General features: G+C 46.1%; 1 protein-coding gene across 3 annotated transcripts; it reads left to right on the plus strand.

Annotated features, from left to right (window-relative positions):
• The first annotated feature begins 52641 nt into the window (after nucleotides 1-52641).
• On the plus strand, nucleotides 52642-121432 carry PIG-C (phosphatidylinositol glycan anchor biosynthesis class C). 3 transcript variants are annotated; one of them, XM_075670272.1, is made up of 9 exons: nucleotides 52642-52963; nucleotides 80407-80517; nucleotides 82773-82842; nucleotides 105263-105402; nucleotides 107605-107770; nucleotides 109403-109450; nucleotides 114043-114193; nucleotides 115379-115545; nucleotides 118027-121432. In XM_075670272.1, exons 1-9 carry the CDS (start codon nucleotides 52813-52815, stop codon nucleotides 118076-118078), a joined length of 1056 nt encoding a protein of 351 aa, XP_075526387.1. In that variant the 5' UTR covers nucleotides 52642-52812; the 3' UTR covers nucleotides 118079-121432. The 3 variants fall into 3 exon arrangements, with proteins under 3 accessions (XP_075526387.1, XP_075526401.1, XP_075526394.1); XM_075670286.1 differs by lacking the exon at nucleotides 52642-52963 and adding an exon at nucleotides 76126-76352; XM_075670279.1 differs by lacking the exon at nucleotides 52642-52963 and adding an exon at nucleotides 77750-77856.
• The last annotated feature ends 464 nt before the right edge of the window (nucleotides 121433-121896 follow it).

Consider the following 121896-nt stretch of genomic DNA (forward strand, 5'->3'; position numbering starts at 1 on the left):
ACCCTTTAGAGACCCCAATAATCACTGCAGCCGACGCGCATACCACGTCCGCACATTGCATATTCTCGTGCAACTTTGCGTTTTTTTTTTCACCGCCTTCCAGGAGCCGACGAAATGTGTCTATGTCTATGTGTTGTGAAATGCCGCTTTAACACCTGCCGCATTCAGGAATAGACTAAATGATATTATTGTTGACTACTTCACCCTGTATTGCCCTCGGACCCTGAGAGTACGTAAATAAATAAATAAATAAATAAACAAATAAATAAATAAATAAATTGCAGCGAAGCAGAGGAACGCTATAGTGGGTCAATCTCTCCAGCGCTTTGCTCGGGGAACGGCGCTCGTGCTGAGAGTTCGTTCCTTGCTCTGATGGTCGGCACCATGTCGGCACTAACGCTGGTCACTAATAAACACCATATCCAGCTTTTCTGGACAGCTACCAACTAGCGCCCCAAGCGGGTCCCTCACGAAGCTAGCGCGTTTTCAATGGAACGAGCGGGTTTTTCGTGAATAACAAAAGCTGCAGGTCGATTATTGAAAAAGGCAGGTGACAGACGTGTTCTGGAAGACAATCCACACGAGTCAAATGCAGTGATCACGCTAAGGCACGTAAGAATTTTGCTGCCACAGCGGTTACAGATTTAGCAATGGAAGCCTATGGAAACGACGAAAATTTGTACTCGATTCTCGAGGCAAGAACGATGCATGTGATAAAACTACGGCGTCTATCGTAATACCCAGTGCAGCGTACGTAGTCCGGAGACTCAGCTTACCGGACTCAGTACTCAGTACCGGGCTCGCAACGTTAAAGAAAGGAAACGCATCAATGCAGATTACAATTATCGTTGTGTGGCAGATATACACCCCAAAGGGTGCAAACTTTTTTTAGAGTGTAGCGTGGAACCTGGGAGAACAAAATGGCTATTCTTGTTGCGTTCTTCTGGAAGGTCCATTTTGTTCGATTTTCGGCTGTCCTTAATGGCACACACTCCGAGCGAATCTGGTCCACCTGGGCCCCAATGCCACCCGGTGGCCAGTACCATTCCTATGCAACATTCGTGTGGAACAAAGGGTCTGCTAGGCTGAGTCGCTGCCCGAACGTTAATTATTTCTAAATATTCATCCAAATAAGAAATTCACCTACTAGGAGATGAAGTGCAGCGTCTGGATTAATAGCTACTGTTAATGTGTTCCCACAGCCAAGTGGTATGAATCCGTAGGTGTGGCCGTAAAAAAAACCATTTGAATAAATGTCCCGTGCTGTGTCTGCCCCAGTCGCTCTACAGAGAAGCTAGCTTGGCTAGCCGTCAGCATTTAGGATCAACATATGGCGTCCCTCGTTCGGTGCATTTGCTTTCTTTGGCGAGTACCCCAGCATATGATAGCAAAATCGTGCAAAATCGTGTCTGTAACGCCAAAAAACTTGACGCATTTCCCATATAAATACATAGGTCTTCATAAAAAGGGTTGGGGTGGCCAACTTGAGATTGGAAGTGGCATAAGCATAAATTTGGGCGTGATACAGGGATGGGCCAAGCTGAATTTGGTAGTGATATGGGAGTGGTCCAACCTAAGTTTGAGGTGAAATGGTAGTGAGCCAAGCTGAATTTGGAGGCTGATATGGGGGTGGCCCAAACAAAATTTGAGGTGATATAGGGGTGGGTAAGCCTAAGTTTGGGGGAATATGGGGGGTGGGCCCATCCTGGATTTGGGGATGATATGGGGGTGGGAGAACCTAAATTTGGGGGTGATATGGGGGTGGGCCACCCTAACCATGGGAGTGATATGGGGCTGGGCCAAGCTGAATCGGGGGTGGTGTGGGGGTGGGCTAACCTAAATTTGGGAGTAATTTGCGGTGGGCCATCCTAAATTTGAGGTCATAGAGGGGTGGGCCAGGCTAAGTTTGGGGTTGTATGGGGGTGGGCCAACCTGAATTTGGGGATGATATGGGGGTGGGCCAACCTAAATTTGGAGGTGACATGGGGACGGGCTAACCTAACCATGGGGGTGATGTGCGGCTGGGCCAAGCTGAATTGGGGAGTGATATATGGGTGGACTAACCTTAATTGGGAGGTAATTTGCGTTGTGCCATCCTAAATTTGAGGTGATCGACGGGTGGGCCAGCGTTAGTTTAGGGCTGATATGGGGTGGGCCAACCTAGATTTGCAGGTGGTACTGGAGTGGGCCAATCTGTATTTGGGGGTGATATGGGGTTGGTCCTACCTAAATGTGGGGGCAATCTCGGGGTCGGCCAATCTGAATTTGGGGGCGATATGGGGGTGGGCCAACTTAAATTTTGGGGTGCGTTGACTCAAAATTTGGAGGACGATTTATGGAAATTCGTGCGTGGACCAACTTGAAAATTAGGGGTGGCCCAATTGAAATTTGGGATTGGGCCAACTTGAAGAAAATCGGGCGTGACCGACTTTAAATTTGGGGGTGGGTCAATTTAAATTTGAGGGTGTGCCAACTTGAAATTCGGGGGTGGACCTACTTAATGTTTGGGGTGGGCCAATTGAAATTTGGGGGCCTGTTTACGAATAGTTAGACAACACTACTGGTCTTTCTGCATATTTTTCATCATCGCAAAGTACGTATATTAATAATTGTTACCCATACCCCTCAAGGTGAGCTACCACTCGAGCCTTCCCAGCCCACTGGGCTAATAATGTCACAGGAGTGCTCTCATCGTGACGACTGCGACGTTCAATGTGGAGATCCACAAGAACTTATCGCAGACCAAGCTGACCATTTCCACACCAATGTCATCGCTAACACTACTCGCTCGTGCTAGACGCAACACAAGCTTACAACGATCATAATTCAACTTTCAATCGCACGCTAGTCGACACGCCCTCAGTGCACAATTTAGCCAATCATCTGGGTAGGAACCTTGCTGGATGTTTTACTGTTACGCTGGATTTTACTGTTACTGTTACTGTTGACGGTCGCCGTCAACGTAACAGAATAAACGGGCGTGCAAGGTCACACCTAAAGCCGAAAGTATATTCAGAGGAAATACAGTATGCTGCTGTCGACAAAAAAAAAGTGATGACTAATGAGCAGTGTTGTTGAGCGAGGCTGTAGACCGATAATGCCCCCATGGACAGGACCACGCTCCAATCCCGGTGCTCAGCGGAACGGTACATCGACAGCATGTCAGCTAGCGTGTAAGTGATACTTCATTAAGGTCGTTGCGTGTTTGTGTTGTGTCTAGCAGGAGCGAGTAGTGTAAGAGATGACACTGGAGAGAAGGCGGTGAGGCGAAGTCCACGAAAAGTACTTGAGGATAGCCATATTGAACGTCGACGCCGGTTGAAGAAAGCCTGCGACTTCAGTTTATCAGGCCGCCAGAAAGGCTTGAGTAATAGCATACCGCTGGGCATATTTGGTAACCACAGTGATAGATGCACGCTTTGCGGAAGTAAACAGAGGAAAAGGACCTAGTGAGTTGGCCGGCCTTTTCGAGCTCTGGCATAGTTTGAAAAATGAATGTGGCGAAGTATGACGCATAAAATAGTATATGCCAACCCAACTGAATCAGCGTGGTCATACTTGCGCGACACGCCATGGTGGCCTGCCACCAGGACATCTTGAGTTGCAGCGATGACTGTTTTCATTAGGTGCTTGAGAATAAAAACGAGCACATTAGAGACGTCCGAGGGACGTTTCTACGGTACAAGAGCACATCCCCCCCCCCCAAAAAAAAACACACACGAAAATAATCTTGCCAATAGGGGGATCATAAGATTGAGCACTACGGCGCTTGATGATCTTGTTCAGGATGACGTCAGCGTTTCATTCAGCGTTTATTTCCGAGAAAATTAGTTGAAGTTACAGTTATTTGCATCACAATGGCGGGCGTAATCAGGCAAACATTGACAGCACTTCATTAGAGGGTGCCTGACTACTCTGTGGAGATTACGTACGACAATGACAACAAAGAACACAGAAAGTTTCGTTTACATCAATTCGCACATACGTGAGTTCCGCATAATTTTTTAGACTATCAATTTATATGCTTAAGAATAACGCTCATTAATGCAATATTTGCATTCACAGTGAGCTAAAGCGGCTGTCGTCTCCAAGGTAGAATTGATTTAAACGACTTTAATTCCATAGACATATCGTTGCCAACTTCCGTGGGATTGTAGTCGTCAAAATGGGATACAAGTGACAGGGAAACCCAGAGGTTGATGAACGGCAAGAAGGCAGAAGCTTGCACAAGACCTCAGGGAAATAAAATGACTTTTTGAGCAGCGTGGTTAGGGGGCCATGCAATGGTTTCAACGTCTATTAAAAATCCTCCAATATAGAAACAGAGGCCCACAAAAATGCGGGAATTTTGGGAAAGGCGAAACCGCTGGAAATCTCAGGACAGCATTAGCCTAAATATAAAAGATGACCTGAAAATAAGAAGCCATTACGTTGACAGGGTGGCCAAATATTGGCAAAAATAAATGGGCTGTTGAAGCAGTTCAGGTGCAACCCGATGGTGCAAAATAAGGAGAGAATGGCGGAAAGTGTTGAAAAGAGGTCAAGTAGGTCCTGTGACCGACGCCAGCGCCCAACTGTCAGGCGACTGCACTTCGAGATGCCTGGTCGTCAGTTACAGGGTGATTCGGGTCTGAAATATTGGACGCGGACTCCGCATTAAATACAGTGCATTCTACGGTGTCATTCTTAGACAGCTGGTACCGATTCTCGTGCAATGAGGATGGGAACAAATTGTCTCACGTGCCGACTGTCACCTTCCTCGAACTGCCAACATTCCTTCCCCTCCGTAGTTGCTTAGTTTTTATTGGGTTTCGCTGCTAATCACGAGGTCTCGGGATCTAATCCCAGCCACGGCAGCCGTATATCGATGGGTGTGAAATGCGAAAACACCCGTGTACTTAGGGTTAGGCGCATGTTAAAGAACCCCAACTGGTTTAAATTATTCCCGAATTCCCCACTACGGCCTGCCTCATAATGAGATCGTAGTTTTGGCACGTAAAATCCCATAATGTGTTATGTAACATTCGTTAAGGATGTCCTTGGCAGTCTCACAACTCTCGAATACAAGTAATTGTCAGGAGCTGTGCGCGAGGTCTTTGAGTATGTCGGTAGCCTTTATGGCGTTCGATAAATGCTAGTCTACATTGCGGCTATATTATAAACGCGGAACGGCAACATGGTAGATAATATGAAGAGCATACAAATCCCGCATATATTACTGTACAATAATTTTAAATAGCAGTCTTCATGCACGTGGATAACTGTCATAGGAGACTACCTTGGAAACTTACTGCAAGTACTGTATATGTGATACCTAAGGGTGTACCTGGCCTGGGGGCCAGTAAATGTGACGTAATATTGCGAGCAGTTTCGGCCATTGCATGCTTACAGACAACGACATAGAGACAGTTTGCTCAATTCTTGTGTCGTGACTTTTGCGTCAAGGTGCAAAACTAGCATATCCATGTATATGTCGTAATACTTAAGCACATCTCGATTTGCAGCTGTGGCGGTAGCCCGTGAGTGCGGATAGCAAAGTCGCTAGCGAAATAATTGGGGGCACCTTAACGAAATCGACAGGTCAAAATCAAAAGCCGTCCACGACGGCGTCTCTCGTCGACGCTGTGCGATGTGCGGACGTTAACAATGTGTGCCGACTGAAGAAAGGCTGCCACGGAGTGCTTCTGACGGTTAGCCTAGCCTGTTTACTCCGTAGCATCAAAAAGAAAAACAGAAGAAAAATAGAACCGTATCAAAAGCCCAGAGTCCATCATCGCGCTCATCGCGACTGAATACTCTTAGGATGATAAGTCATTTCCAGGCGACGAGCGGCTACGCTTTATCAAGAACACTGATAACGCCGGCGGGACAAGCATTGTGGCAAAGTTCAATGCGCAGGGATAGCTTTTAATTATTTTATTTTCCTTTTGTTGACATCATCACGCGTCACAGCGGAAAGTTAGAAATGTTTAAGGTCAGTACGCCACGTGGTGGCACTCACGCGAACTAACCCCTCGTGTCCAGAAAAGCTGGATATGCTTCTACAAGTGGTGGAGGTGCAGGGCACCCTACACTCAACCATGCCTGACGACGCATCCCAGCAAGCGCAGTCAGTCATGTGCTCTGGTGTGCCTCGCCACAGGGACCCTGCTATCTTTAGCGGCGCGGACGACACCGACGAGGAGCAATGTGCTCTCCTATATCGCGGGTGTCACCAGTCTCTGGTACAACTACAATGAGACCGATTTTCCGACGTGGTCCTCCTTCAATATCTCTTTAGTGGCTGTGTTTGGTCACTCTGCTGTGCGCAAACTGCGTGCGGAATAGCGCTTGCGAGAACGTGCACAGCAGCTGGGTGAATGATTCACCAGCTACATTGAAGGTGTTCTGTATTTCTGTAAGCGAGTCAACGCGACGATGTCGGAGTCCAACAAAATCTGAAATGTAATGAAAGGAATAGAGGACGATGCTTTCAACATGCTTCTTGCCAAAAATCCACAGTCCGTGACAAACATCATCACTCTATGTCAAAGCTACTAGGAGCTACACAGGCAGCGCTCGTTGACACGTCGCCTTTCATCGCGCGCCAAACACATTGCTGGTTGGGCTACCATCTCAGACCAGTCAGGGCTGCTTGCAGAAATGAAAGCGTTCGTCCGGGAGAAAGTTGAACGCCAGCTCTCCTCGATGACCTTCGCTTATCCGCCGCATATACAACAGCATGCCTTGAATTTTGTGCCGCCGCTCCGCCGCGCGATAGAGAAAGAAAGGTCTTGCCAGACCAGCACCATCTTCCTGCGGCTGCACCACTCAGCTACGCTGAAGTCGTTGCGACTCGCCAACAGGTCCCGGTGGCTGCACCACTTGGCTACGCTGAAGCCGTCGCGCCGACCCAACCACTCTCTCCAAGTATGCCTCTCCGTTATGACGACATCGCGGAAAGGCCCCGACGCGTCCTGTGACGTGAATGGGACCTGCCCCAGCGAACCTGTGGCGTACCCCCGACAACCGGCCTATATGCTTTGCGTGCGGCTACGCCGGTCACATCGCGCATTATTGTAATCGTGTGCAGCCGCCTAGCGCCGCACCACCCGTGACAAGCCAGCGCAACCATGCTTATTATGGCTCCCCGTCGGCTGTGTCGCCGGCAATGCGCCCGCCGCCAACTATCCACCGCTCACCGTCTCCTCGCCGTCGCTCACTGTCACCGATGGGATCTTGCCCGTCACTCGGGACGAGGAAAACTAATCGTCGCAGTCCAAGAGGCATGGGCTACGACGCCGTCGAAGTGTGAAAGTCTTCAACGCAGTCCCTTGAACGTAACCGAAGTGTTCGTTGACGGTGAACGCGCATCTGCACTCGCGGACACAGGAGCCGCCGTATATGTATGTATGGACGCTAAGCTTTGCCGCTTACTTCGGAAGCTCACGACGCCCCTTTCCGGGTGGTCCCTTCTCACAGACAGTGCTCAGCCTATTCACCCCTTGGGAGCTTGCACTGCTAGTGTTGTCATCGACGACGTTCTAGCCATATAATTCATCATCCTTTCCTCGTGCTCTCATGACGTCATCCTCGGCTGGGATTTTCTCTCGCGCCACAATGCCCCGTTATCCATTGCATCCAAAACAGAACTCTCGCCGCTCTTAGATTTGTTGCTCACCGATAATTCTTCGCTTTCGAGGAAAGTACTTGTCCAAGCCGATACCCACGTTGCTCCGAACGCGTCAAAGGTCGTGCCCATGTACTGCAGCGGAATCTCGGACACTGTTACACTACTGTTTCCATCTGACCGCTTTCTCATTCGGAAAGGTCTGCTGCTACCGTTTGCGGCAGTGGACATCACACAGGGCTACAACACCGCTTTCGTTTGCAACCAGTTCCCATACTCTGTGATGCTGCTCCGAGGTGAATGTCTTGGCAATGTAGAATCCATCGAAAACGTGCAGGTTATGGACGTGCTCGATGACAATTACTGTGATTGTTCCAGTGCGCTCAGTGATGTTTCTACGTGTGACCTATCGCCCATTGATATGTTCGGTTCTTCTATATTGCCGATGACCTTAAACCGGTCCAGCAGTCTCAGCTTTTGTGCCTCTTGGGATAATTTTATTCTTCTTTCGATGTAGATCTTCCCTGGGCCGGACGTCCACTGTTACACATCACATGACACTGGCTTGCAACCGCAATTGCAGCAACGTCCGTGTCGTGTATCCCCTGCAGAACGTCGTGTAATCAACCAACAAGACAACGAAACGCTTCATATACGTCCTTCCAGCAGTCTATGGGTATAGACTCCTATCGACCTTGTTACGAAGATGGTTCTATGCGGTTCTGTGTGGACTAGCAGCGCCTGAACAAGATCACTCGCAAGGACGTCTACCCTTTCCTGCACATAGACGACGCGAATGACAGTCTACAAGGCGCCGAAATCTTTTCATCTCTAGATTTGCACTCAGGTTATAGGCAAGTACCCATGGCAGGCCCCGATCCGCCGAAAACAGCTTTTGTCACTCCTGACGGCCTATACGAATTAAGCGTAATGCCTTTTGGACTTTATAATGCGGCCGCAACTTTTAAGTGCATGATGGACACTGTTTTGCGCAGTTTGAAGTGGATCACGTGCTTCTGCTATCTAGACGACGTTGTTGTTTTTGCTCTGGACTTCATCACGCATCTTCAACGGCTCCCGCGTGTTTTGGCGTGTTTAACAATCGTTGGCCTACAATTAAACCTAAAGAAGCGTTTTGCCGTGGTCTTACCATGCAGGTAAGCGCGCAGGAATATCGGAAAACGTACACGCAAAGGGAGAGGAAACTACGCTTTACTTTTCCTTTACTTTCTGATGTTCCTTCACACTGGGTAGCACCGAGCGATGGCTTCTAACAACTTTGTGGACCCCATTACGGGCCCTCACACGCAAAAAAAAGAAGAAAAAAGAATACATAGACCCGCCGTGATTGCTTAGTGACTATGGTGTTGGACTGCTAAGCACGAGGTCGCGGGATTGAATCCCGGCCACGGCGGCCGCGTTACGAAGGGGGGGGGGGGGGGGCGAAATGCGAAAACACCCGTGTTCTCAGATTTAGGTGCCCGTTAAAGAACCCTAGGCGGTCCAAATTTCCGGGGTCCCCACTACGGCGTGCTTCATAATCATATCGTGGTTTTGGCCCGTAAAACCCCACAAGTTCATTTTTTTTTCATATAGAAAGTTATTGCAGAAAGTGAAACGCCACCTCTTCATCGCAACTGCACCGCTGCTGGAGTCGTATACCTGACATGGCTGTGGCGGCAGTCAATTAACGGCCACAAGCGCTGCAGACTCTTTTCTGCGTTTGTTAGAAACCATCGCTCGACGCTACCCAGTGTTCAGGTACATCACAAAGTAAAGGAAAAATAAAGCGCAGTTTCCTGTCCCTATGCTTGTATGTTTCACAGCATTCCTGCGTGCTTACATGCATGCACGGTAAGCGCGTCTGCGCTAGTCCACGCCTTTTAGAGCGAGCAGCGAGCGACCTGTTGAAAGCCAAGTGCGGAAAGCAGGCGCACGTGCACCAATCTTCTCGCCACCAAACACCAAACTTCTCGCCAAATTGGCTACCTATAAAGACTATTGGCGACCGAAAATCGTGCTTGGCGACTTAGCTACTTCCTGGCTACTTTTGGCGGTGGTAATTCGTATACGTAGCGTCCGAATCACACTCTCCCCGATGGCCTCCCTGAAATAACAGCCACAAATGCCAGATCATGAAGGCCATGCTTTTGTGTCTTGCAGGCTCCGGAAACAAATTCAGGAGCTAAAAATATATCATAGCCGCCATATGGTCAGCACAGCCATCCTGGGCTATGCAGGACAGCCCGACATCCTTTATATGCAACGCTCGTTAGCTGAAATCAACGCCTCAGGCAGCGCGGGACTGTCATGGACGGATAATTGAAAAGGCCCAAGCGCCTCCCTCTGCATGAGTAACAGAAACGAACCAATCTTAAAGGCAATGATTTTGCGTCCTTCTTAGGACGGAAGCAATAGATGGTGTCCTAGGATCACGCCTAGCGACGGTTAACTTTATAGAGAATCTGGAAGACCATCGTTCTTGGCGCCAGAAACGATTGCAACAACCTGAAACGCGTGATGGCATCCATGACATTATAGGTGTCAATGCCTTGTGACTATGCGACTACGTGCCAGGGAGAGTAGGACGCGTGTGACGTCATACAATTTGCACGTGAACGTTTAAAGTGAAGTCATAGTGGTGCAAGCACGGCGTGCAGCGAGCTTATTGTACTGGAACTGGCGACGCCGATTCGGCTAAGAGAAAGCACGCAAACGTGCGGCAAAATTATCACAGAACGTCAGCTGCTCATTATGGTAAATTATGATATTGTCACGATTCACAAGCAGCAGGAATTGATAGAAAGGGCAGGACACTTTAATTGCAGGCCTACTGAAAACGATCGCGCAGGGACCTCTTCTTCTTCCGCAATGCGCAGGAGCTTTGTCTTCCTCTACGTGCCACGTACTGGATGCGGCATTTGACTCCCTCCAGAGAGAGCATCGTCCCGATGCTCACCTAGTGGCAGGAAGATGTGTCAGACAAGGTGTGGGCACTTCATTCTGAACAATAGGGCTTCATGCGCACCATTTGCACAACTTCTGGTGGACCCTGCCTCGCCCCTGAGGAAGCAGGACTGTCAGTGACAACCTCATAGTTCAGGTCGCTGAGGCGTCTTAAAACCTTGTACGGACCAAAGTACCGCCTGAGTAGCTTTTTCTGAAAGCCCTCGCCGACGAATGGGACTCCAAACCCACACTCTGTCGCCTGGCTGATATGTGATGTAGCGGGGCCATAGATTGTAGCGTCGAGCGTTGTAGTCCTGTTGTCGGGCGATTTTGACGCGGGCGAGTTGTCTCGCTTCTTCAGCACGTTGAGCGAAAGCTTCAGCGTCCGTGCCTATATCACCGCAGTCATGTAGCAACATCGCGTCGAGCGTCGTCGTCACTTCACGGCCATTAAGAAGGCTAAATGGTATGTTATGGTATGGTATGGTATGAAGAACTTTATTTGGTCCTGAAGGTCAACCATAGGTTGACGCGGGCCGCTCCCACGTTGGGACTGTCAGGCCGAGCCCTTCAGCCACATCGCGGGCCTTCTGGACTGCCCGTAATTGGTCGGAGAGTGATTCGCTGTGTAGCATTTGCCGCCACCATTCTTCTTCCTTGTCACAGTCTGTGAAGACCGCGGGGCACTGCCAAAGCATGTGGTCAAGAGTAATGATGCCATTGCGCTTATTACAGTTGGTTTGAGTTTCCCTCTCTGGATAGATCCTGTTAATAAAATCTGGACTTGGGTATGTTCTTGTCTGTAGCAGACGTAATGTGACCGCTTGGGCTCTGCAAAGCTTATCGTGTGGCAGTGGGTATTCCCTTCTGCTTAAATAATAATGCTTCGTGATTTCGTTATATGTTAATAATCGATCCCTGTGTTCCCCGGGTGAAGTGTAAGTTGCTCGGTCTTGAAGAGCACGGCTAGAAAGTCCTCGTGCTGCTTCATTTGCCACCTCATTGAGGTTTCTCCGAGCTCCGTCCACTACCCCCAGATGTGCAGGAAACCAGCGGATGTCAATCCTCTCACTGTTGACCTTCTCTAGTAATTTTGTTGCTATCCGTGTCAGTCTATTGAGTATGACATGCTCCATGGTTTTGCCCAGACATGATGTTAACGATATGGGTCTTAGGTTATCTAGATTTAGTTGCTTGCCTGGTTTGGGAAGAAGAATTGTGTTAGCAATTCTCCATTCCTTTGGATAATCACCATTTTTCCAGAGTTCGTTGAAATACTCTGTTAAATATTTTATAGAGACATCGTCCAAATTTTTCAACAGCCTATTGGAAATGCCATCTGGACCGGCAGCAGATCTACTGTTGAGGTCGTACAGGGCTGCACGAACTTCGCTTTCTGTGAAGTCTTGATCCATAGGCTCACAGTCTTGCCTTGTATATTCAGGCGGGTCTGTACTCTCATTGCTATCCTTAAGCGGTAAATACTTAGCTGCAAGCCGATCCAGAATGGCCTCCTCCATTGTGTCCTGACTCTCACGATGGACGAGTCGTGCTACTGCTGTTCTCCTATTAGATTTCGTGTCGTTCTCATGAAGCAAATGTCTAAGTAAGTTTCAATTTCCACCACGTCTGATTCGACCATCTATGGAATTGCAAAGCTCATCCCATTGTTGTTTCTGTAAATTTAGGGAGTGTTCTTCAATCTCCCTATTCAACAATGCTATGCGCTTCCTGAGTCTCCTGTTCAGCCGTTGCGCTTTACATCTCTTTAACATAGATTGTTTGGCTTCAATCAAGTACGCCAGCCTACTGGTGTCTTTCGCGTTGTTTCCTGTTGAGCAGTGTTGTAAGCGAATGTGATGTACGGTAGAATGTCATCCCAATTATTGTGCTCCACGTCTACTTACGTACTCAGCATGTCGGTGATAGTCTTGTTCAAGCGTTCTGTTAGGCCGTTCGTTTGCGGGTGATAGGCTGTGGTCTTTCGGTGAGCCGTGCCGCCGATGCTAAGCACTGTCTTTAGAAGTGTAGCCGTAAAGGCAGTCCCTCTGTCCGTTGTTATCACCGTTGGTGCACCGTGCCTTAGAACCACGTTTTCAATAAAGAATCGCGCTGCTTCGACTGCGGTGCCACTTGGAAGGGCCTTGGTTTCTGCATAGCGTGTCAGGTAATCGGTGGCAACTATTATCCACCTATTGCCAGTATTGGAAGTCGGGAATGGTCCGAGAATGCCCATCCCGATTTGGGCAAATGGGGTCGTGGGCACTTGGACTGATTTTAGTAGCCCAGCTGATTTCGTATGTGGTGGTTTGCGTCGCTGACAATCGAGGCACGTGCGCTCGTAATGTTTCACAAAGGTGGCAAGCCTTGGCCAGTAATATTTCTCTTTGACTCGGACCAGTGTTCGCGTGTAGCCGAGGTGGCCAGATGTCGGTTCATGGTGGCAGGCTTGCAAGACCACATTACGTAGGCACGTTGGGACAACAAGTAGGCGGCTACTTCTGCTTGCAGAGAAATCCTTTTTGTAAAGAACATCATTGCGGAAGCAGATAGATGGCAAGCTCCTTGCAAATGTTTTGGGCGCGCTTGTAATCCGGCCTTCTAAAAATTCAATAAGCGGAATCAGTTCGTTATCTTCCCGCTGCTGACGAGCAATCATGACCGTGTCTAGAACGCCAATAACAGCCATGTCTTCGTCATCTTCTGTGACTTCCTGCTCAATCGGTGACCTTGAAAGGCAGCCGGCGTCGGAGTGCTTTCGTCCGGACTTGTACACCACTGTCATGTCGAATTCTTGAAGCCTTACGCTCCAACGCGCTAGTCGACCGGACGGATCCTTAAAGTTCGTCAGCCAGCAAAGTGAGTGATGATCGCTGACAACACTGAAGGAACGGCCATAGAGATACGGGCGAAACTTCATAACGGCCCATACCACCGCAAGGCGTTCTTTTTCTGTGGTTGAGTAATTAGACTCAGCACGTGAGAGCGTCCTGCTTGCGTATGCAATTACTCTCTCAGTTGAGTCTTGCCACTGCACGAGCACAGCGCCTAGACCTACGTTGCTAGCATCCGTATGAATCATGGTAGGAGCGTCCTCGTCAAAGTGAGCCAGTACAGGAGGTGTTTGCAGGCGCTGTCGGAGAACATTAAACGCTGCTTGTTCTTCGCCCCATACGAAGGCAACGTCTCCTCTTGTAAGGCGCGTTAACGGTGAAGCTATATGTAAAAATTGTCTATAAATCTTCGGTAATACGAGCAGGGACCTAGTAAACGCCTCACTGCCTTCTTATCCGTTGGCGTTGGAAACTTTGCGACGGCCGTGATCTTGTCGGGGTCAGAGCGGACGCCTTGATGACTCACAACATGACCCAAGAACTGGAGTTCCTCGAAACCAAAGTGACACTTTTCTGCTTTCAGTGTTAAGCCGGCGGACCGGTTCGTTTGTAGAACCGCCAGCAGCCGTCTCAGGTGTTCCTCGAACGTTTCCGAAAAAACTCTGACGTCGTCGAGGTATACTAGGCACGTCTGCCACTTCAGGCCTGACAGAACCATATCCATGATTCGCTGAAAAGTTGATGGAGCTGAGCCTAAACCCAAAGGCAGGACCTCGAATTCGTAAAGCCCATCAGGCGTTACGAAAGCTGTCTTTTCTCTGTCTCACTCGTCAACCTCGATTTGCCAATAGCCACTTTTGAGGTCCATCGACGAGACGTAGCGGGCATGCCTCAGCCTGTCGAGGGAATCATCGATACGCGGTAATGGGTATACGTCTTTCTTTGTCACCCGGTTCAGCTTACGGTAGTCGACACAAAAACGAAAACTGCCGTCTTTCTTTTTGACCATCACTACCGGCGATGCCCACGGGCTTTTTGATGGTTGGATAACGTCGTCGTCGAGCATTTTCTTCACTTGCTCTCGGATCGCTTCGCGTTCTTTTGGTGCTACACGGTACGGGTTTTGTCGGATTGGTCTCTCTGTCTCCTCCGTGATAATCCGGTGCTTCGTCAGTGGCGTCTGACCAACTCTGGATGTCGACGAGAAGCAATCACGAAACTGGTGAAGTCCACAAGGCGCTCCCTTTCCGCTGGTGATAAGCTCGCTCTCACGTCGAGAACAGGTGAAGGTGCCGAAGCGTCTTGCTCTCCTTTTTGTAATGCACAGCATTCGCCGAATTCCGCAATCTTGTCGAGGTAAGCAACTGCTGCGCCTTTTGCAATGTGTCGTCGTTGCTTGCTGAAGTTTGTCAGCAGTAGTTCTGTTTCCCCATGCATTACTTTGACGAGATTTCTGGGCGTAGCAATACCTTGAGTGAGCAAAAGCGTAATTATCTGCTCGGCAATACCTTCCCCATCGTACTCTGTGTCGCACCTGACGGAAACAAGACGGCAAGATAACGGTGGTACGGTCACATCGTGTGATGCGCAAAGACTTGCGTTGTAGTTCTGCACTTTCGTCTCCAGAAAACGTTAGTATACCTTCTGGTATGTTGATGACGGCACCGTACTCGCGTAAGAAGTCCATACCTAAGATTACATCTTTGCAGCGGTTGGGGAGAATAACAAAATTTGCGACGCATGACGAATCCCCGAAGTTGACCCTTGCAGTATACACTTGCCAGTCGATGTCAGTAGCTGGCCTCCAGCGCCTCTAATGTGCGGCCCTGACTGTTCCATTTTCACTTTGCGAAGCCTGTCCGCCAGTTTTTCAGTTACGATTGAAAAGTCCGCTCCAGTGTCTACTAGCGCCGTCACGTCGTGACCGTCAATTGATACAGAAACATCGGCGCTAGAAATGTCGTCTGTCGTCAAATAATCCAGCTGTATCGGCTTCTCGTTCGACGGCAATGGGGGATTTTCGGCACTTCGACGTGTGGCAACCTTCCCCCTTGAGGTCGCGGCCTTCAGTTTCCCCGGCGTGGGCTGGGAGATCGCCCTCGGGCCACATCGGTCTGACTGCGTCTTGTAGCTGGAATACGACGTCCCGGAGAAGAGGAGCGCGACCGGTAACCGGGAGAATCGGCTTGCCAGCTCGTTGAATTCGCGTCGATGTTCGCTCAGCTGCCGTCAAAAGCACGACGAGGAGCAGTGGATGGGAACGCTTGGTACTCTTCGACCATATAAGGGCAATGACGGCAGATGTGGTCCGCTTCCCCACAGTGGAAGCAGAAGGGCCTGTAGTCAGCTGTGCGCCAAATGTCGGTTCTGCGAAGCGGTGATCGCATCGGTTGTTCCCTATGGTACTGTTGTGGTCGCACCGCTGGCGCGAGTTGTTGGGAACTCGGCGCTGACGCCCGTTGTTGCACCTGGGTCGCAAGCCCCAAGGGTAGCGTTGGCCTGGCGGCCTGGGGTACAACTGGAAGCATCCGAAGGTCCCGGCAAAGCATGAGTCGACTGGTAACAACAAAACAACTTGTTTATTCTAACATCGCAAAGAGTTGGCGGTCAGGTCGACCGAAGTAGAGAGACGGGAGTGCACGTTAATCAACAGAAGAAATCGGAGCCCTCCTTTGGCGTCCGGGGGCAGCTGCTTTTATACTCTCGCAGTTGAGGGCAAGAAGGAACCCCTCTCTAGACGAGCACGTGACTGTGCCGCTCGGGCACAATGGGATAAGGTGACGCATACTGTCGTGTCGCCGCCGGTCGAGCACAATGGGGAGGAGAAGGTGACGCATACTGTCGTGTCGCCGCCGGTCGGGCACAATGGGGAGGAGAAGGTGACTCACACTGTCGTGTCGCCGCCTGTCAGACCCCCTCGCTTCACAGATGTTGGGAGCTCCTCTCCCCGGCTGCCGCGCTTCGACAAGCGTGGGCACCAATATGCACATACACTCACACACGCACATGAAGACACGTGGCATCGGAACATGCCTGGACGCGCTTGGCAGGGAGGCGTAGCGGCGACGCCGAACGGGCCAAAATGTCTGCCGCTTTGTTGCAGTCGCGCCGGCTAAACCGCGCGTCGTAGGCGAAACGTAACAGTACCAAGGTGATGCCGGTGTTGACTGCTGGTGATACTGCGGCGTTGGCGTCGGAGGTGGCGGTCGACGGACAACAGCTGCGTAGCTGGGCTTGATGTGGGGCTGTTAACAGGCGTCCCAAAGCTTTACCCAGCACCTCCACCAGTGTCACGATTCACAAGCAGCGGGAACTGATAAAAAGGGCATGATGATGATGATGATGATGATGATGATGATGATGATGATGATGATGATGAAGCCTCAGGTAATGGCACAAACCCACTGAGGGGGATAGGCCACGAATCGGGTGGTAATATGACTCAATAAATAAAATAAAATAAATTGGTTAATAAATAAATAACACGAAAAAAGAAAGGAAAACAAATAATCCAAGATGTAAAATAAACTATGAATACATGAGATGAAGTATTGATCAATACTATACTAAGCCTTGCGTAGATAGGAATGTTAAAAAAAAGGATATACTTAAACTTGAGTAAGGTAAATTATGAATAATAATAGTAAGATTTGAACTGTGAATTTGTGCTTTTAGTTTTTGAATTTTCTAAACTGCAGTAGAAATAAATCAATTCTTGAAACTAAAAACTATTAACAAGGCATTCTTCTTGTGCCACATAGGAAATTATAAATGGCTAGGCAAACGTTCCTGTGGCTATATCCCAAAACTGTTGCTCCAAGGGAGAGTATAACAGTGCTGCTTAAAGGTAATCCTAAATTTTGAAGTGGAATTTCTAGACATAGTTTTCGATGATTAGAAAACCGCCGGCATGATAATAAACAAATTATCTATAGTTTCTGGTTCATTGCAGAGGTAGCATAGAGGGGATACCGCCAGACCACATCTGTGCAAGTAAAAATTAAGTGTTGGAATACGGCAACGCAGACTAGTAAATGAAACTTCAAATTTCCGGTTAGGACACCATTGCCGGTTCCAAGAATGATTTAAGTGTAAAAAATCTGAAGATTTTGCTAATGACAGAGCTTTTTTGTCCTCGCTCAAAGATAATTGCCGATATCTGGCTGCAGTAATGTGCGCAGTTGCCGGCAGCACAAATAGCACAGGACCTGCTAAAGAAGCTCTTGCTAAGGAATCGGCTATTTCATTAATATGAATGTCTCGGTGGCCAGGGACCCATATACTATATGCACTAAACTTAAGTGAGGTGGAGCTAATGAATAAAACGTGTTTCCGGTTGTCGAATTTGTAGACGCAGTGAGTGCGCTGCATACAGATAGAGAATCTGTGACGATAATAACTCTTGTAATATGAATGGGTAATTTCCGCAAGGCAAGAACTATTGCCAGAAGTTCGGCATGAAAAACTGATGTGTAATCTGGTAGGCGAAGTTAAAAAGACCAATTGAGGGATGGTGAGTAGATACCCACACCTGCCTTCTCTTCACACGAAGAAGCATCGGTCGCTATTACGTTTATTTTGAAACGGGCCAAATAATCTTGTAAACGGTCATTCAAATATGTTGTGGGCAGAAATTTCGCATTGTGTGGAAAAATGTCTGCAAATTCAATTTTCAGTGACCCCGGAGGCCTATGGAGCGGAATTATTTATCTAAGGCGAACATTTAATGGTGCTAATTGCGCTTGCACAAATACAACTTGCGGGGTATGGAACCGTGACCACGTGGTCTCAAAAAATGTACCTGGTTCACTAATAAATGCATATTGTTCACGTCGTAGCGAAGAATCATAAGCTCTTAAGTAGGTTTGAACCGTAAGCATGCGGAATCATGTGTGAAGAGTAGGTAGGCGCGCTTCCTGGTACACTGTAATTGCAGGCCTGGTACACTGTAATTGCAGGCCTACTGAAAACGATCGCGCAGGGACCTGTTCTTCTTTCGCAGTGCGCGAGAGCCTCGTCTTCCTCTACGTGCCGCGTACTGGATGCGGAAATATAATAACACTTGCTTTGTTTTGTTATGTTTGTTTTCCATCAGTGCAGCAGGAAACTATATATACAGGTCTTTCTCGACTTTTTTTCTTTATTTTCGTTTCGAAAACTGGCAATTCTTGTTTTGTCGCACCGTGGCTACTCTTTCGGCTACCAATTAGAGCTTTCGCCGCAGTTGGCGACTTTGTTGGCTACTTTTCGGAATTTCTCGACCATTTTCTCTCCCGGAGACCTGGAAACCCTGAAGGTTGGAACAGCTAAAATATTGTACGCATTTGTATCGCGGTCGGGACACTCGCTGCACATTTTCGCCTGCCGCGCTGCTGAATTTCAACACGCCTGCCTTTAGGGCTGCTATATTGTTCTTGCCAAACAGTGCCACGCACGTTTCTTGGAATAACGAAACTTTAGGGCGACTTGTTAGACTTATGCTTACTTACATATGATCGGATGCTAGTATGGTGGTGACATCAAGAGAAGTTTACTCCTCGGCTGCCTGTGAAGAACGAAACGTTTGCGCCAACTTAATTGCTCGTTCACACGTGGTCGTATTTTTTAGTACATAAAAGTGAAACCTTTTCTCAATTGACTGTTTATTTCGCGTGCTCGTAGTGATAACCGCGTCGCTTAAACTTCGGTACGTGTGCTGTTGGCGTTTCGTTTGCGTAACCGTGATTGCCAAAGTAACCGTAAAACTGCGTACGCTCGGAATAACAGAACTTTTCTTGGCGTTTGTATCGCGATCTGAAAATTTGATGCCCTTGATGACCGGTCGCGCTGCAGAATTTAAACACGCGTGTTTTTAAGGCTGGTATTGTTTTTGGCTAACAGTGTCGTGCACCTTGTCGTAATAACAAGATATCTGGGCGACTTGTTAGACTTCTGCTTATTTACACATGAACGAATGCATGCTATAGTATGGTTTTCAGGTAAACTTCACGTGTCAGTTCTGTAACGACGAAACGTGTGCGCTGATTAGCTCGTTCGCACTTGGTCGCATTTCTTTTTATTAGGAAAGTTTGTCGGAGTTCTCTGTCGCGCGACAACGGTGGGTTGTGGCTTTGTGAGCGACTGTTCCCGCGCAGCTCTACCTATAGTGTCGAAGGTCGCGTAAACTTTGCTCTGGAAACGCATTGGGGATGGAAGCAGCAAGAAGCGATCCCTTGTCGCTGCTGCTTCGCTTCATCACGTCAGCGTTCCTATAGCGTGTTTACCGTCAGTGAGATATGTCTTGATGTTTAGCTTTGCGCACGACACCAAGTTTGTTAATTAAACATGGAAGGGAAGGTTTACTGTAATGTACACTGGCGATGACACGTAGAACTACTTTATTTTAGCTGTCTGGTAATTTGCTGTCGCAATCACTCGCTTTTCGGGCGAAATTGCGAATTTTTTTACTGTTATCAGCTCGTTTGACAAAGATATGCTGACGTAGAGATTAGGAGAATTTCTTTTATCTTTGCATGGAATTGAAATTATTACAATTTCGTTTCTGATGACTGTAGCGCAGCAAGTTTGTATAATGCCACAAGGAACCAAAGTTGCTGTCAGAACCAGCAGATTGCTGTTGAAAGTGAAGGTTGTTAAGATGCACATGGTGGATAGTAATATTCGTACATATTTCTAACATGTTTTTCTTGCATACTTTACAGCAATACTGTGTTCCTGCCATCAGTCTGGTGTCACTTTGGGTCGACATCATTCTTCGTTGATGATCAGCCCAAAAACAAGCCCACAGAAATCTGCTAACTTTCTTAGTACCTCTGATCTTAACAGTGCATTTTCGTGTTTGAGACCATTCGAACTGATCCTGTAGCGTACCTGTGGTGTGTTCTGCATCTGCAACCATGGATGAAAGGCTGCACACAGCGAGTGGTAACTTCCTTATGGGCCGACGTACCTGTAAACTCTGGGTTAAGTTTTGTCTCTGTGACTGTTGAAGCAAGTCCACAGAAATGCCCCACTAAATTTCTTAGTACATGTGAACTGCAATGTCACTGTCTGCGACCGCTGAAGCCAGCCTGCTTGCTAGCAAGCCTTAGTAGAATGCTTAGTCGCCAAGATACCTGTAATATTTTCAAAAGTGTTTGTATCTGCTGCCATGAAAGAACAGCTACTGACACACAGCCTCTGACAACTTCCATTGAGGCTGACCAATACCCGTGAACTTTCAGGATAAACTTGTGTTTGTGTGTGATCGCTGAAGCAAGCCCACACAAATCCTCTGTTAACTTTTGGTTCAGGTGAACTCGTGCAATGCCTTTTTGTGTCTATGATTGCTGAAGTGCGCATGCTGCAAGCCTTTAGTTAATTGTGTAATCGCCGAGGTACATGTGACGGCTTCAGCATTTTTTGGCTGCTTCCACGGAAAGGTTGCATTCAGCTTCTGTTTACTTGCTTAGAGACCTTCGAGCCTGTGAACACTTAAGGTGAATTTGTGTTTGTGACCCCTCAAGTACAGACAGTATCTTGTAACTTCTAGTACCTGTGAAATTAGTTTGGTTTTGTACCGAAGCATGTGTCTTGTAACTGCTTTTGTACCTGTGAACTCTCCAGTAATGTTCGTGTCTGGAACTGCTTAAGTTATCCTTTAGTAACTTTATTAATGCTCAGTGTATCTATCAAAATCTTCAGTAATGTTACTGTGTGCGACCGCTGGAGCAGGCCTGCCGAAAGCTTGGAGTAGGCTGCCTTCGTGGCTAAGACAGCTGTGAACTTTCAAGCATACATTGCAATTTTTGTGCCTGCGACCGCTGAAGTGAGCCAGCCTGCAGTAGGTCTCCTACTAACTTCCTTTGTACCCCCCCCCCCCCGCCGTCCTTGCAGAGAGCTTTTAAAATTATTTTACTGGCCGAGGTGCACCTGCAAAATATCATCTCAACTGAAGTGGTCGTGTCACTACACGAAAGTGTCAATGTTTGCTCTGGTGACCTTTCCCAGGATTTGTTATGAATAGTGCATTTGCTATATAAATGGATGATCATACAGCAGCTTTTTGCGTCTATATATGACCACTGATCTAGTCTAAGGTAATTTCATTAATGCCTAATGTAGTTGTGACGTCTTTAGCATAACTTGTGTTGGCGTGTGTAGCTACTAAATATGGCCTAGAGAAAGGCTCTGGTAACTTTAAGTGGCTAAGATATCTGAACTCTTCAGCAAATTTTGCATTGATGTGCCTGCGACCACGGAAGTGAGCCCCACAGCAAGCCTCGTGATAACTTCCGTAGTGGCCCCACTGCGAATTCTTAAGATTTCTTGCTACCCAAAGTGCACTTGTAAACAGTTTAATTCATGTGCCCTTTTACTAACCATGATGCGTCATAAATAACTAATGGCTGAGCTTCTATGATGAAATTATTGAGTTTTATTTGTTTGCATTGATGTGCTTTACTTAAAACTGCTGAGTGCGTTTGAGAGTTGAACTCGTGATCTTCCTGCAACTGTTTTATTGAAATAAATGCTGTATTTTTAATGAGATTGCCAAATGATTCAGCAGCGTGCAGAACTTAGTTCTGTAGCTTCGTTCCTGTTAGCACAAAAAGTATAGCTTGCATGTCTATATGTTTTGATTTTATGCATTTTTATCAAGTTGAATGTAACGTATTAGCTTACCGAAGCAGGGAATTATGTGCACAATGCTTAGCTGCACTGCAGCCTTCCTTAGCATACTTTGAGATGCGGTGGTCTGTATTCTTGGCATGTCTCCTGGTACTTAAGCTTTCACCTCACAAAAATGCTTGGTCGCCCTATTGGACCGCCGGGATGGATCTTCAAGAGCCATGCAGTTCCTTTTCATCATTGCCCCACAGGCCAACACAAAACCACGCCAAGCTTTTTTAATGGTATGTAAAATGCAGCAAGCCTGCTGCACTGGTAAGGTGTATTATGAGGAACGTCCCTATTATTAATTTATAATTGGTATGTACATCCTGTAGATATCCTAAATCCACAACCAAATGTCCCACAAACGTCCTTTGGACGATAGGTAACACAAAATGTCCCAGAAGCGTCATCCATCCTGACAAAAATCTTAGGACGTACTCGGGATTAAGCAATAAAAGTAATCCATATTTAAGCATATGCCTTGGACGTCCGAACATCCCATTATGGCGTTCGTGGGACGTTTCTATGAGCGTCAATTCGCGTGCATGCGACGATCCCATGGACATCCAAGAATGATCCACAGGCTCCTGACATATGTCCTAGGGACGTTCGAATGTCCCGCTTCGGATCTCTGCTGGACATCTGTAAGACGTTGGTGTCCAATGGGTATGTGCTCTTGTGAAAAGGCTGAAGAAGAGACAGAGCACCTTCTCTTACATTGCAAAAAATATGACATTCCCCGTAAGAGGCTTTCAGCAAAGCTTTCGGATTTCGTAGCGAGGTAGATGTAGCAGTTCAAGCGCCATAAATAAAGAAATTTCGGCGACGGAATAACCAGCACTAAGAGACCTTTGAAAGGTCTGTTAGTGCTGGTTTAAAGGGCGCCGCATGCTTAGCAGTGCGGCCCGGTGTCAGAGATGAGTTTGATAGACGCTTTGCATAGACTGCTTTGGATAGACGTACGTCATCATTAGGAAAAATTTTAGGTTCATGGCCACCAGAAAAAATTGCAGCATTGCTGCAAGCGCAATAGTACAATTCTTTGAGGGCCCAGAAATATTAAAAAGGCCACTAAATCAGATAACAACTCCTTTCATCTCCTCATTCTTACTTTTGTTCTTCCTGCTCGTATTGCGTTCTCGTTCTTTTGAAGATATATTCTTGTTTACGTGTTCCCTCGTATTTTCGTCTTTCTGGGTCTTTTGTTCCAGATTTCGGTGGGTGTTGTGCTTTGGAGGTAGCACTCAAGAGAAACGTCATGCGCAACTGCCCAAGAACATCTATATTTTGTGAACATTATTGTTGTGTGAACGTTTATATATATATATATATATATATATATATATATATATATATATATATATATATATATATATATATATATATATATATATATGTAGCTGGCACCACACATAAGCACAAACAGCTCCTTAAATACAGTTAATAATAATAATTACAAAATAGCACGAACAGAGAGTCCGATTTCCGTTCGCGGAGGGCGGATCCCGATGTGCACGGGCGGAATACGAATGCACTCGTACACGCGTCCTTTTTCTACGAGTTGCGGCGAATAGCGTATGGTCTCCGGCGCGCAGTCACGCAGGCACCTGGTAGCTAAATGTGTAGCGCGCGACACACAGAAGTCACTTCTGTATGCTGTTGTAGATACGGACGTTTCAAGAAACGTATAAGCACCGCCGTAAAGATACCAAAGGCGGAAGATGTTCGTTTATCACGTCTATGTCGTACGGGCTACAGTGCTGGATCAGAGCTGGTTGGCGCGCACTTTTGTGTTGACAGGCGCGTGTTGTGATGGGCGCAGATACACAAACGCATAAAGTGCAGGAAGAAAACGTCTATATAAACTATATGCCCTTTTTACGATAGCAACGTGAAATATCCCATCGAGCATTTCTGGACAGTTTCCTTTGTTTTCTTTGTCTCTTTTTCTTTTTCGCAGTCAGCATGTAGAGCTCTTACGTGTTTTAAAATTAGCAAATGATGCTCGTCACTTTTAGCGCGTTACACTAAATCGACATTTTTTTGCCTCCTTTGGTTGTTAACATAAAAGAGCGATACGTTGCTCTATCGACCGCGTCGCAAAGGCTCGATGCTCGATGGTCAGTCATTCATGCAGTCGCTGCGCCAACGCAGTTGGGTTGGAGCAGCTGATTTCAATTAATGTTTGCAACATATAAACATACCCTAACGACACAATATATGTTACTTGATGAGTTATAGTACTGATTGCTTCTCACTAAAATCAATTCTTTATTTTATTTTCGTAGAGTGTCAGGCAATGTGTACGCGACTGCGAAACGCACGAAGTGTTTGCACGACGTTAGCTGGCTGCAGTGACTACCTTGGATACAATGGCGAGTCATGCTTGGGTCATCGCTACACTTGTATCAACCGGCTAGAAGAAAATAAAAATTGCTCAACGTCGTGCACATGCATTTTATGAAAAGAACGCTCGCTTCAGAGTACCCCGAGGAGCCAACACTGCTTGTTCAACATTTGTAGCAAAATTAATCGGCATACTTGGTTCGAATATTTGATTGGGTGGATCGACGTGCCGATAAGTTAAAAATCGCAAAGCTGCATCATTTTCCGCAAAGAAGTTTCTCCTACAGACCTTCCGTACACAGGACGACGCGGTGTTTCCAAAAAGAATAGAAAAAAAAAAGAACTGCCTCCTTCTGCACGTTTTGTTAGCACTTTGCGCACGCGGTTTTTATCATTATCTAATCATGCTGTGCGCGAACGGAAATGATAACTGCACGTGATGTGCTAGTACGATAAATTACAGACAAGTGCGAGCAAAAATAATTTCAAAAAGGCGCGCTCACTTCAAATGACTAACGTTTCGAAATATGCCAATCTCGAATTCACTTACTAATTAAATTAATAAGCATGGTATCATGCACTGCACCGACAAGCATGAACAGATCTCACTCAATGACCACGAACACACGTTGTCACAACGTTGGCGTGATGAAGAGCACCGGCAGCCGGAAGCGAACACTTCGGGCTGCCACTCGCTTCACCGCGAGTCGGAGAATTGAGAACACGCAACCTCCAATACTATATATGGGCGCGCGGAAACGCAGTGCGCATGAATATATCAGATAAATCGCCTAGCTCGCACTGAATCTTTGCACCCACTGCAGATCATATTCAGGATACGGTGCGTGGACCGCGCAGAAGGCCATGGGCAGTCATCATCATCATCAGCCTATCTTTATCTAGGCCAACCTTTTTAATTATATTTGTATCTTATACAACCAAAAGGTTGGGTCTACGCTCATCTGTCATCCTAGGGCTTCGACGCGGAGGCACAACTGGTGACACGTGCGAATGTATACGAACGGAACGGAGCGACTGTGAACAGAACGCGTGCTGAGCGAGGGACGTATTCTCGGACGATCACTTTCGGCGATACTGTCCCTTTCGCATGACATAGTGCTCAACCACCCAATCAACTCCTCCGGTTTTGCTCAACCAGCCAGTGAGTGCGCACTGGAAAAAGTGATATCTCCGAAACTGACCGTTCCCGATTACGTCCTGAGAGTCCCAGACAACAAGCGACGGCGCAAGATGATCCGACTCGTACACGACACACAGAGTGGTCTCTCCTCGCATCTCACGCAGCGAATCTCAGGGACGTACGCGTCCCATCCTCAGCCACTGTGGGAGACTTGGCGGACGCTAGCAAAGAAGCGCGTCGCGGAGCAATTGTTTGTTGTGTCCTAATTAAGTCTCACAGCTGGTGAGGTAGAATGATCACCTGAGAGTTACGAACTTTCGCGCGGCGGCCACATGTGTACCTCTGGATCCACTACATTACGTAGTAGTCCGGCTGCGTCTAAGCTACGTCACGTGCTTTACTCTTGCAAACCCGCTTCTCAGCTGACAAGTGCTGTCGCAGCGAAACCTTGTGACACCTTGTGGGCATTGTGCTACAGTGAAAAGAGTAGTTGTTGGATACCCGAACTATCGGAGCACGTATACTATAATGTGGACAAATAAAACACGAAAAAAATTGTATTCAAAGTGCGCAGCGGCAAATCTGCAAGATTGCGCTTGAGGCAGAAAGTGTATTAGCGTGCTTGATTAGAAATTTGAAGTATGAAGCACCATTCTACTTTCTGGAGAAAAACATATTGCACCCTTATATACAATCCATTCTAGTTCGTGAATGGATGGCATCTAAGGGCGCAATCAAATTCGAAAACAGTTCACCTACTCTTCCATTTCGAAAAAATTTTTTCCTGCCTACTACTCAATTTAATGTACTCTTTCAGGTTTTTACGTCTATACCAAGTGTACGATCCCCTTCTTCCATGTACACTTGCCCCCTTCTGCGCGCGTCACCCTCCTGCTTGTTATACCGGTTTCGGCCCCCCTCCCCCTCTCCCTTCCCCCCCCCCTTTTTCTTTAATCTTTTTTTTTTCTTGAAATCCCCTCGACAACACATTCCGAAGTCAATATGCCTTTTTCGGCGTCTCAACCCAGAGTATCGCCATCTCTGGATGCCGCCGTAACGACACCTACGTTAAGCGCGTGGGGCAGTGCCCCTTGAAAGACCATGCCGCTGCCTTTCAGTCACCCCATACATTGCACCGCAGACTCCTCGTCGCCACCTTAACTATTTCAAAATTACTCGACGTATTACTACTATGCTACTCAAGTCACTTTCAACTCATGTTATTTTTTTTGTGTGTGTGTCTGGGTTTTCTACTTTCTCCCTTTTTTTTTGTCTTTTGTGTTACTCGCGCGCTGACCGCTTGACCGGCCGTTTTAATGCCTCAAAAACATGCCGCCAACGGCTCCCCCTGAATACCTCCTAACCTTTCGCATCCCCAACACGCTCCCAAGCCCCCGTATTTCTTAAAGATTTCACTTTTCTCTTTCTTTTTCTTTCACTCCCCCCCCCCTTTTTTTTTTCTGTCTTGGTGCCGCCCTGGTTTACCCCCCCCCCCCTTTTTTTTTTCTTTTTTTCCCCTTTTTTTTGCTTCTATTTCTTTTCTTTTCTCCCCGCGTGCCCACTCTCACGCTCTTGTCCCCTCGTCTTGAGAATGAAGCTCACAGACGGCGGACGACAGCGCTTGTTTCGTCTTGTAATCTCTCTCTTTAAAACCAGCCGCCAGCGACAACACCCGCACGTGACGTCACTGCACTAACCCTTTAAAACTAGCACGCCGAGGATGACGAGGCCGCCTTTGACGAAGATAGGTCCTCCTATCGAAACGTTGGCCAGCCTGTCTGAGGCACTTCATCCCTGTTTACAAACTTTATACCACACTATGCAACACTAATTCAAAACGTAGTTCTATGAACTCGAAGCATAGTGCTATAGAAAACTAATTCGAAGTGCGAAGCACTTCGTGTGTGTATATATATATATATATATATATATATATATATATATATATATATATATATATATATATATATATATATATATATATATATAAAACAGGCCAGCCAAGGAGTGGCAGATTTGAGATCTACGTTGAGATTTCAGATCGAAAACAAGAGATGATATCTAGTTTAAATGGCCGACTGATGGAAATAATATCCACAACGTGGAGAGATAGAAATAGCACACTGCAGATTAGAAACCGAACGCGAGACATGATAATCTAGCCTAGATTAAGAAAAAGCATGTAGGTGGTCATGTCATGACGTGTGTTTGTGTGAGGGGCAGAGGTGAGGGGGCATAGAACAGATATAGCCAGTGGTATATTTCTCCTGACGAAGGACAGTCCATGGGACTTGGTGATGATAATGATGACGAAGAACGTAATACGTAGTGAGCTCATTAACAACAAAAACTGGCTTTTGCCAGTTTACAGTAAACAAAACGCCATTATAATCTGTCAGCGCAAGGACATACCGCTTCATGGACAAAATTTAGGTGGGATGGCGCGATTCTCGAGCTGTCAGGAAGTGTTTAGCTTCATCCGACTGCAGTTTCTGCTCAATATTGTGCATTCGCATATCATGCAGTGACACACCGAGCTGTATATAAACGATTTTGCCAATACATCACCTCCATATACGTGAGCAATATATATACGAGGGCGAATCAGGAAGTCTTTGCCCCTATTTTTTATTAGCCAAAGTAAGGTACACTCAGGTAATTACAGATATACGTACTATTCAATGTACCTTACACTTTTTTTCACATAGTCCCCACACCGGTTCAGACATCTGTCCCATCGCAGCATTGAACTTGAGATGCCCCGCCCCTGTCGTCAGTCAGCGACACACGCGGCCTTCCCGAACGCTCATTGTTATGCAAGTCTTCAAGGCATTTTGCGAACTCACAACACTACCACCTCCCACATCTCAAAGCGAGACACATTTCCCTCTACGTGGGCTGCATTTCCCTGTGGATTTCGATGGGCGTTCGTCCCTTGCTGCATAGAAAACGAATCGCACTTCGTTGCTCGTACGCCGTGGACGTGGGAAGCACAACCGCCATCTTCAACAACTGACAGCGACGCCGTGCCGCGGAGCTACCGGGCGATACGACCGGGCTGGTCCAAGAAAGGCCCACCGCTGGGAATGGATATGTCGACTTCGCATTTACAGCCGTAGTTTGGCTAAAAAAAATAGGGGCAAAATCTTTCTGATTCGCCCTCGTACAAGAGTAAACGCTGATCAAGTACTGCGGGAAGGGGATCTTTCCTGCGCTTGCGCAGCGGCTGTAAGAACCTTGCTTGTATAATGTGATTTCTGATGAGAGGACTCGGATGTGTCACATACGCAGTAAAAAAAGAAGAAGAAAGAAAGAAAACACTCTTAAGGGCGCTAAAATAATGTTTTTTTTTCCTCTATTCACCCTCCATACACCTACTGAGAATGATCTACTACGAATGATCTGAGTAAAGCTGTCCAGCTTTTTTCTTAATCCAGAGAGGTGCTTCGACCAAGATAAGTCACGGTCGATGATGACTCCGAGAAACTTGTAGTGGTCTACTGAAGGTATAATCTTCCCATCAATCATAACGGGGTAGCAGGCCATTGACTTCCTTGTAAATGCCATGGTTACACTTTTTTCCGGTGAGAGCTGCAGTCCGCGGCTGTTTAGGTATGTCGACGTTATTGACACCGCGTGCTGCAGCTTCGTTTGCACTTGCAAGCGCGTTAAGCTCGTGGTCCATATACAGATGTCATCTGCATACACAGAGACCGAGACTGTGCCTGCATATCCTTTGACCAGTCGCCCAATGAGAACGACATTAAATAAGGTTGGGCTTAATACACCTCCTTGAGGCACTCCACGATAGACGGGGTGGTTCTTTGTTTCACCGTCTGGAGTTGTCATGAATATCGTTCTCTCTTGAAGATAGCTGGCTATCCACTGATGCATACGTCCCCCGAGGCCACATTCTTCAAGGGCATTTAAAATTGCATCATGTAGAACGTTGTCAAAAGCACCCTTGATATCTAGAAAGACAGCAGCCGTTAATCGACGGCGACGTTGCTGATGTTCAAGGTTGTTACTAGGTCAATGACACTGTCGATTGACGACCTACCCTTTCGGAAACCTGTCGCTGCGTCTTGATATATATCACGCTTCTCCAAAAACCACTCTAGGCGCGTCAAAACCATGCGTTCCATGGTTTTACCTATGCAACTGGCAAGCGCCACAGGCCTGTAGAAAAGCATAGCATGGTGTGTCTTGCCTGGTTTCAATAATGCCACGATTTTGCTTGTCTTCCAGTGCCCAGGCACAGTTCCCGAGGACCAAGAGAGATTGTATAAAGCCAGAAGCTCTTCGGTCGCTCGAGGGCCTAGATGGCGCAAGGTAGAATAGGTAATGCCATCAGAACCAGGCGCACTTGAGTGTCTTGAAGAGGAAATCACTGCACGTAGCTCTTGCAGCGTGAATGGGAGGTCGAGACGATCGTCCATTGTTGGAGGAGCACACCTGAGCACTGAAGCTACCGATGTTGTAGATCCGTAGAGGTGTATGGAGAAATCTTCCGCGATTTCCTTCTCACTGCGCGTCTGGATGATAGCCAAAGCTCGGAAGGGACGTAGCTGTTGTGGAGAAGATGGTAGTGCTCGTACAACATGCCATATTGTGGACAACGGTTTTCTTGGGTCCAGGCTGTTGCAAAAGGACCTCCAACGTTGTCTGTCGAGCTTGTCTAAGTATCTTTGAATTTTCTTTTGCGCATGGCGTGAGTCTGATATCAAGTCAAGTCTGATATCAATTTAGTTCGCCTGTATTTCCTCTCGGCGCGACGTCAGACTGCGCGCAGCTTTTCATATATAACGTCAGCGGATGTCCTTGAATTTGATCTTTGGATGATGCGTGCTGTTGCGTGCATTGCTGCTGTAATGCGCTCTTCAATCTCTTTCGGTCAAATTATACAGTTGCAGGATTCTTCTAGCTTGTTCTTAAAAGCATCCCAGTCAGTGCGTCGCGTATGAGAACTTGGAAGTCTTGTAAACCATCTCAGTTGTACATAAGTATGTACGTGATCACTGCCATACGTTTCAGCATCTGTGCACCAAGCAGCAGAAGACGAAAGGCATCGTGAAGCGATAGCTAAATCGAGACAGCTGCTGTACGTTGTGCCACGAAGAAATGTTGGTGAGCCGTCGTTCAGGATGTCAAGACCATTGCTGCTTGTGAAGTTAAGAAGTTGTCTTCCTCGAAGATTTGTGATCCTACTACCCCAAAGATGGTGGTGCGCGTTGAAATCACCCGATTCGGGAAAGTTAGAAGAGCTATCTACTGATTTGCTCATCGCGCCTACGTCAGACGGACTTGATAGGTTGCTAAAAGTCAGCCGGACGGCTTTGATAGCCGAGCAAAAAAAGGATGGCAGCCTGGAAAACGTGCGCTGCAATGTCAAAGAAGGTATCGCCAGGAAAACTGCGCGTTTTGTGGAAAGAGGTGGAGTCCTGTACCGGAAGTATCTAGACCGCCGAGGAGTGGAGTACGATCAGCTGGTCGTGCCTCAATGCTATCGTCAGGATCTGTTGCGCTTGTCACATGGGGGTTCGTGGTCCGGACACCTAGGAGTTAAGAAAACTAAGGACCGTCTCTTGCAAGAGTACTATTGGCCAGGGTGTTTTCGGGACGCAGACCATTTCGTGAGGACATGTGACACTTGTCAGCGGGTGGGCAAACCAGGGGACAAATCGAGGGCGCCGTTGAAATTGGTACCTATCATTACGGAGCCTTTTAGACGGCTCGTTATTGATACAGTGGGACCTCTGCCGGTAACAGCCACGGGGTACAGACACATTTTGACTGTGATCTGCCCAGCGACAAAGTTCCCTGAAGCAGTGCCGCTTAAAGAACTCAGCTCAGTTGAGATAGTTAATGCACTACTGTCCATATTTGCGCGAGTTGGTTTTCCTGCAGAAATTCAATCAGATCAGGGCACAGTGTTTACTAGCGCTTTGACGACAACTTTTCTCGAAAGGTGTGGGGTAAAGCTGCTACACAGCTCAGTGTACCACCCACAGTCGAATTCCGTTGAGAAGCTCCACTCCGTCATGAAGCGCGTGTTGAGAGCCTTGTGTTTTGAACATCAAACTGACTGGGAGCTGTGTCTGCCTGGGGTGATGTTTGCTTTAAGGACCGCGCCGCATGCGGCTACGGGGTTTTTGCCAGCTGAACTGGTGTACGGTCGCTCGCTTCGATCTCCGCTTCGCATGCTTCGAGAATCATGGGAAGGTAGGGGCGACGACCCAGTCGTGGTGGAGTACGTGCTTAAGCTCCTCGAACGCTTAAGAAGGGCACAGGAGTTGTCAGGTGAAGCAATGACAAAGGCCCAGCAGAGGGCCAAGGTTTATTATGATCGGACAGCCAGGGCCCGTCGTTTTGAGGTTGGCGATGAGGTCATGATATTGCGCACATCGCTAAACAACAAACTAGACGTGCAGTGGGAGGGCCCAGCACGAATTGTTCAGAAACTGTCGGACGTTAACTACGTGGTAAGTCTGCCAGGAAAGCGGAAAGCACAGCAAGTTTACCACTGTAATCTGCTAAAACCTTATAGACAAAGGGAAGCAGTGGTGTGCATGATGGTAAACGTTCCTGAAGAGCTTCCGGTCGAGCTTCCAGGACTAGGCTCAGTGACGAACAGGGAAGACACCGGTCAAGTCATTAGTGACCTTATCAGTAAAGCACCGCTGTCGCCCGAGCAGAAAACCGAACTACACCAGCTATTACAAGAGTTTCAGGGTCTGTTCTCTGAGAGGCCTGGTAGGACTTCTGTACTTACTCATGATATAGAACTTACCTCCACAGAGCCAGTACGATCCAAGGCGTATCGGGTGTCACCCCGCCAGAGCGATATTATGGAGGCTGAGGTAAAGAAAATGCTACAGCTCGGTGTTATTGAGGCAGGTGAGAGTGATTATACCTCCCCTTTGATTTTAGTTGAGGTACCGGGCAAGGAACCTCGTCCTTGCGTCGACTACCGCAGGCTTAATTCCATCACTAAGGATCAAATTTATCCGATCCCTAACATCGAGGAGCGCCTTGAGAAAGTTAGTAGCGCTCAGTTTATTTCCACCCTAGATCTTGTCAGGGGTTATTGGCAGGTTCCACTTACAGAAGAGGCTAGTAGGTATGCGGCGTTCATTTCACCAATGGGAACATTCCGTCCTAAAGTGTTGAGTTTTGGTTTGAAGAACGCGCCATACTGTTTTTGAAGTCTCATGGATAAAGTGTTGCGGGGACAGCAAGAATTCGCTTTACCGTATCTAGACGACGTAGCGATATTCTCCGCATCCTGGTCTGAGCATATGACACACTTGCGGGCAGTGCTAACCCGCCTGCGCGAAGCAGGCTTGACAGTAAAGGCTCCTAAGTGCCAGTTAGCACAGGCCGAGGTTGTCTACCTCGGTCACGTGATTGGTCAGGGTCGTCGCCGCCCCTCTGAAATAAAAGTGGCCGCTGTGCGAGACTTTCCGCAACCGCGCACAAAGACCGATATTCGGTCGTTCTTAGGTGTCGCCGGCTACTATCAGAGGTACATCCCTAGGTACTCTGATATCGCGGCTCCCCTGACGGATGCTCTAAGAAAGACAGAGCCTCAAACAGTCGTCTGGGACGAGACCAAGGAAAGAGCTTTTAGCGCCCTAAAGAGTGCCCTAACAAGCCAGCCTGTGCTACGATCGCCAGACTATACAAAAGGGTTCATTGTTCAGTGCGATGCTAGTGAGCGAGGCATGGGCGTTGTACTGTGCCAACGGGAAAATGGAGAAGTAGAACACCCCGTCCTGTATGCTAGTCGTAAGCTGACCAGTCGTGAGCAGGCGTATAGCGCCACCGAGAAAGAGTGTGCGTGTCTCGTGTGGGCCGTTCAGAAATTGTCATGCTATCTAGCCGGCTCGAGGTTTATCATTGAGACAGATCACTGCCCTCTCCAATGGCTGCAGACCATCTCTCCCAAAAATGGCCGCCTCCTGCGCTGGAGCCTCGCTTTACAACAATATTCCTTTGAGGTGCGTTACAAAAAGGGGAGTCTCAACGGTAACGCCGATGGCTTAAGTCGAAGCCCCTAACGTAGGAATCAGCCTCAAAATTGTTTGTTACTGATGTTTTTCTTCCTGAGGCAGGATTTTTTTTAACATATTGCTTTTGTTTAGTGTTTCAAAGTGATGATATGCTTTCTAGTGCAATTTTTCAATTTGTGGACGCGTTCTGAGTGATGCTAGACTACTGTAAGGAACTAGGCAGTGGTATAAAAAGGGGAAAGAGCCTGGCAGGGCTTAGTGAGGGTTGTGCCGTGCTTGCTGACTGAGCGGTTGAGTTTTCAGCGTAGTTCTAACGCTTGCCGGGAACGAGAACAAAAATGTGAACTCTCCCGAAGTCACTTTGCAGTGTCCCGTGCGAACCTGAACGAGAGAACGAGGCCTTCTCTGTGCGCTGCGCTCAAGAAACGTCAAGGGACGCCCGACTTCGGTTATGAGCATCATCGAGCGACATCCCTCCGGACAGCGGATGCAGTCCCCTGTCCATCGGGATCTCCTTTCCCCGGCGGGGCGGTCTGTTGCGTTTCGCCTGCGACACGTGGTTTTGCCGGCGCGACGGCGGCGGGGCGGCGGACATTTTGGCCCGATCGTCGTCACCGCAACACTCATCGCCAGGTGTTTCCAGGCGCGTCTGCGGCGATGCGACCGCCTAGGGATTTCGTTCCAGTCATTGTGCCCGAAACAGGCGATGCCAAAGCAGGGATCTCATTCCAGTTATTGGGCCCGAAACAGGCGATGCCAAAGCAGGGATCTCGTTCCAGTCATTATGCCCGAAACAGGCGATGCCAAAGCAGGGACCATCTTCTCATTACAGTCATTGTGTCCGACCGGCAGCGCCACGACAGGGTGCTACGAGATCGTGCTCGACATGGTGCTACGGCATCGCTACGACAGTGTGCGTCACCATTAGCCCATTGTACATTCACGTGCTCGTCTTTTGAGGGGTTCCTTCTTGCCCTCAACTGCGAGAGTATAAAAACAGCTGCCCCCGGACGCCAGAGGAGGGCTCCGATTTCTTCTGTTGAGTGAAGTGCTCTCCCGTCTCTCTACTACGGTCAAACCTGACCGCCAACTCTTTGCGATGTTAAAATAAACAAGTTGTTTCGTTGTTACCAGTCGACTCATGCTTTGCCGGGACCTTCGGATGCTTGCAGTTGTACCCCAGGCCGCCAGGCCAACGCTACCCTTGGGGCTTGCGACCCAGGTACAACCACGGGCGTCAGCGCCGAGTTCCCAACAGATCGTACCAGCGGTCCGATCCAAATAAGGCCATTGCTGAGGGCGCGCCTTGCTGCAGCATCGGCCATCTCATTACCGTTGAGCCCACAGTGTCCCGGGATCCATTGGAACACTATGCGGTGGTGTTTTTCTTGAGCGCATGAAAGTAGCTCGGTGATCTGCAGTGCCAGAACCTGATATGCGGTGTGGCGCAGGAAGCATCCCAAAATTTGCAGCGCGGGTTTTGAGTCCGTGAAAATGCACCACTCTTGAGGTCTTTCCCCGCAGATGTGGCGAATCGCTTCCCGAATAGCCACAAGCTCTGCAGCGGTTGATGTAGAATTATGATCTAGTATAAAACCTCGAGTCATCTGTTGGGCTGGTATCACCACAGCTGCTGTGGATGCCTTTGGTGACGCGGATCCGTCTGTGTAAGCATGAACATATGTCTGGTATTCTGACCACATGTACGCGAGAGCAAGTTGTTGTAGTCCACTGACGGGAACCAATGATTTCTTTAGTATGCCGGGGACATGTACGCATACGGAAGGTTGAACCATCACCCAAGGTAGTTTGACGGGGTGATATGGAAGGGCATAGCCTGATGTTATGTGGGGTAGATGGCAGCGGAGTGCACTTGTGAAACTGCTGTCCGGCCGCTCATGTAGAACCGACGCCAATGGATGGCAATGGTGTCGTGTCAGTAAGCGTAAATACACACGAAGTGGTTCGTGGGACAGGTATATCGATAATGGGCATACGCGGGCTTCCTCAATTGTGCCTTTGTTGGAGGCACGCCGTGGCAACCCGAGGCATATTTTGAGTGCCTGCGCTTGAACGCTCTCTAATGTCCGTAAGCAGGAAATGCTCAAGTTTGAGAGTATCGGAAGGCTGTATCGAATGTAGCCTACGAAAAGAGACTGATAAAGTCTTAGTAATGAGCCTTCCGTGGGGCCCCATTTCATGCCTGCTACGAAGCGAAGAACATGGCAAAACAGATTAAGTTTTTGCTTCAACATATTAACATGCCTCGACCATGACAAACCGCGGTCGATGATAATGCCCAAGAATCTGTGGTGGGAGACATAAGGTATCATGACACCGTTAATGGAGATCGGGTAGCGGCAGACGGATTTGCGCGTGAATGCAACCACGGCACATTTTTCGGAAGCTAAGCGCAAACCCTGACGCCGTATGTATCGTGAAGTAGATGACACAGCCCGTTGTAATTTCGCACGTAGTTGTGGGCGTGTTGTACCAGAAGCCCAGATGCAGATGTCATCTGCATATGCGCTGATGTGGATGTGAGGTGGAAGTTCGCTCACCAGGCCAATCAGTGCCACATTAAATATTGTTGGGCGGTGTACTCCTCCCTGAGGAACTCCACGGCATACCTGATCACGGTTGGTCTCTCCGTCAGGCGTGGACATCTAAACGAAACGGCCGCTGAGGTAGCTCACAATCCACAGGTAGAGCCGGCCGCCAATACCCAAGTCATCTAGGGCATCGAGAATGGCTTCATGAAGGATGTTGTCGTAGGCCCCTTTGATATCTAAGAAAACAGCGGCTACGAGTCGGCGTTGACGTTTTTCATGTTCCACTCTCGTAACGAGGTCAATGACGCTGTCAATTGAAGAACGACCCCGCCGAAAACTGGTCATCATGTTCGGATAAAGATCATTTCTCTCCAGAAATCATTCGAGCCTCGCCAGGACCCCCCCTCCCCCATTCGTTCCATAACTTTTCCAACCCAGCTGGCTAATGCACTGGCCGGTATGAGGTAAGCTCATAAGGAGTCTTTCCAGGCTTCAAGAGAGCAACCAGGCGGCTGATCTTCCACTGCTGCGGAACAATACCAGAGACCCATATGTCGTTGTAATAATTGAGCAGCGCAGAGCGACCAGCCCTGCCAAGGTGAGAGAGAGACGAGTACGAGATCCCGTCAGGGCCAGGAGCAGATGAATGCCGACACGACGCAAGAGCAGCCTCTAATTCGGGCATCGTAAAGAGCAAGTCGTAGTGGTCACTTGAGGAAGGTGGCGCAAAAACTTCGAATCGGATTGAGGCTGGTTGAGTTGTGCCCAGAATCATTTTGCAGAAGTCGTCCGCTACCTCTGCATCATTGCGGCATTGGTAAAGGGCCAGAGCACTGAAAGGGTACCTTACTTGTGGGGGAAAACGTAGGCTCCTGACTACATGCCAAATACGTGACAGCGACTTGCGAGGATCCAATGACGAGCAGAACTTTCTCCAGCACTTGCTTCCTAATTTCTCGAGATGGCGCTTTATTTGTCGTTGAGCTCGGCGACAAAGGGCGAGATCGTACGTGGATTTCGTCCTTCTATATTTTCTTTCAGCGCGCCGTCGGCCTGCGCGCAACCTCTCGAATTCCACGCCGATAGGAGACCCCGGTGTAGGCGCACATGTGTTCCGCGTGGCCTCACCGAGGGCGGACGTGATCAAGCCTTCTATTTGGGTTGGTGACTCGAGATTCGCACAGGAATTCTCCACGAATGTCTTAAAAGTGGGCCAGTCTGTGCACCGCACATGAGACGAAGTGGTAGGTGCGAACCACATACAATTGCAATTGGTGCAATTAGACTGTGCCTATAGAGTCTTATAATAAATCCTCATATTACCTTTGGCGGAAGGTTCTGCAATAATAATAATAATAATAATAATAATAATAATAATAATAATAATAATAATAATAATAATAATAATAATAATAATAATAATAATAATCGATCCAGACTGTCCAGAACAGGACCGACGCAGTGACGCTCACATGTTTTGGGGCTCTGACGCTAATTAGGCTGCCCGGATATGCGACACCTGATGTCAGTGGACCAACCACCTCCGAAATACGACGCCTGGATAAGCCCTGCTGGATCTAGCAACCGGGTCAAAGAAGTTTTAAAGTTGCTGATCGCGTATGCTACAGAGACGGGACTCCTGAGCCGGCTCTAATGTTGCGCCCATCCCCTCCCCATTTCCCTTTTCGCTAATAGTTCATGGGCCATCTGTTAAATCTTTATTCGATCAAGTACATATCCCCTGCTAATGCAGCGAGGATAGCCTTTCGTGCTTCGCTGCGACATCACTTGCGCTTCATGTCAAAAGGATGATAATGACTTGGCACTTTTGTTGCAGTTGTGAGTTCCTTGGGGCCGTCTAACCATCTTTGAAAACAAACCAGCGTTGTTGTATTTATCTTAAGGGCAAGAAGACAGGCTCCAAGGTTCAATCCCCTCTGTTTCCCTTCTTCCCGTTCATTCATAGCGAGGGTCTCGAATCTGGCAACTTTGATGCCGCTCGGTAGCATATCCGAGGGTTTATTGGCCACGTGCCTGCTCTTCTAAGTTCACGAGATACGTGACGCGATCGGGCAAAAAGGAGCCTTCCTCATCCGTTCGCCATGGCTCTGAGAGGCGCTGGCTAACACGCCCAAGGCTAGATCTACTACAGATAAAAACCCAAGATAGTAGACGGGCTAATCGTAGTAGCCGTAGGACAATTAGTAGCGCAACGTACGCGTAATGCCGAGGTCGTGGGTTCGTGTCTCACCCGCGACAAGTCATATTTTCGTCGACTTTCATTTTACCACTATCATTATTTTCTATATTTCAGTGTCAACCATAGCTCGTTATCCCTGCGCTTTCGTTGCATGGGTTCATTGCCTGCTGGTTATTTTTATCATAGGCATTCTTGTATTGACTTCCATAAAATAAAATGTACATATAAAATTTATGCCACATGCTTACAGCCTTGTAAGGGGGCTCTTACACGCGTTATCACGTACATGAGCTGGGCGCACGGGAAAGAGGAATGCACAACTTAAAAAAAAAAAAACTCTAACCTTGCTTCAGGGTAATGTTTGCCTGACCTCGTTGGTTGCCTTGCCTTTGCCGCATGCTACTGCACTGTAGCGGCTGCAGCATCCGCCATTGTCTACACATAAGAGCATAAATTAATGACTGTATTTGTGAGACGTACTGGCACTTCACCCGTTTAAACAAAGACATGTTCCAGCGCGTAAGAAAAACTGAAAAGAGGTGTTGAGACAAAAGTACGACACAAAATGTAGTGCGCTCTACCTTTTCTGTCTTCTTCTTGTCTCTGCCCCTCTTTTTAATTTTTTTATGCGCAGGAACATGCATTTCTCTTAATTCCAACTAGCCCAACAAATGCTGTTTAAACAGACCCAAGTGCAACATAATCATAAATCTAGCCGCACGTCAGCCCCTCCTCGCCAAACCTCCGCCATTCTCTTTACAGCATAGAAAAAGCCATGGCGCCGGAAGGGGCATCCAGCAGCCAGGTTGAGGAGGAAATTAGATGGCTAACGCCCATTTTCATTTTTTTGGAGGACACGTTTGCCTGCCTTCGCAAGATACACTCGAAACCTTGAACCTACCGCATTAACACGACGCGTGCATGTCCCCGGTTACGACGGGTAAGCGTATACGCAAAAAAAAAAAAAATGATGCCGTGCATAACGATATATGCTACGCCTGACGCATACGTGTACCGTAGTTCATACGCCACCAGGCACACGCAGCAAAAACTTGCAGTCATGATGGTACGCCAACCCAGAAGTAGTACGTGTACGTTTGCTGCGCGCGGCCTTCATTTTCAGATCGTTGACGCAAGGAGTGCCTCAACGCTATAGTCAGTGGCTTGGAATGCCGGCGCATATTTATTGTGCTTTTTATGCACGGTCTTTCCATACCATAAAAGTAAAATGCACATTTGATAACCGGGCAGTAAAATATAACCACGCAGCGAATCGAGCGGAGGTATTTTCCTGCGTATATATATAGCTCGTGCCCGCGTAAGTTGTACATGTGCGCCATCGAACGCGAGAAAGCTCTTTAGCATATCCAGAAAACGCCCTTCGATCTTCGCATTTTGAATTGCACATTTATAGACGTCCATTTCTGAGAGAAAAGAAGCACCACCACCCTCTGAGACGGGTAGGACGCGATACATTGCCATGGGTGAAAATGTCGGCCTCTCACGGAAACGATATATAAACGCGCGGAGAGAAGTGTGCAGAAGCGGAGCGGTTTTGTGGTCATAGCTTTTACTGAAATTGTAGGTTGTCTCCGACTAGAGACCGTTACAGCAGCAACTCCCTGGGTGTAAATCTGAACTTCTGCGAGGTCACGTGAGCTCACAACGGCAACACGTGTGCCTATAATCGCAACAGTGCAGAGAGCACGTGCTCTGGCGACCCGGTCCATTCCGCAAAAGGTGCGTTGAGCCAGTGCTCGCAGGCACATGACGATAGTGTGTACTCGAATGATGCAAAGACAAGCAATGCTATAGTGCAGATGATGATGATGAGAGAGAGAGAGAGAGAAATGGCGCGGAGGTTAATCAGATACGAGAGTTTCCAGTTTGCTACCCTGCACGGCGGTTGGGGAAACAAGGTTCAAAAGAGATTGTTGAGGTATTTTCAGCATATTAGGTGGGCAGAAGAAAGTGGACGCACACAGCGCTGATGTCACATGTGTCTACGCGCTGTGCGTCCCTTTTCTTGTACCCGTCTAATACGCTGAAAAATACCTCAATAATGCCAAATGACCAACCTATGAAAGAGGGAGAGAGAAAAAAAAAGGCCACGTCTCCGAGTGACGATGGTGAACGCCCGACGTCCTTTACAAGAAGCGGCATCCACAAAGCTGACCTGTCGCTGATAACTGTGTATTTTCCTAAGCAGGTTGGCCGCCCCTGCCCTCCTTCTACCGCGATTATGATCGGGGTGCATGTTCCTAGGTATGGGCGCGACCGCAATGTTCTCACGAATCGACGCAGGTATTTGCCCACCGCGCTCCTCGACCAATCGGAAGCCGACTCCCCAGAGAACAGGGACACGCCCTCCACTTACAACAAGATTATTAAACACTACTATCTCAGCAGTAGAACCTACTTTGTTCCTCGTCCGCAGCTCAATAGAGCTCAAGCATTAACGCTCCGTCTACTACAAACGAATACCTATCCCAATCCGTCGCTCTTACATAAAATCTATCCGGATACTTACACCACTGATACCCGCCGCGGTTGTGGAGAAATAGCCACGTGAGACCATATGCTCTGGCGGTGTGTCCGGTCACGCTCTATCATCGATAACAGCTCGGCCAGATGGGAGGCGGTTCTCCGCAGCCCTCTTCTGGCTGACCAACCCTGGGCTGTCCAGCAGGCCCACGACGCGGCCTAGAGGCTCGGCCTTCCGGTGCCCACGTGGGAGCGGCCCGCTTCGTGAAGACTCACGATCTGCAGGACTTCATCAAAGTTTTACCGTACCATACCGTACGTCTACGAGTATTTTGCTACAAAGAACGGCATGGTCGTCGGTGGCTACCTCATAGCAGAGCCACATATTAGCATAGTATAGCGTAGTTTTGGCTATGTACTGTGTAGACGGTCATATTCGCAGAAACGGTATAAGTTGATGTTCCTTAACGCATGACTGCAATTTTAAAGCAGGATAAATTTATTACGCGTGTTTTACATAGGTGCTGTAAAGTTGCGCACTCTTATTCGATAAACGTGTCTTGTCCGCAAAAGTACATTCTCTACTGGGCAGGCACATAGCGCTTGCTATTGTCTGCTACAGCCTGCACATAACGCGTCGAAGGTGGCTGAAGTGCGGGGTTTTTCTTTCTTTCCGTCTTACTTTCTCTCTTTCGTTGTTTCTTTCTCTCTTTCCTGCCTTCCTTCGTTCTTTCTTCCTTATTTCTTTCATTCGTTCCATCCGTCCTTCTTCCTTTATTTTACTTCCTTCTTTCTTTCTTCCTTGCTTTTTTCATTCCGTCTTCCTTCCTTCGTTTGCTACTTCCTTCCATCTTTCTTCCTTCCTTCCATGCTTCTTGCTTTCTTTCCTTCTTTCTTCCTTCCTTCAATGCTTCTATATTTCCTTCCTTCTTTCTTTTTTCCTTGTTTCCTTCTTTGAAGGAGTGGTACAGAAGGTTTCACATAGAACAATATTATTAGGAAAGTACATGATTACAAATGTGAGTGCAAAAATTAACATAGAAAACAGTACAGTATCATTCGCAAAATACACGATTAGGTAATTCTCGCACAAAGTGACCAACAGACATCATACGCAATTTGCCATCTAAATCGTTCCATAGTTCAACTGTGAAAGCAGGCACGTACCCAAGGGGGGGCCGGGGGGGCTCGGGCCCCCGCCCCCCGAAATTAAGACGCATACCCCCCGCCCCCTCCCCACCCACGCCACCACTTTTCACACACATTCCTAAAGCGCCGCCAAATCAATGTTGAAACTTGACAGCCAGTCGGCGGTCAACATTTTGCTTCCTTTTTCACTCCTTTTGGATGGCGGTAGTTATCGGCATCTTTTGGGGTGTGAAGGCCAGTTTCCTCATCGATTCGGTGCCCACGCGATTAACTCGAGATGCATTCAGTTGTCACCATCTTTTCGACGGTCACGCGCTTCGCTGTTGCTTCGTTAGTGCAACCTTCTTCATTTAGACTGATCCAGGGACCAAGAAAGGGATTCGGTTCGTGGTCAGCTGGTCTCTATGCACGTGGAATGAGTTGCTGCGAGAGAAAACGCCAATTGCGTTTAACTTTTCCTTTTGCTTCATTATTTCCTCGAGTAACGGCTCGCCGCGGCGCTGACAGATTCTTGGAACCATATACCCGCGATATGGGTTAGATAAGGCGAAAAACAAAATAATGCGAAACAGCGTCCGTCATGAAACCCTGCAATAACCATTAAATCCATAAGCAACATGAATGTCATGTTGTAGCAATTGCTACGGACGGGTGGATGCCTGATTTTCCCTTTGTTCATTACTTCTCTCCATCTTGCGGGTTTCCGCAGAACTACTACGTCAAACACTTGCCTTTGCTTCGTGTTGTCGACAAATTCTACTTCGTCCTGCCACCTGCTAGCCGCCTGGTTAGCTCAGATGGTAGAGCGGCTGCCCCGGAAAGGCGGTGGTCCCGGGTTCGAGTCCCAGACGAGGACGAATTTTTCTTCAACTATGAGGCTGTTCTTTCGAGGAACCCGTATGGGTTTCCTTTGTAGCAATTGCTACGAACGGGTGGATGTCTGATTTTCCCTTTATTCATGAATGTCATCCGTTACCTCGTCTGGCTTTCGCCTAATTTAAAGCACTTTTCGTGCAAAATTGCCTACTGGAAACAAGAGTCGCAAGGCGTTGAGAAATTAAGCGATCTACTAAGAAATCCATTGTCGGCAACCGAGGCAACAGCCAAGCAGGAAGAAAAAGCGAAAGTTAACAAACTTAACCGTTGTTTATTAAAATATTTATGGATCAACATCTTCTTATTTAAAGAGGAAGTAGAAAAAACTCCGCCGGAACTGGAGAACAATTCCGTGTGTTTTGAATGACGCTTCTACAGTTATCAGTCGAGCCGCCTGATGTAGCCACTTCTCCGCAGTGCTTATGCAAGTGTCTTTCTAATCTTCAGCGGTGGGCGTAATACGTCTAGATTCGCGTAATCCTGCGCCTTACGAAGTTGTACTGGACTGGCAGCCACGCATCGTTACGTAACTTCCCAAATAACAATACGAGTCGTTTGCGGCACTTGGTAGAGCATAAACGAGGGATCCAAAACAACTGTGACGGTTCCGCAAATATATATTTATCTATCATTTTTACAGAGATAATTGAAAAAACGCCACTATAGTCGGATACAAATTAAGTCTGCAGTGAATCCCCGCCCGCGCCCTCATAACCGCCAGCCACTGTTCCTCCGGGAGGCTGCAAATAATTCGTACTTCAAACTTTTCTGTTACCCAAATAAGGCGGCAACCACACAAATAAAATTATTAGGGCGTAATTTTATACCTTTTTGCCTCGCCTATTATAGTGGAATGGCCGAACCCTAATTCTTTATTGAACTGAAATAACGTGCTTGCTTTGCTGCAACTATTTATTGTCAAGTTTCATTTTAGTTGGCGGTGAAGTTTCTTGAGTAAAACGGTTTCAGCAGTGAAATGAAAGGCACCGCAGACTTTTGAAGAGTGAAATATACTCAGGCTCCATACACTTTGTCCATGTCTGTTGCACACATCATTGCTTCCGCCGATGTAAAGACTCTTCAAGAACAGCAGACGCTTCGGAGGTATCAAGTACGACGCCATTTTGAAAAGGCCGCATGACGACGATTTTGTTTGCTTCTGTGATTGGCTGGAGGAGTAACACAACCCCGCGTGGTTTGTGTGCCTTGGTCGCCAACTGCTGCTTTTTTTTTTAATTGTATTCTATAAAGTAATCTTTATTTTACACTTTGGCTTCTTTACTTGTCCTTGCCAGTGTTCTTCGTGCGCTTCTTTCCTGCGCAAGTCCATTTGACGCAGTTCCTTGTTTGCAAAGTAAAGGAGAGGTGTATCGCACAGGGCGTACCTGTAAAGTACACCTTGGACGATATAACGTAAAACTATTCCAAACTTTTCTATTCCAATTCTGCAATCAGCCCACCGCGATTGGTAAAAAAAAATATTGGACCACCCCCACTTCACCTGTCTGTCGCACGACGTCACGAAAACCGCGTTCCCAATCTGATATGACTTGTGCACACTGATTATACATAATTTGACCGAACAATACAAAAATGGTTATTTCTGATTCGACGCCTTTTCGCCATTCGCCCTGGGCTATTTGTCAAAAGTTTTCGGGCTGCACCCACTTCACCTGCCTCTCACGCGACGTCACAAAACCGCAAAAACTTACCGCGTCAAAGTGACGTGTACGCGTTAAAGATGTATTAATATGTCGAACAAAAGTAAATTTTCTTCTGAATAGCCTCAGGCTGCCCCGTTCCGAAAGGAATAAAATATCGCTGCCGCCGATCGCTCCGGCACTGGCTATAGTTCACCCGTGCCGGAGAGCAGGGGTTTATTTGCGTGTAATAAACTTTTTGCGTGGCCGTGTAACGTTTTCGAGAACTTTCGGCCGGTTTACGACCTCTTTCTGCCAACTCTTCTTTACTGAGGATCCGTTTTAGCCTCGTTCTTAAGCTTCCGTTGCATGCCACCCCGAATGTCGACGAGCCACCACAAGCGAAGTAAGAGAAAGCGGACCAATCGCAGACGCCGGCACCACCCTCTTCATCCGGTTATCGATATTCAGTGCAGTGGCTCGGCCTCATCGAATCCCTCTCCACTTGAGCGTGCTCCTCGCCTCTTGTGAGCCAATTAGATAAGAGAAGCCGCACAGTGCAGGCAATGTTATTCGTTTTTTCAAGCAAACAAAATTGACCTCCTATTAACGAGGGGAGCATTTCATTGGTTTGTTCAGACAACCCTGCGGGTGACCCTCCGATGCTTGCGTCGGCGGTTGCGCAAATTTGACGTCAGGAGATTGGAATAAAAACATATTGGAATAGTTTTACGTTATACGGCCCCTTATTTAATTTCTCTTTTGTGGGTTTACATGTTTTTATGTCGAATGGTGGACGTTATTCACATTTGTACAAGTAAAGTACCCCCCCTCATTTGCATAGAACTTACCTTGGGTTGCCCCCCCCCCGAAAAAATATCCTGCGTACGTGCCTGTGTGAAAGGAAAGAAAGAAAATTTGAAGCAGTATAAAAACGGCATAAACGATCGATTGCCGTTTATGCGGCACGATGTTAAGCGGGCTAGTACAGCGAGTGACACGTGCTGAAGAACTGGCTAAAGAAAAGGGGGCGCCAACATAAATACGCCTGTTGACGATCTTGTGTAGAAGAATAATGCGATCGCATGTGCGTCTGTGTTGAAGTTGTGCTGGAATGTATTTCTCTGCGGCTGAAAGCACGCTCCCGCATGACGCGCCGAGTCATTGTGCCTGACGCATGTATGGAACCACGTGTCGCTGACGTCACGCTGGTTCTACTTAAACTGCTGTGGAAATAAAGACGGGGGCTCTTCCCGCTTGCCTGCGGGTTGCACTATATACAGTCGTCTCCGGTCTTTTGCCGATCACGCACTGATAGCGGCGGGCGCCGTTACGACAGAAGTGAGAAGTGTGTGAAGTGATAAGGTGAGGGCGTTGTTAAGAACGGCCCGCTGTGATGCAAGTTTTGCCAGCCAGTTGCGACAGCAGCGGCAACCTTTTGGGGGAACGCCACCGCAAACCTCTAGCCACGGCGTGACGACGTGTGTGTGTGTGTGTGTGTGTGTGTGTGTGTGTGTGTGTGTGTGTGTGTGTGTGTGTGTGTGTGTGTGTAAAGAGGCGGCCGTTTCCGTCATCTGGGTATCGGGGGAGGACCGAGTGTTTATAAACCGCTGTTGTGCGGATGCTCAAGACACTGAGCATCATGTTAGACTGATACACTCTCTCTCGCAGTCGTGTTAGACTGACACTCTTTCTCTCGCAGTCATACTAGACTGATGAACTGCATGTAAATACTGTAAATAAACCCATATTCCTCGTTCTCGATTAGAAGCAGTCCTTCCCTTCAACAACGTCCTCAGCTGGGATAAGTTGGACGACGGCATGGGCCAGCTACTTTCTAATTCATGCCGGACTCCAATCTTGACAACTGGTCACGAATGGTGGGATTGAGCCCCCAATCCTAACAGCGTGAACTGCTGGAGAGAAATGGCGGTCATAACGCTTATAAATGAATATTATTGCTTTTTTCTGCGCGTTTTCAAGTTTGTCGTTAGCGAAGTGCGGCGGCCAGACCGCTGAAGCATATTCAAGCGCAGACCTTACTAGAGATTTGTACGCCGTCAGCTTACAGTTTTTGGTTGCATCTTTCAACGTATGTTGTAAGAACCCGAGTTTCCTAAGTGCTTTGGAGCTATATGTTTGGACCAATTCAAATTTGAACAGAATGTTACACCTACAGGTACTTCAACTCGTTTACGTGCGTTAGTTGCATGATATGTGTTGTTACTATACGAAAAACGAAAAGGATTTTTCTTGTTAGTGAATGTCATCGATATAGTTTTGCTAAAATTTATCCTCATCTGCCATGTGTTGCTCCAATCACAGAATGAAGAAAACACATTATTTAGAATAAACTGGTCGCGTGGATTATTTATATTTGAATACAGAAAGCAGTCATCTGCATATAAGTGGATTTTAACTGATGTGTTATGAGTTACCTGGACGTCGTCATTAATGTAAATGAGAAATAAAAGTGGCCCTAGAACTGATCCCTGCGGGACGCCAGATGTTATATACACAGACGTTGGTTGAGAGTGATTGAACGTGACAAACTGTGATCTTAATGTAAGTAGTCCGTAAGCCAGCCTAGTAGTCGGACCGCGTATATTCCCTTGAAAAAGGCAGCACGTTTAGTTATGAGCTTATTATGACAAACAAAATCGAATGCTTTTGAGTAGTCGATGAAAATGGCGTCTATCTGACCGCGATGATTTGAGCATGATGCAATGTCGTGTGTGAATTCAATTAACTGTGTGAGAGTAGAGTACCAAGCCCGGAAACCATGCTGATTATTAAAAAGAATGATTGAATTACCACAGACGCTCGAATTCAACGTACCCATGACTTAATTTACTATATCTGGCAACTGCTTTTGCAGGATAGCGAAGGTCCCCACATGACATGACCAGGCTGAATGCAGACATGAAATGAACATTAGACTATTTTAATCCCAATACCACTTTGCTGTCTGCAAACAGAGGCCCTGGAAGGCTTCCGGTTTTGCCCACTGAAACAGCCAGTTAAGTTTATCAGACAAAAATACAATGGCGAACTGCAAATCAACCATATCTCGTAAGTTATTCGAAACTGTTGCATATATTGTTCAGACATATGGTACGCATATTACGAGGTCGAATCAGAAAATATTTGCCCCTATTTTTTCTTAGCCAAAATAAGGTACATACGGGTAATTACAACGCACTATTCAACGTACTTTACACTCTTTTTCCACATAGTCTCCACACCGGTTCAGACATTTGTCCCATCGCAGCACTAAATTTGAGATACCCCTGTAGTACAATTCGTCCGGCTGACGATACTCTTCGTTGCTCGTACACCTTGGGCGTGTGAAGCACAACCGCCATCTTCAACAACTGACAGCAGCGCCATGCCGCGGAGCAACCGCCAGATAAGGCCGAGCCCATCTGGTGGTTGGATGGAACTGGGAATGGATATGTTGACTTCGAATTTACAGCGTAATTTGGCAAAAAAAGAAGTGAAAAGGAAGGGGCAAAAGACTTTCTGATTCGCCCTCGTATTTCAAAACGTAAAACGAGAACAAAAAAGGCAGTGAAAAACACTTCCACACGCATACAGGACTGATAGGGAACACGACGGTGGAAGTTTATTGAAGCCGCTGGCTGACTGCTGACAACGGAGCGTCCAAAACTGACTTATTAACTGAAAGTCGAACACATCTTCATGCAAACATTATACGGGCTGCAAACAACGCCATATATTCCCAGCGAACTGGATTATATATGATTATAGATATTTCCAGCGAACTGACGTAATACGTGGCATATCAGATCATGACGTACCAGTATGCGTGTTACCACTGGTTGGTATTACTGCCCACTTTCCTGTGTCCATAGTAACAGACTTCCAAAACGGTGATGACAATAGCATACTAACATACCTTAATCACGAGTTCCAGCCTTTTTCCCAAATGGGTTCCAATGCCTCTGTTGACGTAACTTCCCTTTGGCTTATGTTCAGATCTATCGTCCTCTACTGCGTCACGAACTACGTGCCTACTAAAACCAAGCGGCCACCAAAAAATAATCCCTGGTTAACCCGAGAAGTAATTCAGGAAAAGCGCCGTCTGAAACGATTGCGTAGAACAATAAAAATTAAAGGAGACGAATCCAGGGTGACGAAACTGCCTAATTCCATCGCGGAATTCAAGCTTACAGCCAAACGTGCAAAAGAATATTATTTTAATATAACGTTATGGAGCTTTCTTACTAATAATCCCGGAAGGTTCTGGAGGCACTTTCGCACCAATGATAGAGAAGCGTCCCACTTACGCCCAGAGGAAGAAACTGCGAAAGCCAACGCATATAACATTTTCTTTCAATCAGTATTTACTACAGACAATAACATTACTCCCCCCATTCTAACCAGACAGGGAGTAAGCATTGGCAAATTAGACATTACGGACGCTGGCATACTTAATCTTCTGTTTAAACTTGACCCTAAAGAAAGGCAGCGGTTCTGACAACATGCCTAACGACTTTCTGAAAAAGTATGCGGAATGGTGCAGTAGATACATCGGCATAATTTTTCGTAAATCACTCACCACTTCACAACTACCTAACGACTGGAAAATTGCAAAGATAATACCTATACCTAAATCAGGCGACACAGCAGAAATTTCAAATTTTAGACCCATTTCATTAACTAGTACATCCTGTAAATTTCTAGAGCACATAATCTTAAAGTACATAACGGTTTTTCTAGAGAGCATTGGCTTCTTGTCTCCCTACCAACATGGCTTTCGCAGTGGTTTATCAACAGTGACCCAACTAACAGAACTAGTCCACGATCTTGCATTTACTGTCAATCACCGCGGCCAGACTGACATGATTTTACTTGACCTATGTAAGGCATTTGATTGTGTATGCCATACCAAATTAATCGCTAAAGTTGAAAGTGTTCTTGGGAAAGGGCTCCTTTCAGCCTGGATAAAAGAATTTCTAGCCAATCGTTCGCAATTTGTAATCTACGAAAAAATGCTATCTAACCCTGTCACCGTTACCTACGGAGTTCCGCAAGGCTCAGTTCTTGGGCCATTACTCTTCCTAATCTATATTAATGACATCAGAGCTAAAATTGGTTGTAATATAAAACTGTTCGCCGACGACTGTGTTATCTATAGCGAAACCACTAATTATAGCGACCACATCGCACTTAATACATCCCTCAACACTCTAGCTATTTGGTGCTCTAATTGGCAGATGTCAACTAACGTAAAAAAGTCTGTGGCCATGACCGTAACAAGGAAAACAAGACCATCTATATTTAAACTTTACATATGAGATTAACGGCATACCACTAACTACAGTTCAACAACATAAATACCTGGGAGTTAAATTAACCTCAGACCTCAGGTGGGAAAAGCATATTTCGAATATCACCGCAGGAGCATCACGCAAACTATTCTTCCTCAAAAGAAGCATTGCGCTCTCTACGACATCAACGAAGCTACTGGCCTACACAACGTTCGTTAGGCCAGTTCTCGAATATGCAAACACAGTCTGGTTTCCTCATACAACGACTAACATAACAAAATTAGAGGCAGTGCAAAGAAAGGGCATAAGGTTCATTCACAACAAATACAAACGCGCTGACTCACCGACTAATCTTCTAACGCAGTCTGGATTGCAAACGCTATCTACCAGAGCAAAACACGCTCGCCTGAAGTTCTTGTTTCAGCTTCTAAAAAATAACTATAAGATAGATGTGTCCAGGTACATTTCATTTTCTGAGGCTCGAAAAACACGTAACAAACATGCGTACACTTTAACAGAATACACATGCAACAACGACACGTTTAAGTATTCATTCTTCCCCCTTACAGTAGCGTAATAGAGCCGACTTGATCCTGCTATAACCACCATCGAATCGTTGTCCAAATGTACCTCACAAGTGGAAGCTGCAGTGCGTAAATAAAATCATTTATCATCGCATGAATCATTTTGCATTGTGTTGCTTTCGACGTCCCATTTTTCTTTTTCCTTTTTTTTTGTTGGTTGCCATTGTGTGGACATATGCTACACTCTGTTCCCAAAATAAATTTTCATTACTGTATTACTTCTAGTCCTAAGATGATTGTTGTAACTGCCATTTTCCTGCGAATTGCTAGCATAGATTTTTTTTTTTCAATTCGTTTCTTCTCGCTCTCAAAGTTTATATGTTTTAAGCGCATCTCTTCACACAATTTTGTAATTTCTTGACGCTTTAAGTGTTATCTTTCAGTTCGCTCCTGTTTCTTGTATAACTGGTTACTTACATGTTTTTCACTGCTAGTATCATGTTAATTAACTGTCATGTGAAAACATGCATTTTTGTTCCTAAACTCAGCTTCCTTCTTATGTTGCCATCCTTGGGCAATTGTTTTCTTTTTCTTTTCCTTTTTTTAAATTAACTTTTCTGCCTAGATGCGTACTGATATACATGTATACTGTATCGCCCAACTGCCATGCTCTCAAATGAGACTAGCAGTATTGTAAATAAATAAAACAGTATCATAGAACGGCATTTTGACCCACAAAGAACTGCTGCTAGTGAGCGCGTCTCGTTCTTCGTAATCAAAGAATAACGACATGATATCTGCATTAGAAGACCACAGAGTTTCCTTGGCCAGATTCAGAGATTACAGAACGCGGGTTGCACCGATAGTGAAATCTGGAGGGCCTGTCATAAACTGATAAGTAGGTAAATGGTACTGATAAGGCAAAGAATAAATCAAAAGAGCCCGCGCGCAATGAAAAAAAGACCGGTGGTGTTGCAATATTTGCACAAGCTTTCGCATTGCTTGGAAAACATGGCTATAATTATTTTTTTAATAGCACGGAGGGGGGGGGGGGGGGGGAGAGAAGAAGACCACGGAGTGCAGGCGTGCTTCGTGTCGGCTCCTCTATTTTCCTATGTTTTTGTCGGATTATCGAGCTTCTCGTGGTAATTCTTCTTACCAGCGATCAGCGGACTCGTCAGGACTCCCCCGACACCAAGTTTCGCCAGGTGGGCCCATCTTCTGGCCGATAAGCAGCGTCTTTTGTCCCGCCACGCAGGCGGCGCAAGCTAAGCCTATCTCCACGTAGGCCACTATTGCTCGGCCGCCGCGGCGGCGGGGCGTGCCAAGCCTACCGTGTCGCCGGACCTCATTAGAGCTCCCAGACTCCGACGGCAAAGTGCCAGGCCTTTCCTGACGTTAAATGGAAGTTGTCCAGGTAGAAGGAACAGATATTAGGCCGGAATATTTCGGCGAGGGAGCGGGGTGGTGCGATGTCAAGAGGAAGAAACGGGCCGACGGTGCGATCGAGTCGGCGCATAACCAGCATGTGCACATGCAGCGACGGACGGTAGCCGCGTCGACTACGGGAGTCACCACAGCGCAGTACAAAAGGAAGTACGCTCGTCAAGTGCAGCAGGTTGCCGTGGCAAGCCGAATGCCAGAGTTACCGCCGAACGATTACAAAATCGTCGTACGCCCCCGAGGCGGTTTCAACGTGCGCGATTACGGGACGGATCGCATTTGCTGCTGCCTACTTAACGCGGTGGGTGTAGGCAGAGAAGCAGCCGGGGAAGATAGCATCTGCCTCAACTTAAAACAGAACGTCGTGGTGCTCAGCACGCCGTCTGAAGACAGAGCAAAACGCTACGGAGCCATTAGCAAGCTTTGCATCGGAGACAGAAAGTTCGAGGCGAACACCTATCAAGCCGCCCCGGAGAACTCTTCCAAGGGCCTAATTAGGAACATTTCCAAGAGCGAGAGCCCGGCAGACATCATCGCTAATCTAGTGACGCAGCGTAACCCCGGAGTGCTGCACACGAAACGCATGAGCAACACGGACAACATAATCGTTTTGTTCGACGGATTCCACGTACCGAGATACGTATATTACCGACCTATGCTCATCAGATGCTCCCTCTGCAGGAAGCAGATTGACGTGTGCTACGAGTGCGGAAGGCTGGGACACCGCGCCGACGTGTGCCCCAATCCCAACGACAAGATTTGCCGTGGATGCGGACGCAACAATCCGTCGCCTGACCATCGATGCGAGCCGCGGTGTCGACTGTGCGGCAAGGGACACTTCACGGGAGACCGCAGGTGCAAGGCGAGATACAAGACCCCATACATAGTCAAGCGTCGCCAACTAGCGCGAAAAAGACAAGAAGAGGAAGAAGCAACCACAGCGTACGGCAGCGGTTACAACAGCAGCAGCGACTGTAATGGCAACGCCGGCTACTACCTCAATTTTCCAGAGATAGACCGTCATTCAGTCACCGACAACCGAACAGGACGCTCGACCAGCCGCGGCGGGAAGGGCGGAGCGGAAAAATCCCGATCCCGATCCCGATGTCGCAACCGAGCACCGAGGCCGAGAAGCACGTCGATGACGCGCGGTGGCGGCGGTCCGGGCACCGCAGCTGTGGGCCACATCAACCAACAAAGTCAGCAGCAGCAGCCGTGGCAGCAACTACAAGGTCACAGGAGCACTGGGCAACATGTGAGCTTGGGCGGCTGTCGCCGCTTCTCCCGGCGGCAGAGGCGCTTCGGCGGGCCGCTCTGGCGGGCCCACCGTCGGCGGCGGCGGTGGGAACGAGCTCGAGCGAGCGATAGAGCGAGTCCTAAAACAACGTTTAGAACCATTAGAATCAATAATTGCCGAGCTTAAACGCGAAAATGCGCTACTTAGAGAGGAAAATATCAAATTGAAAGGCGAGGCTCCGCAACCGCAGCAACCATCGCAACGTCAAACGACGCTGCCGCCGTCCTCGGCGCCTCGATCACCGACTCCATCACGGCCTGAGCCGGCCGGAATGGACACGGACAACGAGGGCAGCTCGGGGGAGACGGCGGATGAACGCTATGATCGTCCAGTTACCGTGAAAAGGATCGCACTAGATCCCGCAAGACCCGACAGCAAACAGGGATGCGGCCGTTATAGAAACTACAGAAACGAGTAGACAGCATCGAGAAGAGCCTCGAGGAACGTTTTAAAAAACAGACGGCTCATATGAACGAAATGTTCAATAACGCGCTAGCTAAGATCTCTGAACAAACAACACAAATGTTCGCCGCGCACTTGGCGCGCATAGACGACATAGAAGCGAGGCTGTCGCCAGCTGCAGGCAGACCACTCAGAACAATGAGCAAGCCGTACGCTAGACAGCAACAATACAATCAGCAGCAGCAAAACACGCTCACAGACGTATATAGAGACGCAACCGCAGCTGCAACCGCAGCAGCAACCAAGTCGCCTCGATGGGGACGGGTTAAATTAAACGCAGGCATCACCATGGCTACACACGCAACGAAGCACACTAACACTGGGAAACAACAATACACAATCTGGCAATGGAACTGCCGGGGCTACAGGAGGAAGCGGGGTAATCTCCAGCAATTCATACGCAGCCACGAGACGAAACCGGACGTGATCCTTTTACAGGAGACAAACCATCCGGTTAAACTAGGAGTAGGAGGAGTAGATTTTAATGAAGAGAAAGGAGGAGAGGTCGGCCTGGAGAGCGTGTCTCTAGCCTGCTACTCCTCACAGGGGAAAGAGGAAGTGGGAAACACAGGGAAAGGTAGGTGGCGGGTGATTATGGTATGGTACAATGAGATACTATATACACGTTGTCCAATATGCGGATGCGCACCGTAGACGCAATATACGTAAGAGTAATCTTGTCCATACAAAAAGTAATCTTGTCACAAAAAGTTATTGCGCAAACACATTTCGCACTGACTGCAACTCTCAGAGCTTCTAGAGGCGATTGTCTAAACCAGTCTCACTTCAAAAGTTCAAAAGTGATTTTATGGCACGTTGGGCACAGTGAACACTCCTCCACGCACCCAAAAGCTTTTCTTCTGAAAAGGGGCGGGAGTCCAAGCTGTCAACTGTAGATTTGAGTGTGCTTCGTTCGGCCGCATATTGAGGGCACACGCAAAGTACGTGAGCTATTGTCTCGAGAGTGGGACATACGCTACATTCAGGGTCCCGTGTTTGTCCAATCTTGTGAAGGTATCGGTTGGTGTATGCCACACCCAGCCGTAATCGATGAATGAGTGTTTCCTGGCTTCTCCGCAACCGAAGTGGAAGCCGGAATTGTAATCCAGCGTCAAGTCTATGGAGGCGCTATTGTCGATGTTCGGGGTTGTCCCAATGTCGCGCCGTAGAAGTTTTAAGGGAGGTATGGAGCAAGGCGTTAATGTCATACCGGGAAAAATGAATTTTTATAATAGTTCCGTCAGTGTGCGCCTTTTTTGCTTCTGCGTCCGCCTGTTCTTTTCCAGCTATTCCACAATGGCCAGGAATCCACTGCAGCACGATGGTATGCCCGGAATGAGACGCCTCAGCAAGCAGAGACATGATGTCATAAACCATAGGACTGTATGCGGTTCTGTCACTCATATAATTGCTGATGAGTTGCAGTGCTGGTTTTGAGTCACAGAACACTGTCCACTTCTCGAGACTCTGTAGCAGTATGCAGCGAAGTGCTTCTCGAACTCCGGTCAACTCAGCTGCTGTAGACGACGTCCTGTGTCCTATCTTGAACCGTTGTGCGATCCCCATTCCTGGCACCGTGTAGGCCGCCGCGGAAGAAGTCTGTGTCACAGAACCATCTGTAAAAACATGTTCGTAATATCCATACATGTAAGCAATGTATGATAGCGCAAAATGCTTGAGCCCAGCAAGCGGCATCTTCGACTTCTTCGTTATTCCAGGGATTGAGAGTCTCACGGATGGCTTTGCCATCGTCCAGAGTGGAACTTCGGGTATGCCATACGGTTCGAAGTCCGACGGTAATAAGTCTTGCTGCGACAACGCGGCTTCTGAGTAGGCGGACACAGGCCGTACGCTTGTGACGTTCGTGAGTAGATGATTCTTGTGTCTAGTCAGTAGCCTTAAATGCACTCGCAATGGCTCATGTTGCAGATAAACTCGAGCTGGGCACGCTCGTGCCTCTGCAATAGTGCCCCAAGTAGACGCACATCGTGGTAGTCCTAGGCAAATTCTCAGTGCGCGATCCTGAGCACTTTCAAGTGTGCGTACAGCAGTTGTACTAACACGAGAAAGTACAGGCGCACTGTAGCGGAAGTAGCCAACAAAAAGTGCCTGGTAGAGCTGCAGAAGAGATGACTTGGATGGCCCCCATGATTTTCCAGACATATGTCGAATGATCTGAGTAAAGCTGTCCAGCTTTTTTCTTAATCCAGAGAGGTGCTTCGACCAAGATAAGTCACGGTCGATGATGACTCCGAGAAACTTGTAGTGGGTTACTGAAGGTATAATCTTCCCATCAATCATAACGGGGTAGCAGGCCATTGACTTCGGTGTAAATGCCATGGTTACACTTTTTTCCGGTGAGAGCTGCAGTCCGCGACTGTTTAGGTATGTCGATGTTATTCACACCGCGCGCTGCAGCTTCGTTTGCACTTGCAAGCGCGTTAAGCTCGTGGTCCATATACAGATGTCGTCTGCGTACGCAAAGACCGAGACTGTGCCTGCGTGTTCTTTGACCAGTCCAATGAGAACGATATTAAATAAGGTTGGGCTCAATACACCTCCTTGAGGCACTCCACGATAGACGGAGTGGTTCTTTGTTTCACCGTCTGGAGTTGTCATGAATATCGTTCTCTCTTGAAGATAGCTGGCTATCCATTGATGCATACGTCCTCCGACGCCACATTCTTCTAGGACATTTAAAATTGCATCATGTAGAACGTTGTCAAAAGCACCCTTGATATCTAGAAAGACAGCAGCCGTTAATCGACGGCGACGTTTCTGATGTTCAACAGTTGTCACTAGGTCAATGACGCTGTCGATTGACGATCTACCCTTTCGGAAACCTGTCATTGCGTCTGGATATATATTACGCTTCTCCAAAAACCACTCCATGCGCGTCAAGACCGTACGTTCCATGGTTTTACCTATGCAACTGGCAAGCGCCACAGGTCTGTAGGAGAGCATAGCATGGGGTGTCTTGCCTGGTTTCAATAATGCCACGATTTTGCTTGTCTTCGATGTGCAGGCACAGTTCCCGAGGACCAAGAGAGATTGTATAAAGCCAGGAGCTCTTCACTCGCTCGAGGGCCTGGATGGCGCAAGGTAGAATAGGTAATGCCACCAGGACCAGGCGCACTTGAGTGTCTTGAAGAGGAAATCGCTGCACGTAGCTCTTGCAGCGTCAATGGGAGGTCGAGACGATCGTCCATTGTTGGAGGAGCACACCGGAGCACTGAAGCTACCGATGTTGCAGATCCAGAGAGGTGTATGCAGGAATCTTCCGCGATTTCCTTCTCTCTGCGCGTCTGGATGATAGCCAAAGCTCGGAAGGGACGTAGCTGTTGTGGAGAAGATGGTAGTGCTCGTACAACATGCCATATTGTGGACAACGGTTTTCTTGGGTCCAGGCTGTTGCAAAAGGACCTCCAACGTTGTCTGTCAAGCTTGTCTAAGTATCTTTGAATTTTCTTTTGCACACGGCGTGACGTCCTCAAGCCTGATATCAATTTAGTTCGCCTGTATTTCCTCTCGGCGCGAAGTCGGACTGCCCGCAGCTCTTCATATATAACGTCAACGGATGTTCTTGAATTTGATGCTTGAATGATGCGTGTTGTTGCGTGCATTGCTGCTCTAATGCGCCCTTCAATCCCTTTCGGTGAAATTACACAGTTGCAGGATTCTCCTAGCTTGTCTGAAAAGCATCCCAGTCAGTGCGTCGCGTATGAGAACTTGGAAGTCTTCTGAACCATCTCAGTTGTACATAAGTAGGTAGGTGATCACTGCCATACGTTTCAGCATCTGTGCACCAGGCAGCAGAAGACGAAAGGCATCGTGAAGCGATAGCTAAATCGAGACAGCTGCTGTATGTTGTGCCACGAAGAAATGTTGGTGAGCCATCGTTCAGGATGTCAAGATCATTGCTGCTTGTGAAGTTAAAAAGTTGTCTTCCTCGAAGATTTGTGATCCTACTGCCCCAAAGATGGTGGTGCGCGTTGAAATCGCTTACAGTAATATGAGGTCCTTGGCAAGAGTCAAGAACAAGTTTCAGGTGTCCAGAGTCAAATCTTCCCCTGGGAGAAATGTAGCCACCGATGATCGAGATTATCCGGCGCTTTAGCTTCAGTGTTATAGAGACGTACTCGTTGCTGTTATGCACCGGAACTTGGTTTAGCGAATACGTGAGGTCACATCGAACACATAGTAAAACTTTGCTAGTATTTCCATTTGTCGCAGACGCGAATTGTTCATATCCAGAGAGTCTAAATGACGATGTCATATTCGGCTCGCATATTACGATAACTGGAAACCGATGCTTGAGCACTCTCTGTTTAAAATCTCCCAGGCGACCCCGTAGACCTCGAGCGTTCCACTGGAATATTACGGAACCGCTTATCCTTTCCTGTAGTGATAACCTTGAAGTTGATGATGCCATGGCGTTTACTAGCTTCTATACAGCAGCAAGCACTGGTTCTAGTGCGTCGAGAATTTGCACCGCAGCCTTGGCAACGGGCGTCTTAACTCCGATGAGCAGCATTCGCAAGGAACGAATCAACTGTGCAAGCATTGCCTTGATTTGCCCATCCGACGATGAAGGTTCATGTTCACGCTGGCGTTCCGGCTGCACGTCTGTACTCCGAGATGGCAGGGAAGGCCATATAGTAGTGTCCTTGGTGTTCAGAAGAGTAGACGTGGTTAAAGGTGGCTCTGACGTTTGAGGACTAGCAGGAGCGCGCGACGACTTTTCCTGGAGTACAGGTTGTCCTGTTGTCGATGCTGATATCCTTCTGCGATTACGTGAGCGCCTCTGGTGGCGGTGGACCTTGGTATCCGCTTCTCTGTGCGTAGATCGATCTCGTACCATTTTCCTTAGCACGGACATTTCAGTCTTTAATTTTGGACAGTCCTTCGACGTTGCCTCGTGCGGCCCATCGCAGTTAGGGCACTTCAAGTCAGAGCCAACACACGTCAACTCATCGTGATCACCACCAAGTCTCGGACATGTCATCTTGTTCACGCACACAGCACTTACATGCCCGATTTTCTGGCATTTATGGCACTGCAAGGGCCTAGGGATGTATGGACGGACAGGATGTCGCACATAACCCACTTTTACATGTTTTGGTAAGGTCTCTCCCTCAAAAATGAGTTTAATGCACCTTGACCGTCCAAAACGGTGTATGTCTGATATGGACAGTTGAGGAGATTAGCGTTGGGAGATCGTCATTATCAATATCTGCATCGACATCGTAGATAACACCGGCGGTGGTGCTGCCTCCATGTACGATGAATGAGCGGACGGGTATATTTCCTAGCTCAGTTACAGCTTTCAAAGTGTCGAGGATGGTTCGTGTAGTCACATCAACAGTAAGTATGTTTCTTCTGGGATTAATTCGGATCTCTCTGATTTGCCCTGGAGCCAGCCTCTCGAGATAAGCAGTGAGAGTTTGCCTATTGAGGGAATTGAGGTTGCCTGTAGCAGCGACGGGGATGTAGGCGATTGTGCACGCTTGCTGCGTGGGCGGCTTATTGTAGTTAAGCTTACTCACGCTTGATGTCCTACGAAGTTTCCTCTTCAACCGACGATTTGTGACCTCGGTATAACCGCCGTCAGAATCCATGTCGTCGACGTCTGAGCAGCTCGATGGCCTTGGCAGAGTCGCGTTGAGGTGGTCGAGCGCAGCAGACCGACTTACAGCTTGGAGGCCAGCCCCCAACCTTGGCGGCAGAGGAGGCGGAACGTCCGTCATTGTTTTTGACATCGTACCCGCCACGGGGGCGTCGGTACGCACAAATTTAACCGAAAAAACCAGAGTGAAGCAGGACTAGCAGCTGATTAAGAACTCGTCTTCTTCGTCTTCTCGGTTAAACTAGCTGGCTACAAAGCCATAGACGCGACCGCAACGGAGAACAGGCAAAGAAGGAACCGGGCTACACCCCGCGTGGCGGGTGGCGCCGGGCCGGGGGCGATGGTGCCGCGCCGGCCGTCTCCCCCGCCACGCCCGTCAACGGTCGCCGCCGTGCTCGTTCGACGTAACGTCACTGTGGCGCAGCGAGAACTTGTCTGCGTAAATATACCTCACGTGTTCGTAGAATTAATTCCTAAGAGCGGCTGAGGACTCTTCGTCCTTAACGTGTATAGTAAACTCACGCTGCAGCACAGATTCGGGGACCTACTGCAGGGCACGCGCGCGGCTTCCGGCGGCGAGCCTCTACTTGTTGAGGGCGACTTTAACGCGCCCCACGGAGCCTGGAGTTACACCCGAGAAACACCCAAGGGCAAACACCTTTGGGAAGACTCGCAAGACCAAAGGCTTGCACTGATCGAGAATCCCGCCGATCCTACACGCAGAGGGAACAGCGTGAGTGCCGATACGTTACCAGACCTTGCGTTCGTTTCGAATGTAACAACAGCGCACTGGCAAAATACGCAGGAAGATTTGGGGAGCGACCACGCGCTCATCGAGATCACGATAGGCACAGGCCCGAGCGGTCGTAGTACTAACCCTGAGGGCAAAGGTCGTAAGCTCAAACTCGTGAAGTGGGACACGTTCCGCAAGAAGCGAGAAGAAGCGGGGCGAGGCGACGAGCCGATTACGGACATAGACGAGTGGACCGAGACGCTCAGAAGGGACGTAGGCGCATCAACGAGCGACGTTCCGCCCGAGGCGAACCTCGAAATAATTGACAGCAGGCTCCTACACATGTGGGAAGCAATGCGATCCCTCCTAAAGAGATGGAAATGCCAAAGACATAATAAGGCGTTACGCAAACGCATAGCAGAGTTAGACAGAGGCACCGAAGAACACGCACTCCAGGTATGCAGGGCACTATGGGAAGACACGTGCAAGGCCTCGAGAGGCAGATGACCGGGGCGAGCGCTTGGCGCCTTTTTAGACATCTATTAGATCCGGAGGAGACTCGGGCCGCTCAAGGCCACAAGACTCGTATACTAGTAAGAGATTATAAAGGCGATAACTTCCTCAACGCAATACGTGACCGTTACTTTAAGAAGGCCGAAAGCATCCAGCACGCCGAATACGACGGCGTCGTAAACGAGAAACCGGACGCGGAATTTAGCGAATCGGAAATTCGGTAGTCCTGTTCGAACTAAACACTCGATCGGCGCCCGGCCCGGATCGGGTTACCAACAAGACTCTCCGCAACAGACGACGAGTCAATCTCCCGACTCGCGGCCTACGTCAATGAGTGCTGGCGAGGGGATTCCCTTCCCGAAGCGTGGAAACGGGCCCGCGTTATCATGATTCCTAAACCTGGCAAGCAAGTTACGCTCGATAATCTAAGACCGATTTCGCTTACGTCTTGCGTCGGCAAAGTCATGGAACACGCAGTTCTCACCCGCGTGACCGACTTTCTCGAAGATCATGACGCGTTCCCGCGCACCATGCTAGGATTCCGCCGCAGCCTCTCCGCACAGGACGTATTGCTTCAGCTTAAGCACCAGATCGTAAACGACACTATATAGCTCCACTGAGGTAATTCTAGGCTTAGATATTAAAAAGGCCTTTGACAACGTTAAGCACGAAGCGATCTTAAAAACAATTAAAACATTAGGACTAGGCCAAAGAATGTATAATTACGTTAGATATTTCCTCGCGGGCAGGCGCGCATGCGTCGTCGTGGGCGACGAGGAATCGCCGGAATTTGAGACGGGTCCGTGCGGCACGCCGCAAGGATCCGTCATATCACCGTTACTCTTTAATTTAGTTCTACTTGGTCTACCCGAGAAATTAACAGAAATAGAAGGATTACATCCAGTGGCGTAGCTAGGTCATCGGGCACCCGGGGCCCATAGGTCTTCTGTCACCCCCCCCCCCCCCACCAAGGTGTAGTCGAGGAAGGCGAGCATATCGACAATTTCCGGGTTTCAGCACCAGTACAGCCGCCTTGGATACCGCGCACGTCCCCCGGGTCCCCCTCTCCTTCGCTTCCTTTCCCAGTGATCGCGAATGCAGCAGGTATTTGGTGGCGAGGAGTTACGGAGTCGCCATCTGTCGGAAGCGCCTCGCTGGCGTAGTATCAGGGATCACGCGGCGCGCTCCTCATAGGTTTTGCTGTCAGCGCTCACTGAAAACACCAGGCGGGAGCTCTCCCGGACATTTCTGTAAGTACTTTCGAAACGAGAGAAGTTTTTTTACTGTCTGAATAATAATCTTGGGCAAACTGAAAGCACAGAATCGTTTACAGACGCTATCTCTTTACCGAATACGTACAGTGAACGCCACTGTGCGCGGTCGCCGCGATGGAGTCTCCCGAACCGGCTTCTTGCGTGAAAGGTAGGCAAACGCTGAGAGCAAACTATGTGAAATATGTTCTTATAGTGTTTATATAACTAAATAGAGCGTAATAGAATGAAGCCTCAATGCAGCGATCGCACAGCTTCGCAGCGACCGACTGCGCGTCTGCATATGCTTGTCCGCGCACTGTTTCGCTTTCGCTGCGTGCGCGTTTTCGTGCCGTGCCATGAGCTTTAGGCCGCAGAATATGAGCATTTGACAGTATACAAGCAACCATTGTTGCGTGGGCGCTATCAGAGCTGTTCAAAAGTAATTTCATTGTAGAGACTTCGACTCTTACAGGGAGGGGACTATGATGTGCCGTCGCGACGACTCAATCTTTTTTTTTCTAACTTCTTGGACGTTTCAATATTATTTCTCGAGTTGCGTCGCACTATATATTTATCAGTGTTCTCAGCGTGCGATTTCCCGCTGCTTCTTTTTTTGTAATCCAGTGCATTAATTCATAACACAAACATGACCATGGCCATGCTTTTTTTTAATGTGCTTCTTACCGCTCCCTTTCCTCTCTAGTGAACTTGCCAGTATCTATAGCATCGACAAGTTCATAGAACAAACCGTCATGACATTAGTCGGGCAGTGGACTCGGGCGAGCGTCTCATTGCGCGTTTTTCGAACATCGCAGACCCGGCGCCGCAGCAGAAATCCTCCTCCCGTCTGTACTTGCTGCATACCCGAGTTGTAGCCGATGGTCTGTTTGCCGGTTTTATGTTTCGCGAGCCAAGCTTCACGCAGCTTCTTGTGCTGCGGCTACGTATGAATAAGGCTGACACCGGGATCCGTTGCGTACGTCCGGCACTGCGGCACCGAGCAGTAGCCTACCATGTTGCGCGCCTTCAAAGGCAACCACTACCTATTGTAGTCCTTTCAATCGTTCTAAAGGATACACTCGAAGCGGGAAAATAAGAAGCTTTTCTTGAGTTAATGATATGACTTTGAGTCCTCAATTCTGGAATTGAAGTGCTTCCTCTATAAGTACTAATTGAAGGATTATTAAGGATATGGTTATTACTTACCTGCCATATTTTTCACGCTACCGAATTCCTAGTAGTCACAAAGACACATAACTTCATAGAATATCGGGAAATATCTTTACAAAATTCACGTTTTTTTTTTGTAAAATTCTGAGCAGCTGACACAGACACTGTACTTGTGACATTAAGTCACACAACAACAACAGTTTTCTTAAACTTTCGAGGGTAAGAAGGAAAGCATGAAACATAACGGCAGATTTTGCAGCGGCTTCTCGGAGCGAGCGGGAGAGGGGAAGTTCTTCGGCCGCACCGATTCTGAAGACGATCCAGAGAATCCCATTCGCGACTTTTGACGGCCGCACTTATGCAACGTCGCTCTCAACGAACGCTTCGCCGTAAACGCGAGAGCCGGGCGCGCTCGTTGAACGCCCTCTTGCTGCTCTCTTTGTTCGTCTTCGCTGCGCGTTCTGAACGGAAGAGGGACCCAAGAGCCTCAACGCCTTACAACGCCTCACTGTATATTTAGCGACTCCTACTCCCAGTGTTTGGATCGCACCGCTGGCGCGATCGGTTGGGAACTCGGCGCTGACGCCCGTGGTTGTACCTGGGTCGCAAGCCCCAAGGGTAGCGTTGGCCTGGCGGCCTGGGGTACAACTGGAAGCATCCGAAGGTCCCGGCAAAGCATGAGTCGACTGGTAACAACAAAACAACTTGTTTATTTTAACATTGCAAAGAGTTGGCGGCCAGGTTGACCGAAGTAGAGAGACGGGAGAGCACTTTACTCAACAGAAGAAATCGGAGCCCTCCCCTTGGCGTCCGGGGGCAGCTGTTTTTATACTCTCGCAGTTGAGGGCAAGAAGGAACCCCTCAATTGACGAGCACGTGATTGTACAATGGGCTAATGGTGACGCACACTGTCGTAGCGCCGCCGGTCGGGCACAAAGACTGGGATGAGAGGGTGATCCCTGCTTTCGCATCGCCTGGTTCGGGCACAATGACTGGAAGGAGAGGGTGCCCCTGCTGTCGCATCGCCTGGTTCAGGCACAATGACTGGAAGGAGAGGGTGATCCTTTGCGGTCGCATCGCCGCAGTCGCGCCTGGAAACACCTGGCGGGGAGAGTTGCGGCGACGACGATCGGGCCAAAATGTCTGCCGCCCCGCCGCAGTCGCGCCGGCAAAACCACGTGTCGCAGGCGAAACGCAACACCAGCATGAACGCACGGCATGAGCGCACCCCACATGAAACGTTCCGCTAAGGCGAATAGTTTAGCGACCACCATTTTGCGAATTAAATTTTTTAGCCCGCACATTCGTGCAATTATTTCGTGAGGCGTTGATAGAGCTGCAGCCGAGAATTCTTCGGCGCAACGCATCGGGTACATGAGCTCGGGCTACTGGATACCGGAGCATTCTTTGCCATTTGCGCCCAGTCAAGCCGGCGGAAAGAGGGGCGTCTTCAGGCGTATGACACCCCCCCCCCCCCTCTGGCCCCTTGCACCCGGGGCCCACGGCCCCCCGGCCCCTCTTTTGGTACGCCACTGATTACATCACAGTCTCTACGTGGATGACATCACCCTCTGGGTTCCCGGGGGAGGATGTGACGGTCACGTCGACCGAACGCTACAGGCAGGAGTAGATGCGATTCAGAATTACTTGCGTGGAACGGGCCTCGAGTGCTCGGCTACCAAGTCCGAACTCTTACTCTACAAACCCACAAGGAGAGGTCTTAAACCCTGCGCGAAGAGGAACGGTAATACATATTCCAAAATATGCATTACATCGGCAGATGGTACTCCCGTACCGCACGCAGAAAAAATTAGAATCCTAGGGTTACACCTGCAGGCAAACGGCCATAACTGAGAGACGGTGCGAATACTTCGTCGTTCGGTAGACGACACGATCCGACTCTTGCGTCGCATCACGAATAGACGCAATGGTATGCGTGAAGAGTGCGCGATCCGTCTCGTGCAGGCGTACGCGATAAGCCGCATAACGTATGTTGCTCCCTACCTGAGGTGGATCGGGTCCGAAAAAAACAAAGTCGAATGCATGATCCGAAAAGCTTTCAAGAGGGCGGTCGGCGTTCCACTCAACGCGAGCACCGACAAGTTTCTAGAGCTCGGAGTTCACAACTCCATTAAGGAGTTAATCGAGGCGCACGACGTTGCGCAATGCGAACGATTATCAAGGTCAAAGGCAGGTCGATGCATCCTCGAGTCTCTCAGCATCGCGTACCACACTCAGCATGGAGAAAAGAAGGCGGTTCCCGCCTCTGTTCGCGACCGCCTGATCATCCCGCCGCTTCCCAAGAACATGCACCCGACGCACCACGCCGGGAGACGCAACAAACGAGCAAGCGACCTTCAGAAGAAGTTTGGTAACAGCAACGAGGCGGTGTACGTAGACGCGGCGCGATATGGAGGAGGGAGAAGCGCACACGCGATAGCGGTTGTACACCGCTCAGGTAAGTGCCTCGCGAGCGCCAAGGTGACCACGGGACACACGGAGGCGGCCGAAGAAGCCGCGATAGCCCTAGCACTCCTCGCGGTGCCGAACGCTGCGATCGTGATCAGCGACTCGCAGGCGGCAATCCGCTGCTTCACGCACGGTCGTGTCTCGCGGGAAGCGGCCCGCATACTCCAAATTTCTGACGACGGCGACTCGTCATCACCCTCGCAACCCCAAAATTCTACGGTCTTCCTCCTCTGGACCCTGGCACACACCGATGTTCCGCTCGCGGGCAACGAGGCGGCCCACGCCACGGCTCGAGGTCTCACACGCCGAGCCGCCGCTGATTATGTGGCCGCCGCCTCCGCCCCCGAGAGCGGGGCATCGGATCTGCCGGATCGGGACACTACAACAGAAACACAGCAACAAGAAACAAGAACGCCTAACCACGTTCAGAGACCTCACCCAACACTACAGACTCGAAAGACGCACATTCCCGCCACCGCACGATAAATTGAACAGGAACGAGGCCGTAACTTTGCGCTTGCTCGAGACACACACCTACCCTAGCCCCGCTATCTTACACCACTGCTATCCGCGTTTATATCCAACAGACGCGTGTAAAACATGCGGACAGAGAGCAACCCTGCGACACATGCTCTGGGAATGTGCCGGCAACAACGGTAATCAAACCAGCTCCGTTCGCGACGCGTCCATAATCGCGGCCGTAGCCAGAGTAGCAGAAGGCTTGAGCTCGCTTCTTCCCGACGCTGCCCCGGATGCGGGAGCCGCCGGGGACCTTCTCCGTAGGCGTCGCCGCCACTGGGAGGCGGCTATCAAAAGTTGAGAGCTGGCAGACCAGCTCTGGGCCGTCCGGCAAGCCGAAGATGCCGCTCTAGTCCAAGGACTTCGAGCCGTCACCTGAGGCCACCGCAGCAAGAACTGCCGGACTATTCTTCAATAAAGTTTCTTCTTCTTCTTCTTAATAGTACGTATGGGATGCGTGTGGTCATTTCCGCTCCCAGCAAACTTGCCACGATTTGTTCCCGTTTGCACAAAAAAAGTGTTGGGCCATGGCAAGGAATGCAGTTTCTGTTTCGAGAAGTTAAGAAAATAGATGCGTTCGATGTAGATCGTCCGTGGTTTGCAGGTTGCCACTCTCATGAGGGCAGGTTTATGTGGGCAAGACTTAAATTAAAGGAGCACTTGTCATTATTAAAAGGCGCAGGGGGTTTGCACTTGTATTTGCATCGATTGTGGGTGCCGATCGTTATCAGGAAAAAAATTGATTGTTCTGGCATAAATATCAAACCACGAGGGAGCTTGTGGAAGCTTTTCATATTGATAGGGAAGGGGAAAGAGGCGTTAGCAAGCCGTCTGTCGCTTTTAGTAATAAAGAGTTTATATATTTGCACGAAAGTTTATGACGGGAGATTTTAAAGTTTGATCAGGTAAGTCTTCTATTGCAGTGGCGTACCGACAATATTTCGAGGGGGGGGCAAGCCATCTCTCTCTCTCTCTCTCTCTCTCTCTCTCTATATATATATATATATATATATATATATATATATATATATATATATATATATATATATATATATATATATATAAAGAGAGATTTCAGTGACGAAATCGGGTCCCCGGACGAGACGACGAATTTTTTTTTCGGTACATTCGTTCGTTCCTGTGGTGTGCTTTTAAAGGAACCGGATCATCCAGAGAAACAGTCATCTGTTTTTTACGCAATCCATATCTTCACGTACTGTATTAAAGCAAAACACGAAATTTATTCCATTTGGTTTTGGTAAATTGGCTCTCCGACACGCTTGCGCGCGTTTACCAATCACAATGTGAAGATCACCAATGTGAAAGCAACCGTTGGTTCGTCATAGTCACGGAGCCTATGCATCGTACAGTGAGTTTGGGCAGCTTAATGCATAGTTTCATACAGTAACTCTATGGCTTAATGTACCTTTTGAATATTGAACTGCGTCCTAGAAGGCCATTTTTTAAGCAACTTTACCAACTTAAATGTTGTTAAAATATTGGCAATGACCTACTTTGCCCCCCCCCCCTAGTTCTGAGAGTGGGAGGGTCAAGTGCCCCTCACTCCTCGGTAGATACGCCTATGTTCTATTGGTTTTCGTTTTTGGTTTTTGTTATGATGTACTGGTTTCATGGAAGGCAGTCGCGTGTTCCAGGAGCGGACAACACGCGACTGCTTTCCCTAAAACGCTGCTTTCTGCAGCTGCCAGCAGGCGGCGACACAAATTTGCACTTCGTTCTTAAAAACCAGCCAATTAACTGTGCCAAGTGTTATACTAAACGACGTAGACTCAAAAATGCGATCTTTCTGCAAAATTTGAGCAAGAACAGTTCAGCGGTGACTGCAAAATCTTTTTCGAACAGGCGCAGCGAAATATGTCATATAATTAAATCATTGCGCAAGGAACGGTAGGCTAGGTGCAAATCCCATCCCCATTGCCATCAGGCCATGGTCATAGAGTTTCTCCCTATAACACCTATGAGGGAAATCTGGCGCCGTGCCGGCATGGGAATGACGGTATATGTGTCTGCGAGGCTCGTGTTTGCTGGTGTTGTAAGAGGCTTCGTCTAAAACTTGGATATGGCTACACAAATAACGCGTTCTCAAAGTAAAATCTTCATAAAATGTTTCCATTCACGCATATATTACGTCTTTACTCACCTACAATGCATGACCAAGAGAAGAAAAGCAAGAACAGACGACAAACTGTTTCAAAGCGAGCACGAACCTTGTCGTCTGTCCTCCAACTTTAGCGGCCCGCTGATATTTTTTACCAGCCATGACTTTTTACGTCACATATAGTCGTACACGCAATAACAAGTTCTCATGGTTAAACAAAACATGTTTTTGCGTAATAATAAAGTTAAACAACTTTTCACGTGCTGTTTTAGTAGAAAATGAAGGCCGCCGTTCCTGCGACCCTTTCGACGGAGTGGAAAGGGAGGGCGGGGGGGGTAAGCGTTATAGTGCCCTGGGGCGCTATATAGGAATGACGGTATATGTGTCTGCGAGGCTCGTGTTGGCTGGTGTTCTAAGAGGCTTCGTCTAAAACGTAGATATGGCTACGCAAATAACGCGTTCTCAAAGTAAAATATTCATAAAATGTTTCCATTCACGCATATTACATCTTTACTTACCCACAATGCATGACCAAGTGAAGGAAAGAAAGAACAGATGACTAATTGTTTCAAAGCGAGCGCGAACCTTGTCGTCTGTCCTCTTAACTTTAGCGGCCCGCTGATACTTTTTACGTGACATGTGTTCGTACACACAATAACAAGTTCTCATAGTTAAACAAAACATGTTTTCGCGTAATAATAAAGCTAAAACAGCTTTTTATGTGCTGTTTTAGTAGAAAATGAATCATTGTGACAGACGGAACGGTACTTGCCAAGCGCGTCTTCGAGGTATCCTGTCTCTAAGAAAACGATGCCAATCCGAAGTCACAACATACCGGCATTCCTATGCATACCACTAGAGTTACTGTATCTACAGTAACTCTACATACCACAGCGCAGCAGCGCCAGATTTCCCTCTAGGTAATGTAGTGAGAAACTCTATGATTCTGGACATTCCGCCCATAGAGTTTCTCACTACATTATCTAGAGGGAAATCTGGCGCTGCTGCGATGTGGTATGCATGGGAATGCCGGTATATTGTGACTTCGGATTGGCATCGTTCTCGTAGAGACAGGACACCTTGAAGACGCGCTTGGCAAGTACCGTTCCGTCTGCCACAATGATTAATTTTCTACTAAAACCTCACGTAAAAAGGTGTTTTAGCTTTATTATTACACAAAGACATGTTTTGTTTAACTATGAGAACTTGTCATTGCATGTGCAGTTATATGAAATGTAAAAAGTATCAGCGGGCCGCAGAAGTTGGAGGACCGGGAACGAGACTGACACTCGCTTTGGAACAGTTTGTCGTCTGTTCTTGCTTTGCTTCATTTGGTTATGCACTGTAGGTGAGTAAACTTTATTGGAATATGGAATATGGGTGAATGAAAACCTTTCGTGAAGATTTTACTTTAGGAACGCATTATTTGCGTAGCCATATCCACGTTTTAGACGAAGCCGCTTACAACACCAGCCAATACAAACCTTGCAGACACATCATGGGAATGACGGGCGCTGTGCCGTCATTCCCATGACGGCACAGCGCCCCTTAGGGAACTCCCGTAGACGGTGGTGCCAGATTTCCTCTAGGTGTCGTAGTGAGAAACTCTACGCCGCCAGCAAAACGTCGGCACTATTTGGCGCAGTTACACAAGAGCAGAGTGCCCGCACGTGCGAACGCGTGCACGCAGCTTTGGCAGTGCTGCCACAAAGAGTTGTCGTCCGGTAGACACTTGTTGCTCAACTATGCTACTTCATTCGTATTTGGTTCCGGTTAATTCGATCCCGGCCGGAGGTCTCGCGGCCAGCACCCATGCACTCACATTTTCGTGATTTCAATCCTAAGACTGACTTTCGCCGGTTCATTCGAACTTGACATGTCAGCGCACACGCACATGACCCCTATGGTCACCCCAATGACCCCTTTAGTGGAAGCGTCTATCATGGTGGAGCTTAGGGGACAGTGAATGGGGTAAACACGTCATATCCCGTCGAAAACGCCTATTTTCAGCTTGCCCTAGGAATTTTCAAGCAATAACAGTAGCTTACATTGTCTGATTATAGTAGTCACCTAATTCTATCACGTGCCTCATCTTTATTTTTCAAGAAAATTGATCCGGAGATTGCCTGCGCGGTGCCATCGAACACGACACCAAAACCGCCTTCGCGATGTTTGTGTGCTTTACCACTTAGCACAAATGTATTGCATCGAAGCTGACATAAACAACTGTACGGCGAAACTGACTAGGAATGCGGCTGCCGTTTTTGTTGCTAAGAGATGGGGTGCGCGTTAGATTTTTACTTTATTTAGGAGCTTTACTGTCATTTCTACGCTGGTTTTCTACTTTTGACCTATAAAAAGTGAATATTTGATTTGGGAGCATGATTTGGGATTTGGGAGCAAATTTTAACCAACAATGCGTTTTGGCACATTTTCTGTGTCTTCTTTAATTGGACCCTCCGGTTTATTCTATCGATTTCGTCGCTTCCGTCAGGATCGCATTAACGGCATTTGACTGCATTGTGTCGGAGGGCAGACTGAGTGTTGTGTTAACGCAACAATATTTGCATGGCAAATCCGTCAGGTGCGGACTCGCCAGACTGTGATGCGTGCCCAAGACAGTGGACCGGATGTACTTTTTGCTTGTCCCAAGTATGATTGCCAACCGCAGACAATGATTTTGTTAGCGCCGCTTAACCACCGGCTGTTCAGTGAAAAAAGTGTTAATGAACTTCATCCTTAATCCTGAGTTCCCCATGTTTCTGCTCTTTCATTTTCCCAACAGGCTGGGACTCTGCGTTTGTTCAATATATTCTCCTCTCGCTCCCTTAATAAAGCTTCGCCTAACATATATTCCTGCATTTGTATTCTATGTGCATAATTATTTTGTAATTACGCGTGGCCTAAAGAACAACAGGTGCGTTCTTTCAGTACGTACAGCTTAGCAGCAGCGTCGTGTTCTTGTACAAACTAAATTTGTGCTATTTTCTTATAAATATTATTCGGTTATGCAAAAGAACTCGAACTCGTTCGAACAGGCTTGAACCGTTATCTTATTACTTCGGAGTTGAACCGGAACTGGACCGTTTTCGAACCGAAACGAAAATCGGAACGAAAAAAAAAAGAAAGATGGAGGACGCTTAAGCTTCGCCTTTAAAGAGCCCCTCACCAGACCCCATAGCAAATTTTGGTTATACGCTGGAAGTTGTTACGTGTCCTCTAAGGAGCACTCTGCCACACAAAAATTTTCAAGTCTGCTCATTAATAGCAGAGATAGAAATATTTCAGCGGGCGGGCTCCACTGCATATCAAGACTCCCTCTCCACTCCCCCGTCTAGCCTTCGCTCCCATGCCGGACCTCGAGGATCGCGTGACGCATATGTCACGGGCCCCGCCTTCACTTTTTTTTTTCTCCTCGCTTTTTCTTTTACTGCTATGCGCACTTCCGCTGGTTTATCCGCTGGCGGCGTTGCGCGCGAGCTGTTATCGTTTCGCGCAGCGCAAGGATTTGCTCGCTGTGCACAAGGACACATGAGTAGCGGTATAATTCAGTGCTACACGAATACTGATGCAGAACAAGCGGATCGCAGAGCATGATCACGCGCTGGAACACTAGAAAATGGCAGTTTCGGTACCTGCGCACGTGACCGCACAACCGTGGGAACAAGCAAACGGAGCAGATATACGTCTCTCTTGCTTCGGTGCGAAGTGAAGCAAAGAAGCACACAGACATTCCGTTTGTGTGTTTTATTATTTCTCTAAACTTCAATTCGTCAATTCAAGCAATAGATCACACAAATAACAGATGTGCCTTGAATAATTCTCGAAGTCGCGTGTCACCACGAGCGACGTCACACTGCGGATTCGAGTACGTAGTGTAGTGCACGTCATCCTCCGGCTTGGAGCGCGGCGGTCGCGAGGAGAAAACGTCGTTCAGTTTGAAATTTCAGATCTTTCCGCGGCGCGTAGCGATGTAAAAATTGGAAGACGCTTAAGCTTCGCCTTCAAGAGTGGAACGCGACAGCGTTCCCGTCGACCCGCCAAGGGGTGTAAGACAATGGGCTACGGCGCAGCGACTACGCGCCCCGCATCAGACGCGGTGAGCGTCGAGCAACGCAGCGTTCGGCGCGACAACGAAATGTGCGCCTGAGCATGCGACGCACGCCTGAGCCTTAGAAACAGCTCGTTTCTAAGGCAAAACCGCGTTCACTAGAGGCGCTTTTGTACCGCTTTGAAGCATCGAACTCGTGGCTCAGTGGTAACGTCTCCGTCTCAAACTCCGGAGACCCTGGTTCGATTCCCACCCAGCCCATCTTGGACGTTGCTTTTTATTTATGAAGTGCCTGTCGTGATTTATCGCTCACGGCCAACGCCGCGGACGCCGACACCGACGCCGACGACACCGGCTTTTCTGCGACACGAGCTCCTTAACGCTATCGCGATAATACTTTGCAGACACGATCGTTACCACGCAATGTATGTTCTGCGCTTGTCAGCTCAAAATGGCCAGACCTGGTCAGGGGCTCTTCAAAATGGAACGCCGATAGCATTCAAAGATCGCTGACTGATTCTCACGCTTCCCGGCAACTAGAACGTGTGTAATCGTAATGTTTACCGGGATGCGCTGGCCGCGAATGCTGTGCACGATGGCGGGCTCTCTGGAAGAAACGCGGCCTCTTGCACTGCCCGCGATGCGGTAACGATGCGGCGGAGGCGAGCGCCATCTGGAGGTATTGCAAGGAACCGGGCGCGCCGCTCCGTGGCCCTCAAGACCCTCGGGTGCCGGCGCGCGCAAATGGTGGACGCCGTGGCCGGTCTATGAATGGTGAAACGCTGAAAAATCTTATTTCTTTTGAGTTTTCACGTAACAAAATTATGTTTTCTCTTTATCAACGTGACATAGCGCATTCTGGACAGGAATGTAAGGAGCGAAGCGTTTTCAAGAAAGGAAACGCAAGCCAGATGATTATCGTCGTGGGGCAAATATACACCCGAAAAGGTGCAACTGTTTTAAGAACGTATAAGTTCCCAATGGACAGGATTAATTGGTGTCTGAAGAGGTTAGCCACATATATAAAAAAAATTATTTGCTCATTAGGTGTTTAAATTAACACTGTTACGCACAATGTTGGAAAAAATAAGGTTCTTGAATAATGAAGTTGTAGCTGCTTGCTTGGCTGCATAACTTTTATTTCCTTCTTTTTTTAAAGGGACACTAAAGGTTACTATTAAGTCAACGTGGACTGTTGAAATACCATCACAGAAACCTCGAAACGCTTGTTTCGTGCCAAGGAGAGACTTATTTTAAGAGAAAATGCGTTCTGAAGCGTCCGCGTACCTCTAGCGCAGTTCAAATCGCCCGCCCTCCGATCGAGGAGTACTGACATCATGGTCTCATAGTGACGTTGGGCCATCGGTGAGTAGAACGGCGTCCGCAGACGGCGCTACGGCTTTTCTGCGCAAAACGCAAACGCGCGGCCAGAAACAGAGCCAAGACAGAGCCGACAGCAGAGCGAAAGCGGGAGTATGGTGGCTAGCGGAAGGAGAAACGAATTACGTCCCACATTACGTCCCACGGCACACGGAGAGTCTGTTTTCGTTAAACTATAGGCTGCGGCGAGCTCGCAGCGTGGTCGGCGTGGTCTATGAGAAGCGACGAGCCTTTTCGCACTCGCAACAGGGCATAAAAATGTGCGAATCGACGCAAAACTCGGCCTAGAAACGTGCTTCGCCACAGCCAGGGCTCAATACGACCCAAGCTGGCACGACCCAGATGTCGTTTCCCGCACCGCCACCAGGCGCCGCTACTATACCTCAAACTCCAGCGCAAGACGCCCATAAGCTGGTACTTCATTCTATGACGCTAACTTCGACGCTCGTCGCAATGGACCCTGACACCGACAGATTGGCTCGCGATGGTGGGCTCAACTTCAGCGATTTGAGCACCGACGAGCGCGACCTGCTGCTGAGGGCTCGCACTGCCGGCGTCGTTGCGTACTACGACGGCGGCCTCGACACCGGCTCTCCGGAGCGGGAAAGCAACGAGGGCTTCCCACGACATCACATGGACGTGGCATTCTCACTGCTTGTTCAAATGAAAGTTTCGCGAGCCAGCAGAACCCTCACAGCACGACGCGATAACGAAACTACTGAAACTCCAAAGCGTGCGCGGCGCAGAGTCGAGCGCGCAGACTCGAGCGAAAACGAAACCTTTCGAACACCCATATTACTGAAGGGCAACGTCAAAATGTTATTTTTTCTTAGAATCGAATAGACGTAGACAAATAGCATTTTTTCCGTCTTATAATCGAATGAAATGATATTTTTAATACGAGTAGTTGAGTATTAGTAACACAAATTATGAGGAGTCCTTTCGTCATCGGGCTAGTACCGGAATGTCGCTGGGGGGTCTCAAATCGTGTTATGCATTTACCTCAATTTCTCGGTTACTAAAGCTCTGTTCGCGATTATATTGACGCCTTAGACGTTCTAGAACATTGCTCTACCACTTTAACTTGAGTTTCTGGTAACCTTTAGTGTCCCTTTAAGGAAATGAATGTCAAGAAATTTGGATATCGACGAGCGTCCGCTAGCAATACAGGCAACATGCGTGTTTCAAATGAACTTTGCGAGTTGTAGTGATCCAAAGAACGGTCAAGTGCAATGCGAAGCTTGTAAAGATGGGATAAAATTTGACCTCGTAATTATTTTCTTTGCCAGTGTTTAGTATCACCATCAGTCCGAAAGCGCGTGATTTGGTGCGTTACTGCGGTTGTGTACTTGCCGCTATGGTTTGCATAAGTGGCCGCACGTCATTGGCCAACGTATCTGGCGAGTGCGCCGGACGCGGCCATGATAAGCCACCATAGCCATGATATGCAGTTGCCAGGACTTTTGCGCGCCTCAACCCGTTGAAACGCTTCTGCTCGCGTCACACGTGCGAATGGCCATACAACGTGCTGCGAATGGCCATACAACGTGCTGCGAATGGCCATACAACGTGCTAGATGTTGGTGAAGTGCCCCTACAACCCTTCCCACAAAGTGAAAAGAGGAAGGCTCAACATACACATCACGAAGTGCAGCAGAGAACACACCCGGTGCCGACTTAAGCCTTGCCCTTTCACCACTGATCACATGGCGCCGGCGCGAACGCCGAGGACTACCAGAGGCACCTCGCCAACTGCCAAGACCGATCATCGACCTTCTGCACAGCGACAAGGGACGAGCCGGACCCACCCTTTGACATACCAGTACCCGGAGGGGCAAAACCGTTTGTTCCATTTTCCGCACGGTCCAGGGGCTGAAGCCAGGAGAGCATAAACGTTACTACCAGTCGCTGAGAGCGAGCGGCCCCCGGTTGTATACATGCCTGGGCAGTACCCAGAAATGGAAATGCCCCCCATGCCGAAAACAAGGCCTAAATACCCCATTCCGGGATTCGAAAAGTGGGACCAAGATAACACCGAGAGTGAACGGGACCTGGCACCCCGACTGGGCGAGACCAGGGCCGTTGAGCCCCGGGCCGCCCCAACCCAGCCAGTTCTGGGCCGCCTAGGATCAGCATACCCCGCCTGCGCCGGGGTCCCCCGTTGACGTGGACGCGCTTGTCAGGAGGCTGATGGGGCTCGGCCATGCCCGACCTCAGCCAAACTGAGCCCTGTAAAGGCGGTCTTTCAAATATCACTTGTCTTTAAATTTCCTTTTTTTTTAATTTTTTGACATTTAACTAGTCACTCTTGCCGTTATTTTCTTGTCACCGGTTTGTACAGGCAGACTGGTAAAGAGTGTGTGATAACATAAAAGCTTCAATAAAGTGTTTCTAACCAGAAATTGTACTAATTGTTTGTTTTGTTTGACTGCAGGAACCATAGAGTTAATTTAACCAACTCTATAGAGGAACACTGGCCCGAAAAAGTGGGAACCGCTAGCCATAGAGTTTTATACAATATGCCGCTAGCATACCGGTAGTACAGCTAGACAGCTAGAGACCTATAGAGCGCCGCCGCGTTGGGCGTGCGGTACTGGTCAATGTGGCCAGCGCAGTTACATTTGAAAGAGGTGAAAACAAGTCACCTTATGCTTTGTCATTTAAAAACGCATACATGACGCATTATGGAGGTGATGCGTTAATATTAAGTTTACAGAAAGCGCTTGCTAAGGGCGTGACGTATATAAATCATGATGTACGCATTCATGCAATAAAGGATGACGCGAATTTCGGTTTCGTATCTGTGTTCTTTTTTATGTTTTTTGAATGCGTAGTAGTTTCGTACAATTTAGGTTTGACGGCCGTATTGGCCGTATCATAGGCCGTATCCTATGCCGTAGCGGTTAAGTTCGGGGCCTGAGCAGGTGTTCTGTGCTTTAGCTGAGCTTTTAGTTGCTTTAGTCAAGTTGTTTCTTTATTCTACTGTTTAGTCTTTTAGTTTTAAGTCTGCTGGAAGGAATGGTAGGATTGTGAAAGCCACACGTACTACAGTGGTACGGGAATTATCCTTGATTTCTTTCATACGGTTCCTTGCCCAATGCTTAATGAACACGTTGTTGGGTCGTTGGTGCATGTTTTGGATCAGAATTATGGGGCAGCAAAGGGGACACCGGCGATGACAAGAGACGACACGGAAAGACTGGCAGTGCGCCTATCCGTGTCGTTTCTCGTCGGTATCCTCTTTGTTGCGGCACAAATCTTGTCTAGAACTCACTCATTGAGTCCACCTGGCGCTGTTATTGATGCAACACTCAGTAGTTTATTTTACGGTTTACATTTGTTTGTTCTCTGGGAATATATCATTTATGCGCGTACAGTGGCCGTTACTTCCATATTTTTTTTTTTTTTTTTTCAGCTGTGGAGAATCGCGGGCGCGGGATTTAATGCACTGTCTGATTGTTGCATCAGCAAGGTGGCTTAAGCTTATTGCAGGTGATGACACGTCGGTTTAAATGTATAAGGATGCAGAGTTAATGCTGATATCATGTCAGGCAGAACTAATTTGACAAAAGCATCTATGCTGTCTTTTGCCTCTAGGTCTAAAATTAGACATTCACCTTAAGTTTTGTTTGCATGCCAACAAAGTATCTAGGAGAATTGCATTTCTTTCAAAGGAAGAAATTATTATATATGGCGCCCATACTTTCCCTAACATATAACTTCCATTTATTATACATTTATCCATAACCATGCAGTTATAATATTGCATTGCAATTTGGGGAAACACCTATTCTATGTAGATGTTACATCTTCAACATGTGCAACACTAAGCTGACAGTTATCAAATTTTGTGGCTCCATAACCTTTGTAGTACCAACCATCCATTCATTACGACAACTATCCCTAAAGTTCACATGCTTCACCACAATTTAACATTGTATGCACCTAATGCTCATTCTTCCTTAGAAAAATAATTCTTCATTGTCATTGATAAGTTGCCAATACTGGGTCCCTTACGTTGTAGATAGTCATAGGAGGTTCCCCTGGTGGTTATGTAACTACAGGACCCCTTCCTATAGTACTACTGTTGAAAATGAAATATAAATAAAATAAAAAGAGATAAAAGTATTTAACCATAATAAAAGCGTATAAAGAACTCTTCTGATTGTTTTACTGGTAGTTAAAAACCACGGAGAAAAAAATATGTTTCTCGATTCTTTAGCCATCTCTAGTAGTGGGTTGTGCCGGTCTGGGAAATTAGCCATAAGTTGTTTGAAGGTTAAAAACAATTGAATGGGTCGTTACATGAAGGTAACAGTAGGAAGGGGTGCAGGGCTGTCCTTGTGTCAAAATTGTAGTAGTGGCCTATATAATTTATTATTTATGATAAAATTGGCATAACTCAGCTTAATTAGTTTGTAGGCTGACTGCACTGAGAATCGTGTCTTGTGTAGTAGCTGGATAGCTCAGAACAGATGGTGAATGACTGCTGTAGACTCTGCAGAAAGACACTTCTAGCTGCTCGCAATGTCTTCAGGTGTGTGATCCCAGGCCCAGGTGATACACACTTCCTGCACTCAAGAAAGATTATGGGGAAGGGAGTAGACATAAGGAGAGATTAAAGCATGTGTGCCCTGTTAAAGTTGTTTTGGGGCTGAAAGATAGAGAGGGGGGGGGGGGATCTTAAAGGAAGGAAGCAAGTGAGCTTTCTCGTGTAGAGGTAGAGTATTTCTGTCCACTAGATCACTGTACTGATTACTGATTCCTACCATGTCCCGTCAAGCGGTGGGCATTTATGACGAATTGAAAAGACGTGAAGTCTATATCTTCACAGGTTTAGGCGTCTTGGCAACTTGCTTACAGTGTGGTACTGCACTGAGCAAATCAGTCTGTATGTGGACTACATTAATATTGGTCAAGGTATTAGCAGCCTTAAGTGCATCATGTATGGCCTCCAGCTCGAGTAGTAAGGTGTCTAAGTTTTCTGTCTGGGGTCGTTTCTGTTACACATAGATCATTAAGCTAACACCCCCTAGTGGTATAACTTGGACTACATGTGCCAGCTAGTTATTAGCCTTAAAGTTTGTCCCTTCAATAGCAATAAACATGTCAGAATGTGCACATGTAGATGTAACCATGTTAATATGCCCAGTCTTATCCAACAGAAACAGATGTACATCAAAAGACTAATGTATAACAACTTCGAACTGCTTGAATATGAAGATGCATTGCACTGACAAAAGTCGACTTGGCCTCTCCGTGATTCAGTAGCTGCATCTCTGTAGACTATGCAGTGTCGTTGAGGGTCAGTGTGTGGTGCCCTACATGGTTGATAACATTGCCTAGGCTTTGCTGTTGCATTAATGGTGATCGAAGTGTAGCACCACAATGGGAGGTCATGTAATGTGGTAGCCAGAAGACAATTTTCATGGAACTGGGAATAAAGTGCTGCCACTGATGGAATGTGTTATTTTTTGCATTGTCTTTCTTGTTCATGCTGACTGCCAAGTTTCTTGATAGTATTAACCTTTGTGTGCCCTTGTAGGTTAGGAATTGGGGTGAGACAAGGTAGCTCCTTGATTGCCCTCATGGCATTTAAAGCTTTGAGTCTTGCTGACTGTTGCACTGTCAACTGGTATTGCAATGCTTCATCGATAGTGTGTGGTTGAAGTATTTATGCACAAGAGGTGATATGCAAGTCAAAAAGTCACCTCGGTGCAAAATTTATCACTCATTGGTGCAATACTGTGTTTTAAAAAAGTGCAATGTTTTAGACTACATATGACAGAGTTTTTGAAGTCACTTAGAGCTCATGTGACAGAGTTTTTAAAGTCACTTAGAGCCTGAGCAGTGTGATGCACTTAAAGCCCCAGGACTCGCAACCCTTCAGTTTCTGGTGTAGCTGATGATTGTCTGGTGATGACGAGTGTATTGGTGACATTGACTTCCAAGTTAGTGTTTTCTCAGCTAAGATACTTTGCTTTTAGATGTGATGCTGATTGTCAGCTCTGAAGCATCCACTTCAAACATTGGCAAACAGTTTTATTTAGAGAAACATTGGTGGTAGTGCAAAGAAATCTCAAGGCAATGTTGGAAATGTCAAGGGTTATGCGTAAGCAAAGCTAGAAGCTTGTGGGATAATTTTATAACATAACCAAAGTTCAATTAATTGGACTTCAGTCCTCTATGGATGTATTTAACACTGCATTGTTTCAGAGCTATTGTGTGTATCAAATGAAATATGGTAAAGCATAATTATGCTGGGGGTTTTTTGTTCCATCAATGGCAGCAATTAGCTTGGCCTTTTGAATAGTTCAGTGATGCTGGAAGTGTCTGAAATGCCATTTGAAGAAGGAATAATTCGTCATTTTTGTTGGTTTGAGAAATAACTTGCAGCTGCTTGGTCTGTAAACTCTTCTGACAAAAAATTTTGAGAGCCAAGCAAATGCTTGCTGAAAAAATATGCATGATTACTACAACACTCTGCGGTCTGAAAGTGGCATGATTTCATTTAACCTGAACTGGGGGGTAGCTAAGCTTTTTACAACATTACTTGTGACCAACAATGCAAAGCTACTTCCCATAATGGTGAATGTGTGCCTTGATGCGTTCAAGCAAGCTATGGGCGTCGTGTTGCATTGGTTTGTGATTAGCATGGAGCTCGGCCTGCCAGCATCACGCCCACAGTTTCAGAAGGTGCATGTCCACTGTCAACTAGTTTTCATTTATAGTCAAGATTGTGCAGTCTGTCCAAAGCAACTGTGATGTTTAAATGACGGTTGTTCAGCTACGGTAAATGAGGTCTTTTTGTGTTTCGATGGCAAACCCTGCCCCATACCTTCTGGGGATGGATGTGTGCAATTTTAATCAGACAACAACAAATGCCATGCAATTCTTGGCCGATCTCCCATTGTGGGTAGGTGATGTTTCATACAGGGAAATCAAAACAAACCTCGTGGCCTTATCTTATTGTAGTACTATATTTATTCTGGGGAAAAAAAGGAAAATGCCCATGTGTCGCGCTTCTTTTTACACTATTGAAATGTCCTTTGACAATTATAGCATTTTTGTTTTGAGTCTTCTGAGGTTGCACATTTTGTTTTACAGCATTGAGGATGGAGGTGCCAGAACGAAGTTGGAAGAAAGTGCTTTATGACGACCAGAGTTTTCCTGACAATTATGTTGACCAGTCATTTCTGGGCCAGCTGCGTAAAAATGGTAAGTGGTGCGATTCCAGAAAAATTTATTTAGTCATGTTTTATTACTGCCAAGTGCAGTTGTACTGACAGTACAAAGTACAACACAGATATGCTTGAGGGATGTGTTCTGTGTGAGGGTTTTCTTTCTTTACAGTTTGTTTCTTTATTCTAATACAGATGCATTCTGTCATATAGTATGAGCTCATATATTACACTAATAGATTGGTTGAATTCACCGTCGTGTACAAGAGTGTCCATTTGTTTTGTCTAATAAAACCTTACCTCATACAGTAGTATATACAGGGTTCCCAGCTAACTTTAGCCAGAATTTGAAAATATGTGAATGCCACATAGCTGGAGAGAACCAAGGTAATGTTGTTTGCCGTCGTTTTTATTATTTATTATTAGTATTTCTTCATTCTGCCTAATTATATAATTAGTCTTAATTAACCAATCATCAACTTCTCAAATATTATAATTAGATGAAAAGTGTCAATGAGAAAATTGTAGAGTGACATGAAAAACTTCCGATACAGCTTTCTGTTGCTCAATACATGCTACATAAAAGTGTTTTTCCAAGCGTGGAAGAAGCGCGCGAATACACGCAAAGTGCCTAGAGTGGCCAGTCGTACGGCAATTTTGTGTGTATTTGTGGGCTGCTTTCATGCTCGGAAAAACACGTTTCGTAGCACACATTGAGCGACAAAAAGCTGTATCAGGAGTTTTTCATGTCACTCGTACAATTTTCTCATTGACACTTTTCATCTAACTATAATATTTGAGAAGTTGATTAATTAAGACTAGTTATCTAATTAGCTGGAATTAAAAAAATAATTTGAATATCTCCAACTGATGGCAAACATTACCTTGGTTCTGTCCAGCTACGTGGCATTCGCATGTTTTTAAACTCTGGCTAAAGTTAGCTGGGACACCCTGTATAGTAGCTGTGCATTTATTTAACAGAGCCAAAAAGATCACCATACTCCTGTGAACTCTTGATTTGCTTAATTATTGTGGATAGCAATTAAAAGAGCTCCTTGGTACCACTGGGAAGCATAGAGAACTCTAGAGCTACTGAAAGAGCTCCTGGAGTGTACTGGACAATGCTAAGAGGCTCCCTCCCAATTTGAAGCAACATACAGGTAGCATGTAGCAAGATACTGTTTAGTGTGTTGTGCAACTTGTTTCCTTTTGTTTCTGCATCTTTCAGTATGTCTTGAACTTTGTGGGAACCTTGCTTACTCCCTTTAGCTCACATTGCCAACTTGTGACATTTCTTTTTTATCTTATGTGTTTTATTATTGCTATTATAAGGTGAGAAAATCACTTCCATATAGATTTTTTAAAAAGCTGCTTTTCACGGCATCATCCATTTGCAAACAGGACTAGTTAGCCGCTTAGCAAGCCCGATGACCTTTATTAAGTACCATTCAATTCTTTACCCATAGTGGGTAAGCACCATTCCTAGAGGGAAATAAATTGAATGAATTGAACTCACCTTGTCATGATAACACTCAGTGCCTGACTGTGTGAAGCTGGATGCTGTGGTACATTGTACAAGAGGAGGCCAGTAGAAAACTGTTGATATTTGTCAGTGCCCAGTACAAATATTATGTGTTTGCTTGCACAGAGCACAAGTGGCAGTGTGGTTAGAATTCACTGCTTGAAAACACAAGGTCATTGGTTCTTTACCAGGTTTAGTATCTTTTTTTTATGTCACTTCATGCCTTGACTGTACAGAAGTGTGACGTACAAATGAACCTGATTGGCCCATTTCCTAGCTCATGATTACTGTTTGCAGAAAAAAAAATTCATTGCCAAGTGGAGTAGCCAATGACAACATAGAAAAGACATGCACTTACCCAGTGTTTTGATGCAGTCACTAAATGCACCATACAAGTGCTGTTTTGTATCTTTTCTATTAGATCTGAGGATTGATGCCACTGGCATGCCAGTAGCTCTCATTTATGGTTGATGCTGCAAGCACAGATTTAGTTTTGTGAACTAGGTGGGCAGGCGCTATTAAAAGTTGCCCTTTGTGTTTTACTGTTGTGAAATTATAACTTTTTGGAGACCATTTAGTAGTGAACAACCAATGCTTTTGAGAATGACTATTTACTGTCATTTTAAGAAGTTATGCAATCCCCATTATTATATGTTCGTTATGTCACGGTAGCATATTTTCCATTGAGCAGTTTACTGTAGCTTTTACTGCATTTCTTTTTGAACTGTCTTACCTGTGCAACTTTATTTGCAACTTTGTGTCTGTTGTAGTGAACCTGGTCCATTTCAGCCTGACTGAAGCACTCTATGGTGTCACTGGCATGGTGCAGCAAATTTGCCGGTATACATTTTTACTATATTACAGTTGTCAATAAAGCACGCGGTGCCGACCAAGGTACAGTATATTCAAATAAAATAAGTTTTGGCACCTGCAAACAGGAGCCTTGTTTACAGTGACAACAAATGGTGAAGTACACTCATTTAAGTATGTGTTATCATGTGCTGTAGGCATCATGCATATACGGGGGGGGGTGGGAAGTAGTAGTCCTGTCAAGCATATGTGCAGTAGGTTGAATGATTAAAGATTCCAAGTGCAAGCGTAGGATCAGTTTTCTTTCGGTGGCGATTATACACGCACCATCCCAGCTGATCACATGCCCAGTAGACGCAGCATGCTCTCCGAATGCATTTGACGACACTTCCTTCTTTTTCACCTCGTTAGAATGTTTACCAAGCCTTTTTTTAAATTTCCCAGTGTCACCTACATATATACATCTTTGCTCAGATTTTATTTTACTGCATTCTTTAGGCTCACGAAGCAATGGTCAGGTCATTGGGGATGCAAAAGCCTCCTCATACTTGATTATTTCATTTGATCAGCTTTTCCATGCAACCAAGGTGGTCTCATATGCATTCGATTGGCGCTGGAGCCTCCACATGCTTTGTTCAGTTCCTGTATAGTGGTGTACAGTAACTTATTCAAATTTATTCAAGGTCCTCACAGGCTCCGAAATGGAGTATTGCATGAGGAGGGGTTATAATAAGGTTCAACAATGAAAAGGAGCAAGGGAACTTGTACATAAAATCACCATTATGGCAATGTGGAGTATTGCACAGTATTACCCAGTTATGAATGAGGAGACTTGCTCAGGCGGTGTTCACAATGCAAGAGATTAGACAGCTAGTCAAGCTTTGGTCAGAGGTCAGTCTGAAATTGACTGTGTGCTCTTCTGTGAGTGAAAACTCCACACAACAGGAAAGATTGCTCATAATAATTTTTACATATGCTGCCCAAGTGCGGATGGATAAAAGCAACCCACGGGGGGAAAGATAAGGTTGCACTTGATATTAGTCAAACATAATTTCAAACTCATGAGCATCTACCGTTTGAAACATCATTAAAATAGCCTAGAAGTCGGATAGAAAAATTTCTTCTGTCTCTGCACTAACACAGTCATTTAAAGATTATGTTGCCGAGTCGGCCAAAGCGCAATTTTCGTTGTAGCTATATCTTAAATACTGAGTAGTGCACGATCGAATCCTCATTGAAGAAGGTTGTGCTACATTACCTGTTTACCGTATTTACTCGTATCTAGGCCGACCGCGATTCTAAGCCGACCCCCTCAAGTCCAGAGCAAAATATATACATATATATATATATATATAACCTTGGATGTAGGCCGAACAAAAAAAGCGAGGACAGCGTTCACAAAATGCAAACAGCATTTATTGAATTTGAACGTGCAGAGCTCATTCAACGTCGTCGTTGCTGCTAGACTCGTCGCTGTGTTCCTTGTCACTGTCACCTTCAAACAGTGCACTATCTTCGGTACCATTAAGCGCATTAGATATGCTGCACTTTTTAAAGGCGCGCACGATCAAAGTACCTGGGATGTCGTCGCACGCTGCAGCTACCCAGCCCGCCAGCTGCGATAGCGATGCACGTTTGATGCGGCCCGTTGCCGTTAGCATCTGGTCTTCATCAGTCAACCAGACCGTGTAATATTTCCGCAGACGATCCTTGAAAGGTTCGTTGATGCAGACATCAAGTGGCTGCAACTGGCACGTCATGCCACCCGGTATGACAGTGAGGTCCGTGTTCGCTTGGGCGAGTGCAGCCTTCACGTTGTTAGTCAATTGCCCATGGTAGGAGTTGACAAGGAGCGAGTTCTTTGTCAAAAGGGCTCCTGGATGCCGTCGCCACACAATCTTAACCCACTCTTCCACCATCGCACCTGTCATCCACCCGTTCTCATTTGCCCGCACAATGACATTTCTTGGGAAAGTTTCTCGAGCAGGCAGTGTCTTTCTTTTAAATATCATATAAGGAGGGAGTTTGTGTCCATCAGCTGTGCAGCACAGCATCACAGTTGCGCGCTGCTTCTCATAGCTCACAGAGCGCACCTTCACCTCCTTGGCACCCTTTTCATTCGTGGTGTACGCCACTGGCCTATCAAAATACACATCCGGCTGGTCGGCGTTGGCGATTTGCCCAAGGTTGTGGCCTGCCGCTTCTCTCTTTCGCAGCACGTAGCGCTGAAAAGCTATCAGCTTTTCTTCGAAATCACTTGACAGCTTTTGGGTGATTGAAGTGCGACGTCAGAGGCTGAAGCCGAAGCGCTTCATGAATTTCTGAAGCCAGCCCCGGTTGGCTTTGAAATCCTTTGGCGTTAGGAATCGCTCCCTCGAAAGTTCCCTAGCTTTCGCTTGGAGCACTTCTGTTGTCACTGGAAGGGCAGCTGCTCTCTGCGTCCGAACAAAGTCGGCCAAAACTGTTTCCATCTCATGGTGACGGCCTTTCTTTGGCCCGCTAAATGCCGTCCTTGTTGCGGCGCACTCAAAAAGCTGTTGTTGTCCCCTCCAACGACGCACGTTTTTCTCGTCGACGCCGAAGTCCCGCCCGGTTTGAAGGTTCGACGATGCCTCGGCGGCTATCACAACTTTTCGCTTGAAAGCGGCACTGTAGTGGCATCTCCTGCTTGGTGCCATCGCGACAACACCATGCCGCACACCGATACGGCCGACACGACACAGGATGACACGGGTCAAAACAACGCCTCCTTTATTTAACTATGCCTGTCAAAAGAGCCCCTCCTGCTCAATCACACCCTTTCCTGTCGCTCTTTCCCATATGCCGGCGCTTGCCGCTCGTGGCGCTGCCGGCTGACACTCAGAAGACCTCTTATTGACCCTCAAAGACCTTTTACTCAGAAGACCAAGTGGAAATAGCGGCCAAACAAATTGAAGAGGAAATATCAGAGGGTACTGAAACTGATTGGACTTACCCAAAGTTAATGAGACTATTTGAGCGTGAGCTAGGTAAGGCGCGAGTCAGGAAAACAAGGCAAGGGATACGAAAACTAAGAGCTGGTGGGATGAAGAGGTTAAGAAGGCCATAAAGAAACGTCAGGAAGCCTCCAGGGAACACAGGTATTCCAAAAGTAAGGGAGAACCTGAAGCAGAAGTAGAGAGGAAATGGGTAAACTACATAAAATGAAAAGGGAAGCATCCTATTTGATCAACGAGAAAATCAAGACAAAAGGGTCCCAATGGCTGTCAAAAATAAGCAATAAAAAAGATAAACAGGCAGCTAGAAAATTCTGGCAACATCTGAACTCCTTGGGTAATAGGACAAGCCTAGAGCAGAGGTATATAGTAACAGCTCAAGGTACTCGGTTAGAAGGAGAGGAGGCAATGGAGCATATAGGAACCATGATGAGGGAAAAATTTACAAAACAGAGAAATGGTACATGCAGTACGTCGGAGAGGGATAGCCCGGTCAACCCACTGCTTTCGCTTGGACAAAAAGAGTGGGAAAGGGCTGAGAAGAGGGTACCAAGTAGCACATCGGCAGGCCCCGATGGTATTCCAATTACGTTAATAAAGAAATTGGGCCCGAAATCTAAGAAAGCATTGAGGGAGGTGGTGAGCAAAATGCTAGTGGATGGTAAAGTACCTGACGAATGGAGGCTAAGTAGGATGAGAATGATATATAAAGGAAAGGGGGACAAAGCTGACATAAATAACTACCGGCCTATAACAGTGACGTCAGTGGTTTACAGGGTGGTTATGCAGATTATAAAGGACAGACTGCAGGCATGGGTAGAGAACGAGGGGGTACTTGGAGAGCTACAAAATGGGTTCCGGAAGCATAGGAGGCTAGAAGACAATCTGTTCTCGCTAACACAGTGCATTGAAATAGCTGAAAAGGAACACAGACCCCTATGGCTGGCTTTTTTGGACATCAAGGGAGCCTGTGACAGTGTACTTCAAGAGGGCTTGTGGGGCATTCTGGAAACTTTAGGAGTGCAAGATGGAGTAACCAATTTCTTAAAAGATATCTATAAAGGTAACCGGGTGATTATACAATGGGAAAAGCAGGTTTCGGAGCCTGTAATGATTCGGCGGGGGCTTAGGCAGGGGTGCCCATTGTCACCTCTGATGTTTATGCTGTACCTACAAGGTTTAGAGGCCAAAATACAGCAAAGCGGACTCGGCTTCAACCTATCATTTTTCAAACAAGGAAAATTGATTGAACAGTCATTACCAGAACTGATGTACGCGGATGATATTGTATTAATGGCTGACAATGCAGGAGATCTGCAGGAATTAATGGACATATGTGGTACAGAAGGAGACAGATTAGGCTTGAAGTTTAGCAAAGAAAAATCAGCAGTCATGATTTTTAATGATAACATTTGCGGCGAGCATAAGATACAGGAGGCCACGCTGGAGATAGTCGATAAATACAAGTACCTTGGGGTGTGGATAAATAATGGCATTGAGTATCTGACAGAGTACGAAAAATATCTAACGACTAAAGGTAACAGAAGTGCAGCGATTATGAAGAGTAGGGCACTGTGGAACTACAATAGGTACGAGGTAGTACGAGGGTATGGAAGGGGGTAATGGTACCAGGCCTGACTTTTGCCAATGCAGTTCTATGTATTAGAACAGAGACCCGGCAACAGTGGGAAATTAGGCAACGTGGTGTGGGTAGGCTAGCTCGCTCTGGGAGCACATGGCAAGGCACCAAATCTTGGAGTGCAGGGGGATCTGGGATGGTCTTCTTTCGAGGGCAGAGAGGCTAGTAGCAAGATAGCATTTGAGGAGCGATTGAGAAAAATGGGGGAAATTTGGTGGGCTAGGAAGGTTTTCAGTTACTTATACACGAGGAATGTTGACACAAGGTGGAGGAAGCGAACTAGAAAATTGACAAGCAAATACTTGGGCAGTAGCGGGGGGACAAGTAAGGAATCATCTGTCAAGAAAAAGGTTAAGGAGACAGAGAGGGGTATGTGGAGTACAGAGATGCAAACCAAATCGGCATTGGAGACATACAGGACGTTTAAGCAAGAAATAGCCAAAGAAAATATGTACAATAACTCTAAGGGAAGCTCATTGTTGTTTGAAGCCAGGACAGGTGTACTGCGGACTAAAACGTACCGAGCCAGATACCAGGAGATAGATTTGGTGTGCGAGGCGTGTGGAGAGGAGGAGGAAACGGCTGAACACCTGATACTTGCTTGTAAACAACTTCACCCTGCAGTTGAATCTAACGGGGAACTATTCAAAGCTTTGGGTTTTAAAGACAGTGAAAGTAGAATAGACTTTGAACAGGTAGAAATAACTAAACGGAGACTATCTGATTGGTGGATAATATCAACGCAAAAGTAAAGGAGTAAATACATAGGTATGCATGCATATAGAACCATTAAAGGCTAGGTGGCGCGCGCCGCCGCCGCCCGATTCAAAGGGTTGAGCCTTAATCATCCATCCATCCATCCATCCACAGTGTCCCGTCCGTCTCGGCCGTGCACGGGCTTGCGGGACTCGTGGCGCGAGGTAAACAAAGCAATGTTTTGTTCGCTGGTGTCAGCATGCGTAGAAAGATGCTCTGAAGTTTGATTTGCTTCTGATTTGTGTACGGACAGTGTTCAGCATGAGGTACTGCTGTGTGCCTATGTGCACATCAAGCGCAAGAAAGAAGGACGACGGAGTATCATTCCACGAGGTTCCTGCCGACCTCGAGTTGCGCCAACGATGGCTAAAGGTGATCTCACGAAAGAACTGGGAGCCGAATACAACATCTAATTACTCCGTCGTTTGCAGTAAGCACTTCGTTGCCTCGGACTTTCGGGAGAATACTAAAATCCGACAATTAAACAAGGGAGCGGTGCCCAGCGTGTTCACGTGCTACCCCTCGTACATGAAGCCTGCACCTGCCATGGTACGTAGTGATGCAAGTAGTCGAAAGCGCACTGTGCAGCTCGACTGTGGCCAGGAGAAGGCTAGCAAAAAACGGAAAGCAGTAACTGCTACTACCTTCAACGAGAATGAAGAACCTGGCTGCCCTGGCGTCGCGACGTCAGTAGTTGTGCGACCAGCCTTAGCGCCAGCTAACAGGCCAGCATGCTCGAACGCATCTCTTTCTTTGAGTGGCACAGTATGCGCTGTAGCGACGGCGGTGCGTACCGAAGCGTTAACTTGCAGAACAGTGGCGTTTGCGAAGCGAACATTTTCAACTCAGTTGGAAAGGACCGCAAGTTCAAGCAGTTTCGTAGATCGCCGAAAACAGTGAGCCAAAGAGAAAGCCCTTCGGTTACAGATCGCCAGGTTGCAACAGACAGTTGAAAGTTACAAAGAAGAACTTTGCAAGCTGAAGGATGACTGCAATGTGCGTGCCTTTGTGGGCGTTGTAGCCGATGCGCACCAAAACAAGGCAAAGGCTGTATTCATTGTGGGCCAAGTCATCAATTACGGTAGGAAGAGACCAACGTGGTCTGAAACTACCGTGAGGTACTGCGTGATCCTGAGGAATCTCTCGACCAAGGCCTATGAATATGTGCGGACTGAACATCTTCTGCGTTTACCATGTAGAAATACTTTGCAAAAGTATATTGGATCGGCAACTGGGGAAATTGGCTTCAGCCCTCTGGTTCGCTGCAAGCTCAAAACAGAGCTTCAGGGTCTTACAAAATCGCAGTTAAAATTGTGCAGTTTGGTAGTAGACGAAATGCACATCAAGCAAAAGCTTCAATATAATAAACAAAGAGATGCTTTTGTTGGTGACGTCAATATGGGCATTGATCTGGAGCATCTGATACCAAGTGACAGCGACCAGTTAGCAAATTCATTGCTTTGTTTCTTGCTTTGTGGCCTGTCGACAAGCTTTAAGATACCTGTCAGGTACTTCTTTACTAAAGCCTGCACAGGAGCCGAGCTCGCGCAGACCATTTGTCACGTTGTCCAGAAGACAGAGGAACTCGGTTTTGAAATAGTTCGTCTTGTCACTGATAACCACAAGACAAACGTCGCTGCCATGGACATATTAAGCAAGGGAACGGCTCAAATGTCTGCTCCACATCCATCGGATCCTTCAAGACTCCTTTATCTTGCTTTTGACCAATCCCACATAATTAAGAATGTGAGATCACAATTTCTTGCAAAGGACATAGGTGGTAAGAAACAAATTTCGTCAGCTCCTTTGAAAGAACTGTACAGAACGCAGTGAGGCTCAACTGTGAAGCCAATACGATATTTAACACGGAAACACCTATATCCATCAAATATTGAGAAGATGAGTGTGAGACACGCAGTGCAAATCTTCTCTCCGCCAGTTACTGCTGCACTCCAGTATTTGAAAGACCAGGCTGGTCACACCTGTGACTTGGAGTTCAGGTCAGTGGGCCCAACTGTTGAATTTATGTCGCTGATGCACAAGTGGTTTGCGCTGATGGATGTCAGCAACACAGAGCAGCACGTCCACAGGAATGACCCTGACAGCCGGCATTTCAGTGATGTTGACGACATGAGGTTGCAGTGGCTAGAGACCGATTTCCTTAACTATACCGAAAGGCTGAGACAGGAGAGCCACCCTGACAATTTCTTTACCAGTGAGACATACCGAGCACTGGTCCTGACGACAACATCGAATGTAGCATGCATTCGTTTTCTTCTGAAGGAAAAGAAGTTCGTATTTGTTTTGACTCGAAAGTTCTCAAGTGATCCGATTGAGGCACCGTTCGGTTTCCTTTGAAGGACTGCAGGTTGCAATGATGCCATGGATGTGAAGACTGTACTCTGCGGACTTGAGAAGATGTTAAAGACTGGTATTGTATCTGCATCAGTTCGAAGCAATGTGAACAGCTCAACCTCATTCCGTACTGATGCAGCAGTTTCCAGTGGAGACACTTAGAAACGCAGCTGTACAAGCAAGGGTTTTTCCCCATCAGCAGCAAAGAATAGATTGCGGGACCTGTGCACTACACCATGGCTCCCCAACCCCGAAGTGGCTAGTATTGCCCTGATTGGTGGATATCTAGCCAGAGCCTTGTCAGAAAGGCTGAGCTGCGAGAGTTGTATTCAACTTGTCGAAAAACCAAAGGCCAATGCCCCTGTTGATGGGCTCATTACGTACCAAGACTTGGTGGACTGAAATATCCAACCAAAGACTTGGTGTCCGTCTTGATAGGTCTCAAGCGGTTTGTTGACATAATGTTGTTTCACAGGAAGTTCATTTCCAAACCGCTCGAAACCAGTGTAGAACATGCTGTTAATGTGCTTGTGGACGTCCCCGTCTTGATGTGCAAGAACGAAGAGCCTGACCACAGGAAGATGTTCCTTGAACTCTTGTGCCGCAAGTTCATCAAACCACTGCTGTCTAACCATGCTTTTAATATTACAGATAAGAATTCAGTTGCCAAATTATATGCAAAGAAGCCATTGTCACGAAAGCTGCTAAAACTGTAGCATATGCCATGTGAACTGTAGCATTCTTGACATGTTTAGATAACTACTGCAAATAAATGTTCGATTGTTAAATGTCCCATGTGGTTGACTTGTGAGAAAATTCGGGCCTTGGGAACGAAAGCTTTTGAAAAAGCAGGGCAAATCACAAAATCGAGGACAAGTGCAGTTTCTGGCTATAACGCTTTACGTTTTTGCCGAGCTCAGTGAGTGACAATCGATGCGTTTGGCTAGTAGCTAGTCTACATCGGAATACCTGAACGAACACACAAAATTGCTAGCTACTAACGCGGCGGCTATGTCACGCAATCGTATCGCTTGTATCACAATGAATATTTAGGTTATAAGCACCTGAGCAGTGTTTCGTTAACATACCGGACGAACTAAATAAATTATAGTGCAATATGTAACTCGACAACCAACGTGAGCTGTGCAAGTCGGGCGCGGCGCGTATGTTTCAGCAACGTTCTGAGCGGCGGCATAGTGGCAGCTAGCAGCGCCACGATGCGAGCGGCGCTTGAACCGAGGCGTCCGCGGCGGTCCCATTGCGTGGCGCCGGAACTGACAGGCATAGTTTAATAAAGGAGGCGTTGGTCAAAATGACGACCTCGCTTGTGTACGGCTGGCTACTAGCACGGCTAGTAGCGGCTGCGATACTGACTTTCCTAGATGGCGCTAGCTATGCACCATATTTAGGAGTTTCAATGAAAAACTGGCACGTTTTTTAAAATCCTCGAATCTAAGCCGACCCTAGAGTTTGGAATATGATTTGAAAAAAAAACTATCGGCCTAGATTTGAACAAATATGGTACTCTTCAGTAGTTCTGATGAAGGGCAGTACTCCTGTAAACTAGGCACCTTCATTGTGTGTGAAGATTGTTAATCAAAGAACTGCATACTACTGAAAATACTATATTGTGTCACAAAACACCGCAGACAATTTTATGAAATGAAAAGCAAGCAGTGCTTGTGTTATTGTTTTCATGCCTTTTAGAGTGCAGCTCTTAGGTGCCTGTTGCTGGGGCGAGTGTCGGCGTTGCCCCTCATAACTGAGCAAACAAACACAGAGCAGGATGAAAGCGAAGAGAGGGCGAGGAGGAAAGCAGAGAAGGGGGTGCAGCGGAACCATGAGACTGTAAGCGGAGGAGGCAGGTATGGTGAAAGCTTGAGAAGAAAAGTGTAGTGCCGCGCAAGACGGCTTTGCGAGGACGATGGCACCAGAGTAGCATGCATCGTCTGTATGTAAGTAAAGCACTGTATGAGCGGAGAGCTGTCTCTGGCGGCTGCTGTGAATCATGCCCACGCATCACCCACGCGCTGCCTCTCGCTATCTCCCGATTAGTGAAGCAGTCGTGCCACATTTCGCTCCATTTGCAACGTGCCGCACGAGGCAAATTGTCTGCATCAGCCAATATATTGCGAAATGAAAACACATATACAGCTACACTCAAATTTTGCATAAGGGAGTATCGTAATTGTTGGTATAGTCTTAGTGTAAAAGCATTATATGCCCCATTATGCGAAAATCCAGTGTTGTAGTAGGCAGCGTGACCGAATGATGGTACCAAAAGTGTCTGACAGCAAAGAGTAAAACCACATAAAAAAATACTCAAATTATCAAATTTCTCAAGGAAGTTCCTGTAAACAAAATAAGTTAATGCCTTTGAAAAGAATATTAGATAAATTTTCATCTTGGTGGGAATCAAACCCGGGCGTCCGGGGTGCGAGACGAGCACGCTCCCCCAATGCCACGGCAGCTCCGTGGTTCTAGTTAACTAAACGTGTGCCTAGTGTGTGCATCATCGGGCATGTGATGGCGCAGCCAATGGGTAGGAGGTGGTGCTACGTCATGAGTATATAAAATAATAGCATAAAATAAAAAGCATTAATGTCCAGTTAAACGCGCTAAGCGGTCCTTCGAGTTATGAACTCCTCGCGGGCAAGCGAGTGTGTTGAGACGTTTGGCACATTTTTATTTGGCCTTTCAAGGCGCAGTTAAAACACATGCTAGAGCTTGGGTGGACAAGGAACGCACAGAAAAAACATTTCACCAAAGCGACTACAATGCTTTTGCATTCCCACACGTAATTTTTTTGTCATGATGATGATATGCCTGTGTAGTAAGTAAACTGTTGCACTTATATGTATGCCAGGACACAAGATGTTCTTGTTATGGCATATTTGCTTTGACATGGCTACAGTGAACTAGAACGTATAGGCAGTGCAGCGACGAACGTATCCTGTGCCTTGACACACGTGTCGCGCAAAGTGCTGCTTGTAGCAGCAGCATTGTAGTACCTAGCAGGGGCGTAGCCAGGGGGGGGGAGGGGCTTATGGAACTTCAGTCCCCCCCCCCCCGAAATTTTTACCTGCTGTCAACGCTCATGTACCAGGAGTCGCATAACGCAAGGAGCCCCATCCGAGCACAAAGATTCTAAGGGCGTTTTGATGGCGAGCGGGCTTGTCACAGCATCTCGTGGAGGCCGCGGAAACTACGGAGCGCATGGATTTTAATTCTGACGCGTTATGGGTATAAAGTTCTCATAAACTTTTGATGCGAAAGGTGCATTGACATTTCCAAAGTCGTGCTTTAGATTTTCAATTCCGGAACTTTGTGGGTTTAATGTTATAAATGTTTGACGCCAAAGGTGCATTGACTTTTCTAAAGTAGTACATCGGACCACACGACCAGACAAGCCAAATCAACACACTATCGGACAAGTTGACAAAGCATGCAGGTCCGATCAGACAAAGCATTGTGGTAGTTCGTTTTTGCCATCATGTCACAGAAAATAATATCAACATTTTTTTTCACCTGTGCCAAAGCAACCATGTCAAGACACTAAAGCCAGCAAAGGTAACTACATTCTTATTTGTTTTTCTACTTTGACTTTTATTCGCGAGGACACTTGAGCCTCTTCAATTTTTTTTTCTCGTTACCCGTGGGCTGCTGGAGCCCTCCGGAGTGCATGCGTTTTTCTCGTGTTGGCCCGACCATTGCGCAGCGCGCTTTGATGCGCGTTCGTTTTTCTCTGGCCGAGTGGATTTTTGCCTGGCAATGTTTTGGACGCTTTCTGGCTAGCAGACGAGATAAAGAAACAATGCATGGTCACTTGCTTTTATTGCTGCGGGCAGGATTGGACAGATTTGGCGATTTCTCACCAAATTGGCTACTTTTAGAAGCTCCTGGTGACTGAAAATCGTGTTTAGGGACTTGGCTACTTTATGGCTCCTTTTGAAGGTGGTAATTGTTACAGATAGTGGCCGACTCACACTCCTCCCGACGGCCCCCTCGAAGCAACAACCCCAAATGTCAGATCTTCAAGGCCGTGCTTTTGTGTCTTGCAAGCTCCGGAAGCAAATTCAGGAGCTGAAAATATATCATAGCCACCACATGTTCGGTGGGCCTCTTCGACTTGTCCCCCTGGGCTTCCCAGGGCGCCCCGAGATGCATCATATGCAACGCTCATTGGCTGAAATCAACGTCTCATGCAGTTCGGGACTGTCATTGACGGATAATTGAACAGGCACAAGCAGCTCCTTCCGAGTAAAAGTAATTAACCAATCTTATAGGAAATGCTTTTGCCTCCTCTGATAGACTGAAGCAATAAGGTGGTGTCCTAATATCACCACAGCGACGATTACCTCTATAGAAAATCTCGAAGACCATGGTTCTTCGCGTCAGAAATGACTATGCGACTGTGTACCAGGGAGTGGAGAACGTGTGTGACGTCATACAGTTCGCACGGGAACGTTTAAAATGACGTCATAGTGGCATAGAGTTAATATAACCATCTGTGCAAGGACCGTGTTCAGCAAGTTTATTCTACTGAAACTGGAGATACCATTTTGGCTATGAGAACGCACGCAAGTGTGCGGCAGAAATTATCAAAGAATATCAGTTGGTCAGACATTATGTTAAGTTACGATACAGTATTATGTGATAACTGCTGTTTTGTTTTGTTATTTTTGTTTGTCATCAGCGCAGCGGGAAACTACAGGCCTTTCCCGCCTGTTCTTTATTTTCACGTTAAAAATGGGCAAATGTTCGTATGTCGCACTGTGGCTAGATTGTTGGCTAGCAATTAAAGCTTTTGCCGCAGTTGGCGACTGTTTTTGCTACTTTTTAGAATCTTTCGGCTGCATTTTCTTCCAAAGTCCTGGCAACCCTGCTGCGGGGACTCAACGGATTGCAACGTGTTCGATTACGCGCAACCTCTCTGGAAAATTTTGTCTTGCTGGTGTAGGATACCGAGCAGTATGCGTATGGTTCTTTGTGGACCAAGCGTCTCACATTTTCTTCAATATTCTTTCGGTAGCCACATTAGGTGCCCAAAGTAGACATTCGATTTTGGCCAACATGCTTTCCTTTGCGTTTTTTCATTTCCGTGACCCCGCCCCACAAAATAAAGATCTTTCTTTTTCACAGCAAATTGTCTCATGGTGAAAGTTCGATTTCGTTACTACTTCTTCTTTTGCGGAAAGTAATGGGCCATGGGATGCTTCAGTTGCCGGATACTCTGATTATATCATTGTGGCAGCAATTATGTGGGCACTCCAGATGCATTACTGCCATCGCCGTCGCCCTCATGTTCCATATAAAGTCCAAAGGCGATAACATTGTGACCACGCGCCGTGCGTTGTATGTGCAAGTGAAAGCGCAGGCGGGTGGTGGTGGCATTAGCTGACAATGGTGGCTCAGTAGTGTGTGCTCAAGAGAGAAAAGCGGGGAGGAAGCGAGCCGCCTCCTGTCACGCGCGCTAGATCAGGGGGAGTGGAGGGAAGGGGGGCTGTGATCTCTGAATCTTTGGTTGTGCAACATGTTTATTTGCCTTGTTTGGCGCTTTATATACAGTGACTTTTTCTTAGATACATAGATTTATTGGAGACATACGTATACTTAAATATCTTGTTGCGAGGTTTTGTGTATACGTGCAGTGAACTTTGTTTTCAGTGACACTTTTTTGCCCTTTATCAAGCTGTATCTTCGCATTTGTATATTCCATTGTATCTTCGCATTTCTAATGTACGAGGGCAAGTCAAATGAAAGTGAGCCAACCAACCCAGAGCAATAATGGTGCTTTTTGTTATCTGTGAGGCATGCGTGTAGCACACAGGCATCTCTCATTTGCAAAAGTGACACGCAGGTGTGAGTATAAGGGTTCTTTATTGATCTCATACACTGGGTTCAATGTGGTTGTGTGATATAATAGACGCTCTAAAAGTTGAACAGCGTGGTGTTGTGAGGTTTTTGACAGCTAAAGGTGTTTCCAAAAAAGAAATTAGTTGCCGTATGGCTGCCATGTATGTTGAACATTGCATTTTATTGGACACTGTGAAGTGTGGCAGCAAACGGTTCAAAGAAGGACGTGAAAGTTGCAAAGACAATCCAAGGCCAGGCCAAAGCCACCATGCAATCACCCTCAACACAATTGCAAAGGCTGATGAGCTGATTAGAGAAGAACGAAGGATAAGCATAGATGAATTGGTAGGGCGTGTGAACATCAGTCACGGTTCGGGTCACACCATAATTCATGAACATCTTGGTTATTGACTCTGGTGTGCGCAATGGATGCCTAAGGTTTTGAACCACCGCCAGAAGACAGAGAGGTTCGGCGCTGCCTTGACTCATCTAATCCAGTAGCACAATGGGGGTGACGTCTTTTTGTCTGCAATTGTGACCGGGTATGAATCATGGTGCCACTACTACAAGCCTGAAACACGATGGCAAAGCTTACAGTGGAAACATTTGAATTCACCAGCCCCAAAGAAAGCAAAGGCCGTCATTTCTGCCAGAAAGGTGTTGTTGACTTTTTTTTTTCGATCGTCAGGGGCCATCATTGATCGAATTTACTAAACCTGAAGAGACTATCAATTGTTTCTGATATTGTGAAACGCTGGATCGGCTGTGTGTCACAATCAAAAACAAATGACGTAGAAAAATGACGATTGGCGCCATCTTGCTCCACGACAAAAGCCGTCCCCGCGTCACTGATGTGGTTAATACAAAACTGGTAAAGTTCAAGTGGGAAACACTGAAACATCTGCCATACAGTCCAGACCTGTCGCCTTGTAACTTCTATATTTTGGGGCAATTGAAAAAAACAGTTCAAGGGAATCAGATTTGTGTCGGACGATGACGTGAAAGAGTCAGTTACAGATTTTCTGAAGCAGCAACCCAAGGAGTTTTATGAGACGAGAATCACTCAACTCGTTAGTCAGTGGGACAAATGTCTAAATGCTCATGGAGACTACTTTTAAATAAGGTACCCTGTTTGTCATACATTCGCATTGGCACACTTTCATTTGACTCGCCCTCGTATATTTTGGAGAACGGCTTTTGATATGTCCTCTCTGTTGCGTCTATAACATCGGTGCAGTTACAATACACGACCATTGACAGCATTGGTGACAATACATTTGAACAAAGGACGACGTCATTGAGATTTTTCCCTGGCCGTTGCATATGTACAAAACCGCAAACAAGGTTCTTGAATGACAAAGTTTCATTAAAATATTTGTCTTCAACTTGTTTATTTCATGGCCTTTACGTTTTTCATATCAGCGGCGTGCACTGCTTTGCTGGTTTCAAACTGATATAGTTCTAAAGTTTGTGTGATGTTTTCTTTACTTATTAAATAGAGAGAAAACATGGAAGCATTGATGTCAGTTATTTCGGGTTCAATTTTTCAGACATACGAGTATATTCTTTTATGAAAAAATACATATTTTGCTTGTCTTGACATTGCGTAGCTTTCAATAATTCGTTTGCAGCATCTTTGGCAATGGCAATACAGTTATTATTCATGTATTTGACGCTTCGACAAATTCTATAAGGAGGAGGCCGAGCTGGAATGCGAGCCCCACCCCCGAACGAAATTTCTGGCTATGCCACTGGTACCTAACTATTGAATGCGTCTAGCGAATCTTAGCGTCGTGCACGGCCTGTCTAGAGCACGCATCTGGTTAAAACATTGTACATCACATACTGGAAGCCCAAAGTTGCACAAACATTATATAATTTGACGTAACCTTATGTTTAGAAATTTCAGTTGTAATCTGTGAAGTAGTTCTTGAATAGAAAGTGTTGAAGATCAAAAACAACTGCACTGCGAAACACGTGGAGTGAGACTACTATGACTGTACTACATACTTGGATAGCTTTTGCAGTTTTGCCTGCTAAGTATGAAACAAGTATAGTTGATGGTGGGGGTTGTGACAGGAGATGCGGCTTCTATTTTACGTCAGATGATATGTAGGATGTCATCAGAGCAATTGGGCGTGGGCGGACTGCGGAGGTCTTCACAGGTGGACGTAGCAGCTGTGTTGGGAAGGCGGGGAAATGGCTGGGCAATGTGGCCACTCTTGGCTTCTTTAAACCGCCGGCATTCGGTAATAATGGCTTGCACAGTTGAAGAATTCTTGAACACAAGGAGGTGGAAGGCATTATCTGCTATGCCCTTAATGACATGTGCGACCTTATCTGGTTCGGACATCTTCGGATCCACTTTGCGGCACAGAGTGAGCACGTCCTGGATGTACGTGAGGTAGGATTCAGTGCACGTCTGGACACTCGAAGTGAGGTCTTTTTGGGCGGCACGCTGACATCCACAGGCTTGCCAAACAAATTCTTGACCTTCTGTTTACAAATGTCCCAACTGGTAAGTTCCTCCTCGTGGGTCTGAAACCAGACGCGTGCCATGCCCGTGAGGTAAAATATCAAATTAGCGAGCATGATGGTCTGATCCCAGTGGTTGCTGGAGCTCAACCGCTCATATAGTTGAAGCCAGTCTTCAACATCAGTGTCGTCGGTGCCAGAAAAGCTTCCTGGGTCACGGGGTTGTGCTAGAATGACTGTGGGCATGGATGCCGACGGGCCTGAAGCATCCTCGCCTTGTGCTGGCATTGTAGATGCAGCCAAGGAGTGCCCGCTGCGTAAATCCATCTTGGTAATGATCCTGCAACCTCCACCAAAAATGCTACGGGGTTAAAAACAGTCAGATGTATATTTACAGGATATTTACAATGATTGTAGCAGCTGACAAGATGGTAGACAGCACGCGAAGCCCAGAGCGTCGTCGTCTTCCGACCAAGCTGAAAACAGCTTCTTCGTCAGCGTGTCACGATAGTTAAAAGTTTGATAGTGCTTGTTGCACCCTTTTATTAGCTATAATCAGTCTGTGCACAATATTAAACTTTGTTATGATGTATTCAAAGTTGTCGAAGGGAGTTATGTTGATAGCCGGATTACATCTGAATCATAGCTTATAAATGTTTAGCTAAGCCTGCAGCCTTGTAATTTAACTGCTGATCTTGGAATAGCTTAACACTTTAATGTCTAAGTGCAGTTCCACATCAAGGAAGATTGAACAACTTCATCTTTATTTCTGGCCATGGAGAGTACATTTGTACAAAAATATAACAATGAAATGTTATGTGAAAAACTTATTTAGTATAGTAATTAATCAATTAGTGATTGGTTTCCTGAACTAGCCACAACTGAATACTTCAGTTGCTAAAAGCTTCAGCGTATCAGAAACTATAATCTATGCATTAAGTTCTCTCTGCTTATATCAAAATTTTGAGGTATCAAGCTCAGCGTATCATAAATTATGTGCTTGGCACATTACAAGCTTAAAACATACGATTTAGGATTACATAAGTGCAAAATTTTAAATGTTTGATACCTTACAAAACAGAAAAAAGTAGGTACACAGATCGACTTCCTGGTTTGTGACTGTGGTTGTGATTAAATTGAGATAAGAAGGTGGCTTGGTGAAGTTGTAGTGTCAATACTTGCTTGCCCCAAATTATGCTGTCTTTTTTATTTGTTTTTCATTTGTAACAAAAGGTTCCTTTAGGATATGACTGTGTTCAAGTTCCCAATATAAATGTGCTGTAAACAAAAAATTGCGGCAGAACCCATCTCATGATGACTGTCAATGGTGATGCGTTAGCATTGAATCAATATTGGCCTCGAGCTCCACCACTGGGAAAGCTGGCGCCACCGTCAGCGTGACGTGCTATTAGGGATCACGTGGGCATAGCGGCCGCGTCGGCTGCTTCGGGAGCGCTGAAGCGAGCTGAAAACGAGAGCTTAAATTGCCTCGTACGCTGCGGTCCTCATTTAGTGGCGAGATTTCCCCGCTTCGAGTGTCTCCGTTACAATGCTTGAAAGCACTACAATAGGTAGTGGCTGCCTTTGAAGGCGCGCAACATAGTAGGCTACTGCTTGGTGCCGCAGTGCCGGACGTACGCAACGGAGCCCGGTGTCAGCCTTATTCACACATAGCCGCAGGACAAGAAGCTACGTGAAGCCTGGCTCGCGAAATATAAAACTGGCAAACAGTCATCGGCTACAACTCGGGTATGCAGCAAGCACAGACGGGAGGATGATTTCTGCTACAGCGCCGGGTCTGCGATGTTCGGAAAACGCGCACTTAGACACTCGCCCGAGCCCACTGCCCGACTAATGTCATGACGGTTTGTTCTATGAACTTGTCGATGCTATAGATACTGGCAAGTTCACGGGAGTGGAAAGGGAGTGGTAAGAAGCATATTAAAAATGAAAGCATGGCATATGGTCATGTTTGTGTTATGAGTTAATGCACTGGATTACAAAAAAGAAGCAGCGGGAAATCACATGCTGAGAACACCGATAAACATACAGTGTGACGCAACTGGAGAAATAATATTGAAACATCCAGGAATTTAGAAGAAAAAAAAGATTGAATCGTCGCGACGGCACATCACAGTCCCCGTATAGGCGTCGAAGTCTCTACAATGAAATTACTTTTGAACAGCTCTAATAGCGCCCACGCAACAATGGTTGCTTGTATACTGTCAAATGCTCATATTCTGCGGCCTAAAGCTCATGGCACGGTGCGAAAACGCGCACGCGGTGAAAGCGAAACAGTGCGCGGACAAGCATGCAGACGCGCAGTCGGTCGCTGCGAATCTGTGCGATCGCTGCATTGAGGCTTAATTCTATTATGCTCCATTTAGTTATACAAACACTATAAGAACATATTTCACATAGTTTGCTCTCAGCGTTTACCTACCTTTCACACAAGAAGCCGGTTCGGCAGACTCCATCGCGGCGGCCGTGCGCAGTGGCGTTCACTGTACGTATTCGGTAAAGAAATGGTGTCTGTAAACGATTCTGTGCCTTCAGTTTGCCCAAGATTATTATTTAGACAGTAAAAAACTTCTCATTTCGAAAGTACTTACAGAAATGTCTGGGAGAGCTTGTGCGTAGTGTTTTCAGTGTGTGCTGACAGCAAAACCTAGGAGGAGCGCGCCACGTGATCCCTCATACTACGCCCGCGAGGCGCTTCCGATAGATGGCGACTCCGTAACTCCTCGCCGCCAATAGCAACACAACGTACTGCCACCATTGAAACGAGTTATGTATAAGATGTGCACTGCAGCGGGACTCCTATTTCGCGCTTCCCTAAGCACACTTCATGCCATCTAGCGCTGCTGCTGTGAAGCCTGCGTGTGGCCTCCGAAATGCAAGGTGCGCTGGTGCATGCGAATGCTGAGAAACACATCATGTGGCAACCAGGCTTCTTTATCATGCTTCTTTCTGGACATGCTGCGCCATCTAGTGGCACTGCTGAGAAGTCTGCCTGTGGCCTCTGAGATGAGGAGCCTGGCAGGCAGGTGCCTACAGCATTGAAAATTGTTCCGTCACTTGCCGCACACTCAGTGGCACATACTCAGTGACCCAAGTTGGCGAGAGGTTCATTGAAGGATGGCACATAGCCAGTGCATTTATGGTGCAGCTCGCTAAAGCGTTGGTGTCAAAGACGTTCCTTGAAATGTGGCATGTACCCAGTGCATTTTTGGCGCAGCCTGCTAATGTGTCGGGTTGTTGTCCTTGAGGAACCCTTGTGACATGGGTTCGATTCTGCTCAACATCAGAGAAATGTAAGGTATCTTTTTTGCCATTGTAGTTCGGCACATTCCCAGTGGCACGAACTTAGTTACCCAAGTTGGTGTCAAGGGTGTTCATTGAAGAGCGGTGCACACTTACTTGGATATACGTAGTGACACGATCTTGACCAGGTTAGGTGTGTCTTCACCGTAAGTATCAGGAAACGATGATGAACCCGGGCCTCGTGATGATAAAAAAAATAGAAAAGAATGTGTTTACTTCATTGGTACATGGTTGTGCCTCTTATCTGAGTCTCGAGCCGTTCTAATCTCACATGGGTGCCAGGACGGCCTTAGATAACCCCTCTTTCCTTCGTTGAGGGAATCCACTGGCCATTCACAAACGCTGAATCGTTCACCACCTCTATCGCCCCTCACTGGTCGTCATTGTGCTGCTTGGGGTGCTCATGTCCTCAGCGAGCTACTTGTGTACATGGTGCACCTATCTCCAACGTGTTACAGTAGGAGGCAACCACCTGCCATCGATGCTTTCCCCCGGGAATTCTTGACGAGGACCTTTTCATAGATAATTGGCCACTTCGTGACGGTCAGGAGGGCGACGTTGCTGTCTTGAAGCGAAGTAAATGATGAGGCGTGAACATCAACCGTGACAGCTGCGTGTTGCTGGTGGGGCATCCCCCCGTCACTGAATGTGGTAGTCAATGGCTTCTTGGAAAACTTAGGTCAATTATAACACCAGTGACCCAAGTTACCGTCAAAGAGGTTCATTGGAGACCAGCACAGACCATGGGACACATACCCTGTACTCCAAGTTGGCATCAAAGAGTATCCTTGAACAGCAGTACCTACCCAGTTCCGCGTCGTTAGTGACCCATGTCAGTGTGAAAGAGGTTTGTTGAAGAGCGGCATGTATGTACATGCTGCCACATACTCAGTGACTCAAGTTGATCCGATGGTTGGTTTCGAACCCTGTTACCTCAGCACAGCAGTCTGATGCGCTGCCTATTCAGCCATTGACTACCCAGTGACCCAGGTAGGCAGAAAAACTGTGTGATACAAACGTGCAAACATAGATACAAACATAGATAGACAGATAGATACATAGCCCTTGAAAAGTGCGTGAAGTACTCTAAGAATGCAAGCGTATTAATACTAAACAATATTAATTAATTTTAATTAAGGGATGCTTGGTTTGTTCATAAGAAATATAAACATTTCTTATCTTTACTCTTGAGTTATGGTACTGAAAACTTCCATTTTATATATTATATTGCATGCTTATTTAATATATACGGTCATTTTTTATTTTTCTCATTTAAATCAAATTTTATGCAAGTTCCCTTTGCTAAATGTTTCTGAAAAATTTGCGGAAAGTTTGTTCCTTGGATTTCACTAAACAGTGTTTTAATGGCTTTGAATGATTCAAGAAATTCAATAAGACCAACCTTATAATGAGTGAAATATTATTTTTGTCTATGACCCAGCTCAACTTTTAACTACACAATTTTTTACTATAACTTCCCATTCACAGTGTTTCTGACTATAAGTTCCCATGTACACATGTACACATGTTTGCCGCAGAACCTAAAGCAAACCACAATGGTCTTGGGGCAGATGTCGGTGCATGCTTGTAGACAAACAAAAGGAAAAGTTGAAACATGTTTTGACGCTAAAGAAGACGAAGTTGACCTACATGGTGGTTTAAATAATTCTATGATTAGTGTTGATTATATCTCTCTACTCTGTCTTTCTGTCTCTTTTTTATGCTCATTATTTACTCATTTGGTATCTTATATATATCGTAGCATATTTCATATGCAATTACGTTGACCTTGTCTTCTTTATAGTCAAAACTTGGTTGGCCCTTTCTTTTTTTTGACCAAGAGGACAGGTGGGCTGATCCTGGAAATAATGCAGTCTATGGTGCAATGTGGCTAATTTTGAACTATATTAATGCTGACTACACTCATACTGTTAATTTTACCTACTCTAGCGTTAATTCTCACTTTTTCTGGGCACTGGCAAAGCCATCTTCCAGACACCATTGCCTCGTGCCATCCATTCTTAGTCCAAGCGAACTCACTCCATTTCCCGAAAGTATGCCATCGGCAGCTTTGCCTCAACATGCCTTTATCTATGGTGTTGCACCCATTACACGCGTTTAGTGCAGTGTGGTTAGTTTTCAACTATGCTGGCTCTAATTACGCCCGTACCGTTAATTTTACCTTCTCTATGACTTATTCTCACATCTTGTCTCGTTGAGACCTATATTTTTATACCATTCGCGACTCACTGCACCACTCTAGAGGCGTGAAAGGGCCATTTTTTTCTGGAAGTGATTACAAGAAATCCAAATCGCATATATGCCATACCTGTGTGAAGTCAGCTAAGAAAACCCTTGTCTTCAAAAAGCAATGATTACTTGGACAACAGGGGTGAATTGCATTGGTGTGCATGTTCACACTCACGGCTATGTTCCAATTGCTGTCTTATTTCTCTGGTTAATTTACTTTTTCTGACCTCTTTTCGCCATAAATGAAAATTTTCAGCATAGATAATTCAGCATAAATTATAATTTATTTCTGTTTAAACTGCAAATGCTGAACCCTAACTAAATTTAATGCCTCTTTCATATGCCTTCCTCGAGTAAGCCCATGGTCAGTCACATGGATAGCAGCATTTTAATGTTTAAAGCGCAAAAAGCTACTCAGGGAATGTAAACTGTTTGAAATCATGGCTGAAGTCAATGATCATATGCGCCGGGCACTTCTTTTCTGCTTCTTGCGCCACGAATGAAATTCCTACCATTTGTGGTGCTGTTCACTGTGCCACCTATTGTCAACTGGCAGCTGCACAGTCCCTACAGCCATCATATTTAATTTTATCATACTGAAGCAGCGAGTATTTTGAAAACTTGCAGAAAATTATATATTATATTTATTTGATTTTTTAGTTTAACTGTAAGCTCCCTGCTACAGTGTAGGATTAATATTTGGCTCAAGTCATCATCAAAGCAGGCTTATTTACTATGTTCAAAAATATTGCTGGTGCTTTTTAAAGACTCTATTTATCACTGCAATGTATGGGTCTCAAGGAGGATTATTTGAATGCAGAACAGTCCTGTTTGCTGTGCTGTTTGGCCACCTGCAGGGAGGCCTGCTGCATCCATCAGAGCTTTTTGTTGGGTTGGCCTTGCTTGGCTGGCCAACATACTTGCTCTATGCGTTCGTGCAGGAAAGGAAAACTGGTGAAGGTAAGAAAGGCTTAAGCTGTGGTGTAAGCGTTTTTCCATGCAATATTCACTTTGTATTTGAACAGATTGGCTTTTGAAAAACCTCAAAGCATGCCTTTGTGGTGTTTGTTATCAGATCAGAAGAGTTTTCATTTAAAAGTCTGATCAAACAGAAGTAAATAAAAGAGTGTTATAGTTGTAACGCTATTTGTGTTATATCTAGTGGTGTGTAAATACCCATTTGTGAGACCAAATCGAATGCAAATCGTATAGCGCCAGTAGTGAATTGAGTATGAATCAGATAGTTTGGTAGGTGTACATTGTGGCACAAAATACATTTCTTGAAAAGGGACAGAAGAAAGGAAGACAGTTGGTGCTTCACTGTCTTCCTTTCTTCTGTCCCTTTCCAAGAAATGTATTTTGCGCCACAAAGTATACCTAGGAAATCTAAGCACCAACTTGCCCAAGAAGTCCTTTTGGAATCAGATAGTACCAAAGTGAATCAAATCGAATTTTGAAAAATTTTCTAATAGTTTACAAGTAATGTACAGCCTTCTTACCAGCAATTTTCACATCCTGGTGTTCACAACAAAGGAAAGTTTGTCGTTACCTTGCACATTATAAAGCACACTTTATTAAAAGCACCAAGGAAGGATTAGGAACAACTAAGCAGATTGTTTGCAAACTTAGGGGCTCTTTGGAGCATATGAGGTCATACATTATCATATAAAGTTTATAAAGGTAACACTGTAAGCCAATTATTGTCTGCGTATATCTTCGTGATCAAACCAGATGAGCGTGTCACCTGTGGCAATGGCCAAGTGGAAAAAAATGTTTCTATGCTTAGAGTGATTGCGGCAGATAGTGCAGCTATATTGTATAAAGTATGCTGTGATGAAAGGCACATTTTGATTTTGCTGCATTTATAAATAGTACCAAACAATACCAACTGCCAAATGCAGTGACTAAACAAAAGTTTATTGCAGGTGATCCTGTTTAGTCGAAAAAGTCTGGCTGTCTGAGTTGACGCAGCATGCTCTCGTACTTATGTCCACTGTGGATGGGCTAAAAAATATCATATTCTTGCTTCAATTTCATGCTTCATTGTGTACAATTGATGACATAGAGTATTCAAGAAGTATTCAAAATATATTCAAATTTTCATGTGGTGACTATTCAGTTGGAGGACTGAATCTAATAGGACAATATTTGATTCGTAATTAGCAAACTTCAAATACTATTTGCACACCCCTAGTTATGTCAGTTATCTTTAGGCTCCCATTCAGTCAAATTTTGTCCACAGTTCAAGCAAAGAAATTTCTGTGTTTTAACTTTCTGTGCTATAGGTTTGGATAGTGCATTGCTTATTTTTTTTTTTTCTGTTCCTGGACTTATCATTCTCACACCAGTGTGCCATTACATAAACCAACCAAAGCACTCTATGCAGGTGTAACCAACTGTGGACTATTAGCAGTTATGTTTATAAAACATAATAGTATTTCTTGCATTCTAATTAGTAGTCATTTTAATGAGAATCATGATCAAAATTGATTTTCTGGTGCATTTACTATGAAGGCTTTACACTGCCTTTGGCTGTCACCTGGGACTTTTCTCCCTTTTATAAGCTTTCTTTTAAATGAGCAAGCAAAGAATTGAAAAATAGAATTGAAGAGCCAGCTTATATTGTGTTTTTGCAGGCAACCTAAAGCGTGATTGAAATATTATCTAGATGGTAATTGAAGTGTTAGTCCTCAAATGAATATTCAGAAAGTTGGCTAATTACCATAACTAATCAGCTGATTGGGCAGAATAACAACACTAAATACTGACAGCTTCTTGGCATGACCAACACCTCCTAGACAAACTTGTCTAGGAGGTGGTGGCATTGCTTCCATATATTGCTTCCATATAGATGGATCTACGTGGAAGAGATCCATCTATATGGAAGCTCTATTCTTTCTTTTGCCTTCTTTTTCCAAATTTGGTGCACCTTAGCTGTGACCCTCTGTAGACGTTCTCCATTTGTTTCATTTGGATGCAAATCAACACAGTGAAATGTAATAGTTCTGTCTTGGCACATTGTTTAATTAGATGTTCAGCGTTCACAAACTGTGGGCCCTCTATTTTTAGACGTTTAGTACCCAATGGCAGTATTCTTGTGCACATGCACCTTTTCTAACCTGTAGTCATCCTGTTCAACTGAACTCATTTTGTCTTGTTTAGTGCTGGAAGACCTTCGCCGAGCAGCCATATTTGTGGCATTTGGATCGTCTTTGGCACCTATCATGGGTACCCTGACAGAGACCATAAGCACTGACACTGTGTATGCTATGGCTGCTGGGGCACTGCTGCTACACGTGGCCTGCCATGACTATACTCCTGGTCCAAGGTGGGCCCCACTGGCTGTAATTAGCAGTGCATTGATGTTCTGGACATACGTGTATGTGCGCACATTGTGAAGGCAGATGTATTTTATAGATCTCATAGTTATTTTTGCAATGGTGCAGAAATAACTGAGTGTAGTTATACCTATTGTGATTGTTATGTGAATATGCGCAATTTTATTGTGCCCATGTAATGTTTTATTTCATGTTTGTATGTGCCTGAAGAAGCAAATAAAAAAAGTGCACAACAGCTTAATTCTCCGCATTAAAAACAATGTAATTCAAATTTACTAGTAGCACACCAATTTCAAGTTCATTATAGCTTTGTGAAGTTACTAAAATATTAACTATTATAATCTTTAACACTGTGCATGGTTCTTTTGTAGCCTGTAAGAACAAGTGGTATTTAGTGCATGAATACAGTGAGGAAATATGTGGACTGATTTTACTTGGAGAGATTGTTTTGTTCAAACAGAAATGTTTTCATGGCATTGACACTACAGTATTTTTTAGCTGGCTGATTACAGTGTGTGCCAGACTACCAGGCAGTGCTATAGTGTGACATATGGTGGTATATCAGTCTGTAACATGTACTAAGTGAATGTTTTATGAGCTTGTGAGCACTATTAGCAAATATTATAGTAGTGGCTTCTTACTTCAATGAATATGGTGATTTGGATTGTTGAATGATTTTTCATAGTGGTTATACGCTTTGATATTAGTTGATATTTGGTAGTGATTATATGCCTTGATACGATAGAGGTTCTTCAGTCTATGCATTTTAATGCAAGGTCACTACCTCTCTCGTATTGTCAAGGAGAGTTTGCATGCTTGTATATTCCTGAAAGCAACTGTACTTGAAACTGTTTAACTTAAGTGTACCCAGTGTTGCAGCTGTAACAGTGGAGGAATAGTGTTGCATTTTTAGGTCATATTATTAAGAAATCTATTTTTCTTAATTTTGCAGCTAGGTGTATGCACATTAGTTGTGTTGCTTCCAACCGAGTGTAATTATGAGCAACAAAGTCACGTGTAACAAAAACCCTTCAGTATAATCAGTAGGCCGCAGCATGTCTACGAGTTATGTAAAATGCAACCACCTGTCTAGGGATATTGGGATTGCCTATTAGGTCATTGTTTATGACATGGTCAGAATCTGGCAACATAATCACAAATAGTTGAATGCGTGTGCCCCGGATTATATGCAGCGTTATGTGGTTTATGAATTCATTGTAGTTGTGTTGTTTTCTTTAGCCATTTTTTTCTTTAAAATTTTCTTTTTCATTCTTTTTACAATTTAGTTGTGTTTCATATGAAAATCATATTGTTTGCCTACTGGCTTAATTTTACTGCAAATTCTAGAATGTGCCTCAATTTCCGATGTTGGCTAGCATTGCGAAGCTTAAATTTTTAATGAAGTCATATTAATCGAATGCAAATGTTGAACAAGCTGCAACTGAAAAGTACAAGAGTATTTGTGCTAGTTACATGCCAATTGTTTTGTGTAGCTTCAACGTTTCAAAGCATATGATTTGAGAAATTGACTGCTTTCATTGTAAGTTTGCTTCAAGAGCTTACTGTAGAGTATTATGCATTTGCAAGCTGCTATACTAAATTAAGATGCCTATTTCTTGCAGGACGCAAGGAGTTTGCATAACAGAAGCTCAAGAACCAGCTTCTGATGAGTGAGTTCACTTGTATTATATGATGAAAATATGCACACTGTATTGTCTGCATGTAGATGAGCTAAACCCTAGCATTCTTAAATCAAGAGTGAATTGTGCATCTAAAAATGATTTTTCATGTAGTTTACATTCTTTCGGTGTGTGTGTGTGTGTGTGTGTGTGTGTGTGTGTGTGTGTGTGTGTGTGTGTGTGTGTGTGTGTGTGTGTGTGTGTGTGTGTGTGTGTGTGTGTGTGTGTGTGTGTGTGTGTGACACATTCATACATTTTGCTTGCTGCTTTCCTGCAAGTCAGCGATGGGACCTAAATGAGTTTTCACATTACAATTTTTTGCTTGTAAAGCTTGAGCTTGTTTACGTGTGTATTCAGTGTGTTGTGAAAGCCTTGCAGAGCAAAATTGCTTTACTATATTAAGCTTAAACATGCATACTGTATACTGTTGTGTATAAGCCAACTATGCATATATGACCCCCCCCTCCCTTAACGTGAACCCCTAAAAATGAAAGGTAAAAACAACAGAATTTTGAAAACACACGTTATGACTAATTTATTTGCCATATCAAAGTCAAAGCCGCTGCTACTGATTGCTCCAAAATACTTGAGTTCATCAACTTTGTTGTTTCTCACAAGGACGATGTGTCGTAGTGATTGAATTTGGTGCTATCTTTTCGAAATGTGGCCAGCTCTGGCTCGTCGATATGGAGCATTTCGTGAACACCACATTACTGTGTCAATTGGTGTCTTTGGCCACATTGCCAAAGTGTTGTGTTTCACCACTTTACATGCCGATCATAGTTTTCCAAGGCATCAAAGCTTCCTTTCACTGTGACATTGCTTTCTACTTCAGATAAAAATGCAGTCTTCTGTTTAAAGCTGAGCATGTTGAGGCGTTTTCATTGTTAGGTGCATCTGATGCATTTTCTCAACATTGCAGGCCTTGTGAGAAACTGCTTGCATTAACCCAGTGGAACCCCTGCATCTTTAGCTAGAAAATTGACTACAAACCAACTCAAGCGCTAACATTCGGCTAAGGCAGACGCTAGGAGAAGTTTAAATTTCAGCATCCGAACGCGAAGCCAGTTCTGCACAGGTATGGTTGCTACAAGGGCAGGTGTATGAATTGTTTGCTGGAGAAGAGATGTGCATTCATTATTCTGCTGTTGTGCTGCTGCTGACACACACTCAATGTTGATACTAAGATTGCCTAGATATGTGCTCTCCCTTGTGCTCGCCTCCACTGTGGCACTTTTGTTCTTCTGTAGCAGGCTTTCAGTGCACCGGAAGTTCGCATAGTGCACATTGTGCTCGTGTCAGTGTAACATTGCCAGCTAAGCTACTGTCAGACATGTTCACCACATGTACTCCTTCTGATAACATCTCGCCAACACTGAGAAAGATGTGTTCTCCAAGAGCTTAACTGTCACCATGCTAGTCATTGGCACTTCTTGGTGGGGCACAAGAAAGTTTTAAAATAAATGCTGCTGCAGCAGTACAGCAGGGGCACAGTTCTGTTGGAAATGATGAATAACTGACACTGCCGTAACATGGGAAATATGGGTCCTCATAGAAGCTGTAGCAGCACCTGATCTGCATGGACAAGCTTGAAAGTTTCCCTGTGACAGGCATATCACAAGCACTGTCATTTGCTTCTTGTATTTTAGCAGTTTATGCAGCTGAGAAATCACTGAATGCCTCTGCATCATTTAAGATAGGAAAGTCTCACCATTCCAATGGTCCCTGCAAGTTGGCATAGATTTTTTTGTGCGTCTTTTATTTGCAGATACCAGAGCCAAACAGTTTATATGTGATAGCATTCAAAAATGAGTGAACATAGTTTAGTGGAGCAAATGATTATATTAGGAACAAACAGCTTAGTTAAAAATGTGCTGCCAAGACTTTAGTAGCATACGAAACCTCATGAAGACCAGTATTTTCCCAGATAAAGTGAGTGGTAAGAATTTACACACATCAAACTGTTACTGCGTCACAAAATTGCTGCCATGCCAATTTTTAGGTAAAGCAATTTTGATAAACTCTGTGCTGAATAAAGTGCAGATAGATTCAAGCAAAACAATAATGCTGTACTGTAGTAGCCTGTAACTAAAAAAAAAAATTGTTAGGAAAGCACATATACTAGGTAGAAGTAGCATAGCATCCCAGAATTAAGAAGTGAGCAACTGCAGATCAGAGGACAAACTGGAAAATCCACATGGTATTTTACCTTTGCTGCCCTCGTCCAAAAAATGATGTGACCTTGTCAGACCTTATGTGCAGTTTTCGACGCCAGAGTGAGCAGCAAAGGGAGAGAAGACCTGAACATTGACATTTGCAACCGAAATACAAAAACAAGCATGAAGTGAGCAGCTGATGGTGAGCTTGTGGAATAGAATTTTGTCAGGCCTGGTGATGTTTTGTCATCATGTGTAAGAAAATGAAGGTCTTTAGGTATAGCCTCTTCAAGACCTTTCCAATCATGGCAGCTGAGACTCATGGAATGACTTTTCCAGGCAAAATACAAAAAAGAAACAAGCAGAGAGAATGATGCTTGCAATGCAAACAACAAACCCTTTCGTGCACAGCCACCGGCAGTGGGTTTCTGTATTGATAAACATGCCATCCATCACTGTCATGAAATATCAGCATGCTGCCTAGAAGCTGTGCAATACTAAATCCTCTCCCTTCCATCCATCATAACATGGGCTCTACATGCATACCACCATGCATGTCATGAACAGACTTCACATATAGTTCAACTTCATATGTAGGTGAATCTCCCAACACAAGACACTCATTCTTTTATAGTCCAGAATTTTTTTACTCTTGCATCCACATTTAGAGCAAGTGTGCTATATCTTGACCCCAGTCACAAGCTGTCGGTGAGGCTCATGTAGGGACTGCTGGTTTGGTGATGGGGCAGCTGTTGACAATGCTATGATGAGCGAACATTGGCAGCAAGCATGTGAGAGGAAAAGACTGAGTGCTATCTCGGCCGTCTATTCCACCAGTTCCCATGTTCCTTGACTAAAGATTGCTGCACCTACAAGTGCTGTAAATTTTGGTCTACAAAATGGTGAACGGTTAACTTATATGTGGCAGTATATGGTAGTTGTCTACAGAAGTGAGACAAAAGCACAAAAGGTTCTGCTGCATGGGGAGTTTTGAATTAAGGGTGATTAACTGAGATTTGACTGAATGTGTTCACTAGTTTTTAGAAGTGTTAATCACTGCCACTTATGACAGTGACAGTAGATGTGAAATGGCATTCAATTAGGTGGCAAGTACCAAAGCAAGGTGAAGCACTTTTGGACATGTCGATCAAGAGCTTTTGTTTGTAGACGTAATCACCAGCACAGTAGTATACTATTGCTTTTTTATATGCCATAAAGCAAGTAGGAGTTGCACGTTTTGACAGCACAAGGATAGATAGTACCGGCTAGGCCATGTTAGTTGAAACTAGCTGAAACTAGTCCTTAGGAGTAAACTTTAGCTCGAGGGTCCCTATCTACATACATAGGAAAGGAGAAATCATTTTTCTTAGCAACCACTGCACCAAATTTGATGAGGTTTGTTGCATTTAAAAGAAAATGTAAAATCCAGTGACTGTTCGTAGCGAAGTTTTGATTTAGGCTGGCAGTATTTTCAAAAGATTGTTGAAACTTTTGGAAAACGAAATAATAATGTTTACAACTCTGTAATTCAGCAATGAAAAACGATATCCCAATTCTGTCAATTGTATCTAAGAGTACATCTAAAGCAGACAAAATTGATGCATTATATAGGGCTTTCAAATAGACCACTAATATGCGAGTAGAACTTTTATAAAACCCTTGCAAAGAATGTAACAAATTCATGTAAGAGGTAAATTGATAAATCAAGTTTGTCTGCTTTGGATGCTCCAACGGATGCAGTTTACTCTCCCATTGTGCAAAACGGCGAGTATGCCAAGGGGTAAGTGAAAGCACATGCAGGACCACTCACGCACTTTAAACAGCACTGATACTCTGCAGCACTCCATGTGCGTTAAACCGTGCAGGAACTTCAAAGCGCCATTCTCCCGCTCCTAAGCTGCCCCCCCCCCCCTCACCCTAATGTAGAGCTGTGATATCTGTTCTTAGTGCAGAGCTACAAATTTGTAAACTTCATACTTCCATTTGTTTCAAACTTACCAGTTTCTGAAAGCACCTTTTAAAAATTTGGGCCCTATATGAAAGTTCCACTTCCATCAGTCACTAGAATTTGACATTCTCTTTCAAATGCAATGAATTTCATTGAAATTGTCCCAGTAGTTATCTTAGAAAAGCATTTCTGCATTTTACATGTATTTGAATAGGTGGCATCGGAGCTGTGCCCAAGCTAAAGCTTCCTCTTAAGCCTACGTTTCTACCCATTAAGCAGTGCATGCAATGTTTATGTGTAAACAACGTGTTGCACAAAGGTAGATGCGTTGGTGCAAATGCTGACATTGTACGAAATGCTAAAGTTTGTGACGACTCTCTTTGTGTGTCTTCTTTTGTGGCACTGTTTTTGAGGTTGTGCTGCTCCATTTAATAGTGCACTATTATTTAATAACACAAAGTGTTATTTTCTTGGTGCAGTGGACCATGGGCTGCTATATCGCTAAATGGTGCTCTCTTTGGTGCGGTGTGCCTTGCCTCACGGCTTACCGGCAGTGGCCCTGTACTTGCCCTCTCTTCCCTGGCAGTTGCCCTTTTTCTGCTGGCTCCTTTGTTGGCCTCCTGGGTGCAGGTAAGCCTTGTACAGGCACTCTGGAAGACCTTTAGATATGTCGGCTTGCTTGCAGTGGTGATGTCTTACAGTGGTGATGTCTTACAGACATCACATTAAAACAGCCATTGTCTTTGAGAAAGCGTCAAGGTAGAAGGGGTATGTGCTAGACAAGTTTTGTCTAAGTGCTCTAAATGTTAGTGTTGTGGTGCATGGCAAGTCATAAACGCAAGACCCCAAATCACTTTATTAAACAATAGAAAATATGGCACCTTCACAAAAAAAAAAAAAAAGAGGAAAAAAATCATCTTGCGACAGCAGTGAATTGGGTATCAAGTGTCAAGTCAGAGGCCTCTTTTACTTGCTGTTATACCATGACAAGCAGACAGGATTGAAAGTATTGAAAGGAACAGAATATTTATATTTATTTTTTCATAGGTCCCTTGAACTGCAACGAGGCCTGTGACTTGCCTTGGAATGGTGACATTCTGAGCTTAATTGTTTTTAAACAGTTGCTCCTTGCATGTTTTAAGTTTTAACACATGCACGTGTTTGTGAATGTTTGTCCTTGCTGTGTTCCTGAGCCTCTTCTATGAAGCACACAGGGAAATTGCATTCTATAAAGGTTAAACTAGCTGTTTGAGGATCTTTGTGCATGCTACGAATACCTGAATTTTGTGTAGGATGTCTTCGTAATCTTGTTTCATCCATTTTCTTCAACCATGGTCAGTGCATTTGTTTTGTTTAAAATATCCAACTTCATTGACCTTAGTGGGCAGACTAAAATTTGAAAAATAAGATCAATTTATACTTATTCCCAATTATATAATTCCAGTTTTCAAGGTTAATTGCTTGCATGGTGTAAGAGGCAACGAATTAGCTAGTTTCTGTGTGTTGAATTCTGGCTTACTGACGAAACATTCACAGACAGCTTGAATTCATGGCACAACAGTCCATGAAAGAGTGTTCTAAAATGCTGAAGGGTAGCTACTTCTTTTCATAGTAATTTAGACAGCAGGAGATTAATTAGTGCTGTATATAACAGCTAAAATAGAATATTTGCATCTTGCATTGTTGACTAATGGAAAAAAAAATCATTTTCTCGTTTAGTATTCACGACTCCTGTAGCAAGCATGTAAAACATCTTTGAATGAAATTTGTATGCTCTTTAAAAGTATTTGCTTACCTTCCCACATTTTACTGCAGGATCGCTGGCCTAGGCTACAGGTCGCGCTGACCCTGATTCATGGAATACTGGCATTGACAAGCTGCTGGCAGTTCAGTCCTCCCTTGGCTGCAGCACTGGCCTTAGCTTTGCTGGCTGTAGGCCTGGTTCTTCCAGGGCATTTTGTTTACTGCCACCAGTACAGACAGTAAGACCCCACCCCCCACCCCCTTTTTTTATTATTGGGTCACCCCATGTGCTGGACACACAATCTGAAGCCAAGTGAACCTAAAATAACTACAGCTCAATTTAGTGTACAAAAAGCTGCCATTGTTGTCAACACATTTGTCATACCCACATGAAAAAAAAAATAAAAATGCTGAGTAGTGATGTGATGCGGTCCACAGCAGATGGTACAGCACTCTGAGTGTCTTTAAAGGAGCTGCAGCTTTAGGAAAAAAAAAAAAAGGAAGAAATGCAAGGAACTGTTTGTTCCCATGTAACTTTGCCAGTAATTGGAAAGTTAAGGGAAAAAAAAAAGTGTTTTCAGGGGAGTGCTTGCAGCTTTGCTGAAAGATATGGCATTTCAAGAGAAGGCAATAGTTCCAGCATGATCAGTCATTTCCTTAAAGGGACCCAAAACACTTTTTGAAGGTAGTAAAAAAATGTTGCCAATTTGTTAACAAGGCTTCTGTGAACATGTGGGCCAAATGTTATTTCACTGCATGCAGCGGGGAATTTACAATCTCATGTCAGAAGCAGTGAAAAATCATTTGACCTCACTTATGCCGTGTTGTTATGCAGCAGCATCGCAAGCAGCTGAACCAACAGCAGCTATTGGCTGATTTTGTAATCGCGAGAACATTCTCAATAATACAATTTTTGCTCATTTGAGTTAAATAAATGAAAAATATATGTTTTTAATCTCAAAAAGACAGAAAAACCATTTTGTCTTTGCACTCCTGGTGTAAACACGATAGTTGGGTGTAGCTGCGCATGGCCTTCAAGATGAAAAGTGCAGCATACAAGGTGTGTTCAAAAAGTATCGAACCTTCTTTCCCACGTAAACCATTGAAGTGTGGGAGGCTTCCTTCGATGGAGATATGGAGGGGACGTTCATGTGCATGCATGAATTTTTTTCTGCCTGCAGAAAGCGTCGGTTGCTGGCAGTCGGTCTCTGAGTGAGGATGTGTAGTGATCGCTGTCTGATTCCAGTAAGTTGTAAAATGACGGAACATGAGCAGCGATATTGCATCAAATTTTGCCAAAAACTTGGTGATACCAAAGTAGAAATCATTTGCAAGATTCAACAGGCTTTCGAGGATGATACCATGAGCACCTCACGGATAAAGGCGTGGTGGAATTGCTTCAAAGTTGGCCTCACATTAGTGGACAGTGAACCACATTCAGGCAGACCCTCAATATGCCGAAAAGAGAATATGATTGAGCAAGTGCGAACTTTGGTCATAGAGGACCGTCACATCACAGTCCGAGAACTTGCGAGAAAGTGCTAACAATGGAACAGAAGCAACTACATCTGGAAATCACACAGGTCCTGCTGAACAATGCAAACAGTAACCCCAACTTTCTGAACACCATGATCACAGGCAATGAGCTGTCGGTTTATGGGTATGACCCCGAAACCAAGATGCAGTCGTCGCAATGGAAACATCCATCATCCCCGAGGCAAAAAATACATGGCAGGTCTGCAGCAATGTCAAGGTCATGTTGACCGTTTTCTTCTACTCCTGTGGGGCGGCGCATAATGAGTACGCACCACAGTGCCAAACCATCACAAAGGAATATTACCAGAAGGTCCTTTGTCGCCTTCGTGGTCACTGAGCATGCCTACGTGGTTGTCCCGTGTCGCCTTCCTTCGTCTGTTGTTTTATTTAGCGCCTTCGTTGTAATTGAGCCTTCGTGGTGCTGTGCGGCGCAAATGACCAGATCTGTGGGCAGCAATAACTTCGTAGCTCCATCATGATAATGCACCTGCCCATTCTGCACATCTGATTCAGACTTTCTCCACCAAACGCAACATTCCTGTCGTTTGTCAGGCTCCCTACTCCCCCAACATGGCTCTGTGTGACTTTTAGCTATTTCCCAAGCTGTAAATGCTGCTGTAAGGAACCTGATTAGAGTCAAGAGAAGACATCACGCGGAATACGATGACCCAGCTGATCCCCATTCCAAAAGACTTGTTCCAGAAGTGTTTCCACCAATGGCGGGAGCACTGTGAGAAGTGTGTGCATCACCAAGGAGATTACTTTGAAGAGAACTGGGGTTTTGTACCTCCTAATCAATCAGTGTTTCTCTGCTGGCCAAAGGTTTGATACTTTTTGAACACAGCTTGTAGATACCGTGGCTGCCTTGAGGTGCCGCCATTAGCCGTTTCACGTTGCTTCCTTGCACCCCCTTGGCATCTTCCCTGTGTAGCTTCCAGTGCACTAGTGGAAATGAAAAAAGACAAAGCTGCTGATCAGTCCAATAACAATGTCTAACTTCATTTGTGCTTGAAGGATTCGAGTCGGGAGATTCGCAAGGCCACATAATTTAATAGTGATGTCATTCTATGATTAGCTAGAAAAGTGTTTCAGGTCCCCTTTAATGGCAGTCTCGGGAGTGTATGCAGCAGACCTAATTGCCTTTGTAGTTATGCTTGGACATAGCTGGTGCTTTTTCTCTGCAGGAGTATCCATGGCCCATGGGACGAAGCTGTCATTGATGACCAGCAACACTAAGCTGGAGTGCTATTGAACTCGTCTAAAATGCATACCAATTTTGAGGACCACAAGCTGCAGCATAGAAATGCAACTTGGCATGAAAACACCAGCAAGTTGTGTTGCTGTGTTTAAGATCACATGGCTTCTGATTTTCTGGTCACATGCTTTCTGGTGCAGTTATGACAACAGATGTTTTACTGTCAAATGGGCAAATAGGAGCGCTCAGAAATGCTCCAGAAACGCCCTCTTAAGCACTCATGCCAGTCTTGGCAGTGCCACAGAGGCTGGTGCGAGCATGTGCAAGAGTACATGTTAAGTGCGCTCCAAGCATGACTGAAAAACCAATACCTGCAGTGCTGCATCATGTTATTTCTTTTGTGCGGTGAAACACATGGCATGATAAGTTAGTGAATGCCTAGCTCCTTTGTCCTAGCACCAAATTCTGTTCTGTGCTGGTTGTTGCAAGTAACATTGGTGTAACATTTATCCTTGGTAAATATGTGTGGACATGAAGCCTGAAAATTAAGTATAATGCATCTATAGTTCAACCTCTGTAGCCAAAACCTTACTCAATATGAGGTTTTTCATGCCTTATTAATAGGTGTGTTTGAATAGAATTATTTTCTAATCAAATTGAATACAAAGATTAAGAAAAATTCTTCTTTGAATATTAAATTGAGTACCAAATATTTCCTAGAAAAAGGAAAGAAAGAAAGAAAAAAAAATGAATTTTGCTAAAAAATATTTTGCCTAACCTGATATAACAATCAGCAGGAAACCTGAGTAAGAAACAGCCTTAATTTGGTAGCTATAAATGCCGTGATGTGGGGAAGGCTACGCTCGTCCACGATATCAGCTGCTGAGGTAAGTCCGTGATACCAGCGTGTGTGATAGGGATCACTGCTATTGCAAGAGGTGATGGCGAGCAACTACGAGTAATGCTCGATGTGATGCTCCCTTACGTGCTGTCACCGCTAACACTGGTGGCACGATTTCCCCGTGACGAAGCATGAGAAGCGCGAGAACAAAAGCGTAGTGCCACGCAAGACGGGCTGTGCGGTGACGATGGCTACGATATGGCACCAGAGTAGCGCGCATTGTCTCTCTAGAAAAAAAGCACTGCATGAGCGGAAGTCTGTCTGTGGAGGCTGCTATGAAGTGCACCCACGCGTCACCTGTGCGCTGTGCCACACTTCGCTCCCCGTTTGGAACGTGCTGCATCAGACAGATTGTCCGTGCCAGCCAATATATCGCGAAATAAAAACATATATAGAGCTGCACTCAAATTTCGCGTTGTGGAGTATCATAATCGTCGGTTAATTTGTTATATATATGACACAGTTGCGTTTCATTGCGAGCTTCAATAAAAATTCACGAGGGTGGTATTTTGGGCACTTTGGTACTCCATAAGGAAAAACAAATAAGCATGAACTGGATATGGACAGAAAAAAACATGCACAAGTGCATTTAGTGCTTACAAGTGCCTCTCTTCCGTCTGTGTCCAGTTTACGCTAATTTATCCAGTAAAACTCTGGACCATATGCGTACATCATGGCAATAGTTCAGTGGTGCAACAAAGAAATTGCTTAACGGTGTCACATCAGAAATAATTTTATCGCTTAACCAAATTACTTCCTTCTTCCTTAATCAAGGAAGGTAAGCATGACAATAACTGTTACCTGAACAAAACAATGCTTCCTGCCAGTCTCGTGAAGGTATCATGCTGTTGCATGTGAAGACTAAAAGTAGACCATGCAACCACATAAACCATAGTAAAAGTACATTAAACTATGCTAAGCAATCCTCACAGCCATATATAATGCAATTACTGAATATGATGATGAAAAAATGCAGAGAATTGCAGCAGCAATACAAATAAGAACAAAAACTATGGGACCCCCTCCGGTGTACCTGCATATAGAGAGCAGGCACTAGCTGGCCTTTAACTTCTTCCAAGGTCCTGAGGCTGTATTCATTTGTTCCCATGAACATTGGAATGATTGCTGTCATACATAGCATACATAAAATTACTTGGGACAAGATGGCAGTCCCTTCTGTACGGTTTACATTTACATTCATCCTGTATCATGAGACGCTGCTCTCTCCTTGTAGTATTAGGTTCACCTCTGCACTTCTGCGTTTCTCTGTGCTTCACTATCACTTATGATAGCCTTGTCACATTTACTAGCAGCAGTGCAATCGCACATCCTTTGCTTGCACTATCTTGACTATTAAGTTCAACAGCCTCTACAAGACACTGCTGCCACTGTGAAGTTACTCTGATTTGTAGTTCCAGTGCCATGGCCAAGTAATTGAGGCACTGGCCTTCAATCACAAAGGACCTTGCCTCAGATTTTGTCATCATCATCATCAGCCTGGTTACGCCCACTGCAGGGCAAAGACCTCTCCCGTACTTCTCCAGCTACCCCGGTCATGTACTAATTGTGGCCATGTTCTCCCTGCAAACTACAAACTATTTTGTAAGGCGCCGCCAAGTATTTTCATTTTTCACATCCCTTGTATATAGTGTTAGTATACTGATATTTTTTTCAGTGCCCATTCCGACATACTTATTGCTCGTAAAATAAAACAATTCTGGCAGAACCGATCCCACATGAACGTCGACATTAATGCGATTAGCACTGAAGTAATGCAGTGACACACCTTGTTGCCACCGCCAAATCAAGTCGCGTACGAAACATACAGGAGCCAGCCACCTTTCTCATGCTTCTCTCTGTACATGCTGCACCATCTAGCACCGCCTCTGCTAAGTTTGTTCACGGCCTCTGTCTGAGATATGTGGCACGTTGGTGCGTGTGAATATTGAAAACTGTTCGCTCGCTGCCCACGCGCATTCGTGGCGCAGTGTGCTAAAATGTTGCGCTGCTGTGCTTGGCAAGCCCGTGTAATACGGGTTCGATTGAACCCAGCACTGGATGTATTTTTTTTTTAGAGTGTGGCATGCAATTGACCAAGAATGGGCACATACCTAGTTGCACGTACCCAGTGGTCCAAGTTGTCTATTTGGACCCAGACCCAGTTGCGCATGCCCAATAGCCTAAGTTGGGATATGAAATAGGTTAGATACAAACATAATGCGAAAGGGGTAAAGTTCCCAGATATTGCTAATTACATTAACACTTGCGCATGCTGTAAGCATAATTTGTAGGACCATGACCACTATCAGTGAACAAAGGAAGAAACAAAATTTGGGTGGTTAGGCTTTTGTAATTGGCTGTGACAGAAGTACAGTTGGTGTAAAGCTACCGTAGATGCTCTGTATTGCTGGGTCATTCCTGTGTAGACTTCAATTTAAAGAATGGGATGTGTACTTTGTCTATATGTGTAATAAAGATGTGTACAGCAATTGAACACCTTGTTGGTTTGATTGATGTATTGCAAGTATGACAGAAGCATTCTAAACTATTCATGTATAGGGCTGCTTGTTATCGAATTTTATAATATTCAGTGTTCCTGGGGAGGGTATAAAATTTGGGCACTGTCTTTTTGGCTGGTGATTGTGGGGATATCTGAAAACAATTTGCCAATGGCCATTTAAAGCCATCTTAAAGAAACATTTACTAATGTACATATTATCATCTGAATCCCTTCCATTTCTGTTATTGCAAGAGTTGCCATTTCAAAGGCAAAACAACTTTATGGCTGTGTTTGCATATATGTGATATTGTGTCCCCCCTCCCCAAAGAAAGAAAGGATGCCTGTAAAACATCAGGGCAGTACTTTCAGAGGGAGCTCAGATTCTACAAGTACTGCTGTGACTCACAATGAAGTGGTACATCCACAAATGCAGTTAAATTTGGAGTAAGCTGAAAATT

The sequence above is a fragment of the Dermacentor variabilis genome, chromosome 1, assembly GCF_050947875.1.
Source record: "Dermacentor variabilis isolate Ectoservices chromosome 1, ASM5094787v1, whole genome shotgun sequence".
NCBI classification, from domain to species: Eukaryota; Metazoa; Arthropoda; class Arachnida; order Ixodida; family Ixodidae; genus Dermacentor; species Dermacentor variabilis.

Excerpts from the sequence above, each read along its gene's own strand:
- PIG-C (XM_075670272.1), top strand. The coding sequence starts at position 52,813 with ATGTCGCAACCGAGCACCGAGGCCGAGAAGCACGTCGATGACGCGCGG. Across the intron at positions 80,518-82,772 it reads GGGCCAGCTGCGTAAAAATG|TGAACCTGGTCCATTTCAGC; the intron begins GTAAGTGGTGCG and ends TGTCTGTTGTAG. Across the intron at positions 107,771-109,402 it reads GACTATACTCCTGGTCCAAG|GACGCAAGGAGTTTGCATAA; the intron begins GTGGGCCCCACT and ends TATTTCTTGCAG.